At 40.9% G+C, this 127500-nt stretch overlaps 1 protein-coding gene across 1 annotated transcript; it reads right to left on the reverse strand.

Moving 5' to 3' along the window:
• Positions 1 to 13155: 13155 nt before the first annotated feature.
• Positions 13156 to 77081, reverse strand: LOC136850102 (uncharacterized). Its single transcript, XM_067123651.1, is given in 5 exon segments — positions 13156 to 14156; positions 14158 to 15333; positions 20159 to 20269; positions 26756 to 26972; positions 76370 to 77081. Coding segments are annotated over 4 exon segments (1554 nt in total). The 5' UTR covers positions 26794 to 26972; positions 76370 to 77081; the 3' UTR covers positions 13156 to 13927.
• Positions 77082 to 127500: the final 50419 nt, after the last annotated feature.

Genomic DNA, 127500 nt, shown 5'->3' on the forward strand with positions numbered 1-127500 from the left:
TTCGCTGGAGTATATCTCCCTCTCTCGCTCATCATAGCAAAAGTGCTAAGTTTTCTTAAAAAGTCCTGTTTGCAAATTTTTAAAAATTACTTTGTTGCGTCCATGAAAAATAATTTCATTTGAGACCATGTGAGCCATTGTCTACCTCGAACCTCATTGCCTTTTTTTTTTACTACAAGTAACTGAGTGAGTTCTCCCCATTGGTAAATCTCACATCTCCAAGCCAGGAAACCTGTTCCAATAGCGTTCATCTTTTTTCAGAACACTTCGCGCGAGATTTCTCTCACAAAAAACATCATGTGCTCACCCAGCTGTCCGCTTTCCCAGTCAAAACAAATGGTTATGAGACTCGAGTAGTGGCATCAATGCATGCAGTAGATAGTCACGTGCCTTTCAGCAAAATCCATAAGTAGAGTAAAATTCATCGCGCACGTGACCATAGGAAAAAATTTGACCCGTGCATGACAGTTGTAAGCATTTGTACTCATCGTGTTAGGGAGAATCTAATAATTTCACCTCAGAGTTGAAATTCATAGCAACTTTGTTTTATAGAATTTGGTTACCTCGTACTGTGGGAAGTTCAGTTATTTATGTCTAGTTGAGGATGTGTGTTCCCTGAAACTCTTGTTTTGAAGCTTACACTCATCTGCACCAACCTTGGGTGCTTCCCAGCATAATAAATTTGTTCACTTACGAATGTTTCATTTTAAGAACAACATAAAATCGTCCACTTATGAACCTCCACGTTCTATAAACACTATAATCATTCCTTTGAGAGTGTTACGTCCAAGAACCCCCTAGAATCGTTCACTCATGAACCTCTATGTTCTAAGAACCTCTTAAATTGACTCACTCAAGAACCATATGTTCACGAACACCCCAGAATCGTTCATTTTAAGAACCTTTACGTTCTAAGAACCCTCTAATTTAACTCACTTAAGAACCATACGTTCAAGAACACCTCAGAGTCAGTCACTTAGGAACCTTAAGCTCTAAGAACCCCTTAAATACGTTCACTTAAGAACTTTATGTTCAGGAACAACCCAGTCATTCACTTACGAACTTACATTCTAAGAACCCCTTAAATTTGTTCACTTAAGGACCTTACATCCAAGAACACCCTAAAATCATTCACTCATGAACCTTACATTCTATGCACAAGAGAGATTCATCCACCTAAGAACCTTACATTCTATGCACAATCGAGATTCATCCACCTAAGAACCCATGACGCTCTTCAAGCTGACTAGCTACGTTCATTTAAGAGCCTGTTCTTTGAACAATCTATTAATTACATTCACCTAAGAACCCTCACACTCTTTGAGCTACTAGTTATGTCCATTTAAGAGCCCATTCTTTGAACAATCTATTAATTACGTTCACCTAAGAACCCCTCAAGCTCTGCGAGCTACTAGTTATGTTCATTTAAGAGCCCATTCTTCGAACAACCTACAAAGTACGTTTGCCTTAGAACCCATAACGTTCTTTGAGCTACTAGATTACTTTCATTACAGAGCCCATTCTTCAAACAACCCATAAATTACATTCACCTAAGAATCCATCACTCTCTTCAAGCTACGTTCTTTGAACAATCTATTAATTATGTTCACCTAAGAACCAATCATGCTCTTTGAACTGCTAGATACGTTTAACTAAGAGTATGTTCTTCGAACACCCTATTAATTACGTTCACCTAAGAACCACTCATACTCTTTGAGCTACTAGATACATTCATCTAAGAGCCCGTTCTCTGAACACTCTATTAACTATGTTCACCTAGGAATCCCTCATACTCTTTGAACTACTAGATACGTTCAATTAAGAGCACATTCTCCAATCAACTTAAATAAAGACCGTCCTTGGAACCTGTGAATTACACTCAGTCAGGAAAATATAGCCTGCTCCTTGTAATAAAAACTACCCTTGACACCTCGGAAATATGGCTTCTTGCACTGACGAAATTCAAAACCCTTGTTGCTGCTGGGAAAAACATGGGACTCAAGGACCAAGATCTGAAAGATTGGGTCAAGGCTGAGAAGGAAAAAGAAAGACAAAAGGAGAAGGAGAGAAAAGCCAAGGAACTAGCTAGGGAGGAGCGAGACAGGCAAGAAATACTAGCTAGGGAGGAGAAAGATCGTCCCCATGAACTTGCCATGGCCGCCCAATGGGTCTGAAGCCCTGCAACCACGTCTCCCCTGTCCTCTATCACTGCTGCTAGCTCCATGATGCTAAAATGGAATAAACTGGAGCCCAAGGCATGGCTCGACCAAGTGGAAGAGGTCCTCAGGAATTTCAAGCCTCAGCCAGCAGAAATCTCTATGCTCCTGTCAAAACACCTGGAGGGAAAGGGCCAAGACGTGTTTCACTCCATCCTGTCAACAGACCGTAGAAACCTTGGGGAGGTCCTGAAGGCCATAATTAAGACCTACGAGCTTACCCCCAAAAGATGGAGACAACACTGGAGAGGACAACCAAAGGAGGTGGGTCAAACATGGGCCGACTGGGCATGCCATAAGTCCTGAACTCTCATGCGGTGGCTAGAATCCCGCAACGCTACCTCTGCAGAGGAAATAATAGAAGCTTTCCAGCTTGAGGACTTCCTAAACTATGCCCTCCCCAGCCCATGCTACCTACCTCTGCGATAAGAACCCTCTGACGCCAGATGAGCGCTGCATTTTGGCATACCACTGGGACACTCACCATCCTGCAGCAAAGTTCTTGGAGCCGTAAAGTTTGGCCCTCTTCTCCTACCTCCGGTTAGCCTCCGCCCAAGAATGGGCACCCTCACAAGAAGCTCGAGTGCGGCTATTGTAAAAGGTCAAGGCACTCCACGAAAAAGTGCTGCTCGAAGGCTGGGAATCAGCCAGACAACCCTGCTAAGTCCCACAATGGGATCACACCAAACTGACCCATGTCTGGCTCTGGGATGAACAACAAGGGGCCTGCTCCTTTCACTGGAACAGTGCCAAGCAAAGATTACAGCAAGAATTATTGCACAGCCTGCAAAGTTCAGGGCACTCCACCCTGTGGGCAAAATGCCCTAGTAAAACAAAATCACCCTCCATTGCTTTGGCAGTTACAAATCCTAAAACCTTAGGAACTCCAGCCGAAGGTCCTATATTTGTGGCACCACCTTGAGGTAGCTTCCTCGCCTGGAAGGTCACAGCATTTAATGACACTGGCAAGCAAATCTCCATTATAAGGGAAGATAAGGTCCCCTGTGGGGCCACCATTGACAGACATAGACTTGTCACAAATTGAGGGTCACAAGACCTCAAAGATCTAAAATCTGCACTCTCACAGTAGCTACTTATCTTTCTGGAGGTTATGACCTCCTGGGACAGGACTTCAGGTCCCCTCTTGATGTACAAAATCCAGGGGCCTAACCCCTCCAAAACTAAATAAAAAAACAAGAGTCCTCAAGGACCTGACTTAAACCCGCTGCCAGTGTCACTTGTGTGCCCTGATCAATGCCAGGCTCTGACCGCCTCAACCGTTGAGCCCCTGACAAATAAAATTCCTGTGCCAGGCCCTGCCCCAATGCCCGTGCCCTAGCATGCCACAGATCTCCTTTCCGAGATCCCGACATTACCCTTAACCTGCTGCCAGTGCCACTTGCATGCCCTGAGCAGTGCCACGCTCTGTCCGTCTTGAGTGATGAGCTTTTAACAGATCTCATATCAGTACGAGGCCCTGCCCACATGCCAGTGCCAAGGTGCACCCTGCATCTCCCTTCTGGAAATCCCAAATTGACCCAAAATCTCTGCCAGTGCCACCTGAGTGCCCTGGACAGTGCCACATTCCACCCATTGCGAACGTCAAAGAAATTCACAATTTAATTCCTGTGTCTAGCCCTGCCTTACTGCCAATGCCAGAGCATACCATAGATCTTCCTCTGAAGGATCCTAGTCCAGGTTGCCTTCGCCCTCGAGCTTGGCACTGCTACCAGTGCTGGTGTGAGAGCCCAACCACAGTCTGCTTGGGTCCCCTCCAGATTCCTCTGACCACAGTGGAAGCTCACACAAAGGTGTGGCCTCGCAACCTGTGCCTGAGCTGGTCATGGTGACCCGTGAGCCTCTCACACCCAGTCCCCTGAAGACACGTCCATGAGTAAGGATTCTGCCATGTCTCAAATGGCCGATGAACCCAAAGAAACCTGCGACGACTAGTAGTTGAGCTTGTAGTGAATGCCCCTACGTCAGCTGTCAAAGAAGCTGGAACAGGTGGCACTCTGATGTCGTCCTCAGACATCGACCTAAGTGAGGTCCACAGTGGAAGGGTCAGGGGCACCGAAGACTCCAGACATTGAGCTTTCCTGCACTAGTGCCCTCTGGTACAGTGCCTCACCTTTATCCTACGAAGAACTTTGGCACCTCTATCTAGAGGAGGATGCCAGGTTCCTTCCCATGTTTATTCATTGTTGTTCCTTAATTCTGATGTTAGTGTGTCTATAATGACGAGGAACAAGTATGGACTCAGAGCTGATCCCTGATGGAGGCCCATCTCTGCAGGGAATGTCTCAGTCTCCCCATATTTTGTTTGTACAGTAGTTCTTGCACCCTCATACATCATCTTCACTAACCTTACCAACTTCTCTGCTACTCCTTTCTTTCTCAAACACCAATAGACTACTCTTTATGGTACCCTGTCATAAGCCTTTTAAGATCTACAAAACACAAATAAACTTTCCTGTGTCCTTCTAGATACTTCTCCTGGACTTGTCTTACCTATAAAAATGGCATCCACTGTTCTCTTTCCTTTCATAAACCCAAACTGCTGCTCATGTATATCTATCAGCTCTCTCAACCTTCCTTCTACTATTCTTTCTAGTATCTTGAATACATGTTCCAAAAGCTTTATTCCTTTTAGTTCCCACAGTTTAATGCGTCTCCTTTTTGTTCATACATTTTAATCATCCAACTATTGCTCCAGTCCCTCGGCATTTCCTCTACATACCAGATCTTTTCCAATAGTGTGTGCACCCATTCTTTGCCTAGATTTCCCAATGCTTTAATCATTTCTATCGTTACTTCTGACTTTCCTGCAGCCTTATTTACTTTTCCTTTCTTTATAGCATTCTCGACTTCACTCACTCTGATGTTTGCTATTGGTCCTTCTACTGGAGGAACATTTTCCAGTTCTTCACACTCATTCTCATTGTTTAATAGTTGAGAAAAATAGCCTTTCCATCTTCCCCTGACTTCCTCCTCCTCAGTCAAGATATTTCCATTTTCATCTTTAATAATTCCTACCTCTCCTATATCCTGCCTGTCTTTTCTTCTTGCTTCTGCAATTCTGTAGATTATCTTTTCTCCCTCCGGTGGTCCCATCTTCTCATATTCTCTCCTGGCTTCTCCCTTTGCAATTGTTGCCACTCTCTTTGTTTCCCTCTTTGTCCATCTATACTCCTCTCTTGTTTGGTAGTTGTTATCTTCTTCCCACCCTCTTCTGGCTATAGTCTTTTCCTTCACAGCTATTTGAACCTCTTGATTCCACCACCATGTTTCTTTTTCCTGTTGCTGCTTACCACTTGTCCTCCCATACACCTCTGCTGCTGCTGGCACACAGTCTCTTTCATATCATCCCATATCTCCTCAGGCGATTCTGACATTCCACTCACATATCTCTCTTCTCTGGCTCTTTCCACTTTACTTCTAAACACTCTTGCCTTCTCCCCCTTCAGCTTCCAAGTTTTAATCCTCCTATTCTTGACTGGGGCTTTTCTTTTCCATATTGCTTTCAGCCTAAAATCCACCACTACTAATTTATGCTGAGCTACAACAGATTCGTTTGGAATAACCTTGCATCCATAATGATTTTCTTGTTTTCCTACCTAACCAAAACATAATCAATTTGTGTCTCATTTTGTCCACTTTTGTATGTTACCAGGTGACTTCTTTTCTCAAACTGAGTGTTCCAGACTACCAGAATGATATGCCATACTCTCTTATCTTTCAAATCTGGATGGGAAACATTTTAAGCCCATTTGAGCCTGTCACTGATACGCTGGACCTCTATGACATTCTCCTGCAAATCTGGATGGAGAATCATTCCTAGGCTACCCATTTCTCCTTGTATATTCCCCTTCGTAGTAAACTTTATATCCTTCTCCAAGCTTTCTTGCACTTTTCCCTTTCCATTTAGTCTCATGTATACACAGAATCATAATCTTTTTTCTTCTCTGCATTTAACATCTACCAACTCTCTTCCCTTTCCTGCTACTTGCATTGCCATGCAAGAGGCTACCAACATTCCAATTTCCAATTCTCAGCATTTTCCTTTCTTTTTCCAATCTGTCTTTCTTCTCACTATTTCCTGGCCTTTCCACTAATGTCTCTTGATATTGCCATCTGTTTGTTTAGCTCTGCAGTCGTACCTTACAGCTCAGCACGCGTCAATAACATCTTCTTCTGCAAGATGACGACCCACGTGCAGTATCCTTTGCAGTAGAAGATTTCTCACTGCTATTGTAAGACGTCATCCTTCAGCCTGCCCCTGATGCTGTCTCTTCCAAACACGTGTGTGTTCGTGTGTTCGTCAATCGTCGTCCATCGGAGTGGCCAGACAAAACAACAGCATCTTGTTTTTTCTCTTTCTAATGGAACGCGATTTCAACCATACAATATTTCCGTCTGTTTCTCCTTAACCATTGTTGTCTTGTTTTATGTACAATCACCACTACTTGCATTGCCATGCAAGCATTCTAATCATGTACTCATAATGTTCCAACGAATCTTCTGTATCAAACTGTATGTGTGTTTCTGTTTGTGGAGACGCCAAACATCTCTCCATTTTACATATATTATGCTACTGCATTATGTCCATTAATCTGTCTTGAATCTCATGCAATTGGCCACATGTAGAATTTCCTGGCCTTTCCATTGATATATGTTTCGTCACTGTATGTTAATCATGTCTCTTGATATCGCCATCTGTTTGTCTGCTGACAAACACAGATGTCCGAGCCTGTACCTCTGTTTTTACCTGTCTGTGTGTAGACGCTACCTTACCGGTCGCACGCGTCAATAACATCTTCGAAGATTCTGTACATTTATCTCAGTAAGGAACTACCAATAAACCAGTTAACACCCAGCCAGTATGTCACTCAGTCCCCAGTCCCGGTACACCCTAGTCCTATTGCATTCCATCATCGACTCGAGATTCATTATTTAGTTTTTACCACTGTTTTCATACTCGGTTGGCTAAACCAGGCAGCAACTCTCCCCATTTATCCGGGCTTGAGACCGGCAGCAAGTTGGACTGGCTTGTCCTCCCACTGGCTGGGTTGCAAAACATGATTTCTTCGATCCTGTCCAATTAATACTGTATTTACAGTTATCTAAATGTAATAATAATACACTTGACATATTACCTGTTCTTACACTAAATTTATGTTGCATTACATTGCTTACGTGTAATCTTATAAATACATCCTGCTTTATTTCTCATTAAATTTCTAATTATTAAGTTTCTAATAGTCCCTAATGTTTTAAACACAACATTAATACCCAGTGGCTTGACCTGCCTCGGGATATTATTGAAACAAGTGTAAAAAGGAACTACTGGAAGATTTTTGTTTTCGAACTTGAGTTTTCTTCAGTCCGTAAAACGTTTTTCGGGCTTTATCAAAGGTGTTTTCAACAACACTGTTTCGATACCTCAAATTGCCTGCAATTTCACGCATCTTGTCAAGTTGCTCTAAAAATTCCGGACTAGTGACCCGCAGTACCCTTAAGAACATAGCAGGAAAAACAGCAATCGTAGTTTTAAATGAATGGTTAAAATATAAGTGAACATATAACAGATATTTTGACCCTTCTAGAAATGGCAATTTTCCGTCTTCTTCCCTCTCAAGGTTGATTTTTATGGAGGGTGCTAGTGCATTTAATATACTGAGAAAGTTTTTTACGATCTTTTTTACTGGCCATGAACAAAAAATGTCATCCACATATTGTGCCCATAACACACCTCTTGGCATTAAGATCTGCAAATGTTTCCTCTCGAAACACCCCCTCCCCACACCCCAAAACACACACACACACACACACACACATATATATATATATATATATATATATATATATATTTATATATATATATATATATATATATATATATATATATATATATATATATATATATATATATATATATATATATATATATATATATATATATAAGATTGCTAAGTACTGCAGAATGAGGATTTCCCATGGCCATACCGAATTTCTGCTCAAAATAATCACCATTAAAAGTAAACTTGCAGCCTTTGATACACAATTTTATAAGTTCAATTAAAGCATTGTTTGGCAGTGTGAACACATGTTTTTCATCTCATCCTCTAAAAACTCTAACAGGTCGTCTACAGCATATATAAATGCTTAGTATATTGAGTGATCATACCAAATTCCAGTATATACTGTATATAGAGGTCGATGTAGCAAACTTTTCTGCTCACATTGATGAGTGTTACCTACCACTGGCCTATCCATAGTCCCTTTCAGTTGTAAATTAGTACAGAAATTTGCTATGTTCAAAAAAGGGGCTTGGGACCAGCAACCTCATACCTAAAGACAAGCTGAGAAAGAATAAGGTTGTACCCTTCTGGTAAGACCATTTGCAAAAGAAAAATGTGTATTGGTAATATACAGTATAATATATATATATATATATATATATATATATATATATATATATATATATATATATATATATATATATATATATGTATGTATACTTTATAGCATAGTTTATCTTATACATATTTGTGCATATACATACATACATATATATATATATATATATATATTTATATATATATATATTTATATATATATATTATATGCATATATATATATATATATATATATATATATTTATTTATTTATATATATTTATTTATATATGCAATGTTGCAGAAGACTCAGCCAAGTCGATAACGTGAACCTTCCCAGATGCGCCAGCCCCTGCATATGGAAATCCTAAATACCAGTCCATGATCTGTTAACAGGGTTTTGAGAAAATGCGCCTTTTTAAACTAGTAACCGTAATCATGGTAGAACCGTAATTTTTAATGGAAAGAGTTGCAGGACTGGAAGCCAATGAATGTTGCTAAAATGATGAAATTCCAAGCCATCCAAGGGAAATGAGTGGGTCATCGCAACCGATGCATGTAACAACAGGAAAGTCTACACTAGGAATTATCCTCACAGCAAGAAATTTCAAAGAAACTTATTTAAAATCAGGAGGCGTCCAGATCCACATGGGAGTCAATAAACCACACAATTAAAACAATCACTCGGAGCTGCCACATTATTTGGGAAGACTTTGATATTTGATGCGGAATAGGGAATTTTGGGATCAAGAAAGCAGAAACGAAAGATGAAATTCAAAGCAGAGTAACATATCACACTGATTATCATAAACCAAAACCATTCATTCTCCATGGGGCGTACTAGACACCTCTTTGGAAAAACAAAATATTGTTTTAAGAAGTGAGACTATGCCTAAGTACATCTTAAAATAAATGACTGTGGAAATCCGTGGTACAGAAGCTTTGGCACAGCTAAAGACATAAGAACAGGGTTATATGGTCACCACCTGTTATAAAGTGACAAACAGCAGCTAAACCGAAGTGCCGTTCATATTTTAGCCATCAGAAATGCTTTATGAATCGCCATCCTTTAGCGCTCTATTTATGTTGAACCTACCTGAATGTTAACACTCATCTGTCACCTTTTCCTTTCAAACGATGAACATTAAATTTTCTCATCCACTCTTTATGGACCCTTTCACGACAAACCATAAGTGGCTATTTGTTTGAGCTGATATTGCCTCTGTGCATGAAGCACCTAAAACTTTAGCGACACTATGCGACTTTTCCTCTCTTAAATAGGTTCCAGCATTTCACTCATCTTCAGTCTCTACTAAATTTACCATTATTAGAACATTTTCTCCTCGATCAAGAGTATTCAAAAACTTCGTCCAAATTCTTAGCAGCCATCACTAGAAATTCTGAGAACATTTCTGTATTTTTCTTCAAAAATTCTTTGTACTTGCACTTTTACCTCTTCCACCGCTTCTCTATGGAATAGCCTACACTTCTCTTATTGAACTATTCAAACATACACTCTGGGAATTTTATTCTGTATATATCTTTTTTTTTCTTTCTTCGGCCTCATCAATCTTTTCTTTTCAACCAAACGTACTATTTCATTGTCAAATGTTCTAATACCTTCCAGAGGTGAATGAGAAGGACCTGTTCCCTGATTACAGGAATGAAACTGCAGTTGCAAACTTTTGTTGAAAGCAGTTAAAGGTTTCACAAGAACAGAAGCTTCACAAGAAGTGACGGTCCAGCGATTTTGCTGTAATCAAACATTTACGTATTGTACGTATTTAAAATGAAATCATCCAAGGTAAAATCCCAGAAATATGACATTCCTCTGCGCAGAGGATTGAAAATAATAACTATAAAGGACTGAGGATCTTCATCTTTGTGGTTGTGCAAATTGTAAGGAGGCAATATGGATGCAGTAGGCTACCATCCTGACAAACGTGTTATATTTTTCCCCACTCTGTAGATAATTTAATGTCATTCTCGCCATTTTGAAGTAATGTCTTCACTTGGGTCATATATAAAGAACATTTTCTGTTAACAACAGTTAGTTCATCCTGCAAAAAATAAAAAGTGACTATTTTAAAGAGAGACTGGGAGCAATTTCTCTTCTTTGTTCACCAGTCAGTATTGAATATTGTAATATTTTCTTAGGAACCAGTTCTCCTTTGGAACTGACCACTGGTTTGAATCGATTTGGTTGCTGTTTTAACAGTCTGGTCAGCAATATAGTCAAGGTCGTAATTTTTCCTGAACTAAATATGATATAAAATGTGTTATGGTGCATCGTTCATTATTGGTATAAAGTTCGCGTAAAAGATGGCGCAGTGTCCATAGTCATTTAAGGAAGGGATCGGTTGCCTCTTTGCTGGAGTCTGTGAGAGAATTCTTTCGAGACTACGCTCAGTCATTTGGTTGAAATTGTAGCTGGCCTGAAATCAGGTTCGTATCCCGAGCCAATTTTGGATACAGGTTCTGACGCCGTTGTTCAGGAAAATAACGCCGAATTTGAGTCGGATTCCAAGTGCCAATAAACCGTGGTTTGTTTCACATTGACTTCTTATTCTGAAGAAAGTTATGCTAGACCTCGTTAACAGTTCAGAAGCAAACTGCGATAATGGTCCTCTTCAGCCTCGAACCTTCACCATTTATTTCCGATGGTCAAAACCGGCGTGCGAGATCTTCTTGTGCTTTTTGTGCGCGCACAGAATGATTAATGCATCACAGTGAGCCAGGATGAGAGCGTTTCCATTAAAAAACATTCGTCGCACCTCTAGATTCTTTTTACAAAGGAATTTTGTGATTTCGACGATCATTGTTTTAACACTTCTTGATGATTCAATACCAAGTCGTAGCGATTCCTTCAGTTTATCATCTGTGCAATGTCAAAGTAATGGAGACGGGTTTGGCAGCAAAACAGGCACGCTCAGTTGTGCTGAGGGCAGGTGCTGGCTAACAAAACAACACCAAGCATAATGATCCAGGATGGATAGTTATCAGCTCCATAATATAAAGCGTCCAAGTATTCTAATCGACGAGTGATTTTCCAGGAAGCATTCGCCGCAAATGACCCTAAATCCAGAAATTGCTTAGACCAAAGCGTTCTTTCAAAGATTGTTCAGTGATGTCATGGTGGTGAAGATGATGATTTCAATTCAGTTTTGAAACAGGACCCATAACTTTTGGAAGACTTACAAATTTCATTGCGCATGTTGCTTCATCAATATGCGATCAGCAAATGCCGAAACATACCCATATTGCATCAGTCATTATAAAACATCCTTAACCCTTGATTTGAGTATACGTTTTGAACCTATCATTGTCTCTGAACTTTTACACCATTTGATAAAATGTGAGAAGTTTATCGATACTTGTTAAAAATCGATTACATTTTAATTCTGCGAACAAATATAATATTAACAGAAGACTTCGTCAAATGCTTGATGAGGATGAGTGCCACAGGAGAGATCAGACAAGAGGAGCTTCTGTGCAAGGGGCGCAAGCAAGCTCCTACAGAATGACAGCACTCCTAACTCCAGCAGGTCACATCGATTTTGATATAGCCTACTATGGGACAATGGAATCATGATTCCAGGCTGCTCTAGGGCAAGAGCCCCTGCCAGCGCAAGGATGGCTGAATCTAAATTAAGTATATTGATCCAGTCTAGGGATATAGTTTGCTGGCCTCTAACATTAGAATAGATTATATACCGACAAAACTAGGAAGGCAAAGAGACTCAGGGTTATCCAGTGTCTCAAAGCTCAATAAACTGATCTTTTATTTGAACTTTAAGTTACATCATACGTTGACATTCTTGGACATAGATTCCGATTTGTTAGTGAAAAGTTTAAATAGCTGCTACTCTATTTCCTTTGAAGGAGAAATGAACTTTTCTGCTTATAAAATTACGTTAAAAGAAAAGTAAAGCTATAATTTATCTACCATGTTTTCAGTTACTTTCTTCTTTTAATGTGCTAATTAGGACCATTCATCGGCAAATGACATAATACTTAGCCACTGTTAAAATCAAGTCACCAGAGTTTTGTACAACGTCTGAGCTGTCTCATCATTCATTTTGCAGAACTACTATTATAGTTGGTAACGCTGTAAACAAAGAAAGTTAATTTTTTTTCTGGACAGACTGGATATGTCACCTAAGATACAATAGTCTCAACTGGACTAAAAATGAATGAAGTAGTTTATGATAAGAAAACATATCAGCTATTCAAAGCACGTATATGAAAATTCGCAAACTACTGAGTTCATTTGTTCTGACCTCCTGGTTTCCAGTGCTTGCTGTGCGCGGAATAGCAGCTGGCAAACATTACCTACCGGAACTAATGCGCCAGCGAAGCCCTGGAGCCAGTGCCGTAGTCTTCTTCAGCCAATGCCGTTAGTTCTTCTTGCTCAGAGGCTCAGAGGCGCAAAAGGTGCATTTGCCTTCATGCTGCATTTCCTGTTACTTGTTAACGACTAATAGCAGTGAGAAGAAATTTGGAGCATGTTGAATAAAAGCCAAAATTTAAAGTGGCTAAGTTTATTTTAGCAAGCTAAAATCCATTACGCTCTGTCAGCAAAATGCCTGTTGTGACATTCTATCTTCCAGAGGTTTATTTTTCAAAACCTGGGAAGCAATATTACGTCAAAGTGGTTTGAATAAAAGAAAGTATTCTGTGTCATGCATATTCAAGCATTAAATGTAGTTTAGCCTTAGATAACAAATACTGTTCATTGACCTAAATTTACTTCAATTCTGTGGTGCTCGACAATAAGAGTATTCTGTTCCTCCAAGGATCATAACTAAATTAGTTCGAATAAAAACGTAATATTGAAATGAACCATTATTTGTATTCCAATTTCAAGTTAATATTGCAGCCACAAACTTCTTGCAAAATATCTCGATGTATCTGAACAGCTGAAACTGGAAATCATCTCGAATGGATTGGACTACATCATAACAAGAGGCTATAGAAAAAATGCATATGTGAGCGTGTCTGCAAAAAAAAAAAAAAAAAAATCATGCAAAATTCTGACCACCCTAGTTATAGCTACAAGGGCTTTTCTTCTGTTTGTATTATATTTGAACATTTAAGAATTCGTAAGGATTCACAGCAGTAGTCCCAACAGCAAAAGGAAAGCGTTGCATTGGAATATTTGTGGCCGATTGTTTTTATTCTTGTTCACGTATAATGTGATAAAGTTAGTGGAATCTTAGTGTTTCTGTACACTACGGTTATTTTAATCTATTATTGAGCAATTAAAAAGACCAATATTTTTGTACTGAACAGTGACAGCGAACATCCCGTTATTCAAAATGATTTCTTGGTTTTCTTCTCTTTTGCATCATCTTGACTCTCCTCATCTTCTTCTGTCAGTTGAGTGTCTGGCATCCAGTTAACAGGGACACCATTGCTCAGCTTAAAGGCAGTTATGACGTCATCATAATCAGAGGCCCCAGCTGGTCTTGCACTACTGGATTCATCATCCTGCTGTGGAAATGTTTCTGTCGCGGTTGCCGCTGGTGCTGTTGCTGTTTGTTGTTTTTGTTGTTGTTTTTATTGTTGTTGTTGGAGATGTCACCGTCACTGACAGGGTAGATATTTTTTGAGAAGTGTTTTTAGGCAACATCACAGAAGGGAAAAATTTGCTAGATGACTCATTTAATTCAGATTTCTTACCTGTCTCCCTTTCGGGATATTTTGGGTCCTTTGTGGAACTACGCTGATAGCCTTCGCTTACCCTTCTCCAGTTCCAAGTATAAGGGGGGATATCCGAGAGATAGGACTTTGTACTGCTCCTCCATTTATTTGGTTTTGGATTTAGTAAGCCACTTGGAGGGTAGCTATAAGTATCCTTTGTGTCTTCAGAGCCATATCGCTGTCGGTTAGCTAGTCGTAGATTCGGAGGTGTGATCAGGTGCCGCAAGTCACTCTCACCTTTGGTAGAGTGAGCAATGGGCCTTCTTGCTTCGGTGTTATGGAGTCCTTGATTTCTTTCGAAGGAATTCATCAGGTTATCTTTAGAAGGTGTTACAGGGTTTGCATTCAAAATTGGAATAGTTTCGTAATAGTAGGTTATGTCTTTTTCTTGACCCACGATGGGTTTAGGTCTGTTAGAAAGACGAGGAGTCAGACTGGGAACTTCGAAATAATAAGTGACATCATCATTTTGGTATCCTTTCCTATCTGGGTTAACAAAGCTGCCCGGCAGGGAAAAAGGTCTGGTTTGGTAAGAGTTATAGTCAATTTCAGGAGGCGCTGACAAATGAAGTGCATTATAATTGCTGGAATGTTGTGTCCAAGAGTTTGTTGCAGGAACGCTGACTGAAGTTTTAAGGACATTTTCATCCTTAAAATGAATATGTTTACTTGAATGAGATTTTTCTCTTGTTTGACCGAAAGCAGTAGCACCCTCATGAGGAAGGTGCAGCTGATGAGGGGGGTCTTCTGGCAAAAGCAAGGATGCAATTCCTTTCATAGTTTTAGTGGGATCTTTCAGATGACTTTTCTTCGAAGGAGACAGACTTAACTTGTTCTGCTGGCCTTGCGGCTGACTGTGGAATGCCTGGGTCACTTCCTGTTGGAAATCTGGCTGATTTCTTATGTGGACGTAACTCCCTTGTTGTTTAACAGCTTCGAGTTCTTGAGTTTGGTGTCTCACGCCTCTTTCAACAGAGTTGGCCAAAGCACCGACCATGCTGTTCCGCCTGTTGGGGCTGCAAAGGAGAAAAATGTGGATAGTTATAGCGGTGGCGCTCAACCGAAAAAGTGAAATGATTTTCTATTCGTGGTGTGGTTGCCCTGAAGTGACCGGTATTTCTTTCATTGATGGCTTTATAACCGAGACACATATCCCCGTAGATATTAAAACAGTAATACTGTATATCATTAGAGTTACAGAACAATTCCTTTATTGCAAATGGAACCTGGAGAAATACCCAGCAACAAACCCTATAATGAAAAATGAATGGGAGTTGATACAGTTGACTGTCAATATTTCTTCAACTTGTAGAGGTTCTTGCACTAAGTCATACTGGCTGTGTAAATACAACGTGAGAAAAAAACTTAAAATAAACTTTTATTAAAATGCATTAAGAAGTAAAAAAATTGAGACACACGAGGATTTTCTTACAATTAATCATGTCTGCAAAAATAAAAGCGTGAGCCCCAAACATGGAAGGAAATGCTACAAGAAATTAATAAATATATTTCTTTTCTTGTAGCATTTCCTTCCATGTTTGGGGCTCACGCTTTTATTTTTGTAGACATGATTAATTGTAAGAAAATCCTGACGTGTCTCAAAAAAAAATATTTTTTACTTTTTAGTGCATTTTAATAAACGCATAATTAAAAACTTATTTGTATTTTTTTTTTTATCTTATACGTTATAGTTTTGAAAGAAATTGTAACTGATTTATGCTTGTAGTTAACGAAACTGATATCCGTTTAGGGGAGGAGAGGGAAGGGGGAAGAGGAAGGGGAAGGGAATGGGGAGGGGAAGGGGAGGGGAAAGGGGATGGGAAAGGAAAGGGAGATGGGGAAGGGGAAGGATAGGGGAAGGGGAGAGGGAGAGGGAATGGGAGGGGAAGGGAGGGTTAACACTTGTGTGCTCCAGAAGGGGGGGGGAGGGAATGGAAGAGGAAGGGGAGGAGGAGGACACAGCTAAATTAATAATTGATTGTGTGCTCCAGAAGGGGGAAGGGAAGGGAATGGAAGGGGGGGGATGGAAGAGGGAAGGGAGGAGGAAGACACAGCTAAATTAATATTTGATGTATGCTCTGGAAGGGGAGGAAGAGGGGAGGGGAAGGGAAGGGGTAGGGGAGGGGAAGGGGAGGAGAAGGGTGGTGGAAGAGGGAAGGGGAGGGTGAAGGAAGAGGGAAGTTGAAGGGAGGACACAGCTTCAACACTGATTGTGTGCTCTGGAAGGGGAGGGGAAGTGGGAGGGGAGCGGAGGGGAGGACACAGCTAAATTAACACCTGATCCTGTGCTCCAGAAGGGGGAAGGCAGGGGATAAAGAGGGGAGGAGAGGAGGAGGACAGGGTAAATTAACATTTCATTGCATGCTCGGGGAGGGGTGGGATGGAAGAGGGAAGGGGAAAGGAAGGGACGACGAAAGGGGAGGAGGACACACCTAAATTAACACTTAATTGTATGCTCCAGAAGGGGAGGGGAGGGAGTGGGGGGAGGGGGATGGAAGAGGGAAGGGGAGCAGGGGACAGCTAAATTAACACTTGATGTGTGCTTTGGAAGGGGAAGGGAGGGGAGGGGAGGGAGGAGTTTGGGTGGGGGAAGGGGATGGAAGAGGGAAGGGAGGGGAGGGAAGAGGGAAAGGGTTGGGGAGAAAAAGTTAAGTATACCTTAGTTTAACCAGACCACTGAGCTGATTAACAGCTCTCCTAGAGAGGGCTGGCCCGAAGGATTAGATTTATTTTACGTGGCTAAGAACCAATTGGTTACCTAGCAACGGGATCTACAGCTTATTGTGGAATCCGAACCACATTATAGTGAGATATGAATTTCTATCACCAGAAATAAATTTCTCTAATTCTTCATTGGCCAGTGGAGAATCGAACGCGGGCCAGCAGAATGCTAGCTGAGAACGGTACCCACCTGTGGGGGAAGACACAGCTAAATTAACACTTGACTGTGTGCTCTGGAAGGGGGAGGGGGAAGGTAGGGGAAGGGGGAGGGGGAATGAAGAGGGAAGGGGAGGAGTTATATAGAAGATAGACTCTACTGAGTCAAAGAAGTTGTGAAAAATCCGAAGAGTTTCATTCAAATCCTGAGATACTGGGAGAGGTCACTGTAGGGTCAATGGAGGTCATTGCTGACCTACTGATCATGTAAGGTTGTATTGTCACCGGGATTGAGTAACCATGCAAAATTTGAAGTCCATCGGACGAAGGGAACAGGTTGAAAATTGAGTTACAAATTTGACCCAAACAGGCAGACAGACAGAATTCAAGCTAATTAAAAGCATATAAAAATATGTGGCTTTCATTTTAATATGGTATGAATTAGAACTAAGAATTTTGCTTACTGAATACCCAGGACTTCATTTGAGAAGTTAGTTACTTAGAACAGCAGTTTCCAGTGAGTGATTACCTTCCGTAAAAAATAAAGGCTCCTCTGGTGGCAAAAACACAACATTAGTGTCATTAAGGAAAGTCTACGATAACTTTAAGCGTTTGGGAAGAAGTTAATACCCAAAGTGTACACTTTCCCAGTCGTCTTCACAGGAACCTTTAGACTTACTTCGTTAGCCCCCTAAAATAGTTCGATTGAGAATGGATCTTCATACTCACAAGGCAGTCTTATCATTTCACCCTATTCATAAATTTAGTATAAAAAAGATTAAAGGAGAAAAGTTACTGAAGTGTTTGGAAAATAAAAATGGAAAATACATATGATGAATTCCCAGTGCATTTTCCCTTATTATGATTATCCATTTTTCTAGAAGAACTCTTTTCTTTGTAAAAGTTAGTGTCCTTTGCATGTAATAACATACAAAGTTAAAAAATCATGAAAAGTTATAGGAATATTTAGAAGGGCTCACATACTGGACGGCTCTATTTCGTGGGGCCAAAAATGCAGCATAAGTAATCATAATCATACTGTTTTATTTTTCACTCTGTAGCTCAGTCTCCAGTTTGACCTGATAAGATCCAGTTTGTGGTTTGCCTTCTTGTATAATGGCATGTACTGATAGTTAAGGCGACAGGAATGACGAACAGTATAGTAAAGTATTCCAGATGAATAGCTAACATGTATCTGGGAATTTTACCTCACTATGTTCCAAGAGGTCAAATGTCTTGCTTTTGAAAGGATTAGCTTTATCATTACCTCAGCATATGAAGGTAGAGGTGGCAGTAGTATTAAGTCTTGAATCTACCTTTTCTGTATTTAACAAGCGCTTAGAGAAGGGATGACCGGATGTGAGTTGACCTGGGCAAACACAGCAGTTTCATTGGAGATAATAAGACCTGAGTCAATCCTCCAAGTGAACTCCATTCCTCACCTGCACATAGCCCACGACCAGTTCGGTTTCAGAGTCAACGACTCAGCTAATACTTGCAGCTATATCCTAAAATAACGACTGAACTAATATTACATTATATCATCTGACATACACACATGCCTCTGCCTTATCAGTGGAAGGAAAGGATTTGATACAGCAAACAGTCAACTGAAATTTACTGGTAGCTCACTTCTCGAGATTATCATCCATACTGATATTTGCAGCCTAAACATGTGTGCTCTTAATACTGCTGAGGCTTAGTTCTGCGTTATTATAGTCAGCTAAAAATATATTATACCTCTTGGATGCCTCACGTCCTATCTGCATCTCAAAACCTGATGTTGCTTCCATGGACTTTTCTTCCCTTCTCTCCCCTTGCCACATCCGTCAATTTGTGAGTGAGGTGATAAAAACGGCTGTCATTAAGCCCCTTCTGTTGTAAAACGTTTTTATCCAAATTAGCATTCCAAAGAAAACATCATTATAGATGAGGGCGGCTCCTTCCATGTAAACCTCGCAACACTCACAAAACCACTGTCTTCTCTTGATGTAGATTAAGCTATTGCATACGACGAACAATCATCTGCCCCGCCCAACTAAAGACCCGACCAGCCAACATGTAACTATGCATGGTCCAGTGGTGCTGTCACTTCTACAGTTCCATTAACAGTGTAACTCCATTAACAATGTAATGATCTAGAGCAGTAATGGAGACCTCACTGTAGCATCACTAATGAATGACTTTAAGGCAATGTATTCTTCATCCATTCATTCTCTATTATTCTAAAGACAATGCAAGTATGCCAGAATGAAATAATTCTCAAATCTGGTCTGGGTTGAGGTGAATATATTGCGTCTTGTTTCTTTAAAGATAAATACACTTCTGTGATTATATAAATCTGAATCAGTCGTTAATGATGGAGATTTGCCATGATGAAATTTGAAGGGCTCCATAGAATGGAAAGAAGTGCATTTAAACCGAGCTAGGGCTTGATGGATTTCAAGCGTCGTAAAAAATGAAGTAACATAGATGACATATCAGAGTACTGTATGTTATAATTATTTTCAGGACAGTCCTTCATGAATAGCACAATTCTTCCATTTTAATACGGAAGAAAAGCAAAATGTGTCATTTCAGTAAAACCTGCAGACTCAAGAAATGATGCTGCCGTACCGTGAGAGCTCCTTTACTAGGCCTGAATTTAAAAATTAAAATCTTATTCACAGATAATAAAATAAAAACAACAGAGTTGTAGCAATTTTAAAATGATGCCTGAATTCTAAAAACGAAGCATTATATAAATAAATACTTAGAAGACATTATAAGTCACACTGCCACCATCAGCAATTATACAGTACATCTATCTTATCCGCAGCTTCATCTGCAATGAAATTTATCCAAACCATCCGGCAAAAAGGACAATGTCATTTCCCAATATGGGATTTGTTATTTCCAAATCCCCTGCTTATAGAAACCAGTTTTTGAGATTGATAACATACTCATAATACAGTTTCAAATTACCTTCTCTTTCTGAATGCCTTCTGTGTTCCCAAGTGCGAAATGAGACCGAGCCACAGCGCAAGACCGAAGAATGCCGAGACCAGAACTGTCCCCGTCATTCCTACCACCGACCTGGAATCAAATAAAAAAAAATAATTGGTAGCACAGACACAGAAGTATTACACTTTGGGTATTTGTGTATCCTAATGTAAATTTTATGCCGCTGTGTGATGCTATTATTTATGAATATGGATACGTAACATCTTCAATATTCCACAAAAATAACATCTAAGGACCATCAACCGTACAGGGTTGTGTCAAAAAGAAATGCGGTAGTAAAAGCATCATCGCTTATCGCACTGTAAAAAAAATGTCTGGTTGTTGTGAATGCATTCGCATTCCCTAGTTAGGAACAAATAGAATAGATTACAACAGTGCACACAGTGAGCAGGAGCACTGATTTTCTGAGATCATCAGCTTCAAGTTAATGTCCACTGATTTGGCAAGAGTTTACAAGTGAGACCTGAATAAATGACGCCTTGATAGACATCAACTGGTGCTAGAAAGTGGCGTTGTCTTTGGAAGCAGAAGCCAGTGAGAGTGTAATGATGGAAATCTTTCATTCAATTTAATGAAAATACCCTTCATAATTGGTGGACTGGAAGAACAGATTGGTTTTCATCGTATCAAGACATTAATTTAACCACTCGAAGCTAGGTTTTCTATGATCGCGTGTGCGTAAGTGAGTGCGTAAATGTAACTAAGTGCATAGTTGTGTAGCATAAGCTCAAATCGTACCGTTCGAGATGTGTATGACGACTTGAGAGGTGAAAGGAATGTAGCTCCTCTTATTCCCATTTGAAATGCCATATTTCTCCCTTGTAAAAGGTATGCACTTATCTTAGTTTATATTGTACATGTTGCCATAACACTTAATAGAGTTCTTTTGTATTTTTACCTTGATGTAATAGCAAATTACGAAGAGTTGTTATGGTAATGTTATGTAAGTTGCACCATGTTGAGCTTGCATGTGGTTGCAGTGCCACCAACCGTAGGCTAGGATGTACAATATTCTTCCATAACTTTATATTATGAATATGTCAATTCTTGACAAACCTTCGCAGAAAAAAACGTATTGTTAATTCTAAATTACGCTGCTAAGTTATCTAAACCATTAACTCTTTTGAGATCTGACATTACACTACATATGATATTTCAACAATTATTACTGATATACATAACATGATAAATAAAAGAGTAAATATATCAGAAATATAGGATGATATACATATTACAAGGCAACACCGTGAAACAGCAAATTACCAAGAGTTGTTCTGGTAATGTTACGTAAGTTGCACCATGATGAGCTTGCATGTGGTTGCAGTGCCACCAACTGTAGGCTAAGATGCGCAATATTCTTCCAAAACTTTATGAATATGTCAGTTCTTGAGTTAAATTCAACCTGTTATGCATGTAGAGCCAGACTAATTGTGTAATGTAACAGTTAAGTTAGGCATGAGTACATTATAGCCTAAGCTAAGGACTACATGCTGTCTGGCACAAGATTGCTGTCCTAAATGAACTTTTTGTATTACAGGGAACCAGTATAAGAACCAGTATAGGGTACCAGTATAAGTACCAGTTTAGGAACCAGTTCTAACAATTATGGAAGGAATCTACCAAGAAACATTAAACAAACTGCAGGAGTCAGCCTTTCCCTCAATCCTAACCAGAAATGAAGACTCGTCTGTCTACAACGTCAAGTACCAGTTCGGTGTGTCACACTTGTATTATCTTTGCCCAGGTTTGAATTGTCATGTATAGGCTAGTCTTGAGTTAATTGTCCTAAAATGAATGGTAGCCTCTGAATGTAAGTCAAGGGCAATTGACTTATCAAGCCACAAGTAGTAGTAATAAGAACATTATTATTAAACAATTATTACAAGAGGATTAACGCAACCTCTTTAGAATAACCTGAACAAGGACCATTATGAGTCTTGGACACAGAAATCATGATTTTAAAGCTTGACACATAATCTGGTGATTATTGATTTCCAAAGAATAGACAGCTCGACAGGTGTAACAAGAAAATTGGGAGAATGATGAGGTTTCTCCTTGACGTCATGACCAAACTGGGTCTTACATAAAAGACAGAAGAGACGCCTGAAGGTGGAGATGAAGGATTATTGAGCAGGGGAGACGTGGATGCTGGTCAGGCCATCTGCTGCACTTCATTCAGTCATCTCAAAGAAGCAGAACAAGGTAATGTTCCCTAATAGAAGAGAAGAAAACCAAACACAAACGGATAATGGTGCCGACATAAATTTTGCATAATATCCTCAAAACATGCAAACTGGTATAGAGGCATGTACAAAATGCTTACTTTCTAAAATGGTAACATCACAAAAGAGACCACTGGTGAGCATCAGAGCCATGTTTGTGTACCATCACCTAGATACATAATATCATATCATTCCTAATTTTACAACAAATTATGAAATTAACTCAGTGAAGTTGTCTCTCTCGAGGCTTTAATTCAAGAAAATGCTCTGGGTCACTCAGATGCATTGCAGTACTGGCCATTGTTACGATATGCGTCTCCACTTTTCAAAAAAACCGAGTTTGAAATTGCACAGTCACTGTTATTAACTTAGCGAACATATCTGTTTCTTGTTTGTAATGGCTTAGAATGCATATAACAATCAGCACTGATCTGGTATTGGTCGGGAGCACTGCAATTTGTACCGTTTTACTTCTTGTTTAGATAAGGGAGTTTCGATGCCATTTCCTTTATCAAGTCATCGAATGCTAGGGAACAGATAGTTTACGCAGCAGTAAACTTACGAATGTTTCTGCAAGTATGGTGTGACTGATAGTCGTGACATACTGAACCGTTAGCTGCCTCATCCTAACACAATGTGCACATGGTTCAGTCCGTTCCAAATAATGACATGGTGTCATGGATTTACAAAATGCCACCGCCATAACATATAAACACTTCTAATCTACAGTCAGACCATTTATTCATGGGAGGAATATGCAAATGAAAATCTTCAGTGTCATAATCCTGTAGTCTAAAAATAAAAAAGCCCTGAGTTAAAAATATAGTCTAAACACGAGTCATTACGTCAGTGGGTCAACTCAAATGTCGTAAGATAATGACGATATTCAAAACTTCTTATCTGAAGTTTATTTAAATGTGTTAATTCTCACACACAGAAATTCAACTGAAGTTCAAAGAAGAACTAAACACAGTACAGCATCATTGATGTGTAGTCGATTAGTTGATTTTTGTCCTCTTCCTGTGTGTGCAGCAAGCAGGTGAAACATACGAGAAATGATCCTTACCATCACATCCATTTGTGAAGCCTTTCTTTTGACATTCGCAACCATCTGGGCGACTGTCTTTTTAAACTGTAAGACAGATAACGATAGTCAGTCTTCTATACAATTCATGGTCTTCAAAACTCAGGAATGGACATCTTCATTGCGATGATGTTAATCTTGCAATCAAAGCTTAATATGAGCTTTCAGCTAATAGAAAGATCTTACACGGGTCAAGTTTCAAGCTTTTCGAAACTATACACTGTTCTTTGACACATCTCGTATACCGAAATATCAGTAATTGGGCTGAAGAAACGAACTCGCATCATCTAAACATGAGATCTACCTAGAAGGGATTTAGCAGCTGGAACGCTGCCTGATTAGTCTGATGTAGCCTGAACATTCAAAATACTCACGGAGGTGAGAAGTTCAGTGAAATTCTTTCATCAGAGCGGAAACACCAGATGGAGAGAAATTAGAGAAACAGGTGATAACAGCATTTTGAAGATATCAACAAACGAAGAAAGGGCAGAGTGAGACTGAGAGTGGACCAACAGGAGACAGCAAGGGGAACTGAAAGGCTATGGATGGATGAATTATTTGTAGAACAGACATCAGAAAAGAATTAGGCCTGAGATGATCGTTAGTTACGAGAAACAAAAGGACTTGAGAATACCTCTAGCAATTAGTAAGGTAAGAGATGCTGTGACATCAGCAGCAAATATAAAACAGCTGAATAATAAAAAGCTAGAAATGGCCTCCTAGAGAGGTGTGCAGTAAACTCAGAAACAAGAGCCATAGCTTACAGACTCTTACGCCTAACGCTACCAAAAGCCTTAGTGATCTTAAAATCAGCGACAAAAGAATTTCCTAAGTCCAGCAGAGAAAAAGATTAAATCTAAGTAAACGAGGGAAGAAAGTCTTCAGAGACTTTCTTGGAAGCAGCCCTACTGGCGGTCTGAGAGAAAAATGCTGGATTCTTTACTTTTCAGAAAATGAAAGTGCAGTACAGTTTTGAATTAATTTACAATAGTATAAGTAAAGAGGAAAAGAATAGCAACTGCAATAATGTGAGCAGTCACCTTTCTTTGGGATGGATTCAACTAGTGTGTACCCAAGAAGAAAAATTCGTGCAGGATTTAAGGTTTAAGATTAAAAAAGAATACGCCAACGCACAGGAGTCAGTTCATCTGTAGACTTGTTAAGGAATCATGAAGGAAAACAATCCAGTGCTGATGCTGTGCCCATCATTAAGGATGCAGTAACTCGAGGGACTTGTGAGGGAAGAATCACTCTATGAAGAATTACCTGAAAAGTGACTTACTGTATAGATTGAGGCGTGAAAGAGGAGGAGACTTAAACGTGCATAAATTTGAGCAAAATCTATTTTGGCAAAAGACAACGAATGTTCTTCAGAAGGAGACAAGATCAGACTTACTGCTTTCTTCTTTGCACCAGAAAAATTATTCCTTATATATAGAGATCTATGCTGATTTCTACTAGACCTAAAGAAATATGAGTCAAGTAAGGAGAAAATACGAAAGAGTAATTCATTCACATCTGACCAGGAGGACAGGGAGCTTTAACAAAGGACGACGAGGTGTGCTTCAGGAGCTGAAATTAAAACTTGACCAGCGTATGATCCACTAGGTCAGGGCTTTGGCTTCTAAGGGACAGCCCTGCCATGACAGATCAAGGAGAAAATAACTCTCATGCAGTATAGCCAATACTGGCATTGTGTGGATAAAAGTGATGGAGAGAGGAAAGATGTGTGTGAATAATAAAGATGAAAAAGTAATCTGACCAATGTTGAAGCGAAATTCGCTGGAATAATTGAAAGGATCTGAAACAAGGAACAGATTAAGATTATTGGAGGCACGGTCATGATGGCCAGGAACAGAATATATAATTATATACTAAATATAATCTGACTGCTGCTTTGTAACATGTGGTGACAGCATAACCATATTCTCAAATCTTGGATTGGTTAATATATTAACCTTTTGTTTTCTGTACCATTTTGCTTTGGCCTTTATGGTTTTTATGAAGAATTTGTAATATTTGTCCCAGAATTACGAGTACAAAAAAAAAAAAAATTAGTTGATATTCTGTCATTACCTGACACATGGATTTGTATACAAAAGAACAACCATTTTTTTTCGCTTATATTGATCTTAGTTCCAGTTCGACGAAGAAACGAGTAATACAATAACCACCGGAGTTCTTTCGTGTCCGCTTGACCATTAGCAAGTGAGAATACATACGTAAAATCGAGGCTCTGTGAAAAATAAATCCTTCCTTTCAACCATCATTTTTAGTTTTCTGTAAAAGAAAACTATTGCGACGGCTTTGTCTGTCCGGCCGCACTTTTTCTGTCTGCCCACAGATCTTAAAAATCACTGAGGCTAGAGGGCTGCAAATTGATATATTGATCATCCACCCTCCAATCATCAAACATACCAAATTGCAGCCCTCTAGCCTCAGTAGTTTTTATTTTATTTAAGGTTAAAGTTAGCCATAATGGTACGTCTGGGAACGATATAGGAAAGGCCACCCCCGGGCGGTGATAAAAGTTGCGTGGACCACGGCTCATACAGCATTATATCGAGACCACCGAAAGATAGTTCTATTTTCGGTGGCCTTGATTATACGCTGTAGCGGCTGTACAGAAAACTCGATTGCGCCGAAGAAACTTCGGCGCATTTTTTACTTGTTTTTATTCAAAAGAAGGCATCGTGCTTAGCCCATATGAAAAATGGGAAAAAGCACGTTAAACGAGGAAGAAGAAGAATTACTGCCACAAGGATGCGTTGATAGTCTTGGAGATCAGCATCTTTGGTACTGAGATATAAACGTTCCTTCGCTAATGTCTCTTGTCTCATATATTTGTGAAGGGATTTCATCAGGCGATGAAATACAATACAACATTGTGCCAGAAGATTCGTGTTGAGGAGTCTGAATGAATTCTTGCATTTACCCGTGTCCGTCACTTTCTCTAATTATCATGATGTCATTTGATGTACGAGATAGAATTTTTATTGCAAATCCGACGGTTGATGAAAACAATAGAGGCTCCAAGTCAAACAATTCTTTATCAACAAAATGAGAAGAACTTTCAAGAGTAATTCAGTGGCGTCTTTCCTGCTTTTATTATTGCTGTCAGGTAACTTTCCAGTTAAACACCGAGAATGCTGCACGAAGGAATGTCAAAACTGCATACAGTAGATCAAATGACAGACAAATAACATTCAGTAATTGAATTAAGCTTAGCTTGAACATATCTTTTCCACCTACCCATTTCCAACAGGAATTGAAATCTGATTCTTGGTCATCGGTTCGTGCCGCTGAAGACGCTGAGAACTTTCTGCCAGGCTTTTGAAGAAGCTCTCCCTGCTCACGCCAGCGGTAGGCCTATCCTTCGCGTTGTCCGTTCTGTTCGCGGCGATTCCGTCCGTTCCTTCCCAAGGCAGATTCTCCCGTCCGTTCGCCATGATGGTCACTGTCACCACAACTGCAAATATTGCCACATGAAATTCCTAACCAGTGGAAACACATCGCAAGCACCATCACGAAAATAATTCTGCTAGTGCTCCTCTCCAGAAGCTTTTCTTCACCCTTAATTAACCTCTTCGCTGCGCTGCGAGCGAAAATCTCTGTCATCGACGCTAGTGACGAGAATCTGATCAGTGTCCTGCTAATTGTGTAACTAACTAACTCGATTCTTTGCATTTGCATTACTCTTATAATATTACACCGTACTTTTGTGTTATTGTAATGTTTTATTGTTGTAGGGTGATACAATATGCAAATGGTGCGTAGGTACTTATTCAAATACTGAATTATGTAGGTTTTATTAGCGATTCATTTCAGTGTGATAACTCTCAAAGCATAGAGTACAATAAAGCTATTTTTGTTATTCAGGTTGAAGATCTTTATCACAAACCTTGAATACTTGCTCTTGGCCAAAAATTTCATCTGGAAAACCTCACAAAACTAAAAGTAAAAAATATACTTTCGCATTCTGTAGAAAATGTAAATTTATTAACTCGAATGAAAGTTTCAGAGCGCCGATTTTTTACGACCTGAATCTTCAATGGTCTTCCATTCGAAAATTGTATCACGTTTTCTTCGTTGAATCACACCACATCGGGTCGGGTTCTCCGGAGACCTTCTCTTTCATTTCCTCTGATCCATGATCACCTCTGATAAAACCTGAAGTAAAAAAATGATCTAAGGTAATTTAGGTTTGTCTGTAACTGCGATGTAATAAACACCACCACATCTACACCTGTCACTATTAGAACTATCGGGCAGCTCAGGTCTATTGTACTACTGTCATTGTCATTTCCAAATCAAAACTTCTGTGCTACATCATGATCGAGAGAAACCTTAAATTCTATGGCATTTCGATGTTTACTGAAGGCAGTGTTACCAGTGGGAAAAATAAAAAAAAGTATCCCAGGTGATACCAAAAATTACAAGAAATGTCCATTCCCTTTAAAAAAGTATCCAAAATGTATCCAATATTTTAATTCATGAAAATTACGACATTTCTGTTAATTTTAGTATATTTGTACACTTAATATATCTTGAAGCTTCTTCATCATTCGTCTGGTAAAGGTAGTGATAGAGTGGTCTTAATAAATCTTACCGATTACGATCATCAAACAACAACCTGCTAGTTCAAATGAAAGTATTTAAACATTTCTAATGCATAATCATAACTGGAACTGACTTAATAAAAAATATAACTTAAATATAGAAAACGCAAGAAATAGAAAAGGTATCCATTTTCAGAAAAAATCGCAGCAATAGTATCCAATTTTTGCAAATTTCTAGCATTTCGTATCATTCTGGTCAACGTCGTAAAAACTGTTTGCCTCAGTTCTAAAAGTAACCAAGTGATACTTTCGTATCCATTTTGGGAACGCTGCCTGAAGGTCTAGCCCTTGTCCTGTAAGTTGGAAGTCAAATGTTACCATTTGTCACTAGAATATAGACAACAGCTCCCTAAAATGGCGAGGGAAACGCGTTATCTAATACGAGCTGCCTAACTAGAGCCAAAAGAGTGATGACTGGGATCTGAGCCACTTCACGGATGAGACCTTTTGATTACTGAGATGATCAGTCCCGCACAGCGAAAAGGTTAGATAAATTATTCCTCAGAAATACACCAAAAAGATAAAATTTTTTCTTATAAAAAGATTATTAATCATCCAAGGAATGCTATTCTTAAAAAAAAGAAAACAATAAGAAGAGTGAAAATTCGGTATAGACGTTTGTTGAATGAAATTGTATGAACCATTTCAAAATGAATTCTACATCAAACTAATGTAAAGAATCAAATGAGGATTCGAACAATTTTGTTTTTGTACAATTGTAGTATGTTTATTTATTTTTTGTACATACAAAATAAAGGTAACTATCAAAACATGTACTAACTATTTATCACAGCCAAGGTAAGAAGAAAAGCAAATAACATTTCGTTTGAAATATATTGCCCTGATTATGACGTTACCATGGGAGAGAAAATCCAATTCTAGTGAGTCATTGATAGCATGGATAATTAGTAGTCGGTTGCATTTATGAATTAAAAGCACATTATCACCCCAAAATTGCTACAAAAGGTTCCTAAGCTGTTTATTGTAGTATCAGGTGTGCTTAATAACATATCAAAAGTCTACCACAATCCGACCAGGCAAAAGGTTTGATTTCCAAGATGGCGTCTGTAATAGCCCCTAAATCCTTAAAATGCCCGTCACTCTTCATTATTCAAACTAGATCAGTAATGCTGGTGCCTAACACCTTATTTCGGGGGTCTAGAAGCCCAGTTAGGATATCTGCATTATATTGAACTGATTATATAAACACAAAATCTAAGATGGCAGACCAATATGGCTGCCATACTATGAAAATCTCCATTTTTCTTTCTAATTTATTTTATAGAAGTAAACTTAGTGTCTAAACACCTGTTTTGGTGATTTGGGAATCCAAAGAGCATATCTGAATCACAGTATATTGAAGTAGGTCTATTTACATATATACAAAATTTAATATGGAGGACCAATATGGCTAACAGACAAAAAAAAAATAATAATTTCTAATTTTAACTCATTTTACACAGGTAAATTTACTGTCTAAACCCCTGATTTAGGAATCTAGGAATCCAGTAAATATATTTAAATCACAGTATATTACAGTGATTACATTTTTTTAAAATCTAAGATGGAGGACCAATATAGCTGCCAAACTACAAAAAATCATCACTATTCATTTCAACTCACATTACAGAAGTAAACTTGCTGTCTAAACCCTTGTTTTGGGGATATGGCAATCCAATTAGCCTATCTGACTTACAGTAAACTAAAGTGATTATATTATATAAATACAAAATCAATGATGGAGGAGAAAAATAGCTGCCAAATTATGAAAATCCCCATTGCTCATTTCAATTTACTTTACTCACGTAAATTTGGTGTCTAAATCCCTTTTCGAGAATCAGGAAATCTAACCAACTTATCTGAATAACAGTACATTGAAGTGATTGTATTTTTCAACGTCTAAGGTGGGGGACCAATAAGGCCACCAAACCTAGTGTAGTGATTACCGGTAAAATGTTGTTATAAATCCTACATTATAAATTTCTGAAAAACCAGGTTTACAGATATTCATTGTCGTTTTCTTCTTCCTGTAAAGCTTGATTGTGTGGAGTCTCACAGTTCTCAACTTGACATGGTCCACAAGCAGGTGTGCATGGTAGTTCATAGCCTTTGCAACTGCAGTGCGTTTAACAGGCTGTTTTGCAATTACAGTGGACCATCTGAAGGAGGCTTTCTGGTGCAGCAGTTTTCTTGCTCGTAACTGGCAAGAGTACTGATTCACTCTCATCTTTGCGTTACAATGTTTTGATAAAATAATTGTCTCTGCCAAGTCATTTATTACCCCAGAACGCCTCCCACCCACCAAGTCCTCGACATAATATCATAGCTTTAGAGTGAATTACTAGATCATTGTGTGGACTGGAAACGAAAGTGACAGGAATGTAGTGGATTGGGGATGGAAACTGGAGGACAATCAGTTTGTGCCAGTTATGAGCAAGAAAACTGCCATCTTGGATTTTGTGAATATGTAATCACTTCAATATAATGCAGATATGCTAATTGGCCTTCCAGATCCCAAAAATAAGGTGTTAGGCACCAGCATTACTTATCTAGTTTGAATAAGGAAGAGTGACGAGCATTTTAAGGATTTAGGAGCTATTATAGACGCCATCTTGGAAATCAGACCTTTTGTATGATGAGATTGTGGTAGACTTTTGATATGATATTAAGCACACCTGACATTACATTAAACAGTTGAGAAACCTTTTGTAACAATTTTTGAGGGTCAAACCTTATTTTCAGCCGACTATAGTCCCTTATCTCTTGGTTCATCGATCGTTAATGTGCTTAAGGTCAATATTCAGTGTTGCCACGCGAATGGGAATTCCCCTACAGTATGGGAAATCTGGTGCCGTATGGGGTAGGGAAAACCTTCTGGGGAGAATGACCTTTGTGTAGGGGATGTAGGGAATTTTACTTATCTCCCTTATATATATATATATATATATATATATATATATATATATATATATATATATATATATATATATATATATATATATTATATATATATATATATATATATATATATATATATATATATATATATATATATATATATATATATATATATATATATATATAAATATATATGTACGTTTTTTCTTCAATATCTCAGATAAAAACAAATAGAAGTGACATTATTAATATAAATAGTATCCGTGGAAAATATTAAACATCCCAACAAAACACTGATAGTATTAAATTTAAACTTAGTATTTGCTAATTCTAAGGAACATCGTGTTTCATGTTCAGATTTGTGATTTGGAATCTCAGTTTAGCTTCAGGCTAGCCAGTTCCTGATAAGGATTGTGAGAGGAGCTTTATTAATTGTCACATAGACGTTGTTTTGGGATTTCTGTAATTATGCCTAGAGTAACTGAAAAAGATATAGGAAGGGATGGAAAAGGAGAGCTGGACTTTAGGATTGTTATCCTGTGGAAAGCACACGGTGGAAAGGCTCCTCATTGCAAAATATGTGAAAGGGATTGGTGACGAGACTCAGAACTCATCGGTTACATGAAATCGGATTCTCACATGCGTTTTGCTAAAGGAGTGACCACAAATCAGCTAATAATTATGTTTATTGAACTAAAGGATGACTGTGAGATTAAAGCAGATTGAATGCTGCTGCAATGGGAGAAAAAATCTTTCTTTTAATCGCCAAGCAAAGTCAAGGTACTTTGAAAAACATGCAGACAGCGAAATTAATTAAATTCTCAGTGATCGAAGGAAATTTTAAATGTTACATCATTGCTTTTTTGTTATAGAATAATCTGGCATTTATTTGAATTTACTGACTTTTGTCTTAGAAATGTATTTTCATAGCTCACTTGAGAGAGTCTCTTTTTCCTTGCTCATTGATAAAAGGCAATAGGCCTACTGTTGTTACATCCATGAGTTTTGCAATTAAACAATCTGAAATTTATTTACATTTATTGTAAATTCAATGTATGTTTATAATCTTTCTTGTAAAATCCAATTTTTCCTTTTCACATTAAACAAAGTTCTGTGACTAATTCTTAGTGTTGAATCTATCTTTTTGTAATAAGATAATTTACCATTCATGTACATTGCTATAAATGCTTAAATTTTCATACATATTTTCTTTAACAGAGTTCATTTTTCCGTACCTAAAATTTGGAATATTTATTTTCACTACGAACTGAAACTAAAATGTAATACTTCATTTTCATTTATCCTATTGTTATATTAGGTGCGTAGGGGAAAGTAGGGGAAAATTACCTCTGGTGTAGGGGAAACGGCTCAGTGGCGTGACAACACTTCCATTATTTCTGGAAGTAAGATTGCACAGCAGCTCGGAGACAGCAACATAACTGTTAACTGTCAATCGGCGGATAACAAGGAGGGAGGGAAAAGGCAAACATGAATAATTAACATAGAAGTGGACGGCCCGGATACATTAATGTTCAACAAGATCAACCTATCATTGAGGCATCTCGAAGAAATTCCTTGACAAATACCTCTGCAATCAGGAGTAACAGATTTACACAAGACATTAGACCTCATCATATACTGTAATACTATCCAGTGGAAGAGGCATTGTGAAAGAAAGTCTTCCGAGGGGCGCGGTGTGGTAGCCTACTCTTCATTGCTGTCATCCTACAAATACAAGGGAAATGAAATTGCATTATAAATGAAGGAATACTTAGTCTCATAATACTAAAAAATGTAAAGTTTAATAAAAACAGAAATTGAAAATGAAAGTATTTCTAAAAAGTTGAATAAGTACGGCTTTTGTGAAAATTAACTTCTGAGAACCAGTTGCTTTGACACTTTAAAATCACTTGCATTATTGCTGAGGTAATTGGAGAAACTTAATAAAGTAAACTTAATTCATCCAGATAATTCATCAGATAACCTATCTGTGTCATACTTTGCATTCAGTTTTATCAATGCATATAGGCTATACTAGACCCAACATTCAACTATGAAACTGTTAAGTGTTGAAAAGGGTAGTGCAAAGGAGGCTTGAAAATTTTTTAAACAGTTGATGGTGTTCATCTAAAAGAAAAAACTACAGCCGTTTGGGGATGGATGGCTGATGGCGGACCAGGGGAGCTAATTGAAATAAATGAACCGTTAAACACCTGTAAAGTCTCTGCTGAGCGAGTTTTCTATGGTGACGTCCCATTTTCTTTGCCTCTACAATTCGTCACACCTGGCGTGACGGGTCATGCAGATCCAATCATTTAAACTACGTATATAATTATTTACCTGTTTCCAATTTGTATATCATGTATTCTTCTTTCGCAGGCATCAGATTGTATTCAATTCCGTTTCTGTCCATTTGTATGATTCAAAGTGTAGCTATTCGTTCAATGTATTTATTGTTAATTATTATCGACCTCAGGTCATCCTTGTTCTCATCGTGTTCCGCGGCGTGACGTCAGTCTGCCGCTAAATAAACCGCCTGGGTCACCAATAAAGCAGCAGTAAATTTTTCCTGCTCGTTTCTTTTGCACCTCTTAAACACCTCCCATTACGCTACTTGAACAACAGGATGAAGTTCCGTTTTCCATCAGTGAGGGCGGTGCGGCTCAATCCATAAGCCAAACTAGTGTTGAGATGGTCTAAAGAACATTCAGATTTTATCAGGACCGAATAATGGCCAGCAAAACCTTCTGACCCGAATCCAGTTGACAACCTCTGGGGCTGTTCGATTCAGAAATGGAATGGTAATCATATCAAAACTTGATTTGACTTGACTGGGCATGCAAATTCTGTATAGGGATCTCTTAGGCCTAACCCAATGGACTTGATATATGCGAAAAACTTGTAGGTTCTACAAGAAGGTTGGGTACAGTAATTGCCTTGCGGGGTTTATATACGAAATGCTGAGAGTGAGAGAGTGCAATGGAGACACGGACATGTAAACATTACTTATTTTCCTTTACTCACAAAAATATGTTTATTTTTAAACCTAAAGTTTGATTTTATCAAAACATTGAGATGGATGTAGTCCAACTGACTTACAAAAAAAAAAAAAAAGAGAAAAAAAAAAAATAACCTTCACAAGTAGGTAACTTTTAATAATCAAGTGTATCGAAACTTAGCTCTTGTTCGATGAATAGCCTACCGTTGACGTTGAATAGATGGAATATATATGCGCCCAAAGTATTGTATATGCGATTTTCTATTCTAAAGGAATAGAAAATCGCATATACAATAACAAATATGTTATCAAATTAAAGATTTGATAACATATTTGTTATTGAAATCTTGAAACACGTCATGTAGTCTTTCAGGCTAGAAATACATAGAAACATGGAAAAAGAATCTAGAGCCTGATCGCCCTGATGTTATCCTGAGCTCCTCCTTTACATTGATCAACGCCAGAGACTTGCTAAGTACAGCACGAAGGTCAGCAACATGATAGTTACCAATAATTGATATATTTACCGTATACAAAAATCTTGCTCGAAAGATTCTGAGAGGTTATCAATTGTTTTTTCGTGGCTGTACAAACTTGCATGTACTATGGTACACAATGATACTTTTTGCGCTCTTCTGAAAACTTGAAAAATAAATTGGGAATTCTGTGATGAGACTTTTCATCCTAACTTCACACTCATAGGCCAGTATTCAGACTGATAAAGTTCAGCATTTCAACCCTTGTGCAGCAAAAAAGGCTACAACATTTATTTCAGCTCATATAGTTATAGACCTACCAAAGTCAAATATTGTTTTACAGCCAACACTCACCTACCTTTCCTATTGGTGATATAGTTTTATATAATGCAGCTTAAGGCAAACACGCCTGCCCATGAGAGGGGGACTTATTCTACCTCTCGAGAAGCCTTAACTTTCACTAAGCGTATTTCATATGACTCGTTGTACCGAAAGGAGTTAGGTAATAACAGCTCTGAGTAGTTCCATCTTTCATTCCCCCCACCCCCTTTTTTTATATTTTTTTTATTTAACATTTTAAGCAGGTGAAAGATAACTACAAAGAAATAAAACACAGGAGCTGAGATTCAGAGATGGTATGGGCAACAAGCAACAAGTCCAGCCAAAGAATAGAATAGCTGTTGACGTTACTCTGTGGAGGGGTCCAACCCCAAGCCAACATCTGAGCGAAGCAAATCAGATTTGTTCCCCTTTACCCGCAGTTCACTACGCAATGAAAGACTAAAACGTCACGATTTATTAGTTGCAGTTAGTTTTATTTGCTTTTATTTAAAAAAAATGAGCTTAAAGCTCACATGAAATCATTTTATAATTTTCGCCATTTTGCTCTTTCTTCTCTCTGGCATTAAATTCGAATTCGAAATACTTATCGTAAATACATCCTACTCGTAACAAAAGAGTTGCAGCATTGCTTCTGTAGGTTACACCGCTATGTTAGCGATATAATCTGCCAAATTTAGACCGAGTCCTTTCGTTCCATTTCCTACTTTAAAGATTTGTCCTGTTGAACAGTTTTGAATCATTTGTATTTAACTTAATCTTTTTCCATAAATTGACTTTTGGTTTTATTAACTTTCCATCCTCGCTTCCGATCCGTATGGTCTTCAATTTCTACATTTGTTTTGATAAATGGATAATAAAGAAAAATAGTTTCGCGAAGTATCCGCTGAAACGCACTAGCGCTTCTCCAGTGACCTCTGACTGCAGCTGCAGCAGAGACAACCACTCCATTCATCATTTGACTGAATGTCATCCGCTTCTTCCTCCAGCATTCACAGTTGGTCCCTCCCGTTCTGCTGTTTCCTGTGTTTCATTGATACCAAGAAGAAACAATCTCCCGGACAAATCTCTTCCTCTATCTTCTCTCTGCACGAACTTCCGGGAATCAGATATAGAATTGCCTGCAATTTCAGTATTTTACATAGCATGTACACTTACCAGATGGTAGTAATGACTATAGAACCAAACTTTAATATTTCAGTATCATCTCATTCAAACATACGACCAGAAAGTAATGCTGAAATACTAAAATAAAATTTATATAAGATTAATTGATTTCTGCAGCTCAAGAGAGAGAGAGAGAGAGAGAGAGAGAGAGAGAGAAGAGAGAGAGAGAGAGAGAGAGAGAGAGAGAGAGAGAGAGAGAGAATGGAAATTGTAGAAAGAGGCTAGAAGAACTAACAGGTAGTTTATATTCTATTTTTATTACTCTGATAATCTTCAGCAGTAGAGGAGAGGGTACAACGTCCTATGTTTTGTACGCAACTTTGCCAAAAGTAAACTGCAATGAAGGGTTCCTTCTCTTTCACATATTTATCGGATAGTTTGAGTTTTCTTTAAAAGGAAACTATTGTGCCGGCTTTGTCTATCCGTTTGCGTTTTTTTTGTCTGCACTTTTTCTGTCCGCCCTCAGATCTTGAAAACTGCTGAGGCTAGAGGGCTGCAAATTGGTATGTTGATCATCCACCCTCCAATCATCGAACATACCAAATTGCAGCCCTCTAGCTTCAGTCGTTTTGATTTTATTTAAGGTTAACGTTAGCCATAATCAACCATGGGCCGCGGCCCATACAGCATTATACCGAGATCACCGAAAGATAGATCTATTTTCGGTGGCCTTGATTATACGCTGTAGCGGCTGTACAGAAAACTCGATTGCCCTGAAGAAACTTCGGCGCATTTTTTACTTGTTTAATCTAAGTGATGAAATGAAAATTCAGTGTTTAGTGAAGAGTTCACAAAGCGCCCAAAAGTTGGGCCAGTGCTTAGCATTGCAATTTATTTTATGTGAAAAACCTACCTTCAAAGAAGTGTCAAAGCAGCTCTGAAAGAATGTAAAAAATCAATTTCCACCCACGATGTCAATGACCACTGTTTACTCTCATAGTTGCTTATATTGCCCGAAGGAGACCAGAGTGGCACCACATGCAGACCAGGTCAGTTTTGAGTCTAAAGTGGAGAGACCTTCTCTCTTCTTTAGGTCTTGGGCTGTTATTAAACTACTTTTCTCAGAGCATAAACTCTCTTAACCTTCATTTGTATCACTTATTCAGCCAAATTTAACTGGGACTAAAAATTCTCCACCCCTAAATAACTCATAGCATAGCTCCTTCTTCCTTGGCCCATATTATTTTCTCTCTGGGTACACTTCGCCCTTGAAACCACAGATGAACAAGCAAATGAGGAAGACCTTGTCCGATTACCAGAAAAAGCAGTGGAATACAAAAGTGATGATACTCATAGCTTAGCAGTTTCGTGCCCTGTGGCTCGAGTGGGCTATCATCTTGTCTGCATGCCCACATTCAGGGGTCGGAGCCAATGATCCTACATAGAACCTGCATCTCTTCCTTTGTTTCAGTTGCATAAAAGACATTGATGAATTCGGTCAATATGCAAGTGAAAACTTTCTGTGCTTAGCTGAAAGAACTATGCCACTTAGCACCGTGTACATATCCTAGTGCTAGTTTTGATGAAGTACAGTATGCCTATTTCTCTGTCAATATGTTGTGTTCAAGAATGTATTCTTGCTTTGGTGGGGGATAGATTCTTGGTTCAGTCAATGTCTTGCTCCAAAGACTAAGGTACACTGAAGCTCGCCATTGCCAAATCTATCTCTATTTATGATCCAGCTCACTATATTGGCAATAGTGCAACAGCTGAAAGAACCCTCTGAGACCTTAAGTTGTGCGCATGAAAAATGCACTAGTAATCATAACACGGAAGAAAACCCTCTGACATTATTTTATGGTGTATATTCTCAGTTCAGAAAAATTATGCTTGCTCTTGGTGAGAGAGATTAAACCAGGAATTCTTATAAAGAGAACAGGGTCTGTGAGTTTCCAGCAAACTGCCTCGGTGATTTACGGTTTGTGTACAAAGTGTGATAGTTTTGAATTCTCATATTAATTACATATAGTAATTCTGAAGAGGTAGTTTGTGGCTTGTCGTCTTGTTAGGATTAAATTTCTTTTGCTCATTTGTACCCGGAGTTAGTGATTTTGCATCATTTTTGAAAATATTTACTAGTAGCAAGAGATTCCTAAATACTGAATTGTAATCTGTTTTTCCCAGTCAAAATTATTCTGCTTTATGAGCATGAAATTATTTATCATTGATAAATATTTTCATGGTTATGCATGTGTTCAAGATGACATTTTCTTAACCAGATAAATAATTTTTGAGTGTAAACGCTTTATAATCAATTGAATTAACATTTACTCTAGACCGCTCCTTCTCGTGGATTTCATTGGTGACTGCAATTCTTAACAAAATATGCTTTTAAAATGGCTGGATGTAATGAATTCATTATGAATGCATATTATTGATAGTACAGAATTTGTAAGAAATGAGGGAGTTGAGTGAAGATAAGGGTCACTACTTGTTTGTGGTTGTTTGATGAAGACTTATTCATGATTTCGCGCGATGTCTATTGCTTTCTTTTTATGTCAACATTTCATTCATTCATTTTAAGCCATTCTTGCAGATCATTTCCTTCAACAGTCAGCTTTTGGAATAAAGTACTACAGTATTTGATAATGTGGCACTCCCTCTCTGTTGTTTTCTTTTCCGACGTTCATTGTTGTTTATGCTGGAAGCCGGATGTATCTGTTTCGTGAAGCGGCAAGTGTGAGATTTCTAGAAAGTTACTGGTGATTGACAGTCATGCAGCTACTTCTCCCACATTTAGATAATAGAGTAACATTCCCAATTCTCCCGTTTATGTAAAAAGAACACCTTTTAGCAAACTTACAAAAAATAACGGATAACATGGGAGGTAGGTAATCAACAGGCTGTAAAAAAGAAATTTACAATATGGGTCTACACCTCCATAAGTATCATAGTTAAATAAAAGATTCTCAATGTCAATAGACCAAAAGCTAAACCAATCAGTTTAACATCGGAAAAACCAAGAAAAATTACACAGTGAATTTCTCTTTACCCTGCTTACTCACAAACGCAAGGGTTGCCTTTTCCTTAAGCAATGGAGGTGTAGTTGAGTCTACACAAAAGCAGTGTTCGTTAGAGAGCAGCTCACCATTCATGTTCTTTAGTTTTCAGCCAAAGCATAACTCTCTGAACATCAGGAACAGGCTGCTCAGTTTCAAATACTGACCATGATCAGAAGTTCCACTTGGGAGCCAAACATACATGGGGATCAGTGAATAGTGACTCCTGTCAATTACGAGACTTGTGTGGATTTATTTGTGATCTATTCACAAGCATATTCAGAAGCAAAGTCTAAAGTTCTTAGGCCATGGTAACTGGTAGAAGAAGCAAAATTCAAACATTCCCTACAATGAGCACTGAAATTACCAATGACACAATACAGGCCTTTCTATCACCTTCCTATACCCTTGACATGCTGATGACAGGGCAGTCAAAACTGATAACATTTAGTATCACCTTAGTCTGCACTAAGTCAGTCGGGGCCCAAATAAAAATCCTTATGACTGCCACAAACCTTGATGATCTGAATGCCAAGCACCTACATTTGTAACGGGCTAGGAAAAGCACTACACCAGTTCCTAAATTGCCATCCCCTTTGTCCTAGGAATGGCATCATGTTCATGAAGAATTAGACTTTTGATGTCTGCAGTAAGGGAGCAGAAGAGTGCATCTGAGAAACTAAAGTATCTATACATAATATGATATCATATTGCTTACAGGCAACTGCAAGGTCAGTGATATTACCATGCCATTCGTAAATACATCCATCACTACTGGTAGCCTACTACTCGGTGGGGAGCTCATTTGAGTTCTCCATTTGATAAACATCATTATTATTACAATGTAGTCCATAAATATTGTTGTGCATCTATGATTACAGGCACTGTCCAGTGAGGATCTGAAATGAGCATCTCATTTGAGAAGATCAATGTTTCTGAACAACAAAATTTAATATTGCATAGTGACAAATACAAGGTCACTAAATCTTACCTTGTGGTCCATGAATATTAATACACATTTATTAACACTAGTGCTGCTCAGGAAATACTGGTCTGGGATTTTGCACAATGTTTCCAGCCAGTATAACTATAAACAACAGTAACTAGTTACATCATACTTTACAACAAACTTACCAATAATTATGATGAGAATACCAAATTAACATTAAGGTAAACATTAATATGAAATGCTGAAGGACATTGATATATTATATTGTTGGTTTTTTTGGATTAAGCAGTTTGCTTGGAGACATTCTGGGCAAAGGTAAATGGAAACAGCGCCTAGGTATTCAGCGAGTCAGTGCTGATGAAGGCCTAGTATCAGTATAGCTTCCCACGGATTTTGCTCTTAGGAACATCGACTTGTTAGGATGTGAACTGTCACTTGTTCATAATCAGACACCTTCAGACTGTGACTTTACAACATTCCCAGCTGAATATCGAGTGGCCACTATGAAGACTCTCATGGCAACTTTTTTCTGCAAGCTGCTAAATATCCATCCAATGTCATAATACATTGGATGCCTTCTGGCTAAATAGATCTCGCCTCTTTGATGCTTCCTGTCGGATCGTCGCGATGAAATTCCAAGTGCTCAGCAGGATGGTGTACAGCTCGAGTACTCGTATCTTCATGCGTCGCCTTCATGGGGAACACAGTGTTATCCCTGTGCCTTCTCCTGGGGGCGGGGAGACATAACTACAACTACAATTCCTCCACTTCCCCCACAGCACTACTTTCTCATTGATTTTTGTATTGGTGGCGGTCTTAGTCGTCATGCTGTGTGTAGTGTTGGGGTCAAAAATGAGAAACTATGTGCAAAGAAACTATTGCAAAGAACCATTTCAGGACAACTACCCCCTAGAGACAACTAGCCCTAGGTGTTGACACTAAGTCAGCTTGAAACCATTTAGGAAAAAAATTTATAAAAAAATTTTCAAAATTATTTAATTGCACAGAGTAAGTAATGAATGAATTGTATTATGGTTTATATTCAGGTTGAAAAATGAAGAACTACTATTGTATGAATATTTATTAAAAAATTTTTTAAAAGTTGAAAAATTCTTAAAAGAAAATAAAATGAAAAGCAGAAAAAAAAACAAAAAATAGTTAAAATCATACAAAAAGCTAAACTGGAAAGTAAAAGAAAAATTTTTTTTAAAAATGCAAATTATACGCAATAGATCGTAAATATTCAACCAGATCTCTGTTTCCATAATTTTCAGTAACTGAAATTGCTGAAACATCTAAATATTTCTTTCGAGATGACTGTCTAGCAAAACCTGCAAAAGACTGAACCATATGCATTTGTTGTAACCCTTGCTCTCTTTTAATGTATGTTATAAACTTCCAGGTGCAGGAGTCAGGGGAATAGAACTCATTGCTTATCTCGTGCTGTGGGCGGCACAACTGGTGGCCGAACAGTGAAATGCTGAAGGATATTGATATATATTGTTGGTTTTTTGGGGTTAAGCAATTTGCTTGGAGACATTCTGGGCAAAGGTAAATGGAAACAGTACCTAGGTGTTCAACGAGTCAGCGCTGACGAAGGCCTAGCATCAGTATGGCTTCCTACGGAGACAAGGGGGCATCGTACCATGGGCGATGAGCTGGTTATGCTGCCGGAAGTCGGCAAGATCCAGCAAGTGTGTTTGTTCGTGCACTCTGATGTGTGTGCCATGTGAAGTGTGAATATTCCATTTTGAAAACAGGTTAAACACTGAGGACCTAGATGGCTTTGTGTCAGGATCCGCCTGGTTGGAGGACTTTTGAGTACTGCCTGTGAGGTGAGCTGGAACTTTATTTCCAAGAAAACCTGATTTATTTTATTGATTTATTTTTATCTACTACGTCTCTTTGATTTTTATTGGTGATTTTACTATTTTTAATTATGTGCATTTCCTTTGAGGTAGGTAACGTGGGAAAAAATCCCACACTTATTTTTCTCTGTGCCTATTTTTAAAAGTTGTGTTTCCCCTTTGTTCTTCAGATGTATCGTGAATAGAGGCCAATATAAATGGAGGGGAATGTGACTTATCATGACTTCGGTCATACTGACTTAGTTTAGCTTATATGTTGAGACCTACTTAGTGGAAGTTAATAGTACCATGATATCTTACTTGGTTATTTTGAGGGTACCAATTCTGGGACGTTGATATTCCCATATCATTTTTATTTCATTTCAAACCATTTGCCATGTTAGATTACTGAATAAATTATATTTTTTGGTAGTCATGTGTTCATTGCTCTTCCTTAGTTCAGATAGTGACTTGGATGACGAGAGAGAGAGAGAGAGAGAGAGAGAGAGAGAGAGAGAGAGAATGTGCTGACCCTGTACTGGCCGTTGCTACCGGAGAATCTTAAGAGATATAAAATGATATGACATTGTTCTTAAAACAGATGTAGAGGGAGGTTATGACTGTATCTGACCTTGTTAATAGGTCATAATAAATATATAATGACAGAATATTAGGAGAATACATAGACGGACAAAGTTGATGCTATAAACGAAATAAGCATGGCAGGGCTGACACACCATGAAAGACAAAGTATCCTGGATATCACATCAACTGAAGGAGAGATAATATTAATGGTTCTGAAAACAAAACATCAAAGGTGAAGATAAAAAAAAAGATGAGGATGGGGGAATTTTCTTATGACCCACCAGTCATCCTTAGCTTGGTACATATACCATTAAAAAGAAAACAAGAGGAGAAATTGACAGTAAGATATTTTACGAGGTGCTAAATAATGAGCAGGAAGACAGGTACTGCTACTTTATTCAGAACGCAGGCTGCTTATAACGCGCACTGCGGACGTCACACAGAGGAATACAATAGAATTTAGGTGATCTGAGGTCAATTACTCTCGGCAATAATTACAATGGATAAATACAAGTAATGTAAAAAGTGAGTTCACAAGAATTGACATAACAACATTCTAACACATGTGCAAAAGAAGCAGATACAAATGAATTAGTAATAGATACATATTTATACAGGAAAAATATGGCTAATTTTGCTTGACCCGATCCTATAGGAGAGGTCTTGAAGAAAACAGGTGGTTCATCATAGAAAACTCGCTCAGCGGGGACTTTACAATATGCTCGAATATACCCCAAAGCGTGAGAACTCTTACCATAGGCTGTGGAAGGCTATGGTACAGATGCTATGACACTGTTTAAGAGCTACTTTCAGTAGCTAAAGTCTTTTGTCAGACCTTTAAAATATACAGTGAACAGTTACAGAAAATACCAAACAAAATGGGAAAAAGGTATAGTATACCTAATTTTGTCAGATGTGTGAAGAAAGAAGAGAATGTGTAAAAAATATGTCAGATTATTCAGTATATGTGTAGGATAATGAAAATGACCTGTACCCAGAGAGTGACCCAACATCAGACTGTTGACCAATTCTTTAAAGGTGCTGTATCTCCACAGTGGTGGTATCTCAGTAGGTGGTTAGTGCCTTGGCAACCTAATAATATTCCTTGTTTAAGACACTGATCTATTTGTATAAAAAGAGAAAAAATTTTCTTTCATTTTTCCTTTCAATCTTCAGCTAAAAACCCGTATGGACAGTCTACAGACCATAAACCCTAAAGGGCTCCAAATATGCAAAATATATCATTTAGCACCTTTACATGGCGGCAAGAAAGACTGGTATATAATAACAATTAGGTGATTATCCACCCTATCCTTGGTATTATCAACCGTCTTTCCTCCGTCCAAAATACTGTAATGGCCTTGTGCGCAAATACAAATTAGATTTGAAAGAGAGGCTTAGCATTAAATATAGAATTGCATAAACTAAACTAATAAGGAAATCATTTCTAAAAGACTTGGATGGGATAACACGGTTTTCAGTTTGGGAAACTCACTAGGCCTAAGATACCATACTCTTGCCATATCTACAGAAAACGCACACACACACACTCACATATAATTAATGTTATGCTTAGTAGTCTATTATATGGCACAATGTATATCAAAGCTGCAATTGACAAAAGCATGATCCCGTCTGTGACAAAAATGATTAAACCAATGTGATAGCTCAAAGAGGGATATCTTATAGGCATCTCTAAGGAAATGCAAACTGAGGATAACGGGAATACAAATCAACATTAGGACAAGGAAAGGAAATCATAGATAAACAAAAAGCAAAATGTCACTCTCAGTGGCTTGAGAAAATAGTACAACATTAACGGTTTCATGTGTCAGTTCCACGTTTTGAGTAGGATCTAATCTTTGAAATATGTTAATAATAACATTAGTAGTATAAAAACCGTCAAATTCGCTCATTTTTACATCCGGCTAACCCGAACCCCGCAATGAAATGATAAAACGAAATCTAGGTATCAGAAAATCTTTTAATAAAAATTGTTTCGAGGGTTAGGGTCAGAGAGGGAGGAGGGGGGAGGAGGAAGGAGATGGAAAGGAGAGGGAAGGTTAAAGGAGGGGAGGGGGAAGGGGAGAGAGAGAGAGAGAGAGAGAGGTCAGAGGGAAGATGGTAGATCTCTTAACTGCTTCATCAGATGTTTTCAAAAGGTGAGCGGGTGATCATATCTCGCTACCTGTGTGTGTGTGTGTTGGAGGAGAAAGGGTCTGGTCACACACACACAAAGGTAGCGAGATATGATCACCCGCTCACCTTCTGAAAACATCTGATGAAGCAGTTAAGAGATCTACCATCTTCCCTCTGACCTCTCGCTCTCTTCTCTCTCCCCTTCCCCCTCCCCCCCCTCCTTTAACCTTCTCTCTCCTTTCCATCCCCTTCCTCCTTCCCCCTCCCCCCTCTCTGACCCTAACCCTCGAAACAACTTTTATTAAAAGATTTTCTGATACGTACACTTCGTTTTATCAGTTCATTTTGTTTCTTTTTTATCTGTTTCGCTCCGTCGTCGTCGAATGTGAAATATCTAATTAGAGATTTACATACTGTACAGTAGGCTATCCATTGACCCTACAAAAGGGGTAGGCACTAGGCCTACTCATCTTTCGCAGGATCTGTTTCTGTGTTGATTAGTTACTCTTCTACGAGCGTCGAACCGGTGATACAGATTAATAAACAAACAAAAATACGATTTTAGGCGCATTCTGCGTTGACTAAGTTCTTTTTCTCCGAATCTCAGGGATGACCAATTACGAACGCAAATGGAATGTGGCGCGAGCGTTTCCCCAGTTTTAACTTGTACAGTACAGGTGAATACGAGAAGAGGCTCGGCACCCGTCTCAACAAGTAGGCTACTGTCTGGCGCCTGTTTCGACGTGACGAGGCGTGGACTGGAAGGTATAGCCAGGATTAATAGAGTCTATTAATCCTGGGTATAGCTATCCGAGAAACAGACTCAAACAGGACCGTGATGCATGTCTTTTTTTATTTCATTTTATTCTTGTGCGATATCGTTTTTAATTTTCGCCTTTTTTTTTAACTTATGTTCTTTACACCCATTCGCTTTTTTTATTTTTTTTTTTTACTTTCTTTCACTTCGCTGATATTGTATTTTTTCACTGTTTTTCACTCCATCTTTTTTACTTCGTCCCTCATATTTTAACTTTTCCCACCAAACTTTTTAACCATCAGTTCGACGGAAAATGCGTCCCGCATCGATGAAATCGCTGCTGACATGAAGAAGTCACACCTTTAAAACCTCTTTCGCAAGTGTTATATGAAGACGACCATGTAGGCTACCCGATACTTTTTTTCAACACCAACGGGAAATTCAGAATGATACCTTGAAGAAAGAAAGAAAGAAAGAAAGAAAAAAAGGAAAGAGGAAACGAAGGAAAGATTAAAGAAAGAATTAAAGGAAGAAGAAGAAGAAGAAAGAAGAAGAAGAAAATGCAATTGTATTAACACAACCTCCTCAACCTTCCAGACATTTTTGAGAAAATACTATGCAACTTCATCAAAGATCGAACAGCAACAATCAAGTCACAAAGTTACATAGGGAATCCATTCCCGTTACTAAGTGGAGTCCCACAAGGATCTGTACTCAGTCCAACACTATTCATATTATATACATCAGATATGACTTCACCACCAGAGTACTGTACTGATGTCTGCTTTGCAGATGATATAACTCAAATAATTGTACACCCAGAAAAACGTACTCGAAGAAGGGATCCAACTTTGAAAAGACAAGTAGCACAAAAAACAATGAACCAAATTGAAAGAATAAATCAATTTGAAAAGAAGTGGAAGATAAAGACAAATAAATCTAAATTCCAACTAGTATCAGTGTCTGCTTACAAACCTGCACAAATAATGTTGGACCAACAACCGATGAATTTTACTAAAAGCACAAGAATACTAGGAATGCAATTCGGACAAAGAGGAATATCAAGACACGTGAGAGAAAGGCTAAGAATAGCAAGAACACAAAATACAAAGCTAAAACGATTTAGGAATATGAACACAAATATCAAAATCCATTTCTACAAAAGCCTAATCAGACCAGTAATGGAATATCCACCAATACCCACGTGTTTAGCATCGACTTCCAATATAAGTGCATTATAAAAATTCCAAAATAAGATACTAAGGTCCGCAGTGAGAAACAATCAAGATGACGATCTGAATATAGAACAAATACACAAAAAATGCAAAGTAGAACCAATTAATCAAAGATTATACAGACTGGCAACCAACATATGGAGCAAACTAGATCAGTACAACAGTGAATTAACAGAAGAATCCGTAGCAGAAGAGAGAAGCCACTCAAACAACACAGACCACAGATGATGGTGAAGAGTATCTTCATATATTCATCGTGATGAACCTCAACCATTATATTATTAAGAAATGCCTTGTGAAAAAGTAATATTTAGAATTTACTATGTAGGTATCATGCAAAATCATTATCATAATTAACATCAAGGTTAAAATGAGGAAATTGGAACTAATTTTTTTTATTTTATTTTGTTTTAAATATGATTATACTAATAAGAAATAAAATTCAAAATATGCAATATGTACAATTTACCATGTTGCTATAATGTAAAATTATTATTGTGTTATGTTAATATTAGAAAAATTGTACCCTTACCTAAATAAAATTGTGGATAAACCACACTTGACATTACTCTTACTAATATTTCACTTTCTAAACTATTCCCTACCATGGTTAGCTAGCTAACAGCCCTCACTCTTCTTTCACCCATCTTACCTATCAGCTAAAAAAAAAAAAAAAAACCCTCCTCAACATCGAACGCGCCAGAGCTAAAATTCCCAGGCGCATCTTTGATTTCAATATGCCGTTGCAGATTTCACGCGTTGCCATCGGAGAAGTTATTGAAGTTAGTAAGATATAGATAACATTTTAAGAAAAACTGCTAGAGGAAAACTCGGTGAAAATGTCATTTCGTCATATTTCCCCAACCAGAAACTAAGCGAGATTTAGAGAAAATAGATAATGAGTCATTAATAAAGGTGACACGTTTCAGTATTTTTCCATTATCTCACGGTGTGGAGAATCGCGTTATGCTCATTTCCCCCCTTAAACTAGAAGTTTCTTCTGCGAATGCCCCGTTCATCAATTAAGCAGGGGGAGGGGAGGGGAGGGGGAGGGGGAAGGGGTATAATCGCAGGAAAGATGCTTCCGAAGAATATCTTTTATATGGAACTCGATTAACGCACTGAAACTCGGCTCTTGTAAATTTAAGGCGCGCTTTGTACGGAGATAAATGAAAGGATTTTTTGTTTTTAACAGGGCCCCGTAAATGTACCCACATATAAAACTTTATTTTTAATTTAATCACATATACAACAGGTTTATTCAAATGAATAATACTCAGTTCTGTTTTTGGGGTATATGAAAGCGTATCAGACATACAACATATGGGCGCAGATTTGATTTTCGTCACTCTCATAATTGTTGATATCTCCTTTTGTTTCCAAATGTATATAATTTATCGATTTGCCACGCACCTTTGATTTTAATATGGAAACTGAAATTCGAGTCAATTTATTCCTAGAATGATGCCTTGTATTTAAACGACATTACAAAGTTATTGAAAAACACGCCAAATAGGTTCATGATGACGTAGAACAGCAGTATCCGATAGAGCCGCCAGAATTCCTGCGAACTGTTTCTAGTGCAAGCGACCTTGTGTGTACCTACCATTTAGAGTCTAACAAAGTACGTTTTGTCGTAGTAGAAGAAATAAATAAATAAATGACACTAATTTTGGCGGATGCTGCACCTCACGCTCAAACTCGGGGCATTTTGGAGAAAGATATATCTCGGTTTACCCATTTTAGACTGAATTAAACACTCCTGTATTCTAAAACTTGTTTTGATCCAATCATTAAGAGGTTTAATTGTTTTTATTCTTTTCCTTCCAAACCATGCATCCATCCATAGCATCCTTCACATTACACCTCTGTTGAATTTTTTTACATCCTCGTATGCCTCATAAAAGTTTTTTTCATATACTTTGAAAATTTTTATTTTGTTGTTTCACAACAAGAACTTAACCATACACCCACCACCTTTTCTGGAACTTTGTATACCCTAGTATACATCCTTGTATGCCTCATAGAAGTTTTTATATACTTTGAAACTTTTTATTTTATTGTTTCATAACAAAAACTTAACCACACACCTACCACCTTTTCTGGAATTTTGTATGTTTTTGGACGCCGGGAGTCAATGTAGCTTTGTTTCAAGTCAGCCCAGAAATTAAAGTTGCAGTAGTAAAGAGAGTCTCTCTTAATATTGCACCATTTGGGTCTAATGTCATTAGTGGGTAATATGATTTGGTTTCAAGTAAAATTAAGATGGGAAACAGAGTAATAAGGGCAAAATTGATAGTGCATGAGGATGTGAACATGCCCATCTACAACATCGGTTTAGTTAACATAAAACACCATTTGCAGAACCAGGGGTACAAGATGGCGGACAAGGAAGTTCGTGATGACATATTGAAAGCTGCAAATGTGCTAATTGGCACCGACTATTTTAATCACGTTCATTAGTATGGACAAGTATGATGGGGTCAGCCTTTTTGTAATTCATCAAAGGGTATCCCCGTATGGGAAGGTCCCTCAGTGGGCACTTCAGGGAGTTGAGACGACTGTTGTAAAAGCCTTGCATGTCTGTCGAATGGTAGAAATGACCCATGATGTTGATGAATGATGGTGACTTGGTACGATTGGTATTAGTCCCAAGAGCAGTTTTCCATGTCAGAGAATGAACAACATCCAAGTGTTAATTACTGTAATGCCAGTGCACAATTAAATGTCTTAGAATTGAAGTTTGAGAGAGATACTAGTTATCGAACTGGTTACGAGCAGGTCCTTCAGACTTATCTCAAGACTGGGTTGATAGAAGAAGTCCCCAACTTGAGAATAGAAGGCTACTATATGCCTCATTTTGGCGTTAGGAAAGAGCGCTCTACCACTCCCCTTAGGATTGTGTTTAATGCCTCCTCCAAGTAGAAGGGAGGAATCTCCTTAAATGATTGCTTATATCCAGGTCCCAGTTTAGGCGAATTATTATACAGTGTGTTGTCAAAGTTTAGAGTAAATCTGTATGCACTGATTGCTGACATACTAAAGCCTTCCATCGAGTCCTCCTTGATCCACAGGATACCAAGTATGCTCGATTCCTGTGGTACAAGGTGCTGACACACGCGGCTACATTTGCTTTCAGGGTCGGGATATTTGGAATCACAAGTCCTTATCACCTTCAATAAGTCCTTCAGACTCACTTTCGGGGAGCCGGGAGGGAAGAATTAGTTAATTCGTTCTATCTCGAAAACTACATTGCCACTATTGCTAGTGAGGAAGAAATGTGGGATAATTATATGACAACCTGTTAAGTGTCCCCCCTCGGACGACCTCACTGCTAACGTACCATCAAGCTTTTTTTGTAGTTAGCGGTCATTTCACTGATGATAGTTTTTTAAAGTTAACATTCATTTTCATGCTTATAATTCATACTTGTAGTTAAGTACAGGAATATTTATTAAATGATGGGATTAAAAGCAATTAATACTACTAATATTTTATTTCAAAAGACTACATAATACTGAATGAAAAATGCTATACACATGTACTATTATTCTTTCATATGCCAATCTCTAAAGCAAGAGGCTACACACAATTCTACTTCACACTCCTTACACCAATATGAGCTATCCCTTCTTATGTTGTTCTTATGGCACTGAGCATTTAAGAGGTGCAAAAAAACGAGCAGGTAAAAGAGTACTGCTGCTTTATTCATGATCCAGGCGGTTTATATAGCGGCAGACTGACGTCGTGTCGCGGAATACAATGGGAGCATAAGTGACCTGAGGTCGATAATAATTAACAATAAATACAGCGAACGAGTACACTTTACAATGTGAAAATAGTCAGAACTGAAATTGAATACAATCTTGATGCCTGTGAAAGAAGAAATACACGATACACAATTGACAACAGGTAAACAATTATATACATAATTTTAAATGATTGAATTTGCGTGACCTGGCACGTTAGGCATGACTAATTGTAGAGGCAAAGAAAATGGGATGTCTCCACAGAAAACTTGTTCAGCAAAGACTTTGCAAACAACACGTCCAGCAGAGACTTCACAAATGACTTTACAGATGACTTTACAAATACTCCCCTGCCAAGACGTGGGTAATGTCTGATTAGTCGGCGTATCTGCTGGGGCGCTGAAGGGTGCCATGGCTGCATGAGGACATCGGGGGAACGCCCTATGTGTGGGAGTGCCTGACTGTGGGTGTGGGCGGGCTTTTTCGGGGGCGGCTGTGTGCCTGCTTCTTACGAGGGCCCAGCTGCGGCGAAGGCTGACCAGGTGGAGGGTGCGATGCGGTGATGTCTGTGTCCTCCAGGAGGGTGGGCTTAACCCTGTCTATTGACACCCAGTTGTTCCTCCCGTGAAGTGCGAGCAGGAACACCTTGTTGTTCCGCTCCAGCATGCGGGAGGGTCCGCTGTACGGCCTGGTCAGTGGCAGGCAGATGGCGTCATCCCTGACGAAGACGTGGGTGGTGGAGGCCAGACCTGGCGGCGTGAAGGTGGCCCACCTGTCGGTGTATATCTGCTTGCAGGGGGCGAACTTGCCGACTATGTCACAAAGCCTCTGGACCGGTGGGTTGTGGCAATCCTCTGTCACAAGCTCGCCTGGGACCACAAGGGACTCACCGTAGGTTTTCTCAGCTGTGGACGGGGCGCTGTCGGCTCTGGGGGCGGTTCTCAACCTGAGGAGGACCCTCGGCAGTTGGTACTTCCAGTCATCGGCGTTGCAGTGGGCCATAAGGGACGCCTTCAGGGACGCCTTCAGGGACCTGTGAAACCGCTCGACCAAGCCATTGGCCGCTGGGTTGTAGGCCATGGTGGTGTGATGTGCCGTCCCCAGTAGCTGAGCCAGGGCGGACCACAATTCGGATAGGAAGGTGGGACCCCTGTCGGTTGTGATGTGGTCTGGGACGCTGAAGCGGCTGATCCAACTGGAGAGCAGGGCCTCGGCAGAAGTGCTGGCAGTGGCTTCTTGCATTGGCGTGGATTCAGGCCATCTCGTTGAGCGGTCTACCACCGTCAGGAGATATCTGGACCCGCCTGATGGGAGAAGGGGCCCAACGAAATCGATGTGAATGTGGCTAAAGCACTGCTCTGGTTGCGGGAACTCGCCTACCCCGGACTCGGTGTGACATCCCAACCTTGCTGGTTTGGCACTGCAGGCACTGCCTCACCCAGGTCCTCATGTCTTTCTGCACTCTGTGCCAGACGAATTTCTCTGACAGCAGCTTGGCTGTCGTCCTGCCGGAGGGGTGTGAGAGGCTGTGGATGATGTCGAATACCTGGCAGCGGTGGGAGGCTGGCACCAGGGGGCGGGGCTGGCCCGTACTGACGTTGCAGAGGAGACTTGGGCCTCCAGGGGCGAGGGGCATGTTCCTCCATTTCAGGGACGTGATGGTGGTGCGGTAGGCTGGGGCCTCTGGGTCGGCAGTCTGCTCCCTGGCAAGGTCTTTGTAGTTGATCCTGAGCTGCACTGCGTTTAGCTTGACTCGGAGAGGGCGTCTGCCACAGGGTTCTTCCTGCCAGGGAGGTACTTGATGGAGCAGGTGAACTCGACAATGGCCGAGAGATGCCTCTGCTGCCTGGAAGACCATGTGTCCCCCTGCTTGGTGAAGGCATGTACCAGCGGCTGGTGGTCCGTGTAGATTGTGAAGGGCGTGCCCTCCAGGAGGAACTTGAAGTGCCGGACTGCATGGTACACTGCACACAGTTCCCTGTAGAAGGTGCTGTGGCGGGCCTCTGCGGGGTTGAACTTCTTGCTGAAGAAGGTGATGGGCTGGGGCGCCATTGATGACCTGCTCCAGGACAGCACCACAGGCGACGTTGCTGGTGTCCGTCGTCAGCTCGAGGGGGGGCGCTGGGATCCTGGTGGGCCAAGGTGGTTGCCTCGGTGAGGGCGGCCTTCGTCAGGGAGAAGGCCTGCTGCTGGCTGGGTCCCCACAACAAGGACTTTGGTTGGCCTTTCAGAGTTTCTGTCAGGGGGCCATGGTGTGCGCGATCCCGGGGATGAACCACCTGTAGTAGTTCACCATCCTGAGGAACTCCTGGACGGCCTTGACGGAGGTGGGGATGGGGAACCTGGTGATGGCTGCAACCTTTGGATGTGAGCGGGCGGACACCATCCGCGGATACCTCGTGGCCCCGGAAGTTGGCTTTTTGGACACCGAAGGTGCATTTGTCGAAGCGTACGACGAGACCATTCTCCTGCAGGTGCTGCAGGACTGCCTGGATGTGTTTCTGGTGCTCCTTGTGGGACCTGGAAAATATAAGGATATCATCTGCGTAGCAGACGCAGAACTTCAGGTCCCCAGGATGCTGTCCATGAGCCGCTGGAAAGTCGCCCCGGCGTTCCTCAGGCCGAAGGTGGAGAAAGCGAACACGTAGGACCCAAAAGGCGTGATGATGGCGGTCTTTGGTAGGCTATGTCCTCTGGCGCGACTGGTACCTGAAAATAATTTAGGATTTCAAGAGATCCAACTTAGTGAATATTTTGGCCCCGTGAAAGGAAGCCGTGAGGTCTTGCATGTTCGGCAGGGGGTAATGGCCAGGTTCCATTGTGAGGTTAAGCTGCCTGTAGTCGCCGCAGGGGCTCCAAGAGCCATCTGGTTTCTGCACCATGTGGAGGGGGGAGGCCCATGGGCTGGAGGCCTTCTTGCAGATTCCCATCTGCTTCATTTCGGCGAATGCGTTCTTGGCCTCCTGAAGGTGCCACGGGGGAAGCCTCCAGAACCTCGCGTGTGCAGGGGGGTCCTTTGTTTTTATGTGATGGTAGATGCCATGTTTGGCTGGGGCCCCCGGGACTTGGCGGAGCTCGGGCCTGAACACGTCCAGGAACTCCGTTAACAGCTGTGAGTACTGGTGGGGGGCGGTGGAGCAGATGGTGAGCACCTTGGGTCCCGTTGCCAACGGGAGGGACTGGCAGGAGTCAGTGTCGAGGAGGCGCTTCCGACCGACGTCAACTGCCAGCTCGAAGTGGGCAAGAAAATCCGCACCCAGGAGTGGGGTCCTTACGTCCGCAGCGACGAAGTCCCAGGAATACTTCCGGCCAAGGATGGAGATTGACAGGAGCCTGGTGCCGTAGGTGAGGATGGGGGACCAGTTGGTGGCCGTCAGGGAGGCAGCCGGGTTTGGTTCTAGCTTGAGGTCCTCTCTGGATGCCGGGAAGATTGATCTAACGGCCCCCTTGTCGACCAGCATCATCCTGCCGGAGACAGTGTTGCGGACATAGAAGCCTACTGGTTCTGGGCCACTGGGTTCTTCTGCTGCCATGGCGGCCTGTCCTGCTGGCCGCTGCCTCCCCCATTTTTTGAACAGGCGAATGAACAAGGTGGCAGGCAGTTCCGGGCATCCTTGCCAAACCGCCTGTGGTAGTGGCAAAGACCTGGGGAATTCCACCTGTTGTGGGGCGCTGGGCACCTCCTGGTGATGACGTTGACCTCCTGCTCTGTGCCTTCCTCCTGCTGGATGGTGCTGACTGGTAGTGTGGGCGCTGGTACCCGCCGTTGCCTTCATGGAGTCCATCAGGTGCTGCGCTGTGCGGATCAGGACCTCGAGGGGCATGGCATAGGGCTCAGGGATTTGCGTGTGACCTCTGGGAGGAGCTGACAAAAGTGTTGAGGAGCTCGGTGTCTGGGAGGGTGAGGTCCTGAAAACTTATTTCTGTTTTCTGCTGCTGTTGGTGTCTGGGACCGGCAGGGAGGTGAGGAGGACTTCTTCAGGAATCAGGGGGCGCGGACACCCACGGGAATAAGCTTCCTGTAGATCTCCTCCGGCAGGGCGTTGAGTACTGTGTCTGCCTGCAGCACTGACGCCAGCCTGAGGCTCTCGACCCTGTACAGCCATGCTGATGGGCGTGAACGGCGGCAGTTTTATGGACAGGGCAGACTTGGGCCCTGCCAGGCAGGGCATGTCTTGAGGAGGACGTTCCTCCAGGGTGCGGTGATATGGGAGGGAGGTGAGTCCGCGGTTAACTGCAAAGGGGAGGGGATGGTGATTTTGCCAACGAGAGTCAGCAAAAGCCCAAACGCTGGTTGAGTCCGCCATAATTTTCCGTCAAGGGCCCAAGTAAGTTCCGTAAGAGCCAAGACTTAAGTTCCTCGCCAAGACTTGGGTCCGCCAATGGCTCCGGGAACCACTCTGGGGCCACCACTTTAAGAGGTGCAAAAAAAAACGAGCAGGTAAAAGAGTACTGCTGCTTTATTCATGATCCAGGCGGTTTATATAGCGGCAGACTGACGTCGTGTCGCGGAATACAATGGGAGCATAAGTGACCTGAGGTCGATAATAATTAACAATAAATACAGCGAACGATTATACTTTACAATGTGAAAATAGACAGAACTGAAATTGAATACAATCTTGATGCCTGTGAATGAAGAAATACACGATACACAATTGACAACAGGTAAACAATTATATACATAGTTTAAATGATTGAATTTGCGTGACCTGGCACGTTAGGCGTGAATAATTTTAGAGGCGAAGAAAACTTGCTCAGCAGAGACTTTACAAACAACACATTCAGCAGAGACTTCACAAATGACTTCACAGATGACTTTACAAGCACAGGTCCTTTGTGGCCTCTTCTTTTTTATCTGTAGGTGGACAATAATCAGGAAGGTGCCTGCCAATTAGCCACAAATTTTTCGCTGCAAGTCGTCGGGGCCTGCGCAAGGAAACAGGTCTTTCTTTTTTCACACTGGGATCAGCAACAAAACCAGAGGAATCTCTCTCTCTCTTGTCATCCAGTCACTTGGCAATGAAAAGTCATCCTCACCTCGCTATCAGAAGAAAAGTTTGTTCCTTCAATATCCTCATCACTGGAGGATTTAGAACTAGAGCTCTCATCATCAAATTGGTTATCAATATCAGACTCCTCGTCTAGTATTTGACTGATCTCACCTGAAAAAAATATGCCTCCTCTTTAGGACACTCACTGTGAAAGAAGAGAAAAATCGCCTTCTCTTCATACACGCCCGAAGCGCACTGAAAGAAAACTAGTTACCAGCTTTCTAGCATCAAGCGACCCCCAGGAAAACATTGCTAGGGAGCAAAAGTTTCCATTTACAGCTTACATGTGCTGAGAGTGTTGCCAAATGATGTTCCTAAACTTTCTATACAAGCAAACATATTATTACTGGACTGACGGCTTGACGTGCATTTTAAGTCTTGAACGTAATATCCCGTTGAAGGTTGTGCCGAGTAGATCGTGGTAAACGTATTATTACGTGGGTGACGCTTAACAGGTCAAACAACTTTTGGACGAAATTAAAATGCCATTAAGAGGTTGGGCAAGTAACAGCCTCAGGTTTTGATCAGAGAGTGGGAGTTGAAGATCTTACTCAGCTTTCTGTATTAGGACTGTTATGGGATAGGAGTAGTGATCAGATGAGCATGAAATTTAAGGGGACAGAAGAATTACCTAGTGACTGGGTTCCCACAAAACGTAGGATCCTTTCTTTGATGGTCTCTAATTTTGATCCATTAGGGTTGATAAGTCCAATGTGTGTTTGAGGAAAGTTGTTTTTACAGAAACTATGGGAAGAAGGTATAGGATGGGATGATGTTCTGGACACAGAAAATCAGAAAGAGGCTATGAAAATCTTAGAAGAATTTGTCAATGTGCATAAGTTAAAATTTAAGAGAGGAATTTTGTTAGGCAAGTCAGAAATTCATGTCCTTACTGATGCCTCTGTAAGGGCGACAAATCGTGCCTCTCTCTTTCCTTGTGTTTCTCTTTTCAGATGTACATTAATCGCGTCATGTATTTTACCTGTCTTTATTTCAGATTCTTTGTGTACCTCATCTTATGCATCATTGTATGGCCTTTCTGCCGATATGTATATCTACCTTTTATATGCCATGTAACAAATGTTGTACATATTTTTATGCTTATCAGAAAACACAGGGGGCCTTGAGTTGCCTGCTACCTTTCTGTCTGCTTTTTGTCTTATAAACACCTGTCAAGAATAATAAAGAATCAGTCTTTCACACCTGACTTTTCTTGAGGCCTCACACTGGTGACCCCGGGTCAGAGACAGGTAGCGCAGTTTTGGCCCTGCCACTAACGGATTAACTATGGCTGCACCCTACCATCAGAAAGCCTGTAGCAGACTAATTACGGCGTAAAGTTTAGGTCTCTGATAGCACCCTACCTGGCAGAAACCGTGCCATTAATGGACTAAAAACGGCATACCCAAAAGGGCATGTTTTGGCACTTCATTCGACCTCTCAAACAAATCAGCACCATTAACAGACTCAATACGGTGCATTTTCTGCATTTTGGTGCGTGAGAAGTCAAGATGTCAGAAGTAGAACCTCAATGCGAACCTGTGTGCATTGTCTGCACGATGCTATCACCAACAAAGCCATACACGGTCAAACTTCCCCTGTTCTCTCACCAAAACACGGCATCATGGTTCCGTGCGCAGACATGCATTTTGCATGATGCGCATCTCAGACGATGCTAAAAAATCAGGCATAGTCATGACAGTGCTCCCAGAAGAAGTATTCAATAGAATCTCCCCCTGGCTGGCCGTGCAACCAGACAAAGTCACATACACAGACTTAAAAAACAAACTGCTGAATTCACACTCCATGCCCGTGTCCGAGAGAGCGAAGAGCGCATTCGACCTGTTATCCCAGCACCTCGGAGATGCATCACCCAGGGAAGCCTGGGACCAACTGCAAGGGTTACTAACACTCCCAGGTCGCGAAGAGAACAGGAGGAAAAGAACAATTGAGCTGACAAAAGCAATCTGCGCCTCCCGTAGGAAGTTTGTTGCCAGATAAGGGATGCAGAGAACCTGGACATGGATGCCTTAGTCAACGATGCCCAGAAACTATAAGAGGCCACCAAGGCCTCGACACACACCTGCAACCTGTCGGAGGAAGACGGCGATGATGATGAAGACATCAATGCTGTTTATAAGAAGAGACCGCCATTCAGAGAGCACATGACATGGCCAAACCCAGTGTGGTGTTTCTACCATAAAAAGTTCCGGACCAATGCCAGAACCTGCAGGCCTCCTTGTCCTTTCACAAAAAACGACAAAGGCGGCCACAAATAATGGCTGTGGCCGCGAAACCCAACTCCCACCACCCAGCAGGGTTTTTCATCAAAGACAAGATCTCCAAACACCGCCTGTTGGTTGATGCGGGGGCAATGCAGTTGGTTTTCCCGCCTTCCAGGGAAGGTTTAGAAAAAATACCTGACTCACTACCCTCCCCCATAGCAGCAAACGGAACTACCATCTGCACTTATGACACAATAACCCGGGATATCTCAATCCTGGGTTGCAGATACCACTGGCCTTTCGTCATAGCGGATGTTAAGTTCCCTCTGCTTGGCACGGATTTCCTAGGGCACCACGGACTTCTAGTCGACATCGCCAGACAACGCCTCCTCGACATAGGGACATGCCATTCTCGTCAGCTCTCCACCGGACCTGGGATGCCCTCCATCTGCTCCACAGCCCCTAACAGCTACTAGTCCCTCCTACAGGAGTTCCCAGATGTGTTCAAACCAGAACTACGCCAGTCACCTGGGGCTTCGGCAAAGCGCGGCATCTTCCACCACATTACCATGACGGGCCCACCAACACATGCCAAGTTCCAACGTTTGTCCCCCCAGAAGTTACAAGACATCAAATGGGCCTTCACAGAAATGGAATGCATGGGCGTCTGTAAAAACGCATGAGGTCCGTGGGTGTCCTCTCTCCACATGGTAAAGAAATCTGATGGTTCATGGAGGCCCTGCAGGGACTATTGGCACCTGAATTTGGTAACAACACCAGACCACTACCCCCAAAAATCCCTAACATTCAAGACCTGACAGTTGCCTTCCATGTAGCCCAAATTTTCTCCAAGATGGATCTACTGAAGTCGTACTTCCAAGTCCTGGTACATCCCGATGATGTCCCAAAGACTGCCATCATCAATCCTTCGGAAGATACACATTTTCCTATTCCATCTTCGGTCTCAGGAACGCAGGCGCCACTTTCCAGTGCCTGATGGATACTATCTTGGGAGATTTGCCCTTCTGCATCTGCTACGTCAAAGACATCCTCATTTTTTCCAGGTCCCCAGAGGAACATCTTCGCCACATCCACGCTGATGTGAAACGCCTGCAGGACAGTGGATTAGTTGTCAGGTTTGACAAGTGCATCTTAGGGAAAGAAAAAGTAGACTTCAGGGGCCACGAGATTTCCCCAACAGGAGTGCGCCCCACCGCCTCTAAAGTAAAAGCTATATAAAATTTCCCAGAACCCCAAACCATCAAGGCCCTTCAGGAGTTTCTTGGGATGATAAACTACTACCAGCACTTCATCCCAGATGTTTCCCACATCATGTACCCCCTGACGTCAATCCTGAAGGGGAAAGCGAAAACACTAACATGGGAAGCTCTGCAGCAGTAGGCATTTATCCAGACGAAAAGGGCCCTCTCCAGTGCCACCACCTTAACTCACCACAACTCCGCCACTGCCCTCAGATTGACAACGGACGCCAGCAACATCACCTGCGGTGCAGTACTCGAGCAACTGGTGAACGGCACGCCCCAGCCCTTGGCCTTCTTCAGCCGCAAGTTTTCGCCAGCGGAGACCCGCTACAACGCCTTCGACAGAGAGCTGCTGGCTATCTACCAGGCTGTGAGGCACTTCAAGTACCTGCTGGAGGGAACCCAATTCACAATCCCAACAGACCACAAACCCTTGGTGCATGCATTTGCAAAACAAGGGGATGCCTGGTCTGCAAGGCAACAGTGGCACCTGACCGCTATCTCCGAGTTCGGTTGCACCATCAACTACGTCCCTAGTAAGAAAAACCCAGTGGCCAACGCTCTGTCAAGAATAGAGATCAATTCCCTTCACCTCGGCATTGACTACGAAGACCTCGCGAGGGAACAAGCAGCGGATCCAGAGACGGCGGACTACAGGACAGCAGTGATGGCTCTCAAATGGGAAGACGTGCCCTTAGCAAACTCGGACACAACTCTCCTCTTTGACACCAGCACAGGCCGCCCACGCCCCTGGTGCCTGCATTGAGGAAAAAACAAGTGTTCAACATCGTCCACGGTCTCTCCCATCCATCGGGGCGCACAACGGCACATCTCATGACTAACAAGTTTGTCTGGCACGGCATCATCATGGACGTCCGCCAGTGGGCAAGGGGCTGCATCCTGTGCCAGACGAGCAAAACATCCCGGCACACTGAATCCGGGATTATGCGATTTTCCCCAGCCTCGTCGGCAGTTTGACCACATCCACATCAATGTCGTCGGGCCCTTTCCACAGTCAGTGGGGAGCCAGATACCTCCTGACGATCATAGACAGCTCCACCTGCTGGCCCGAAGCAACCCCCATGGATGAAGCATCAACATCATCATGCACAGAGGACCTCCTCTCCAGTTGGATAAGCTGCTTCGGAGTGCCAGACAGCATCACTACAGACAGGGGACCTGCCTTCCTGTCAGAGCTCTGGGTCTCCTTGGCATGCCTGATTGGTACAACTCTACACAACACAACGACATACAACCCTGCAGCAAATGGCATGGTTGAGAGGGCGCACCGCTCTCTTAAAGCAGCTCTCATGGCATGCTGCACCGATGAGAGGTGGAAGGAACAGCTGCCCTGGGTCCTGCTGGGCTCCGCACTGCACCAAAAGCAAATGGTGATGCTTCCCCTGCTGAGAAAGTCTACGGAGAAACACTGGCCGTACCTGCAGAATTCTTCCCGCCGTCGGCCGACGGTGCCAACACCCCCTTCCCAGAAGTTGAGGGATTTTGCACAGAGGTTCATGCCCTGCCACAAGACCCACCGACAGACCCATCACCTGCAGCCCACCCACTTTACACTCCTGCGCCTACGTCTTCATCAGGGTGAATGCTTGCTGCCCACCCTTAAACAGGCCCTACAGGGGGCCCCACCGAGTCATCAGGCGGGCCAGCAAAGCTTTCCTCCTCGACATCCAAGGGCAGGATGACTGGATCACCATTGACAGGCTGAAACCCGCATTCCTGTTAGACAGCAAAGTTTGCGAAGAAGTAGACAGGCAACCCAGAGTCCCCTCAGCCGTCCCCAGGTGTCAGCTCCACCCCACGCCCACAGTTCTCCAGAAGCAGGGACCCACTCTGACTGCCTCAGTGCCTCTATGACTAATATTGATTCATCCAATAATTGCTCCTCTAATTATTGTCTTGGGGGGAGTATTTGTAAGGGTGACAAATCGTGCCTCTCTTTCCTTGTGTTTCTCCCTTTCAGATGTACATTAATCACATCATGCATTTTACCTGTCTTTATTTCAGATTCTTTGTTTACCTTCATCTTATGCATCATTGTATGGCCTTTCTGCTGATATGTATATCTACCTTTTATATATATGCCATGTGACAAATGTTGTACATATTTTTATGCCTGTCAGAAAACACAAATCGCGTATGGACGCAGTGGGGCCTTGGGTTGCCCACTACCTTTCTGTCCGCCTTTTGTCTTATAAACACCTGTCGAGAATAATAAAGAATCAGTCTTTCACTCCTGACTTTTCTTGAAGCCCCACACCTCAAGTAAGGCATATGGGGCAGTAGCCTATGTCAGGAGAAGTAATGGAGAAACTAACCTGATGACTAGTAAAATGAGAGTAACCCCTGGGAAACAACTACGACTGACCATACTTGAATTATAGTTATTAGCCCTGTTATTAGGAATTAGGTTAGCTAGAAATTTGAAGAATTTATTAAAACTCAGTACAGTTGTAATTTGGACCAACAGTAAGGTCACCTTGCCTGGGTAAATAGCAAAGAAGAGAATAGGAATGTGTTTATTGCTAATAGGGTAGGAGAAGCTAACTCTATTTTACAGGAGCATGGGATGATTCTGAAGCATGTGCTAACCAAGAGTAATCCAGCCAATCTTCTGTCCCGAGGGACTAGTTTGAGAGAGCTGACAGTCTGCCAGTTGTGGCACAAAGGACCCCAGTTTCTTCATGGTGAAGGTCCTGTTGATCCCCGACAGATACTAGATGAAGCCTCACAAAGCCAGGCTAGTAAGCAAGTTGCAGGCATGATACAAACAGCAGACACCTGGCCTATAATGGAGTGTTGCTGAATTTAACTTTTTGCTGGGTACAATGAAAAATGTATTGAAGTTCTTAAAAAGTAATGCTAAACCATTTTTGAAACTTGTTCATTTGGAACAAAGGTATTATTTGCCTCCAGTTTATAGTTATTTGGAAAAGGGATCCAAAGTGTCCAGTAATATCAGTAATTTTGTTAACCAGTTAGGGTTAATTTTGATTGATGGAATTATTTATTCAAGAAATAGAATAAAGAATGCTGTAGGAAATAGACATCATTTAATCTTGTTACCTGCAAAAGAGAAATTAGTACAGTCATACCTGAGACACTTGCATGTTAAACATGCATTGAGGTGTGAATTCACTAATAGCTATTTTTCTCCAGGAATGTTGGTGTCCAGGACTGAGATGTTTGGTGGAAAAGGTGGTAGGCAGTTGTGTAGCTTGTATTAAAGCCTCAAGTCCCCTCTGCACCATCCACCTCCCCCGCCGCTCCCCATTGGGTGAATACAGATATCGTGTCCATTTGCCTGCTTTGGCCTCAACCACACCCATCCTATCCGGTAGAAGGAGGGATAGGCTATGTCTTGTTAGCAACTTGCATGAGCAGCTGAGCCGTGTACTTAGATTACTATTTGACCCTCGATGCTGCCACCTCTGTCTTGATGTTCTGGAGACTCGCTGTGACGCATGGGATGCCCTGTGGTGTCTACAGCGACAATCACCAGACATTCTGCGTTGCCAGTACATTCCTACAGTTCATCTACGATGAAGACGAAACTCAACTGTTCCTGCGTGAGCATAGGATGCAGTGGAAGTTCCAGACTCCACGATCATCATGAAGGGAGGATTCTTTGAGTGTCTAATCAGGGTTGTGAAACGCACTCTCGAAGCATCATTTAGGCGCAAAATCCTCAACGAGCAGCAGATCAGTATGTTAGTCAAAGAGACAGAAGCATTAATAAATGATAGGCCTCTATGTATATGGGTGATGGCCGCCAGAACGAAATTCTTACTCCCTCTCATCTAATCTGAGGATCCATGATCCATTTAATGCCTCCTGTTGTCCTGCATGAGGATATGTATCACATTTGACGACGAAGCAGATGCGGTATCAGTACTTCCGCCTCACTGACACCCTGCAAATGTATCGACATCGGTGGCAGATGGAGTATACTTGAGTTCACCGCATGAGAGAAATGACTTCCAAGTGGGAGCTAAGATGTCACTGAGTGCTGGAGACATTGTGTTGGTGGAACTTGACCAAAGAAAACAGTTTCTGGCCACTGGGTAGAATTGTTGCAGTCTATCCAGATGATGATGTTGTCATATGTTCAGTTAGTGTACTCTATGAAGGGGAAGAAACTATGGGTGTGTACAAACATAGTGAAGATGAAGAAAATGAAGAAAAAGCTGAGGAGCACATCGACAAAGTGAATGGGAAAGAGGACACCACATAGAGTGTAGGAGCTGAGCAAGGAGAAAGTGTAGATTCTCACGAGAATAATGAACTTGCACAGAGAGAAATGGATCAGTTTAGTGAATATGCTGAACAATTAAACACTGATAGAAGTGAGTGGGCGAGACCAAAGAGGAGGTTGCAATATCCTAAAGACTGAAAATGCAGGAATGGGTTAAGGATGATGATATATAGTGTAAAACCCAAAGATAAGACTTTCTGGAGGGTGCAGCGATGTTAGAGAGGACTTGAAGAGACAGGAAATGAGTGTTATCGGTGTTGTTGATTTGTGCTGCCAAGACGCAGTGACAAGTGTATTTGTGTTATGTGATGTCATGTAAACCCCTTTGTATGACATGAATTAGGTGTAAGTAACTTTTCTGAGAGTGATTACGCCTGCGTTTGAATTTGAGTGCAGGCCACAACGAGCCTCAGATCTTGAGCTTCATCTGTCTAACCTTCATATTACTGTCCTATTCGGCCAGAATTTATGGTTTGGAGAATGTCGTGAAAAAATTGCATCCGTTTTTTCCCGACAATCCTTCACAATGTTCAAGATATGGGAACAGAAGGGAGAAGCTGGTGGCAGAGTTTGTAGTTCTCATCTGTCTGTAAATGTGCTCAAGAAGTATTCATGCCAGGCAGATTGCCTATATAAGCAGTGTGTTGAGTGTTAGAAGGACTCTCTTTTCAATGATTCAAATGCAATTCTTCATAAATTAACCAATGTAGAGGTTTTGAATGGGGTACAAAGTGATGATGAGGCATGCTGAGAGGCGATGTATGTCTTTCTTGGGGGGGACTACAGAAGTAAGGTGCATTTATTCTGTGTCGTCACTTCCCCAGCCAAGTAATATCATTGCATTAAAGCGTGTATGAAGTGCTCATTTGTAATCTTGTTATATTTCAGCCATCCGTGGGCTGGCGTTGCTTAATTTTAGGCAGATGTCATGGATTTACCACAAAATTAGTCAACATCTTCATGTGGGAATTTGTGTACCTTGTTGCTGACCGTGTGGTCAATTAAGTTAGTAATTGTATCCCCATCTTTTGTTCGGAGATATTACCTTTTGTTGTTCAATGTGAACATGGGCGAACACCCCTTTCAATTCGTGTATCTGTTAACTTTGTATAGTTTAATTTTGTAATAAAAATAAAAAATCCATCAGGACCTTACTGGACCTTTGCTTAGATGTTTGTTGATATCGCCCTTCAGGCCCAGACCATCTAGTCCTATTCCATCCGGGGACTTAGAACCTATCCAGTTGGGGAGGAAGATTCACCAAATATATATACATTATATATATATATATATATATATATATATATTCTGGTAAAATAACTGCAAAAAACTACTCTTAACCTCTTAAGAAGTTGGAAGGTCAATGTGGTTGTAAAAATATGTTGCTGGTGAAGAATTTTCCCAGTAGACTGTTGCCATTTCGAAGCAAGAGCTATAAATGCTTTAACACTAAGGTGAGCAGATACAAAAGTATGAATAAACGTGAGGATTAAAAAGTCACCTGATTTGTTACAAATATATATATATATATATATATATATATATATATATATATATATATATATATTATTATGATTAGCAAAAAATTAGCTAGCAAATTACCTCCCCCTCCTTTGTTGGTTGTTCATTTACTGCCAATATGAGTGGAAATGAACCATCTGTATCTGACTTAAAAAACAAGGTTTAAGATTAAGGCACTCCATTTTGATAAAGAATCTTTCCTTGGGAGCTTAAAAGTAATCTGGCTGGGCGTTTCTCCTACAGGCCAAGAACCTCCCCTGCGGACAGGTGCAATGAGTCAAGCATCTGTGTTGGTGCTTACCTGCCCATAGGAGGGATAAGGCAAAAAGCCCACGAGGATCTGTTGCTGGGCCTGGAAGATAGGTGAACTGTGGCTTTGATCACAACACCTGGCCCCCATCGATGCCCTTGCATCCCTAACCACGTGGCCCCCTTTCAAAAGTATACTTCTCCTCGTGCCTTCGACCGTGTTCCTCGAGCCCACACGCCCTTGCTTGGGTTCGAGGAGTTCCCATCGCCTTGCCCGCTACGGAGGCCCTTGCATCTCACCGCGTGGAAGAACTGCGTCTGAAATCGCAAGTCATCCACGGACCGCCTTCTCGCGCCCTCTCGGAAAATCTGCAGGTAAAGTGCCCTGGAAGAGCCCCATTTCAGTCAACTTTTCTGTCTCGTAATATTTTCGCAAAGAAAGCCGAAATCTCCCTTGTCTAATGTCAAATTGCCCTCTTGCATCAGCAGTATTAATTCTTTATTACTCCTTTGGCACCCTCCCAGTGCAGCTTCGAATTCATTATTCTTTGTCTATTTTCATTACTGAAACAATGTTATATCTCTCATTTCAGAGGATCCTATCGTGGAAGCTTCTCGACTGTGGCTGGGATTTACAGTTTCATTCAATCTACTTGAGTTCCTCTTTCGATACTAATGTCCATTTATGTAAATACACTACTTTAAATGTGCCCACGTGTTTTCTGTAATATTTCCCTCCAGTAACAGAGCCCTAAGCTCTTATGAAATTCTCCTTTGTTTCCTCTTTTTACGTTTTCCCGTACCACAGGAGTGGGAATCCACAAGGCTAAATTAGCAAATTGTTTATACCTGTCTCTGAGTATATTTCAATAACCAGGAAAAACGTAAAATGGCGACCCTGGCCATAGATCTCGTTTTTGCAGTTGCGGTTCCTAGTGTTGCTTTGTTGCATTTTTAACTGCCAGATCGGCTATTAGCAAAACTAAGCTGGGTAGAGACAATTACGAACCTTTTGTGTAAAACCCCTTTACAGATCCAGAAAATTCCACGTAAGTAATGTGTTAATCTTAGTAAAACCTTTTTGTCGTGACTGTTCCTAGGAATTAGACATAGGGACGCATGTAATCACTTTGAGAGAAAAGAACTAACCCGTGATTCGTTAATGCATGCCTTTCAGGATAGGTAGTTAGGAAATAACCAGTGCTAACCATCCTTTGCTTGAGGAATAGTCTGCGAAATTCCTCTGTGTTAAAATCCTTACACCATTCTTGCTTGAAGATAGTCTGAAAATTCCTCTGTGATAAATTTTACTTGGCATTTCGAATTAGCGGGCTGTTATTTAGGCGCGAATAAATTCCCGTGGGACAGCGAAGTCAGCTTGCATTGCTGAAATTCTCTCAGTGTAGTTAGAATTCGAGTTAGGTGTTAGGAAAGCGAAATTTAAGCTCCGCTTATAGGGAAAATTACTAGGCCGTTGTACTGTTATCCTCTCAGACGACTGGGAAATTCTCCGGAATCCCAGACGGTATATAAACATCTACGGGTTCATTCACCCAGAATCTAAAAATACCTCGGTGTTGACCAAACGGCCTGCACCCCACCCCGCCCATGCCCGCGTGTGTAGCATTTTTTTTCCCATTCATTTCCCAGCATACATTTTTCTTTGGGTTTCCGTTAGTAATTTCTAAGTCCTAAAAGGACGGAGAATGTAATTCCAAGTCCTAAGTGACTCCTAAATTCTCACGTCATGCGTGGCGAATTTCTCCAAATTCCAGTCCTCAGAGACTCCTAAAATTCTACGTCGCACGTGGCGAGAATTTCTCCAAATTCCAGTCCTCAGAGACTCCTAAAAATTCTACGTCGCGCGTGGCGAGAATTTCTCAAATTCAGTCATGGGGCTCCCTAAAATTCTCGTCGCGCATTAGCGGGAATTTCCAAATTCAGTCTCAGAGACTCCTGGAAATTCTACGTCGCGCGTGGCGAAATTTCTCCAAATTCCAGTCCTCAAACTCTAAAATTCTCGCGCGCGTGGCGAGAATTTCTCCAAATTCCAGTCCTCAGAGACTCCCTAAAATTCTAAATCGCACGTGGCAGGAATTCCCTCCAAACTCCAGTCCTCAGAGACTCCTAAAGTTTCACGTCGCCGTGGCAGAATTTCTCCAAATTCCAGTCTCAGAGACTCCTAAAATTCTGCGTCGCACGTGGCAAAATTTTCTACTCAAATTCAGTCCTCAGAGACTCCTAAAATTCTCGTGCATGCGTGCATTCTCAAATTCAGTCCTCGAGACTCCTAATTCTAAATCATGCGTGGCGAAATTTCTCAAATTCAGTCCTCAGAGACTCCTAAAATTCTACGTCGCCATTAATTTCTCCAAATTCCAGTCCTCAGGGCTCTAAAATTCTAAAATGTACGTGAATTCCTCAAACTCCAGTCCTCAAGAGACTCATACAAAAAAATTCTACGTCGCACGTGGCGAATTTCTCATTCCTGCAGGAACTTAAAGTCAGTACTTTTGAGACATTATATAGTGTAGTTCACACATCTAGCCCTTACGGACCCAGTCATTTCTAGTTCGTTAGAACAACTCCTTAACTTCACGCTACAGCCGGCCAAGTCGGCGTGACAAAATCAACTCGTCTTCGAGGCATATTAGAATGGATTCGCCAAGAGAACAACCCGTCTTTCAAGACACATCCAATTTAACAAAAAGTCTTCCAGACATATCATATACCCATTATTTCAAGATGGCTATGCAGAGCCCAACAAAGCGAGATTTCAATTCTACATGTCCGCTGGGAAGGACAGTGGGACTATCAGGGGGCCAGATCTGAGAGCATGGGTTCAAGAAGCGGTGGACGATGCCAAGGCGGAGAAAACAGAGAACGTGAAGAGAGAGAGAGAACAGGTTGCCCAGAGCAACGAGGCCAAGAACGTGAGAGAAACGAACGCTCCAGGGCGGGAGAAGGATAAGAAGCGTGCAGAGGGAGAGAGGACGTGCAGAGAGAGGGAGAGAAGGCATTGAGGAGAGAGAGAGAAGCAGCCCATGAGCTCAGGTGCTAGAACGACCGCCACCCCCGCCCCTGCGGCGGGAATGAGTGCCCTCAGCCAAGCTCACTTTCGTTCGGCACCGGAAATGGACGAGAATCCGGGCAGTATGGCAGAAAGGGCGAGAGGCGAGTCCTGGAGTGCGATCTCTCCCCGCGGAACTCTCCTTGTTCTCACACTAAATTCACGCAAATGGAAAGGCCTCGTTGCCTACCACGCCCTTCCGCGAAAACGATCGAAACTGAGGAAGCCATCGCCAAGCAGTTTACGAAAGGCGTGCGAGATTACCAGCGGTGGAGAGACGTTGGAAAACAGCCCAGAGGAAGCGAGCCAGACTTGGTCGATTGGGCGTACCATTGGAGGCGGGCGTTGACAAAATGGCTCGATTCGAGAGCCACTAACACCGCCAGTACTCGGCGGTTTAAATTCGAGGAAACATTTCCTGCGCTACGCCCTCCTGCCTCGCCACTCATATAGTGGAAAAAGCCCCAGCAACACTCACGGAGTGTGCCGAATAGATAATAATGAAACCCACCACCCTCAAGAAGGATCCATGGGGCGGAAGATAAATCCCCGTCCCTCATTGGAAGCTCAAATTCCCACAAAAATGGGAACTGGGCAAACCCCTAACACGTGTGCAAAACAGGGCATTCCTCTGAACAGTGCGGGAACAAGAAGCACGGCTCCTCTCTCCCGGAAAACCGACAAATAACTCGCCTGCGCCTCCACAGGGAGCAGCGCGAGCTTGTGAACCTTTTGCGTGCAAGGTCTATGGCCATTCTCCGCATGGGCAAAATGCCACACCAATAATAAAGTAAATACTCCACACGTGCCTTCAGCGTCACAGATCCCCAGTCATTAGGCCCTCCGCCGAGAGGGCAGCCTGCGTGGCCCCTCCCACGGTGTGAGCCCACGCGGCAGTCACTGCTTTCGAGGACTTCGGGCGCACAAATCTCCCTCATCGAGAAGGACAGAGTTCCCTACGGGCTATAGATCAATGAGCGAAAGGCTCTCGTCACGATCGAGGAGATAAATCAATTTAAAATGATACTCCCTACGGTCAATTGAGAGTGCAAGACCTCACCAATCAAAATCTGCAATCTTGCAGTAACAAGCCATCTCCCGGAGGCTATGACGTCATCCTGGGACAGTTTCAGTCCACAAATCCCACGACAATCTAGGGTCCACATTCCCCGAATCATTCCGCAGGAGCGAGTAATCCTCCGCTGCTCCCTCAGTCAAGACTGGCGCCCCTGGGTACCAGGACGTACAGTCCCCACCAGTGCCACCTGAGTACGATGTACAGTGGCCTCGATCGGTTCCCGATCAATTTCAGTGCCAGCCTGCCTCGGTGCAGTGCCAGGGCCAATCAAATCTCCCTTCAGGAGATGCCAAATTCCTGCCCGGGAGCCTTGCATGCGAGCAGGGTGTGTTAAGCTTCGTCCGTCCTGATAGACAGGCCCAGAAACCTCTGATAGCGCCTGACTCTGCCCCTGGTGCCTTGCCCAGCGCCGAAGCGCTCACATGATCTCCATTCACGGGATCCAACTCCAGGACCCCCTCTCTTCCCGGCCTGGCACGCTACCAGCGTCAGTCAGAGACAGTTTCTCCCGACCACAGCGGGCTCACCTGCAGGTGCGGCCTCGCAACCGTGCCTGAGCTGGTCGCCGTTACCTGCAGGCCACTCACGCCACCCCCGACCGCCTCCTCTCAGCCTCAGCCCGTCGCCGACCTCGGTACGAAGTCGATTCTGCCATATCTCCGCCAGCCGATGAACTACAGAGCCGCGACGGATCATGGTAATTTCCCATACGGAACACTCCTGCGTCAGCTGTCGCATCCAGCAGGCCCAGGTGGTACTCGTGCCGCCCTCCAGTCGCAGGCCCTCCTTTGACCGAGGACAGCTGCCCCATTAAGAAGACTCGGGCCAAGTACCACGGGCGTGGGACATTTCAGGTAGTTACAAAGAAACACTAGAGCTCCCATGGCACCTGTGCCGCCATTTCATTTTCGAAGGTCTTGGCACCTAATCCAGAAGGGGACGTCAGACCCTCCTCTATCTTCCTCCGTTCCTCAGAGACTTCTATATCTTCTATTAATCTCCTTAAATTATCACCACAGAGGAAATTATTACGGGATACCATTCCCACACAATGTATAAATCATTAAGAATAACAGAGTGAGAAGTGGCACACCTTGCGCCCATACCCTGGCACGGGCGTGCGTGTCAGCTTCCCCTCCTGAAGGGTGCACCCGGCCAGTTGCACTTTCCTCGCCTGGGACTGAAGTGATAGTCCGGGCCGTAATTTATAGGCGTAGGACGATAAATTCCCGCCTAACACAATAAAACCCTCACTCTTTTTACCTTAGCTCTTCTGCCAATATCATTTACTTTCTTTTAGTCATTTAGTTATCTTTATTTTAATGAATCGCGAGTCATAAACTCTTGCCCTTGTGATTTAAATGCCCCTTTCGTAAGCTCTGAGGGACGTGTCCCGCCTTTCATATGCGGTCAAGTTTCATTCGTAACGTCTTGGTAATTTTCCTTTTGTTATTATTATCCCTTTTCCCCCTTCCATTCCTTCCAAGATCGCTGTTTGTCCCTGCCCCACATCTTGTCTGCTCGCCCGTCGCAACATTAGAGTAGGCGGTGGACGCATAAAATTAGCGCTGGATTAAGGTTAGCGAATTAAAACCTCGCGAATACTCTCGCCCCGCACGACTGTCAAATTCCCGGTGTGTGGTCATCCCTCCAACTCGCGTTGAACGATAGCTGAGCAAGTACGATAAAACGAAGATAAATTGTCAATGCAGATATGTATAGTCATTGCAGTATCGCGTAAAAGGGGATGTATCATTTACAAAAGTAACGCTGTTTTTCGTTACACAGCCTCTTCAAGGCAGGTGTACTAACCGCATGCACTTTTATCTAAAATTAAGTAACCGTGTATTTTAATTCTTGAACAATAACCATTTCTTTTCATTTGTTGGCCATAGCCTCATATACGTGGTCCTATAATCTTAATTAATTCACAATTGTTCGAGTCACTTTATAAAGTTACAGTGGGTAACCAAATCTAAAGTAATTATTCTTTTGCAAGTGTTTAAATCACTTTGCGTTCTGTTAACGAAAATTGTCCCAATGTGTTATTAAAGTAACCAAGCTTCATAAAAGCCCGCCAGGAAGTAAAAGTTCATTTGCAAAGGCAGAATGTAGAGAGTAACATAAAGCATTTGCTCATTCTTGAATATCGATGTACACCCGAAGGAAGTATGTACACATCATCTTGTATGGGAAGTATTATGATTAGCAGAATTCGCTAGCAAATCTATCCCCCCCTCCTTTGTTGTTGTTGGTTGTTCATTTACTGCCAGCCGGCTGATCGATAGACCATCTGTCTATCGACTTAAAAACAAGGTTTAAAAGATTAAGGCGCTCCCATTTTTGATAAAGATCTTTCCTTCGAGCCAAAGTAATCTGGCTTGGCGTTTCTCCACAGGCCAAACCTCCTGCGGGCAGCAGAGGTGCAATGAGTCAAAGCATCTGTGTTGGGCGCACCCCTGCCCCATAGGAGGATAAAGGCAAGCCCACGAGGTCTCGGCACACGCGGGCTGGAAGATGGGTAGACTTGTGAAGACGTCCCCAACACCTGGCCCCATCGATGCCCTTGCATCCTAACCACGTGGCCCTTTCAAAAGTATACTTCTCCTCGTGCCCTTCGACCGTATTCCTCGAGCCCACACGCCCTTGCTTGGAGTTTCGAGGAGTTCCATGCCTGCCCCTTTTACGAAGCCCTTGCATCTCACGTGGAAGAACTCGTCCTCGGAAATCTTAAAGTCATCCACGGACCGCCTTCTGCAACGCCCTCGGAAAAATCTGCTGAGTAAAATTGCCTCAGGCCCCATTTCAGTCACCTTTTTGTCTCCATGTAATATTTTCTTAAGAGAAAACCAGAAATCTCCCTTGTCTAATGTCCGTGCACCTCTTGCATCTCAGCAGTATTAATTCTTTATTACTCCTTTGGCACCTCAGTGCAGCTTCAGATTCATTATTCTTTTGTCTATTTCATTACTGGCGTATAATGTGCATATCTCTCATTTCAAGGATCCTATCGTGGAAGCTTCTCGACTGTGGCTAGGATTCCCCAGTTTCATTCAATCTGCGCCGAGTTCCTCTTTCCATTACTAATGTCATTTATGTAAATACACTACTTTAAATGTGCCCACGTGTTTCATTAATATTTCCCTCAGTAACAGAGCCCTAAGCTCATATGGGAATTCTCCTTTGTTTTCCTCTTTTTACGTTTCCCGTACCCACAAAAGTCAGAATCACAAACTAAACCAACCAAATTGTTGCTACCTGTCTCACAAGTGTATATTTCAAACTAAAACCACGGAAAAACATTAAAAATATATATATGTATATATATATAAATATATATATATATATATATATATATATATATATATATGTATATATATGTATATATATATATATATATATATATATATATATATGAAATTTTTATCTTACCATGATTTATATACAATCATGAAGCTACGAATGTTGCTTAATATCAAATTCACGCTACCTCAGGAATATCCCCAATGGGGAATTATCACTGAAGGGGAATTTATAAGTGATAAATGGATTGGTACTGCGGGTCACGATCCTCGACATAGATACTTATCCAGCAACTCCAGGTGACGTTCTACCACTGAGAAATCAAGAGAGGTATAAGTCAATACCGAGTCTGTTGTACTTCTTTACCCGTTGTACTTTGCCTCGGCATTAACCCGCCTACGCCATGATAGTTCATTGGTATGTTTGGAACACGCAGCTCTCATTATGAAATTTTTTATCATACCGTGATTTATATAAAATCATGAAGTTACAAATGTCGCTCAATATCAAATTCACGCTACCTCGGGAATATCCCCGATGGGGAATAATCACAGAAGGGGAATTTATAAGTGATAAATGGATTGGTACGGCTGGGTCGCAATCCCTCGACACATATACTTGTCCAGCAACTCCAGTCGACGTTCTACCACTAAGCTAACGAGAAAGGTATAAGTCATTGCCGAGTCTGTTGTACTTGTTTACCAGTCGTGAACAGGGAAATTGTACTTTGCCTCGGCATTAAACCACCTCCGCCATGATAGTTCATTGGTACTTTTGGAATACGCAGCTCTTATTATGAAATTTTTTATTACCCGTGATTTATATACAATCATGAGGCTACAAATGTCGCTTAATATTAAATTCATGCTACCTCTGGAATATCCCCGATAGGGAATTATCACCGAAGGGGAATTTATGAGTGATAAATGGATTGGTACTGCTGGGTCACGATCCCTTGACACAGGTACTTATCCAGCAACTCCAGTCGACGTTCTACCACTGAGCTATCAAGAGAGGTATAAGTCAATGCCGAGTCTGTTTTACTTGTTTACCCATTGTGAGCGGGGAAATTGTACTTTTGCTCGGCATTAACCCACCTCTGTCATGATAGTTCATTGGTATGTTTGGAACACGCAGCTCTTATTATGAAATTTTTTATCATACTGTGATTTATATACAATCATGAAGCTACAAATGTTGCTTAATATCAAATTCATGCTACCTCGGGAATATCCCTGATCCCTGATGGGGAATTATCATCGAAGGGGAATTTATAAATGATAAATGGATTGGTACTGCCGGGTCGCGTATTTACAATCTGTATACACAGTCGTGAGCATACCAGCCAGTAGCCAATCACCAACCAGATCACGTAGCCAATCAGATTCGAGCAATGACGCGTCATCGACCGCATATCTTCATTAGCTATATTTTGCCGTATATTAGACAACTGTGTGAGCAGCAATAATCCATATGAGAAATATTGTTCAAAATTAACTCACTGGTGTATTTTTATGCATTAAAAGCCCAATAATAAATAAAAAAATATGCACGCCAGAGTGATGTCATTGTCTTCTTAAAACTAAATAGAACAGTCCTCATTCCTCCTTTGTGAAAGCAATATTGACATTTTTTCCCCTCGTTGTTTCAAGATGGCGTTTTATGTCGTCATTATAATAAAATCTTCTGTTCATGTAACTATATTAGTTAAAAGCTTCATTCTGAATAACAATAATAACAGCATTCTTAACCAAACACGTTTTCCTTAAAGGCTAGCTTTAAGAAAACGGACATATTTAGCAGTAACTGAGCTAAAAATATACACAGTTAATAGGGCCCTTTTTTTAGAATCCATAATGTTAATTAAGTCAGTTGCTGTAGATAAGCTTATTATAATGATGTAACTTGGAATAAATGTGCAATATAAAAACTTGGGTGATGTTGTTTCGTGTAAGCTTTGTGAACAGAATAATGGGCTACTTTCCACCTGTATACAATATTCTATGAAATGTGGAATTTTCTAGCAGTTTAGACATTTTTATGTTAAAAAATTAGTAAAGTCGATATAAGTTATTAATATTTTAAGGCTTTGTTAAATTTTCCTTCTTTGCTGTTAATTCGAGGTTTTCTCAATTGCGTCTCATCTGTTTACATTTTTGATCGACGATGACGTCACTGTTCGCTCCATATCTTAATTTAATTTAACACAATTTTAGTCTCTTTTATGGACACAAATACACAAGAGGGTTAATATTTGATATGGGTTATTGCTGCTCACAATTTGTCTAATATACGATAAAATATAGCTAAAGTGATATGCTATTCGCATATAGGCTGGATGACGTCATTGCTCGAATCTGATTGGCTACGTGATCTGGTTGGTGATTGGCTACTGGCTGGTATGCTCACGACTGTGTATACAGATTGTAAATACGCTGCCGGGTCGCGATCCCGCGACACAGATACTTATCCAGCAACTTCAGTTCTGTCCATTTGTATAATTCAAAGTGTATTCATTCATTGTATCTATTGTTAATTATTATCGACCTCAGGTCACCCTTGTTCTCATTGTATTCCGCGGCGCGACGTCAGTCTGCCGCTATATAAACCGCCTGGGTCACCAATAAAGAAGCAGTACCTTTTTCCTGCTCGTCTTATTTTGCACCTCTTAAACACTATTAGCAACCTATCATCCTTCATTCTTTATATATGACCAAATCATCTCTAAACAATATTATCTATCCTACAACTATTAGTTTTTTCTTTCATTTGCAACAACATTCACCCTTCACTTCTATAACAGAGAATTAATTCCAACTTTGGCTTCAATGGCATTCCTGCTCCCCTTCTTTTGCGCATATCCTACTATATGTCTTGCTTCATTTACTTGACTGACATCTTCCCTTATCCTGACATCATTCGAAACCTTAACTCCCAAATACTGATAAGCATCTACTGCTTCAGTTCTCTCTCTCTGTCCATCCTGACATTAACTGTTCTATCTGCTTGGTCCCCATTTAGCAGTCAATCATAATCTCACTTTTACTTTTAGTTCTTTTCCTCTTGCATAAACCACATGAATTGTTCTTCCTCTGACCTTTCACATCACTCCAACCTCAAAGGTATTGCAACAGCCATGTCAACAAACCACACCCTTGTTTTAGCCCCAATTGTACTCAAAGCCAGTTCATCAAACAACTACAGACGTTGACATGCACTTCCATCATCAGAAATGTCAACACTCTACAGTTTGCCCTCTAAACAATAACTTTCCACATCCTCCACACACACACACACACACACACACACACACACACACACACACACACACATATATATATATATATATATATATACATACATATACACACATATACGTGTGTGTATGTATGATTACACCTTTGGAAAGTGAAGTGATATATACACAAAGATAATCCACGCAAGGCAACATCCCGCGTTCGATCTGAGCATCTCTGATTATCAAAAAATGCAAAATTTTCTCGTATACGACCAATAAAATCAAACGTCCGAAACCAGTTGACGCACACTTCTTTGTACAGCATTCTTTTTTTTTTCTTTTGTACCGTTCATTAGTGTTCGTACTCCAGTCATTGACCATAAGCATCGTATTTTTAGTTTATTTGGTTGTATTATCATTCATATATCTTGATCAACGCAAATTTCGAGAAACTTAACAGTTAGAGAAAGAGAAATGCACGATAAGGCGGGACAACACGGAGCCAAAGACTTTGTAGGGAAGTTTTAGGAAGTTTTATCGATGTAAATAACACGGATTATTTACAGTATATCTGATTTGGTACCTGTAGCGCAAATTTTGCTTCGTTATTATATACAGTAGCTTCTGCGGGTCTCGGCAGATTTCTGAATGCTTATGTATACTTTAGTCGAGAGGCTTTTGAGCAGCGGTTGATCAGTGAAGGAGAATCTGTTATAATTTTCACAAACACACACACACACACACACACACACACACACACACACGGGCGACATGCATGTGAAATTGACATCATTTACTAATAATACATAGCAACGTTAACAGTCCAAAGTACTTACGATATATAGTTTTCACCGAGTGCTTCATTGGTCTCTGGCGTTTCTCAGCAGTTTATGAAGTTCTAATTGCGTTTATTTTCTTTATGAACCAATTTTCCTTCAGTGTCTCCTGTCACAAGTAAGTAAGCTAAGGTCTCGTTGTTCAGTAAAGGATCTAATTTCCAAATCGTCCGTATTTCAAAATAAGAAAGTCTGCAAAAAAGTCTCATGTTACAGTCCTTTATGACCTTCTATTCCAGTTTTGATAATTCAAGAACATGATCATGCTAATGATCCAGTTATCTGAGTGATAGCAGCCTATCGTGAGCGAGGAAGTCAGCGAACACATTCAGTCACATTTATATCGTTCCACAGCAGCGTAATGAGTTAAAATACGCGTAGTAATAATAGCCTTGACAATTTTCATGAATGTAAGTTTATCCGCCTATTCAATTTTGAGCTAGTTAATTTGTGAAATTTAATATCATTCCACAGTGATGCTAATGACATCAGTAAATTATTCTTCAGTTGCTTTCCTCTTCTCCGAAAACTAAAGTTTGGTTGCTCGTTCACTCTTCCAACTACAGACGGAGAATGGTTCCCAGGAAAACCGCCCACCACGAAACTGGATGAGCTAACTAACTGTCCGAGAAGACACCAGAAGCACATTTTGCCTGGATAGCAAAGCTAAACATAACGATGGCATGCCATCACTACTTCGAGTGTCTTTTAGTCTTTTGTTCGTTTGCATCAAAAACAATTGTCAGTTGGAAGAAATAAAGCTGGAGAGGATTACATTATAAATGAGTCGGCTATAAAGACTCCACTGACCCGTCAACTGGCAACTCTGCATCACACAGCCCGGCAACCATAGCCCCGCTCGCATGTCTTTATTGGCATGTGAGCGGCGCGCCGGCACTGTGGCTTAGCAGTGTTTACAGGGACGCCTTTTCTCCTGCTTTCCATATGTCCCCCGAAGTCTTAATTATTGTAATTCTGTTATGACATCTGGCTCTAACTATATCTGACGACCATTAAAATCCAGAAATAGAGACTTTAACAAAGGAACTGTAACCAGCACAGTTCAAGTAGATGCACGAGCCTCAGTAACGAAATAAATATAATTGATGCTCGACTGCAAAAAGACTAACGGAATGTGCAGAGGACAATACAATAGTTCAGATAATTAACAAGCTTGAATGGACAGGGAATTCCTAGACCAGAATCCAGTTTAGAAATTCGTAACTGTATCGTTCTCGCGTTATATCTAACTAGGCCTATACTTTAGAAAAGAGTACACTTACAGACGCTCACGTAAGACATACACACACGTGTGTGTGTGTATATATATATATATATATATATATATGTGTGTGTGTGTGTGTGTGTGTGTGTGTGTGTGTGTGTGTGTGTATGAATGAATGAATTTTATCACATCACCGTGATTCATATACAAGCATTAAGCGACAAACGTCCTTCAATATCCAATTCGCTCTACCTCGGAAATAATATATTTTCATAAATGTTATCCGAAGGGGAATTATTTTAGTTGATAATAAGTTCGTCGTCTCGTGAGCTCGAGCCACGGAAGGCAAGAACTCAGGAGTCAGGACTATACACAGTGACACGCATTAAACTATACGGCCATGTGGTTTAATGGCCGTTACTGTAGTCCTGAGTCCTTGTCTTCTGTGGTTCGAGCCCACGAGACGACGAACTTATTATAATATTAACTTTCGGATAAATAATATATTATTTCGGAGGTAGAGCCGGATAATCAAAGGACCTTGGTAGTTTAATGTATATATATATATATATATATATATATATATATATATATATTATATATATATATATAGATATATATATATATATATATATATATATATATATATATATATATATATATATATAATATATATATACATATATATATATATATATATAATATATATATATATATATATATATATATATATATATATATATATATATATATATATATATATATATATATATATATATATATATATATATATATATATATATATATATATATATATGTATAACTGAATCACGAAAATATGGAACGTGATGAATATATAAATAAAGATAAAATTCAAGGAAATGGAAACACTGGAGTGCTGCGAGGCCTTTCGACTCTAGTCCTTTAAGCAGCTGCTAAGTAAAGGACTAGTGTCAAAAGGGATGACAGTAAAGGAAGTGTCGAAAGGCCTCACAGCACTCCAGTGTTTCCGTTTCCTTCGTGGATTTTATCTTTATATATATATATATATATATATATATATATATATATATATATATATATATATATATATATATATATAAAATTCCTGCTCAGCTGGAAGTAATGCGAGCAGGGGATGACAGTAATTAGGCAGTGGGAAAAAATGCAGTATTAAAAGCAGGCAATGTCACTTGGAAATAGATGGTAAAGTCAAACTTTATGATTGCAAGGTATACATCTGATTACACCCTTTTATTAGCTCTAGCTTTCCTTCATGGCTGAGAGGACATAGTGTTAGACCAGGGGCGTCATTTCAGATTTTTGTTGGGGGTGGGGGGTGTGGGGAGGGTGGCAAAGACGGTTTGGCCAGCAAAGCGAGCCTAATCAGCTGAGTTTTTTTTTTTTTTTTTTGAGCTATTTTATGTGTTTTTGAAGCCACATGAGCAAGGTATTTCAGCAAAAATTATATACTCCCCACTATAATTATTATGTTTTATCTCATCTTCACTGGTAGCTAGTAGACAGACAAAGATCAAGAAACATAATATTTCTGAGAAATTTTATATATTTATGATTGCACATTTAAAAGAAAACATGCTGTTACTTCTTGGGGCTTGGGGTGAGGGGGGGCCAAGTTGAGGCTTTTGTGGGAGCAACTTGGGTCTTGGGGGGCAAGTTGAGTCTTGAGGGCAGTTGACCCCCCAGCCCCCCCAAATGACGCCCCTGTGTTAGACCTGTAGATCACTGGTCAGTGGTATAGGGTTAGTAAGTGAAAATGGATTTTTTAGTGCACTCATAAAAAAATGATAACTTCCTATCTATCAGAACTGTTATTTTAATCAAATAAAGAATGTCCTCTTTTGGAAACCTTGAATTCCCTACAACAAAACCCCTTTTCTAACACATATCCTCATGACCCTCCAATCTTACTTACTCCAAATACTTTGTACCAGTTTACAACACTATCTTGTTCTCTGGTACCTACCTTTTGCAGGCAAACCACTTAGCACAACCTCACTTTCTTACATGCCAACCTCTGCCAGGTACAGGTTTAGACTTTCTTAAAATCATTCCTTTTTCACACTTTTTCTTTTCCATTCCTGGACCAACTACCTTATTGCAAAATAGTCTCCTGGCATGCTCAGTATTACCCATTTAATCCTTGAATTTGTGCATTTGTACTTTTTTCACCTGTCCCAACTCCCCCTGACACTAACAGTGTTACACCATTTTCCTAATTGTACACCTTTCATTTGCTCTACACACAATCACATTTTATCTTTTATTTCTGCATCCACTACCCTTTTGTCTTTTCTCTTATGGAGTGCCCAAACATATTCCTGGTATTTCACAGTAGTGTAAATGTGGTTACCAATGGTCGCCGGAGCAGAAACTCCTCTATAACTTATGGGCATTTCACACTGCTTCCATAAGTGCTTATCTTCCCTGGGGAATATTATTTCTATATAAAAACCTTTGGCCCACCTATATGGTAGCAGTGTTCATCATTGCAGCTGCAGTCCATATGGATCCACAAGCATCCACTAATCACACTCTTATACCTTGGCATGCAATGCATTAAAATTCCAAGCAAATGGCATATTTAGGGCATCAGCGTTTAGGTAGCACTTACTATAACTTCCATATCAGTGAACTTGATGGGTTCTTCCTAATCTGAAATGGAACCACACACCCAATGTAGCTCTCATTTATTTCGCTAGACCTGAGAGGTCCCAAGTAGCCAAATACTGACCTTAAACATTTTATCCATGCACTTTACTGCTGTGGGCCAGATCGTTTCAGGTAAACTCTACTTCGCAACTGAGACTGGAGACCATGACCCTATGCTGCCAACAACCTGTGTTGGGCTTCTCGCTTCACCTGGTAACCTTTGACACAAACAAAAGAATCCACTCATCTACCTTGTCCTCACTTGGACAACAAGCAACATGTATTGAGGCTTGATTTTTATCTCCACCAGGGCAAGAGCAGCATGGGGATGTTTATCTTGTCTGGTCTATATAACTTGAAGTCTGCAGCATCCATTCTGGTTAATTCTGGAATTATAATACATCAGGTAAGAGTTTATTCTTACAACTGTTCTTGTGTCTCAATGTCCTCGCTTTTGAATAAATAATCTTTTCCATCACCCCTTCGCCATATTGGCTACTGCCCACTTAACGTAAATTTCCTAATTAGCCAAATTTTGGGAATTGCTTTCACCTACGCCCAGCTGCCATATGGCCTGCACTAGAGCTACATTAATTTTATCTCAACTTATCCAAATCATCCCTCAGCCTTCACCTGAACCAGGCTGCTTAAAGCATTTTTCATCTTGTGCATGTCAGCATTAGAATTAATCATGGTCCTTCTTTCTTTTTGCAGAGAGGTTGTGTGACACTGTACCGAACCACTGTTCCTTGCACACTGCCTGTATCTCAGCTCTTCCAGAAGAGCCTTGCTTCATGTAATTTCATGCCCATGCTTTTATCACAGCAATTAATTTAAATGTAGTGTAAATATGTATATTAAATTGTACCTGAGTCTAATTCCTGCTCCCCAGTGATCCATTTTCCCATTTGTTTTGTTAATGTATAAGGATCTAATTGCTGCAACAAGGTAAGGAATGAATGGATAAGCTAACACATATCCATTAACGTAGCAATATATATATATATATATATATATATATATATATATATATATATATATATTATAGTTTACCTGAATTTGCTTTATAGTGTGAGGCCTCAATAGGTGTTAACCTCCTGGTATCCTGCTAATTTTAGGGAAAGGAAATTGCTAGCCACATGCCCTTTATTAACACTGATTGTGACATACCACAGTCAACTAACTGCAATATACATAATTCCTTGCTTAGGTAACCAAAAACATAGCCTATAACTTTTTTTAGGGAATGGGCTTAGGTTGTAAACATTAAACTCCAGAGAAACCATGGATTTTTAGCCCATCCATGTTTGAATAACATTTTGGTGACTTACATTGTTAAGAATCTGATCAGGCTTAGAGTCTTATGGAGACTCAAACTGTAAGTAGGCCAAATATTATTGCCAGAAGTAAAGGTCAGACCTCTTGTTAAAGTGTCAGTTACAACACTAACTGTGGTGAATTATTCTTCTTCCCTCAAAGACCATTGGGATATTAAACTTGCAGCAACGTTTATGAAGCAGTGGCGTAGCTAAGGGTGGGCATGGACGGGCACGTGACCAGCCATGAGAATTCTGTGCCCAGCCAGGTGCCCACCCACTGGCCACGGGCCCACTAAGGCTAGCAAACGCTACACTAATGCAGATGGGAGATGCGGAAAATGAAGTTGTGGAAAGAGCTTTACTCAGAGAGGGTTTCTGCATGACACCAACATTTATATGCTGGTGCAATTCTTGTCATTCTTTATAGATGGCTATTTGTACTGTACCAGCAGTATGTGACAGGTATGACACCCTATTCAACATCAAAAGCAAAAATCAAACTCATATAATCAACAGATTTGAGGGAAGAAGCACTGAAAATAGCAATGTCTTAATATACCGTCAGCTTTTCCTGAGGAAAGGTAGACTGAAAGAGCAACACTATCTTAATTTGAATGTGGCCATGAAAACGTCATATCTTCTTCTTCTTCTTCTTGCGGAATAAGTTATAATACCTGTACATCAATTCACGAGTTAACAACTCTTTGAATGACCTAGTTTGTAAGGGTTTCTCAGCATTAGACTCAGTTCTCACAGCAGAATCAATGAAGACGTGGAAATGGAGCTCAAATACCTTAACTGATCATAGCAACATGGCCCTCCTTGCAAGAGGTTTTATAAAATTGTCCGTTGGAGCTTTCTGGAGGAGATGCAGACCAACCCGTTAAACTGACTTTTCCTGAGGCAGATGAAAGCGCTGAAGAAGTTCCAACAGAATGGAAATCGTAAAAAAATCCTTCTACCTAATATACTTCTAAATATTGTCATGAAGCGTTCCAAGCACCTGAGCTCTCATAACAATAAAAAATTATGTCTGAATACTCTAAAAGCAACAGTGATTCCTTAAAAAAGCTCATTAACCACATGAAAAATCAAACTAAGTTTATCAAGACTAGTGTGTGGTATCAACAATTAAACAAGAAAAATACTAGAGTAAAAGGGCATCACTCCATCAAACAACTTTAATTGTTTCCCTGGTCTTAATTCACTTCAGCAAAACTAAAGGAACAAAGCATGTTTATCACTTTGCCTTATGCACACAATTAATTCTGTTCACTGGTGGTCAATAAATGAAACAGTTTTTAAAAACACTAAATATAAAAATTTATTTTTAAATTCAAAATTTATAATTAAAATTCACAATCTGAAAAATTTACTATTACTTGAAACAACAAAAAATTTAATTAATTCTTGAGTTAAATTATTGACCAAAACTAAATCACAGAACTTTAATTTATCAAGAAATTAAATTAATCAAGCAAAATTTAAACCATCAAGAATTACTCAAGATTTGAAAAAATCTTAATAAGTGAAAATTAAATCAAGTATGCAATGTTAAATTATCAAGAAATATTTTAAATGCTATGTAAATAAATGTTAAATCACCAATATATAAAATGTGAAATATCAAGAGATTGAAAACACAAGAACACACAAAAATACACAAAAGATTTATCAATTGCAATTTCACCAAGGCAAAATTCTCTCAATATACCTTATTTTATCATGGTAATAATAAGAAAAATTCACCTTACCTTACACAAGCTTGTGAAAACCTTTGTAAAATTACAGCTGTTTTAAATTCACAAAACACACTTTTTCTAAAATTCAGATCTCAAAAGTTAAGATTAACACCAGTGACCACAAATATTCTACGTTAATAGCTTCTCTCTTTTGAAGAAAGAGAGAGAGAGAGAGAGAGAGGGAACCAATATGAACAGTCTATGAAATCAGAATGAATAAATCTGAGGATTCCAGTAGGAAATGAAACAATCATATGACATCATTAAGGAATTTTGGCAATGAGATACAAGAGAAAGTTCTAGAAGAAGGATGCAAAACTTTTTAACTGCAATCTTACAAAACATGACGTAATCGATCGAGACATGTACTCTAAAAAAGGGCATACGTGATTCAAACAAAAATAAGATCATATGGGAGGCGATCAGACTAATACGTGATCAGAACAAAGTATGTAACACTGAAATCTTTCGTCTTCTTCTCGTACGGGACAAAGCTTTTACAGAAATCTTAACATGATCACACAGACTGCAACTGGCTAATTATGACCAGCATGTTTAAAAAAAAATGAAAACCCGAGTTGGTTTCCAGAACAGAGCAGCGATTGTTATCTCGACTTGTCAGCGCTTTATCTTTTGCGATGACAGGTGAAGTGAAACAATCCCTTCGATACAACACCCTTATGTCGCTCATATACTACACTACTATCAAAAATGTATTATCAATTCTAAATTACACTGTTAACCCTTAAACGCCAGAGCCTCTATTTACAAAAGTGTCTGCTGTATGCCGGCGGCGTTCAGGAGTTAGCGCTGAAGCTGAAAAAATTTTTTTTTAAAAAATCACAGCACGCTTAGTTTTTAAGATTAAGAGTTCATTTTTGGCTCCCTTTTTTGTCATTGCCTGAAGTTTAGTATGCAACAATCAGAAATGAAAAAAAAATTTATCATATATAAATATTGAAAAATATGACGGCTCAAAAAAAAAATTTCTTATATAATTGTATACAAATCGCGCTATGAGCAAAACAGTTAAAGCTAATGAGTTATTTTTTTCTTTGTATTGTACACTAAATTGCGATGATTTTGGTATATAACAAATTGTAAAACGATCAAAGCAACACAGAGAAAATATTATCACAAAATGATGCATGAATTCGTAACACGTGGACGTAAAAACAAGTTTTTCAAAATTCACCATAAATCGAAATATTGTGTTAAAGACTTCCCGTTTGTTGCAAAATGAAGATAATTGATTGAATATTACTAGACTGTAAGTGTTTTGGCTTACAATTGCAGTTTTCGACCATTTCGGTCGAGTTAAAGTTGACCAAAGGTCGAATTTTTTCTATTTATCGTGATTTATATGAAAATATTCCAAATTCATAAAAGCTACAACCATGAGTTATTTTTTGTTGTATTCTAAATGAAATTGCGCACATTTTCATATATAAAAATTTATGTAACGACTAATATAAAACGGTGCAAACATTACGACAAAGTGACGAAAAAATTTCTGAGATGTTTGGCCGAGTTACCGTGTGTGGAGGTAAGGAAAAATTTTTTTTTTAAAATTCACCATAAATCGAAATATTGTGCTAGAGACTTAAAATTTGTTGAAAAATGAAGGTAAATGATTGAATATTACTAGAATGTAAGAGTTTTAGCTTACAATTGCGTTTTTGATCATTTCGGTCGAGTCAAAGTTGACCGAAGGTTAAAATTTTGGCACTTATCGTGATTTATATGAAAATATTTCAAAACTGATAAAAGCAAACCATGAGTTATTTTTTGTTGTATTCTAAATGAAATTACGCACATTTTCATATATAAAACTTTCTGTAACGACTAATATAAAACGGTGCAAAAATTACGACAAAGTGACGAAAGAATTTCTGAGATGATCGGCCGAGTTACCGCGCGCGGACATAAGGAAAAAGTTTTTTTTTTTTAAATTCACCATAAATCGAAATATTGTGATAGAGACTTCCAATTTGTTGCAAAATGAATTTAAATGATTGAATATTACTAGATTGTAAGAGTTTTACCTTAAAATTGCGTTTTTCGACCATTTCGGTCGAGTCAAAGTTGACCAAAGGTTGAAATTTTGGCACTTATCGTGATTTATATGAAAATATTTCCAAATTGATAAAGCTACAACCATGGGTTGTTTTTGTTGTATTTTACAACATTTTCATATATTAAACTTTATGTAACGGCTAATATAAAATGGTGCAAAAATTACGACAAAATTACGAAAGAATTTCTGAAATTTTCGGCTGAGTTACCACGCGGACATAAGGAAAAGTTTTTTTTTTAAATTCACTATAAATCGAAATATTGTGCTAGAGACTTCCAATTTGTTGAAAAATGAAGGTAAATGATTGAATATTTCTAGAATGTAAGAGTTTTAGCTTACAATTGCGTTTTTTGACCATTTCGGTCGAGTCAAAGATGACCAAAGGTTAAAATTTTTTGTAGTCAACGTACAGTACATCCACTCGTCACCCGACAGACAATTTTAGTCAACTTATGATACGTCCAGTCAGCATTTAAGGGTTAAGTTACCTAAATCTCTAACTCTTTTGAGATCTGACACTACACTACATACAATATTTCAACAATTATTACTATTACACTTAACACATGATAAATAGAAGAGTAAATATATAAAAACTATAGGATGATATACACATTACATGGCAATATCATGAAATTCCTCCCCCAGAAGATTAGTTATCCAGGGTTTGAATCCAGTGATTCAGAATGGGATAAATAATTGGCAATTACATTGTTCTTTCCAAAAAAGTTCTCATCTCTACACAGTATTGTTATAAAATCAGTCAGGGGAGCTTCGATGGCTGAGAAATTTGGACAGAATCGACGATAAAGTTCAGCCATGTCCAAAAATCTTTGTAGCTGTTTCCTTGTAGTAGGGGGGTTAGCCTTGCAGATACTTTCTGCATTAACAAGAAGGCCTTTTCCAACTTCAAATCCTAGATACTGAACAGTTGCCTTTCCAAACTCACTTTTTCGTAAGTTGATTGTTAGTCCTGCTTCCTGTAATTTCTTGAACACTTTTCTTAAAATCTTCAGATGTTCTTCCCATGTATTAGAATAAATCACACTGCCATCAAGGTATACAACCACTCCTTCTATGGATCCTAGCAGTTGATCCATCACTCGTTGGAATGTTGTAGGTACATTCATCAGACCAAACGGCAAAACAGTGAATTGATACAGTCCAAAAGAGTAATGAATGCTGACAGCAATTTAGCATTCTCATCTAAAGGAATCTGATAATATCCTTTCAACAAATCTATCTTGGAAACAAATTTGGCTTGCCCAATATTATCAAGTAATTGATCAATAAGAGGCAAGGGATAATTGTCAGCCACACTGATGGAATTCAGTTTCCTATAATCAGTACACATCCTAAATGAGCCTATCTGGTTTCTTCACTACTATAATGACTTGATCTGGGTTCTGCTAATCCATGCTGCAACAAATATTCAACTTCTTTCTTCAAAACATCTCAATGAAAAGGTGATAAACGATAAGCTCTCTGTTTAAAAGGTTTTCCATTTCTCTGATCTTTATCCCATGCTTTGTCAGATTGGTACACCTAGGTACATCTGCAAAAATTTCAGGAAACTTCAAATCACCTCACTTAATTCACCACTTTGGTCAACACTCAGATGTTTTAGTTTATCCTCCAAATTTTCCAATATTGAAGAATTGTTCATCTTGCTTTCAGCTCCCAATTTGTAGCCATCATCGTCCTCTGTAGATGAAGTTGTCTGTGTTATTGACACTGTTTCAGTTTTAGTCTCTGAGAAGTAAAGTTTCAAAAGATTCACATGTATCTTCCTCTGTCATTTCCTTCTTCCTAGCGTTTCAGTCACATATGTCCAATCACTTAACTTCTCTATTATCCTATAAGGACCTTGAAATTTATTGGTAAGGGGAAATCTTTTCACAGGTAAGAACACTAGAACTTGCTGTTCTACACTAAAACTTCTTAGCTTAGTCTTAGCATCATATTTCCTTTTCATTTTCTCTTGACTTATTTTCAGATTTTCTAAAGAGAATTTTCTAATTTCTCTTAACCTTTTCCTCAAATTCTTCACATAATCTCCTTGGATTTCCTCTTGATTTTCTTCCCAATTTTCAGCAAGAATCTTCAGTGGACCTCTCACGTGTCGACCAACAATGATTTAATTTGGTGAACATCCCATACTTTCTTGATAAGCATTCCTAACTTTAAACAACATCAAGGTCAAACCAGCATCCCATTCTCTTCCTGATTCATAACAATCCTTAGTTAACATACTTTTCAATGTCTGGTGGAACCTTTCCAAGGAGTTGAGTCTCTGGATGACAAGCAGTTGATAACTGTTGTTTCCCCCCTTACAAGTTCATCACATTCTGGAACAATTTTGAAGTACAGTTAGTTCCTCTATCACTTTGCACAATTTTTGGAATTCAAAACTTGGAGAAAAACTCCACCAACTTCTCAGGAATTACCTTTGCACTTATACTTCTTACAGGAATTGCCTCAGGATACCTTGTTACTGGACACATTAATGTAAACAGATATTCATTTCCTTTCTTTGTTTTTGGAAGCAGCCCAACGACATCAATAATCACCTTGCTAAAGGGGTTCTTCTCTAACTTCTAGGGGTTGTAGGTGGGCTTTCTGAATGGTTTCATTTAGTTTTCCAGCTATCTGGCATGTGTGACACTCTGCAAAACCTGCTAACATCCTTGTGAAGTCCGGACCAGGAAAAATACTTCACAATCTTCTCAACAGTCTTCCTGATTCCCATATGTCCAGACTCGTGTGCTACTGCTACTACTTGCTTCCTTCAATGGATATGGAATAAAAATTTGATAATATTCCCCCATTCAGCATTTCCTGGTATATCTGCAGGTCGATGCTTCCTCATTAGCAATCCTTCCTTTAGATAATAACAGGTAGGAGTTTGCTGCATCTCTTCTCGATCAACAACTCTGAAGAACAAATCAGCCAACGTTGTATCCTGCTTCTGAAGTTCTATTAGTTTCTCTCTAGCCACTTGACCAACTTCAAGGGCTGAACTCTCAATATCTGCTAACTCTGCTACTGTAGTTTCACTACTATCTACAGGAACACTTTGACTACTCTGAGTCTCTTCAGTAACAACAGAATTTTCATCTTCTTAGGAAATCTCTTCATTACTAACACTAGGGAAAATTTCACTTTCCTGGAAGAGCTCTTCTAAGCTCTAAAGATCCTTCACTTGATCCTTCTGGTACAGGTAAATCCTCAGTTTCTTCACTTGCAGATGTAGTTCTCTTCATGTTTTGGTAATTACACAACTTGGAAACAGGTGGGGGTTTTTCTTCTCTAAATCTACCGTAGGACTAATCCTCAATGGTTTGTCTGTCACTATAGGAGAAGGAACAAATGGTACACCACCAACTTCATTACTCAGTAAAACATGCACACCTTCAACAGCTAGTGAGTCCTTTACAGCAAAATCAGCATTCCCTATCAACAATTCACAGGACAGGTGCAAGTGGCATATAGGAGTCACCTCTTCTCCTATACCCTTCAAAATAACTGAATCTCAGGTAAGATTCTTCTCCAACTGTGGGTGAGCACCACGAACTACCACACTATGGTTACTCCCAGTGTCACATAATACCCTGACTGGTACCTGCACACTCCCTCCTTGAGTTGTCAGCATACCTTCATAGATATATGGCTTAAAAACCTCCAAGCTGCTCAGCCACTCACTGCTTGACGTTACATTTCCACTGGTTGCTAAACACTCAGCTTGTTTAGTCTCAGTCTTCCCCACACTGCTCTTCATAGTTTGTTTCACCTAGTTACCTTTAACCACTTGACCAACTGGCTTTGTCTGCTGTTGTGTCTGATAACAATCTCGACTATAGTGTCCTACTCTTCCACACTTGAAGCAGAAAACATTAGTCTTCTGTATCTGTCTTGAGCAACTGGATGATGAGGATTACCATTTGATTGTTGAGGGGTATTACATGGCTTTGTGCTGGCATTGCCACTAGAAGAATTCCCAGTTATAATGTTCCTGAAATTTGGATGAGGCCTGAAACCGTGCAGTGTTGGTTCTGGTACTTGACATTATAATTCCTTTTGCTACTTATAACATTATAGTCTTCATTCAATGTAGCAGCTTTGTCAAGTTTCTTAACCTTTCTCTCTTAAATAGGCTCTTATGTGTTCAGGAATTCCTCTAAGATATTGCTCTAGGAGTACTAACTACTCAAGTTTGTCCATAGATTTAACTTCAGCAGCCTCCAACCATCTTTGAAACATTGTCTTACTTTGCAGGCATAATCCAAGAAAGTCATCTTGTCATCCTTTCTCAAAGATCTGAATCTTTCATTGTAATACTCAGGGGTCATCTGATAAACTTGTAGCACATTGTGTTTGAGTACCTTGTACTCTTTACACTGATCAGCTGATAGGGCTAAATAGGCACTTCGTCCTTTACCAATGAGAACAGTCTGTAACAAGACTGACCATTTATCTTCTGGCCATCCCATACCTGAAGCCACCTTTTCAAATTGATCAAAAACCTTAGCTGGAGTTTCTTCTGTAAAATTTGGAACTGACTTCTGCACTCTTGCTACATCAAATACAGGGTTTAAATTACCTTGGGTAGGGTTAGACGGTGTTACCGGTAATGTGGATCAAGCCTTTAGTAACTCCATCACCCTTTCATGTCTTGCTTTTTCTCTTTCTTCTTCTGCTGCTTTTTCTTCTTCTCTTTCTTTTTTTTCTCATTTCTCTGTCTTCTCTTTCTTTATCTGCCTGTCTTCTCTCTCTTTCTGCCAGCATTCTCAGCTTAGTCAAACTTTCTTCTCTTTCCTCTCTTTTTCTTCTTGCATTTTCAGCTTAATCAAGCTTTCTTCTGCAGCTATGCATTTAAGCTCTACCTCTGCATCACTTTTCTCTTTCTTTTGCTCTTGCTTATTTACAAATTCTTCCTCAGCTGCATTCAACAATTCTTGTGCCTCTCCTAACTCTTCATCTATTTTACCAGAGTCCATCTGATTTGTGCCTTAATCATACCACTAGACACATTACCCCCACATACCACGTCTAAAGCAGTCCACGGTGCCTTAGTCAGGTTGGATTCAGATAACTCTTGGATGGAAGGAGCTGCTAAAAATTTCTGAACATTGTACAGAGCCATTTTCTCTAAGTTACTCAACTAAATAATTCACAATACAATGTTAAAATAATTATGTGGTCACTCTCCTATCAAAATATATCCCTAACACCACCAGTATAAATCATAAACCAGAGTGATATTTTGTTTTGTTCCTGGGTCTGGGCACCAAATTCTATTGTCATGAAGTGTTCCAAGTACCTGGTTATTACACAACTAATCACAGAATTCAAAAATTTACCTTACTTCAGCCAGATACCTGAACTCTCATAACAAAAAAAATTATGACTGAGTACTCTAAAGGTAACAGTGATCCCTTAAAAAAACTCATTAATCACATGAAAAATCAAACTAAGTTTATCAAGACTAGTGTGAGGTATCAACAATTAAACAAGAAAAATACTAGAGTAAAAGGGCATCACTCCATCAAACAACTTTAACTGTTTCCCTGGTCTTAACCCTTTGATTTCGGTTGCAAAACTAAATACGAACATTTAATAAACTGGTTTAACACTGTTGTGTCGTATTCACTGGTAATTTAAATTTATGTTTTTTAAAAACAGGACTGATGATTGAAATACTGGCCTCAAAATTTTTTCTTGATATGGTAACAGTCTGTCAGTTGCCATAAATTTAGTGAATTCATATAAATTCACGTGTAAATCCCTAAAATTCATTAGTCTTCATCAAGATGTCACAGGAGGAGGGGTCAAGGGTCAACGACATCCTCGAGTTGACCGCCGGCAGATCGAGAGAAGAGCTCTTGACGAGGATAACTATTTTATAGACCTTCTCGACTCATTTTCTGGATATGAAAATGAATCAGTTAGAAAGGAAATGAAATGGATAATTATGGTCCTGGTACCAGAGACAGTGATGAAATATCAACCGACAGTGAAAATGATGAAAATCTGCCACCTATACAAATGAAAGCCAAGGTGTCAAAAGAAGGCGGAGACAGCGAAGTGACCCAGGTGATGAGTGGTAGTGGGCTGCCAGCAATTTCCAGCCCAGAGATTTCATATTTGACAGCAGTGGCAGTGGCATTACGTCGAAATGTAATGTGAATGAAAATTCAAAGGAAGTAGACTATTTTTTTGAATTTTTCGACAACGAATTTATGGGGCTGATTGCTGAAGAGACAAACCGTTATCAGAGATTCCTTGTTGATACGCTAGGAGATGCAGTGCCAAAGTATTTGAGAAAATTTGCTCAGGTTACTGTGGAGGAAATGATACGGTTCCTTTGTGTGATTATGATCATGTCGCATATAAGTAAACATCGCATCGTAGATTACTGGACTACGCTTGAGACATTCGAGACAAAAGGAGTGAGAAGGCTGATGGCAAGGGACAGATTTCTTCCAATTCTACGGGTTCTACATTTCGTTGATAATTCACCAGAGACAAGCCCAGTTAACAAACTAAAAAAATTAAACCCGTGCTCGACAGTGTGCGTAGAAAATTCGGGAAAAATTTCAACCTTTCCAGGATTTATGCATAGATGAAAGTTTAATGTTATGGAAGGGAAGGCTAAGTTTCAAACATACATTCCAGATAAAATAAGTCGATTTGGAGTGAAAATATTTGAACTTTGTGATGCCAAAACGGATTATATTGTCGATTTTATAATCTATACTGGAAAAGATACAGAGATATTGATAGATGAGGATCTAGGGGTATCTGGTTCTGTGGTAAAAGCATTTATGGCCTCGTATCTCGGAAAACATCACATCCTGTATTTCGATAATTGGTATTGCAGCCCAAAACTGCTCAAGTATTTGGGCGACCACGAAACAGGAGCATGGAATAGTCCGGAAAAATAGGAAATTTATGCCTAAATTTCCTGATGTTTTTCTAAATCTGAGACTTCGTCTCAAAACTGCAATGGAATATTAGGTTTAAAATGGCAGAATAACAGGACAGTTTATATGTTATCTTCAGTACATGAAAATATAGTGGTAGACTGTGAAAAGGTGTCGACCAGGGAATTTGTGCAAAAAAACCTGCATGCGTTGTTGACTATAATAAGAAAATGCGGATTGTGGACAAGAACGACATGCTTATTAGTTCTGTGAAGTGTATCCGTTTAAAACCACGAGATGGTACATATGTTATGCAGTGAATAAGTATTTTTGAGATTTTTCACTGATATGGGACTGATTATGAGAGAGAGAGAGCAAAGAGACGATGTTGATAGTTTAAAATGATGAGCCATGAGACCAAAGTAAATTGAAGACTAATTCATCATAACAAACAAATTCAAGATTGGGAATTGTTTAAGGAGGCGCTATAGGAATCAAAAGGTCAGCAAAATTGACCTGATTTGTGTTTTTATATTTTCTGAGTTTTTGAACCATTCAAGAGTAAAGTAGACAAATCCCTGGTTGAAATTCATCTATTTTATCATTTTGTTTACATGTCACATGCAAGTGTGAGAGAGAGAAAGAGAGGTGGCATTTCAGATGCACGTGTCCTGTTGACAGAAATGAACTAAAAATTTTTGTTTTCAGTTCCTTTACCTTCCATTTGTCAGGAATTTGGTAACATTGACCGTTTGGAATATTAAATCTAAAATGGGGTATGGATTATCCTAAGCCCTGGCAGTCTCCAATTCCTTGTTTCATTGACAAATGCGCATTCTGAACCTCCTTTTTACTGGGAAAGAAAAATTAATACGATTTCCATTCAAGGAGGTTGTTTCAAAAACAACTTTCCCCTGACTTTTGACCGCCATCGTCAATCAAACATTGAATTGGAATCTGTCCGAAGGACAGGGATAATACCCAGGCCCTATTATATATAGGTAGTATTCCAGCGTTCAGGCCACCAAACTCAACACAGGTGGAAGGTAAGCAAGAGCAGAAAACAACGACCGCTCATTTCCATCAAAAGGATTCTGGCATCTCACGTACCAACGTATATATATACACCTGCATCTATATAAATACGATTGTCACCTACCAAATGTCAATATTCGCTAGTGATATAAATATATAGTTGTGTATATATAATCATTGTTGTCGTTGTCATGGATTCATATATATATATATATATATATATATATATATATATATATATATATATATATATATATATATTTATATGTTTCCTGGTGCAGGTGGATCTTATGACTCACAATTATTACTTTACTCGAAAATGGCCTTGTAAGATACCCAGGACATATAAAACACAAACAAAAAAAAAGAAGTACACGGAGGCGGAGGGCTCTTCACTAGGGAAGTGCGTGAAACACGTGGATATAAAAATAGTTATATTTGATAGCACACAAGGTCAAAGGGAAAATTAACTGAAAACACGGTAAATTACTGCCGTAGAAGTCCTCCCGAAGGGGGGGAGCTTGGGAATGCCAGGAACACGGACCAAGGATAATTCTGCTACAGGCGTCTTTCTGAAACGATATTTGGACCCCTGTTACACATCTAATGCTGGAATTTGGGGATTGAATTACTCGGGGGTGCACTGAAGGCGCCAAAGGACTCCCGAGGCGTTACTTGTGACTCAGAGGAAAGAAGCTGTGAACACGTGGGCCTGGCTTGAACCAAGAAATATCAGGGAACACAAAGTTATAGGCCCAGAAATTAATAAATGCAAAGGGCTAAGTAATCGTGACTAGCAACTCGTTTTGGGTACATTACCACATTTGTAGGGGCGTAGGGATGACGACGTCTTCTGCCGAGAACCACATGTGGGAGCGTGGACAAATGGTAGCCTCCCTCTCCAAGGTATTTCTTCAAGTCGTAGATTGGGGCGGAAAAGGGCGCCCTTGGGATGATGAAAAGGCCGCCGTTTAATGTCAGCTCGCGTTTGGAGACTTGCAATCCCCCTTGCAGTCTTCTAAGGCCACGTGGAATGGGCACAAAACACGTGGGGCACACAGGCAAGGCGATGGGATCCACGTGGCGGCCCTGAGCGGAAGAGGAGGGGGGGCAAAGGCCTGTACCAAAGAAAACGGTGCAAAGCCTGACTTGTTCTCGGCTATACCCGGAAACTCAAAGCAACCAAAGCAGGTGTGAGAGAGAGCTGTCCTGGCCCTGACCTTTTATTGCTTCTGGACAAGGGGGTATCTTCTGGGGGCGATGTCCTGACCCAGGTCGACGAATATACAATTATTATATCATAGAAAACGATTTTCTTTCCTGTACCCAAGAAAACAGTGCAAAGCCAGCAAAATTACTGTCCCCAAACTATTATATTTTCTCTGAGCCCCTATAGGAGGATAAAAAGCAAAAGCCCCGACCTTCAAAGGTTCAAACCAACCCAAAGCAGTGGAAGGAGAACAGTTTCTAGCTGGTCGAGCCCACACGCCATTTTTGGCGCCTTCTTTACAGCTCCTGGCAAGATAATATTCACACCTATAAACGGGTGCGAATATTGACAACAAGCAAAAATGAGCAAGAAAACGCCTCGAATTCATTATTCCTTTGTCTATTTCATTTCGACTTTATTTTATTCTTCTTTTGCTTTGCTACAACCTTTACTTTACTTCCCCAGTTTTGTCAAAACTCTGATGCCACACTAATCAATAACAAACTGAAGGTTTACTTTAGGAGCAGAGTGCAATTTAGAATATACAATAAAAAGGGTAAAACTTGTTTGCAAATTAATTATTGCTCAAATACTTCCTAAGTACTGTTTCTACCCATTCTTTATTCGATTTACTTTACTGGGGTAATAAGGCGCTCAAAGAAAATAAACAAAGAACACTTCAAAATTTCAAAATAACAACAACAAAATAAAACATACAAGGCAGAATTTAAAAGGAAACAAATGTAAACCCACTGATTTCTTAATGCTATCCTGGAATTACAGGCATTTATTAGTTGTGCCTTGAAGAGGCGGCATTCGTGACAATACATTGTAGGTTTTAAATAATATCCCCTTTACCAAAATTGTAATAATAGAATTCAATTCTTCTTTTCAATCGACCTCCCACGGTTCATAAGCTCGACGAGCCTAACTAATATTTCCCACGAACGCTAATCTGAAGGGACAAGAACTTGACAGCTGTGAGGCAAAGAGATTATTCGCGGGTTTTAATTCGCCAACTTAAACGACGCTAAATTTTTACGTCTGCAGCTTACAACTCGGGTGTAAGCTATAAATAGACTACTCGACTTATGAATGGGAGGATAAACAAATGAAGGGGAAAATGGACAAGGCTAACATTCTCCACAGGAATAACTCAACAAAAAAAAAAATGTAAATAAAAAAAAAGGAAACTACACAGAACAACAAACGAAGGATATTACTTCATACTAAAGGGCGGGCCGCACCGCGGTGATTAAAAAGGCAACGTTAAAATTCGTAAGGGCAGGAGTCTTGTGACTCGAGATTCGTTAAAAAAATGAGAAAAGATTAAATGCAAAAGTAAATAATATACGTAGAAAATAAAGGATAACAGATTTACTTCTTTGGATAACAGAGGTATTTATGATTTACTTCTTTATCTAACTTCCGTCGCCAACAGACGACGGTCAGAGCTAACTCTCAGCCCAAGGGCGGGGAAAAGAAACCCAAAGGGCGCGACCCCTTCAGGAAGAGCTGACACACCTGCCTTGTGCCAAAGGACGGGCGTAAGGGCGTGCCACTTCCCACTCTGTCTCTCTTACTGCTTCAAAATAAAATGATTTGTGCATTTTAAAAGGGGATGATATCCCATATGTTAACTGCCGCTTGCGGTGGTAAGTAAGGGAAAGTGTGAAGGAAAGATCGATAGAGAAGGATGAGGGATAGAAATTCCAAAGGAAAGGAAGAGGATAGCGGAAGGCCTTGGCATCCTCTCCTGGATGAAAGGTGCCAAGACGTTCAAGAGATGAAGATGGGGGCCCTATGCCAAGTTTGCACAGGGGCCAGAAGAGCTCGGGGCTCCTTGTGGACTACCTGCGATCGCCCACACCCGTGGTAACTCCGCCCATGAACCTCTCCTCCTTGGACCGTTGTCCTTGGCCGGGGAATCGGAGGGCCCGAGGCCAAAGGGCGGCAAGGGGTGCCATCTGGGGCAGCTGCTGCGACAACTGACCCAGGAATTTTGTTCGCCATCTCGGACATTAACCGGCGCAGTTCGCAGAGTTCATCGGCCCAGGAAGGCGGGGCAGAATCATGACTCGCGGAGGAATCTGCGGCGGGCGGCGAGAGAGAGGGGACGGCCGGAGGGGGCGGGGTCGACTTGCATGCAGGGGTGACCAGCTCAGGCACTGACATTGGCACTGGCGCTGGTGGCGATGTGGTGGTGGTCTCGTCTGTCTGGACGGACGGAGACTGGCACTGCTCAGTGCGCCTAAGGGGCACTGGCAGAGGAGTTGAAGGCCGAGATTCTCCTGAAGGGAGATCTGGCTGAGGCCTCGGCACTGGCACTGATGCCGTGCCGGGCACCGGGCACTGGACTCGGATTTGGATGATTTATTGGGGAATGGGGACCCCGGAATGGTGTTGGCTTGAAATGGGACGTAAAGTCTTGGCCCAGGAGGACGTCATAGCCTCCTGGAATGTGTTTCGCTACGGCGAGACGAAGGGTCCTGGCTCTGTGGGGTCGGGTGACCCTCAGTTGGACCGTAGGGAGGATCATTTTAAAATCGTTTATGCCCTCAATGGTGACGAGCTTGCGTCGGTCTATTATAGCTCCAGAGGGAACTTTGTCCCTCCTTATGAGGAAATTTGCGCGCCAGAGTCGTCAAATGCCTTGACCTGGCGTGCTGAGTATTTACCTCGGAGGTGCCACATAGATGGGACCCTCGGCAGGAGGGCCTAGGGACTCGGGATTCGTTACTGCCAGGGCGACGACGGGAGTATTTGTTTTATTATTTCTAGGGCATTTTGCCCATGAGGAAGAGTGGCCATAAACCTTGCACGCCGTGCAAAAGGTTTGGCTGAAATCTTTCCACACTGCCCGGTGGAGGGCGCAGGCGACTTATTGGGGGGTTTTCTGGAGAGAGAGGAACCGGTGGTCTTGCTCGGCATTGCTGTTCGGAGGCAGGCCCGTTTCTTTTGCAAATCCGCACACAACGGGTTTCTGTGATTGCCCATTCTTCGGCGGAGGGGCACCCGAAAGGAAGGCAGGTGGAGTAATTTTGCGCTGGAGGAGCTCTCCTGGGGGTGATGGGTATCCCAGGAGTCCGCGATTCGACAGCATTCAGCCAAAGGTGGGGCTCCTTCTCGGCGACGTGCGTGGCGAGGGCCGGAGGGGTGTAGAGTAGAAAGTTCTCTATTTTTATCTGTTCGATTGCCTCGTTGAGGGTCGTAACCCCACGGACTCGAACCATTTGGCACGGCACGCGCTCGGACTGGTAGGCCCAGTCTGCCCAGGTCTGATTGGCCTCCTTCACTTAGCCTCGCCAGCGCCTCCTCCAGCGTTCAGGGGTTATCTCGTACACCTTGGCAATAGTCTGGCGTACGACCTCCCAATTTTCCTGCTCCTCCGGCGGGGAGGGCTTTGTAGGCAATCAGGGCCTTCCTCAGGAACTTGCCCAACACCAGGGAGAGTTCGGCTGCACTCAGGGGCAGGCCTTTAAAACTGTCTCCGCGCTGTCGAGCCACACCTCGGGCTCGGCCTCCGTCCACTTTGGCATGCAGGCGAGAGCCTGGCTGAAGGCACTCATTCCCTGGGGGCAGGTGGAGGCGAGGGGCCACTCTGTTGCAGCATTGCGAGTTCATGGGCACGCTGCTTGTCCCTTTTCTGTCCTCTCGGCTTCTTCTCGTTTCTCCTGAGCCTGTCTTTCTGCTCTCGTTTCTCCTTGCGGCTTCTTCTCGCTCTCCTGAGTTCTGTCGTTCTGCCTGCGTCTTCCATCTCTCTCCTGTACCCAGTCTCTTAGTTCTCTCTCCTGCGAGTTCCTTCCAGAGGACATGAAGAACCTGTCGCTCTCTGAGACCGTGTCGACATTTTGCAGGCGGGAGAGGACGCTAGTAACACACAGAATTAATTTCCCAGAGCCTGGGAATCTTGGACCCTTTTTCAAAGGACGTATGATTGGTCTCCCGATTTACCTCGGAGCGGGCTGATTGGGGACGATGGGTTAGCAATGATTGGTCTCTGATTTACCGACGGAGCGGGCTGATTGGGGACGATGGGTTAGCAATGATTGGTCTCCTTTACCCGGTCGGGCTGATTCGATGGGTTCCCGCAATGATTGGCCGAGTTTTACCCTGAGGCTGATTGACGATGGGTTAGCAATGATTGGTCTCTGATTTACCGACGGAGCGGGCTGATTGGGGACGATGGGTTGCAATGACTGATTTGCAGACAGAAGCGGGCTGATTGGGGACGATGAATTAGCAATGATTGGTCTCCCCGTTTTACCGACGAAGCTGGCTGATTGGGGACGATGGATTAGCAATGATTGGTCTCCCGATTTACCGACGAAGCTGGCTGATTGGGGACGATGAATTAGCAATGATTGGTCTCTGATTTACCGACGAAGCTGGCTGATTGGGGACGATGGATTAGCAATGATTGGTCTCCCGATTTACCGACGAAGCTGGCTGATTGGGGACGATGGATTAGCAATGATTGGTCTCCTGATTTACCGACGAAGCTGGCTGATTGGGGACGATGAATTAGCAATGATTGGTCTCCCGTTTTACCGACGAAGCGGGCTGATTGGGGACGATGAATTAGCAATGATTGGTCTCCCGATTTACCGACGAAGCGGGCTGATTGGGGACGATGGATTAGCAATGATTGGTCTCCCGATTTACCGACGGAGCGGGCTGATTGGGGACGATGGATTAGCAATGATTGGTCTCCCGATTTACCGACGAAGCGGGCTGATTGGGGACGATGGATTAGCAATGATTGGTCTCCCGATTTACCGACAAAACGGGCTGATTGGGGACGATGGATTAGCAATGATTGGTCTCCCGATTTACCGACGGAGCGGGCTGATTGGGGACGATGGATTAGCAATGATTGGTCTCCCCGATTTACCGACGAAGCGGGCTGATTGGGGACGATGAGTAGCGATGATTGGTCTCCCGATTTACCGACAAAAGCGGGCTGATTGGGGACGATAAATTAGCAATGATTGGTCTCCCGATTTACCGACGGAGCGGGCTGATTGGGGACGATGAATTAGCAATGATTGGTCTCCCGATTTACCGACAAGCGGGCTGATTGGGGACGATGGTAGCAATGATTGGTCTCCCGTTTTACCGACGTAGCGGGCTGATTGGGGACGATGAATTAGCAAGATTGGTCTCCCGATTTACCGACGAAGCGGGCTGATTGGGGACGATGAATTAGCAATGATTGGTCTCCCGATTTACCGACGAAGCGGGCTGATTGGGAACGATGAATTAGCAAGATTGGTCTCCCGATTTACCGACAAAACGGGCTGATTGGGGACGATGGATTAGCAAAGGATTGGTCTCCCAAGGTAACGACAAACGGGCTGACTTGGGGACAAGATTGGGATATATATTTAGGTCTCCCGAATTACCGACGAAACGGGCTCATTTGGGGACTGAATGGAAAATGAATTGGTCTCACCAACGGACCGACGACACGGGTTTATTGGGGACAAGAATAGAATATATAGGCGCCGGGAATTTCCGCACAGACGACGTCTGATCAGCGAGGGCGCTAGTTTTACTGACTTATGGGAGAAGTGTTATTCTCAAGGGCAATTAGGTGGGTGGCCATCCCACAATCACAACAGATAGGCAACACACGCAGCCGTAGTAACAGCACAAAACAAACACACAAAAAACAGAACAATACAGAACATATAATGTCAGACCCCAATAATGCAAAACAATTTGGTAGAGCGAAGCAAATCAAACAAACAAATGTTTTCCTAACTGGGCCATGGAATGGCCGGTCAACGGAATGCCGGTCGAACTGAGTATACGGTTGTTGACCCTTTTCGTCCTTCGCTTTCGCTCTATTTCTAAAACGAGAGAGAGGAGTAAAAATGAGTCAGCGATGCTAATCTGACTTTCGAACACGTGGTTTCCGTCGATGTCTCGCGCCTATTTAATGATTCGGTTTCGAAATCACTCGTTTCTACAGGAGGAATATGCGCACTATTCCTTTAATGATTTATCACCTATATAACCTAATTGAATGGCATGCAAGCCGCGTGCAAAGGCTTCAAAGCTAAGTTTTCGGCGATTCTCTCTCTCGTTTTCCTCGGACATGCGCCCTACTATAAAAAAAATTCCTAGGACTAGTCACGTTTTCTAAAGCGTCCTATGCTAAATAAACACAGTTTACTTACGCAGAATTTCCTTGGCCTGTTGCGCTGGCTTTTCAAAGGTTCGTAATCTGTCTCGTATCCAGCTTAGCTGAGCTAATTGCTGATTTCACAAATTGCAACACAAACAACAAAGGGAAGAGGGGATGCAATCATTACGAGAATCACTGGTCAGGTCGCCATTTTTATGTTTCCTGGTGCAGGTGGATCTTATGACTCCACAATTATTACTTTACTCGAAAATGGCCTTGTAAGATACCCAGGACATATAAAACACAAAAAAAAAAGATGTACACGGAGCGGAGGGCTCTTCACTAGGGAAGTGCGTGAAACACGTGGATATAAAAATAGTTATATTTGATAGCACACAAGGTCAAAAGGAAAATTAACTGAAAACACGGTAAATTACTGCCGCAGAAGTCCTCCCCGAAGGGGGAGCTTAGGAATGCCAGGAACACGGACCAAGGATAATTCTGCTACAGGCGTCTTTCTGAAACGATATTTGGACCCCCGTTACACATCTAATGCTGGAATTTGGGGATTGAATTACTCGGGGGTGCACTGAAGGCGCCAAAGGACTCCCCGAGGCGTTACTTGTGACTCAGAGGAAAGGAAGCTGTGAACACGTGGGCCTGGCTTGAACCAAGGAAATATCAGGAACACAAAGTTATAGGCCCAGAAGATTAATAAATGCAAAGGGCTAAGTAATCGTGACTAGCAACTCGTTTTGGGTACATTACCACATTTGTAGGGGCGTAGGGATGACGACGTCTTCTGCCGAGAACCACGTGTGGGAGCGTGGACAAATGGGCCTCCTTCTCAAGGTATTTCTTCTAATCGTAGATTGGGGCGGAAAAGGGCGCCCGTGGGATGATGGAAAGGCCGCCGTTTAATGTATCAGCTCGCGTTTGGAGACTTGCAATCCCCCTTGCAGTCTTCTAAGGCCACGTGGAATGGAACTTTACGGGAGGGCACAAAGGGCGATGATGGGCTCCACGTGGCGGCGAGCGGAAAAGGAGGGCGAGGCAAGGCCTGCAGAGGCGTGACTGCTCGGCTTAATCTGGCTTCGGCTCAGGGACATGGCTGTGTGATAAGAAAAAATACTGCTTATAACAATATCTTATTCGTTATAGATATTAGTAACATTGTTAGTTGCTGATATTATCTTTCGGTTTATTAGCCAGTTACTTTTCTTTAGACTTTCAGAAATTCTTGGGTAAAATATGATGCAATCGCCAGCTGCAAGAATTGTTAATTGTAATGAACTAGAATATATTTTGCACTTTTGGGTTTAAACTACTTTTCTCATTTTTATTTGTGCGGTATTTCCGTATATATATATATATATATATATATATATATATATATATATATATATATATATATATATATATATATATATATATAATATATGATTTTTGTCATATAACTGATATTTTCATCAAAACCTTACACTACTGATGTCGTTTAATATCAAATTCACTCAACCTAGGAATAACACACTAATACTAAATCGGAATATATAAGTGACAAGCGATTCGTCACAAGGGCGACTCGAGCTCCCGAATGGTTTGGGAAGTGTTGAATTTTCAGTGACGGTAGCCTTAGCTTGCCAGCCCAATGTTTACCGTCACCGAAAAGCCGTCACTTCCCAACCATTCGGGAGTTCGAGTTTCCTTGATGACGAATGACTTGTCAGTTACGAAATCCCCCTCAATATGTTATTCCGATATATTTAGCTATCACACGTATTTTATCGTAGCATAATGTTTTGAGTTTCTATTGTCGTCTTTGCATTTTTTTTTTTTTTAGAATCTAATTAGCGCTCCTTCAAACGTGGGCATTAAGGCCCCTGTACAAATCGTTCCTGACTGTCTGCCCCACCCACCTCCACGAAGAAAATTCCCAGCTACGCCCTTCTCCATCGGTTCACGTTTCCCTTATCATAAAAAATCTCACCCGTCCAATTTTTAAGCCATGCAGTTTTTTATGGGTCGCGTTTATCATATTTTTTTTTTTCAACGTTCTTGACAAAACTCAAAAATAATAAGTGCTTCATCTGTGCAATTGCGTGAATGAAATGGTTTCAACACTGAAGCAGAGAGAGAAAGAGAGAGAGAGAGAGAGAAACGGAAATGGGGGTGATTTGGATGGATGAGTTTTGTGTGGCGGCGGCATCAGCAGCAGCAGCGACAGACAACTAACGAGCCTCATGCCTGACTGGCCGGTTTTGAGGGTTTGGCTGGATCTTTGTTCTCGAGACTTCCAGCACCAACTTTCTAATCGCTGTGATGCCACGTATTAGACATGAATGGGGAAGACTGCATCATTTATTTGTACTGACGCTACTTGGGGTTACATTTCTGCATTTGATCCGAAAACTTGAGTCACATTGCTTGATAGGCTGAATCAGTATCCAGAATAAAAAAAATTAAAGATGAACAGGGAGAATTGTCGTCACCATTAACGCACAAAAGAAGCGAATGGTATGGTGTATCTAGAGTTCATATGTGACGAAAACCACTTACGAGAACCATCTGAGATGAATCGATTTTACGTTCCTAGTGCTGTTTGGCAGTGAGTGCCGATATGCATGCGCAGCTGCTTCATTGATGGTCTTGCGCGTTTCTGCAAAAGTGGCCTACCAGCAAGGTATATTGCTCATTCTTTACCCAGCATTTTTGTACACCAAAAAGGATCTGACGCAAATTCTTTCCCCTGAAACAGCCTATCATTGACTAGGACGCTAGCATGCAAATTGTGAAATGTGTTGACAGCTTCCTCTTGCTCCTGGGTGGATTTCGTTTCATAATTGAAGTCTGGGTTATCTGATGGGTTCTTGAACCTCATCAAACGATCTGGTCTCACGACGCCGATATGGAACGCCCTCTCTCCTTTCAATAGATTTGGCAGCGATTTCAGTTATGGTATGACGAAAACAATATGCTTCAAGAAATGCGATTAACCATACATCTAGGACATTTTAATATATAATACAACTGCACATGATTGCTGGAACTCAGGGTCTTAATGACAAAGAGATTTGAAGATGATACACCCAAACATTTTCAATGGATAATGTTTAACCATCGTTCTTCATAGGTTTTTCAATTTGAATTTGGCGTGAAAGTTGTGCCGCATAGTCGAAGCTCATGGAGCAACGACTTTTCCCGGCATTTTTTGCAACTCCAGCTAGCAGAGTCCACCGCTCTTTGCAGCTAAGGCCCGCCCACTGCGCGCCAGTGATTGGTTAGCTCTCGAGGGGTAAATGACGCCACACTAGTTAGCAGTCTAAATGATTACCAGAACGGATTTGACTCCGTTCGGTCATGTTGAGCGTTGTGCATGAATGATGACACCACAGATTTGAGTTCCCGGAGTTGTGAAGTATGCAACTGATATCTACGATAAAAGATATATTAAACTATATATCATTAGGAAGATCTTGGATCATTTAGTCCGTGCATCTTTTTTAATTTATCATGCGGATCCTAAATACACAAGCATCTTACTTTTTTCTTATTTTTAATTGGTTTTGGCCTACATAAGCGATCCCACATGGGCCACATTAATTGAAATGAAGCATAGACTTATGCAGCCATGACAAATGTTATTATCAGTGAGAGATTAGGCCTACACGTCAATTTCTTATATTTTGAGGCAATGACAGGTCATAGGACTACACATCAAATTCTTATATTTTGATGCAATGACAGGTCGTAGACCTACACGTCAATTTCTTATATATTGAGGCAATGACAGGTCATAGGACCACACATTACATTCTTATGTTTTGAGAACATGACAGGGCATGGGCCTACACGTCAATTTCTTATGGCAAATAGTTTTCTTCCCGTATCTGTAGGAAATAGAGTAACTTTTAATTATTATAGTAGTTTCAACTCCACGATACATAATGCATAATATAAAGTGGAATGCACACGTATAAGCAAGTGCACATGCACAGACATGCGTGGATAGCCATAGTAATTGTAACGCCACTTATACCACAGAGAATAAAAGTAAAACTTATGGGCACGTAGCCAATGACACACAGCTCAATCATAGGATTGTCTCAGCCTTACACACAGCTATCAAACTGCTCTCAATGAAATATATTGAAAATATATTTACAAAAGGGACTACAAATCATATTACTGTGATGAGTAAATATAAGGCTGCTGTAGCATTTCCCTGAAAATGAAGGCTATGGTAGGAAGGCATCATGAGATGCTTAACGAAGTAAGAAAAAATAAATGAGAGCTGAAAAAGTTATGTATGAGAGGATCCAAACCAGTCTGCGAGTAGCCCATGATATTCATTTGCTTTTGGGCGCATTCTTATAGGTTACCCTGTTGGGCAAAAGAAGACATGAGCCAGTAAATATTTCTCTCTCTCTCTCTGTTGTTATGAAACTATTCTAGCGAAGACTATATTCATAAAGATCTCGATTACTTTTAATTAAAACAAATGACTAAATTTCAATTGACAAGAGTAAGCAGATAATTCTTTACACCAGTATTTTATGAATAGGTCTATGTTTATTCTGCAGTTGTAGGTCACCATATGAAAAGTTTTCGAAGACAGAAAACTACAAGCACAAAAGAAAAAAAAATAGATTAACCACAATAAAACGACTCGGTACAAGATAGGCCTATAATCCAAACACCATAAGCTGCGTAAACCGACAAAAAGACATAGGACATTATAGGTCTACGTCCATTTTTATGATCCTGTCATTTCGAAAGAAGATAATGTCCTTAAGAAAATTCTCAGCAAATTATATTCAATATTACTCGTACAGCCTATTATACTGTAAAACTTTAAGTTAAACATAGTCATATACAGGTTTTTAGAGTGCAGTCACTGCTTGTCATCCCTCCGAATGTGTAAACGAGTACAATGAAATCGATTTTATGACTGTTAAAATGTAGTAAAATTTCCTGAAGTCAATATGAAATATCAGTCTGCATAGGTCTGAGAAAGTCTTTGTGCTTAAGTTTAGAATGGTGAACACGCTTGACAATAGCAGACGGTAATTATCATTGTCCAGTGATTCAAGTTAACCGATTCGAACGCAGACATTCCCTGTGTCACCTCCGTGTTCAGGTGAACCTCCTTTACGAAACACAATATTGTAGCATTGCGGAACACTCCTGACTTCGTTCATATTTTCCTTTTTTTTAACCACCTTTATTGAGATGCGTATTATGATTTTATTTCAGGGGATAATATACAGTTTCCTTTGGATAATCTGCAGAACGTAATTTAGTTCGGTACAACAACCATTGCAATATTAATGAGCATGAAAAGAACCACAGATTAACCAGCTTTTCGAAACTATTGCCAGCCAATTAGCTCTAAGGGATGGTCATGACGTAAGCCGAGGGCGGGGCTTAACTGCAAAGAACTCTGGACTCTGCTAAGCACCCGTTTCCAGGGTTGCCAGGTCTGTCCTTTTATGGACAGTCTGTCCTCTTTGAAACCTGCCTGTCCTTTATTATTGAAGAAAAAAAGGACAGTCAAAAGCTGTCCTTTTCTGTCACTTTTTCACTTCCTCTTATATCTCTATTTCCAGGTCTTGTCAGTTTCATGTTATCACAAATATTAATTACAATGATTATAAAATTAATAAAAAATATAAATACATCATCCCATTCAACTAATGCTACTATGAATTAACAGTTCAATACGTCAGTCACCATATTTGCTAAACACGTACCACTTTGAACGTTAACAACTTGCAGTCATTGCAATGGTTGTCAGACTTGGCGTCGCCTCGGAGAGGCGCCTCCAGTCCGCTTTTTTACAGATGTTCCTAATGATGAGACAAAGGGTCACGAAATATTGGATTAAATCTACTGAATTGGAATCTGCTTGTTTTCCTGCACCTGCTCCTCTTAGCACAATACATACATACACACACACACACACACACACACACATATATATATATATATATATATATATATATATATATATATATATATATATATATATATATATATGTCCTTTTTTATCTCAAATGTCCTATTTTCAAATGACTACTGTCCATTTTGTGAAATAACTGTATATACAATATTGTAAATATCAGGTTATACATATATACCGTAAGAGAGAGAGAGAGAGAGAGAGAGAGAGAGAGAGAGAGAGAGAGAGAGATTTCATAGCCCCTTATAATAAGAAAAAAATTATGATCGAACATATTTTCAAAGTAAATAAAACTGAAATGAGAGAGAGAGAGAGAGAGAGTAAAAAAGAATTCGTTTTATTACTTGGCATAACTAATATTATTTCTTCTTTATATTAGGTACTGATGAAACTAAACAGATTTAAACAATCTATTTAGAGAGAAAATCTAGAGCAGTCTAGTTGAAGAATCATTTGAAGAAAATAGATCAGTATGGTAGAAATTCATGTTGAAAATGGAATGTTTCATTCGTGCAGAATTTAGATGACGTAGATCAGCAAGATGAAACAAAGACACTGGAGGATGCCAAGCGCCAACTAGAAGAGGTTATGCAGGAAAGAAATAATCTCATCTCAGAGAAAAACAACAGTGGGAAAAGAAAAGAAGTGTTAGTGGATAATAACAAAGTAAATAATAACATTTTGAAGTTGCAAGACATTCCTTGGCAAACTTTTTCTCCATCTCATGTGGAAAGCATCATAAATGGTAAATACATGAAACGTTGGTCAGTGTCGATATAAATGAGCAATAACTAGGAATATAGGTCCTAAAGCATATAAATATTTGCGTAAACAATGTGGAATTCCTCTTCAGCCTTCAGAGAGTGCTTTAAAACATTCGTCATATCAAAAATAGACGCGGAACCGGGCATTTTGCAAGCAGTACTTCAAATGTTGTTAGAAAGAAAAGGGTCATTCAATGAATAAGATATAAACGATTATGTGTTATGTCTTTTGATGAATGTACAATTTCTCAAATCTGGTCCTACGATAGGGAATAGACAGATTATTTGATCCACAATCTAGAGTGCAGTGTAATGATTCGAGGACTTACACAAGCATGGAAACAGCTTGTTTTACAATTTCAACACCAATATGACCAAAGACTTGTATTACACAAGTTAATTGTAAATGTAAGTATTAGTTTTCCAAGTGGTAGCTATAGTAAGTGATATGGGCCCTACAAATGATGTCAGCCTTTGGAATAGTATTGGTATAAGTACAGGAAACCATTTCATTCATTTTCAAATCCCATATGATTCGGAGAGAGAGGTGTATGTATTTGCCATTTATCATCTCATTAAACTAATAAGGGAATATTTTCTTGATTATAGCTTCCAGTTAAGTGATGGAGCTTTGTTCAGAAATGAATGTGTGCAGAGTGTCAAGAAGGTGTAAGTGATTTGACCCACCTATCCTTGACTGAAATGAATTTCATAATGTTAAAGAGACAGCACGCATGAAATGTAGAAAGCGTTCAAACTATATCAGAAACTACTTCAAAAGCAATAGACTTTTATGGAAAACAAGGACTTTTAGAAGAGCAAACATTGGAAAATTACTCGAGATTTTATCAAACTTATGATGCATGGATTTGATTTATTCAATTCAAGAGTTCCTTATGACAAAAGGCACAAAAGAAATGCACATGGGTTGCAACTGACACAACAAAATAAAATTCTGGAGAATGAAAAGCGTTGCTAAAACAATGAGACTGTGGGCGTAAGCAGTAGCGAGCCTGTATCAGTTTCAGAAGGGAATTATCATTTCGTGCAAATCTTTTGCCCTGTTATAGCCAAGTAGGTGAAAGCTAAATATGATATATCATACATGTATTAACACAGACTCAATCACTGGGATGGATTAGAGCATATGTTTGGATGCATCCGACAGATGGGCATTTGCTACGATCATCCTTGTCCGGTTACATGTAGAAGGAATTAAGTCATATCTTCTCGGTAAAGACATTCTCTATAATGGGAAGGAGTGCAATAACCCCTAGCTTAATGTAAGTGATGCCACGATGTGTAAAGAATCATACATTTCTCATGATAAAGTGAAGATGTGGCAGAAAAGGATTTGGAAAAAGGACTCTCTATCTCAGCCATAGTGTTTGCTTCCATGGAGGAAAAGATTTTATCACAGAAGACGACAAATACATACGATTTGGAATTTGAAAGAACAGACAAGTACTTTGTCACATGTTGCAGACAGAGAGGAATCTTCGGTATGTTGGCGGATACATGGCCTCAAAATTTCCTGGTATCAATTTCTAGGCTGCAGGTTGGGAGAATAAAAGTGGCGCTTAGGTTAGCGTTATTGAGAGACAGCCAAAATAAGTTAACATTGCCAAGTAGAATTTTATGAAGAAGCTAAAATAATGGAAAAACTGTTCAATATTCATCATGGATGTAAAATACTCTTAGGCCAGGAAAGGGTAATGTGCAAGCATTATCATGTTATTGAAAAACATATAATGCTCCATGGATGCAATAACATTTCGTAAGATGTCATGTTTTAGAATGAGTGTTGAATAATAAGAATTGTATCTAATAGATCAAATGCAACAAAATGCAAGCTTTCAAAATAATGGATTTGTACTTTTGTAAATAAATATCTCCATATCATGGATTAGTATTGATTTTCTTACCTTATATAGATTACTGAATAATATGTCAAAATACTCTCCATACCCATATGCTTAAACAATTAGGCACATATATGAGTGTCTGTGCATATGTATTCATTCCTTGCATTACATAAAAAAAGAAAAAGACGGGTACAAAGAAAGCATCAACAAAAAACAAGTTCATTTCCGGGTCGCCCATATTTCCGATCGTCTGACTGACCCACTCGACTTGGTTGACCGTTGGACACACCAGCAGAGGATTAGCTACACAAACTTACCCCACCATAAGTGAACTCTCATTTACCTTGGCTTAAGCTACACAGCGAGGCAGCCGAAGAAATGACAAACCGGAAGAAATCACAGCTCTTCTTTGGTGGAAAATTAGGTTAAGGGAGAAAGGGCTCATTCCGAGAGTTAACAGTAAGAGTCATGAGTAGTGCAGTCATAGACAGCGGTAACCAATAATCATTTCGCATATCAAACATGTTAATTGACAAAAACAAAGTAAGGTCATGTGAGGGGAACATAATTGAACAGTAATACATATTTCAGGTTTAAGGCTTGTAATATATTTAAAATTATTCGAGCATGCTCTGAATGTATAACTTATATAACGAGAATAACGTTGTGTTATGAAACATAAACAGTGTAGCCTCTGTATGGTTCTGCGACAGCTTGTGCACAGATTGCGTGAGGACGCCGTAGAAACTTGTATTCAGTTTTCTCTAGAAGCAATTCGACCCATGAACGTTTTCTATAGCTCCTGTTTGATGTGGAACGAGAGGATGAAACACTTTTAAAGAAGGCGACGAACCCCAACATACTGTAGCTTCAGGTCTTCCCCAGAGTATGTGGTATTAACTGCTTGATAATTATATTCCTTACGCAATGGTTATCCTCTTGAACTCACCCTTGAAGAATAAAAGATTAATTAAGTTTTCTTCTAATAACGACAATTACAGCAATGTTATCATTTCAGGTGAGCAAAATACCATCTTTGATCGTGTTACCACCAACTTTGCGGTGGTTCTTCTGGAGTTGTGGCAGAGGCCATGGGTGAAATTAAATGCTGTTTTCGGAGGGCTGTCGGCACCAGAGGGTACAGACACCAGTGTCACAGAAGACTGTTCACCCTGTTTTGCTGAATGAGACGTCTTTCTAACGCAGATTTGTTTCACCATCTTGGAGTTGCGCAGTCGATCTGCCAATGGACAGTTCTGGCACAATTTTCAGTGAATTTCGTTCACAATAGGTTTTTTCATCTTCAAGTCACGTAGAAACCAAACTTTACAATCAGAATAAGATTAAAATGTGTACAAACAATATAATATATAAAACTGGCGGAAAAACATGATGATTGAACAAAATTCGGTGGAATTGGAGAACTGATGTACGGAGCACGTTGATCCTCAAAATCTCAATAATTGTGAGTATTTACTATTACCATTGCATTCAGTTATTTGTGTTAAAGACTCAAATAATTACATTAATGTCAGAAATATTTGTCCTGGTCTAAAAAAAAAAGGAATATTTCTTCCGTATTTGAGAGACATTTTGTCATGACGTCATCATCATGTGGGCGGGAAAACAAACCATTTAACATAGATCTGTGTTAACGAAATGGGTCCTAAATGTTGGTGTCCCAGGAAGACACTGTAAGCTTTAATTAAACTGCGTGACAAAAGGGTTATGTGGGAAAAAGCAAAGTCTAATAAAAGTTAAGTCTGTTCGCTCGCAGGTGGTGACGTCACGGAGCCCCGAGTATCCTAAATTATAGAAAACGGAGTGATTAATGGGGGACTTATGTTTATCTGTTATTTTGTCCACTTCTCAGTCACACTATTTAACTTTATTAATTTCAAGTATATCATTCGTATTTAAAGAAAAATAATATAAATAGTATGATTAAAATATATACATAATGTTTCTGTCTATTCTTGTTATAGCTTACTTAAAATTAATAATATTGGTGAGGAGTGGCCAGTTTACATTGTACTCTATCAGTAAATTACTGTGTAACCTTATAAATGACTGTGTATTATTATAATTATATTATGTTTAGACTGAAGTAATTACTTAGTAATTCATAAGAAGTTACTGCAGTTAATGAGTAGAAATAAGAGAGAGAAATGAACAAAGCATCTTACACATTATAATGTAGGCCTAATTTGGCATTTAATTAGATAATTAACCTTTGGACAGTGAGCTTCTATCCTCATGTCTTTTTTTTGTAGATTTTCCAGCTTACCTACTGTAGTGGAATAATTATTACTGATATGGCTACATAACAACTTGTGAAGTTGATGCAGAGAGAGATGAAATGACACCGTGTATAATGTGTAAGTGGGCATTATGTTAAATAAGAGTAACTGAGACTTTGACATCTTTCATCATAAAATTAGCAGCAAACTATTATAATGTTCATAGTGAAGAATTCAGTCAGGTTTAAAGTTGTTGAAGACACAGAATGAAACCAGTCGAGTGGGACAGGGGTTGAAGGCAGGTAGATTGTTTTCGAAATTGGATGTGCAGCCACTAACAGCACAATTGCTAAACATGCTTCATTGCCGCTGCCAGAGTTCTGCACACAACACCGGCTGGTTGGTGACTGACTCGGTTTCATGTAACGGACCCAGCATTTTGCGGACTACATGACATCATTGCGCGGCTCGTGCTACTTTTTCGCAGCAAGTGAACAGACTTACCTTTATTAGACTTTAGGTAAAGCTGAAAAAAAAAACCGTAGAATTTAAAAAAGGGAATGACTAACAATCCAAGTAAAAAGGTGTCACTCAAGATGAATTTTAGCTTTCTTTATTGGGAGTCTGTTATAACAATCATATTGCTTCATTTCATTATGTTCCGTTCATAAGAATGAAGGCTGTATTGTCATAATGTATATCATAAACATTGGGCATTTATATTATTATAGGTCTATTATAAAGATTAGACTTTTATACTTGTCTTTATAGGCCCATTCTGAAAATAACACTATCATTATAGGTCTATAATATGGATTTGTTCTTTAAATCACTGTAGACCTATCATATAAATTAGATATTTGTATTGGTATAGGTCTATTACATGAATCAAGGCTTTATTTCATTACAGAGCTATTACGTGCATATTTAAGAGATACTTTGTTCCATTCTAGTGTGTCTTTCCTTTGATAATGATCCATCTATACTTTGCAGAGATGTTAACTGTATATCATTATATGAATACTTTTTCTTCTTCATCACCTTAATTATAATTTTCACCATCTTTTACAAACGTTTTATTGCTTTCAGCTATTACCCTGCAAACATCCAACCATCACGGAAGAGCAGAAAAATTACTGCAGCAGCCCCGTAGGGATGGATGGCTGTCAGTGGTCAAGGGGAACCTGGACGCACAAGTGAACAGTTCCAAATATATTAGCATTCCAAAGGAAGTTTTGGTGCCATCGGTGAGAGCCTTGCTAATCCCCAAACTAGCACCAGTATATGTAGTCGCTGACAACTCTTCTGGCCATAATGTCCAGATTGTAAAAGAATGGTTCAGAGAACGTCCACATATAGTCAGAATCGAATGGCCAGCACAGTCACGCGACTTAAATGCCACTGAAAGTCTTTGGGGTTATGTAACTCTGCAACTATGTAACCAAGACTAGGGAGCACTCAGTAAGATATGCCAAGTCAGTCTAGGAGTCACTTAGACATAAACGGGACGAAATAAACATTACTGTAAAGATAGTGGGTTCAATGCCTAAGAGATTAGGTACGTTAAATGACAATAAGGGTTCATACTTGAGTAACTGAAAGAGAGAGAGAGAGAGAGAGAAGAGAGAGAGAGAGAGAGAGAGAGAGAGAGAGACAGAGAGAGATAAAATTCTTCTATATTAATGGTTTTATGTTGTAATGTTTTGACTATGCCCTGTATTCATTCGTTTATTTATCTACTTATTCATTTACATTTATTTCTTTTAAGAAATATATAGATCTATGTGAAAAGTGTTTATAGATTGTAAATTTACAGTTGAGTAGGGATAAATATATTTATTCATATTATATTCAATCTTTAATTTACCTAATTGTCTTAAAGAGAAATGTTGTAGCTAGTCGCAGTAATGCTGAGCATACAAATACATAAGGTTATGGCAAAAGAATGAGAATTAATTTAAAAAGAAGCATCACAGCTTACACCCCACCAAGCTTTCTCTCTCTCTCTCTCTCTCTCTCTTTCTCTCTCTCTCTCTCTCTCTCTCGCTGTTATAATATGTGAAAAGCCTATAGGTCACAAGTATGTTATAAATTGCAGTACACAGTGAATGTTGATTAACAAGTGGGGAGGAAAACTCTCCCAAAATCTTGGAGAGAACGTTTAGCTATCATCTGACGCATTTCCGACCTAGGTAAAACTGTGGCGTCAGGTTTCTCGAGACGTGGGAACAGGTCACATGACTTTGTTGGCGCGTTCGCCGGAAATTTCAAGGTTCCGGTGGGGAACGTGTGTTTGTGCGTTTCTTTTGGCCGGGGTCCCAAGGTGTGCAGGGATTAGATATGGGAAATGAATCATTTGGAGACCAACATTGAACATTATTAGAAGCCTTCAAGTGAAGACTTCGTGGTTCATGATTTATCGTTCAAGTATGTGAATATTGCTGTTTGGAGGTAGGAACCACATTCAGTTTCCCAAACTGTAGATTTTTTTCCTCCATTTTTATAATGTCTTTTTTTTAAGCATTCATTGTATGATATATACATATTTTATAAGTAACATGGGAGGAATTCCCATATCTTTATTTTTATGCTTTTGGGTATTAATGAGGAATTCATTTGACTTCTTCAGATGTTTCGCTGAGAAAGAGGTTGAAGATGTACTCACTGGAGACGTACTGGACTTTGACTTATCTTGACCTATTGCAAGTTAAAGTGTAAGACTATAATGTGAATGATCTTTTGGGAACTTTAATATTACATTTTAATCCATCTCTTATTTCTTGCAATCTAGTTATGTTAGATTTTGTCAAATAAATTATTTTGGGTAAAGCTTGTTTTGCTGTAGACCTGAGAGAGAGAGCGAGAGAGAACGAGAGAATGTAGAATGAGTGGGTACTGAGATGTGCTACCAGCAGCCTTTGTGCGGCCACTACCAAGGCTACCAATAGATGGGATGTCTCAACTTCGTAGTAACAGGTAAGCAATGAAAATTACCTCTCAACTGGGTTTACAAATGTCAAAACTAATCAAAGCAAAAGGGAAAACTTTAGAAAGAAAATTGATGATGAAAAAACAGTGCCCTCATTATGTCCTACATGAGTCTACTTTTCCCCGTAGCAGGCTACATATGACCTGGTGAGGGATGGCCTCGTGAAAGTTGCCAGTTACTGTTTTGTAAACTCTTGTCCGTAATACACTGAAAAGTGTGCCAGAACTTTCCAGAGCCACTGTACATTAGAAAGTTCGTCATAACACGTTGATTTCTGTTTTTGGTATGTAATGCCTGGTACACACGAATTCAGCCACTGCTAAGAGTTGACGCTGCTCACGGGTGGAGTATGAACCATGGTTTTTGGTGAAGGCTTGATTGAATGATGAAAGGAGGACCTTTAAGGGCATATCTTAAGTGATGAGCATTGAGGAGTTCTCTGTCACAGATGCCGAATTTTTTCTCTGCCAGAGCTAGTCTTTTGCTGAAAAAAATCAAAGGTTGTGTTGTCCTGTTGATTGATTGTTCGATTACAGAGCCTGTTGCGATGCTACTTGAACCCACTTAGAGAGTAAGTTTGGTCTGAGGGTTGGAGAATCACAAAATCGTGAAAACTTTCTTACATGAATTCTAACATTAATAGTAAAGTAAGGACAGCCAATCACCAAAACTTGAGTAAAAGAAATTGACCAAGTTGTTAACATTGGTAAACTAATGTTCTGTACTTAAGTGAACTGAACTGGGCAAGTTTGAATCAGTTGTAATAATTATCTTGAGAATCAACTTCACCAAAGAGGATTTTTGCCGTGCCTTCATCAACTGAGCCCGCCATCTCCCCTTCTTTTGTTTTTTCCTCTGCCAAACCTGTTGATACAGAGCAGAGGACAGATAAGATGCACAACAAGCAAACGGTGCATTTACAACATTAGATTTTTAATACTGGTAGAGGCAAAGCTGCTGTATTTGCATGATTCTTTACAGAACTTAAGTAAAGATGCAACCGTAGGCAATTTATTGACTAAACATAATCAATAACTAAATCTGACTGTATGATCAAGCATGAAAGTACAGCAATAGATAATAAAATGTAAACAAAAATACTGAATTTTAAAATTGGTGAAATGATTGATGAGCATACCTCTCAAAAACAGAAAATAGCATACAAATAAAATCAACACTTGCATATAACTTGTAGCCTATTAACTTAAATTTTCCCAAGGAAAAACTGAGAATATTCATGATACTCTCTACAACGGTTGCATTTTCCAGGGTGTCATTGGTGGCTATGAAGACATAGCATAGGGCGATGCCCCAGGTTGAGAATCTTCTTTGTTTCCTCTGAGGGGGTTGCAGAGGAGGGCATTGTCTGTGCAATTCCTGGGAGGAATCAGTTATAGTAGTTCACCATTCCCATCAATCCTGCGGTTTTTTGATGCTGGTTGGGAATTGGTAGTTCCTGACAGCTGACACTTTGGAGTGTATGGGGTGACTGACACTTGCTCATATTTTATGACCCAGGAATTCAATGGAGGATGACCCAATGATGCCTTTGTCAGAGCATACAACCGGGACATTACCTAGGGGAAGGGACAGCATGGCTCTGTTGTGGTTTTGGTGTTTTTCTCGATTTTTGGGCAATATAAGGATGCTGTCAGTGTAGCAAATGCATAAAGGGAGGTCACCAAGGATGTTGTCCACTAGCCTTTATAATGAGGTACCATGGTTCAGGAGGTCAAATGTGTAATAGATTTGTATGTAATGAAAGGTGTGATGATCAATTGAACTGTGCAAGATGGAAGTGGTGTCCGACATGTTTTGGAGTGGGTATTGGTCAGGCACCATCTGTAGAGCGAGGCAAATGTAGTCTCTGCAAGGGGGGCCAAGAGTTGTCAGGTTTTTAACCATGTGGAGTGGGGCAGGCCATGCCGTAGAGGCTTTTTGGCAACACTACATCCATTCCATTTCTTTGAAAGCCAGCAGAACTTGGAGTGGCCCAAATATACATTAACAAAATCCCTAAGGCAGAGTTTAAGGTAGATCACTTAAAAAGTAAAATACATCAAATGAAAGAGTAGATATGTACACGCACATGGTATAAAAAAAATCCATACTTGCCACAGAATGATGAAAGTGAATATTTCTATTACTAGCGAAAAGGTGACTGAGCTGCCTGATGAGTTTTGGCCCGGTACGTACGTGGTCTCTTCGCCAAAATGCTTGCAAAAATACCGGCTAATTCATCGAGTCCTAATTGAAAAACTTCCAGACCCTTACCTGTTAATAATGAACTTAGATAAATAACCCACTCATTCCTAGGCCAACCTTGGCTCTCTGCAATACTTCTCAGATATTTTAACAGAAGTGTCAATGTCATCGTGTTTCTCATTGAATCTGGGTAACTTTGCAGTAACTCTAAGTTGCTAGTACTACTTATGTAACTCTGAAGTTCCATTACCATTCTTGTCTTGAGCTTTTTATCTCTGTCCTTGCCAGCTGAAATACATTTAAACAATAATTTTTTAGGCTAAAGCGGCAAAGTCACAATAACGCACTGCCGCAAAATTATCTTTCAAGGTCATCAATTTGTCACACAGCGTGTGGAGGAAGGGCTCTTTAGTGGCGGTGAGGTCAAAACATGCAGTACATGTAAAAATAAGTATATTTACAAACTTTTGTAACAGCATTTTGCAGACGGTAACAATAATGTTTGGCAATCATACTTGTGATAGTGGTAGTCAGGGATTGTCCTTTGAATCGTTCCGTTTGCTGTGTGAGATGAATGGAAGCTTGGGATTTGCCTTGCCTTGTCTTCTTTAGCTTCACCAACCGCCGACTCCTTTTTACAAGACTGACGTCAGCCATCGAAAATTCTGGCATAGGCCTACACATATTTCCACAGAGAATAGACCTTACATAATCTCAATTAATTCGACCTAGAAATGTCTTGAACAAGCAGACACGTAAAACTTTTAAGGAAATTAAATTAAAATTCCTTTAAACATAACAGCATATGCCAAAATTTCACGAACATCTTACTAAATTATAAAATTTTAAAAAGTGGGCGTTTATTTGAAATTAACAGCCGAAGTTCAAATACCCTCCAATACATGACAGATTTCAATATTCTCATAACTGCAGCAAAGGGAACTTCACAGAGGAAAATAAATATTCCATCTCATAATTCATATTTTTTTCAGTTATTTTGTCCCTTTCTTCACATCCCCTCCTCATTAATTCAGTTTTCCTTATATCTATTTTCAGTATTATCTCTCTAGATATATTATGATTCTTTCTATTAGGCAAGTTGTGTAAAACTTGTTACGCTTTTTCTGATTAATTCAGCATCATCGGCCTATTCTAAATCTGTCAAGTGTCTATCATTACTCCAACCTAAAGCTTTTCTTCCATCCCCCGACCACTTTTTCACTATAAAATCCATGAGAGGTCAAACAGCAGGAAGGTGAAATTACATTCCTTCGCAGCACATCGCTGAATACTGCAAATTCACTCGACGTGGCCTCATGAACGTTAACTTTGCATAAATGATCTTAGTTAGCTGTACATAGTTCACGCGAATACCACAGTAAAAGCATTATCGCAAGTAGTTCCTGTTTTTTGCAATAGGGTCATGCTACTAGTTTGCCTAAACAAGCAAGTTAATTTTCTAGCAGATCATTTTGTGTGGCTTCATAACAGTGACGTAAATAGAAGTCTGTCTGTGGGTGGGCACTTAGGGGGCACAGCTGAATATGGGGGGGCATTAGGCCTTGGAGGAATAATAAGATTATTCCTCCAAGCACTAGGCGAGCGGAGCGAGCTTATACAGCGGGAGGGGGTTCAGGGGGACCGCTGTAAGGGCCCCAAAAAAAATTTTGAAATGTGACCAATTTCAGAGGCATTCTGAAGCCATATGAAAAGGATATTAGGGCATATTCTGAGACCAGCGGTGGGTATTCAAGTATTATACAGGTATCTGGGATTCTGTTATATTGTATCAAGTAAAACAGAGATGTACAGAAATCAGGTACATTATAATTATACGTAATTATAGAACAGGAATTACAGATATGAAACTGAAAAACATAATGTGAGCTATGCAAAACACATTAATTCCTGAGCGTATAGAAATTGTAAAACATAACCATGGAAATACAAGAACAAAAAAAATAGACTTTTTTTATGTCTATTATGTAATAGGAACTCTTGATCAAAAATTAAATGGATGAACGAAATAATATATATATATATATATATATATAATATATATATATATATATATATATATATATATATATATATATATATATATATATATATATATATATATATATAGTGAAAATAACAAAATTTGAATAAAGTTGCTTGCTATGCATTATATGTGATGAAGCAGCAGACTGCTGTGACATGACTCATTTTAACAATATTCTCCTGTTCCTGTTATTTTCTGCAAACCTATCTACAAATTCCTCTAAATCTAGTCTTTTAACTCGCATACTTTCAATTGATAACACAGCAAGATTACTTAATCTGTCATTGCCCATTGCATTTCTGAGAGTAGTCTTGATTAATTTCAGAGCAGTGAAGCTTCTCTCTGCTGAAGCTGACGACACAGGTAACACTACAGAAATTTTGGCTAGTCTGCAGAGTTCAGGAAATGTTTCCTCATAAATCTAACAATGATATAGGCCTTTCAGTGTCACTTACGTCCTTGTAGAGTCTTTCTAACATGCGTTTTGCAGAGTACAGCTCATGTTTGAGATCTTCAGTGTTAGCATTATAGGCATGAATAAGGCCACACATTTTCTCGAAAGATAAGAATTCCGTACTTTGTGGGTTAAGTTAAAAGTTAAGTATACCTTAGTTTTACCAGACCACTGAGCTGATTAACAGCTCTCCTAGGGCTGGCCCGAAGGATTAGACTTATTATTTTACGTGGCTAAGAACCAACTGGTTACTTAGCAACGGAACCTACAGCTTATTGTGGAATCCGAACCACATTATAGCGAGAAATGAATTTATTTCTGGTGACTGTAATACTTTCATAAGTGTGCAGGTTTCATTACTGAACCGTCTTTTCATTTCTGACAACATATGGTCTACAATAGGGTAAAAAAAAGTGAATTCGTGCTGAATCTTTAACACTGAGGTCAAAGTGTTTGCTTCCTGACTGTTTTCCAATAGAATGAACAACAACAAACTCCTACAATTTTGTAGAAATTCTACGTTTCCTTGATGGTCTACACTCTGAAGTAACAAAACCAAGAGCTGCTGAACTCTTCTCCGCCTCATACCACAAAGGATCAAAAGAAGATGGATCTGAACGCATCTCTTCAAGCTGAACTGTTACAGTTTCAATTAATTCTACAGCTTTTATCAAGTCAAGGTTAGCTGACTGTAGCAAATTTGGTAATTGATTTATCTTACCAAGAACATATATCACGATAACTAACCTCTTACAAAATGAGTATTTATTTGGCATATCAGTCCTCTTGCATCAATAGCCCTATCTGTATTAAAGTCATCTGCTAAATCTTCTAGAACACGTACCACAGCAGACAACCTATCTCTGATTACTTTGCAGGCATCATACCTGTAAGCCCATCGGGTATCTGAAACTTGCTTTAGCTCTCTGTTTGCTCATTGGGATACAGTTCCTTTTGTACATCTATCCACTTTGCATGGTCATGAGAACCACCAATGAACACACAGTTTTTCCAACAATGAAAAAAATTGTGAAGCGTCAGATAAAGATTTGATGACATCGACAAGAACTAGATTTAGACGATGGGCATGACAGTGTATATAGAAAGCAAATAGTGCCTCTTGTTTTATGTATGCTGCAATTCCTTTGTCTGCCACTCATAACTGAGGCACCATCATCACCTTGACCAACTAAATTGGCCTTGAAATCAATTTCATGTCTCTTTAGAACATTAAGTATTTCGTGAGTTAGTGCATTTGCATCAAGTTGAAAAGCAGCTTTAAAATCTAAGAAACTCTCATAGAGGTTTTCTTTGTAATGGTACCTGATAATGAGGGATAATTATTCTGTTTTAGATACATCCTTAGTTTCATCAGCTACTATGGAGAAAAATTTGGCTTCCTTCACTTAATTTACAATTTCTGTCCTAATCATCTCAGTTAAAATACAAATTATTTAATTTTTGTACTAAATTAAATGAGCATGCATTTCAGAGACATATGATGTTGATTTCAAGCTGAGGGAAAATATTTGTTATATTTGAAAGTATATATATATATATATATATATATATATATATATATATATATATATATATATATATATATATATATATATGTATACATACATATTGTCAGTATGTGTTTAATTTTACGTAAATTGATTTGTTTTGAATAAGCCACTTTGGCAGTAATTATTCTTTTGGAACGTAATGACCCTGTTTCCTCCTCCCCGACATTTCTGACTTGTTGTTTAGTTTTAATTACAATGAGCTTGTTTTATTTTCACGTGTGGTTTTGGCTTCTCGTCCGGAGCTGTATTCGGCGCTGTTTCTCGAGGACGGAGAGAGTTGTTTTCTGGACCTTTAGCATTGTGTGGGCCTGCCTTATTCTTGATTGATTTTGAATTATCTCTGGATTACGATACCTGCCTTTCATCAGTTGCTGCTGCTTTGGGAGATTGATTTATTCTTCAGTCTACGCCCTTGGTCCAGTAACACTGCCAAGGGGACCTCTCTGCCAACTGGTAAGGTGTGATTGCCTGTCGGACGGCCGTGTCCGTTGATCGTCTTGCGACGTTAAAGTGATTCTATCTTCTGTCTACGCCCTTGGTTCTTGGTTCAGTAATACTGCCTAGGGGACCTCTCTTACGTTTGGTAAGGTCTCGAGAATATATATTATGCCCCTCGACCCGTGATTTGAAGGTTGCGTTTGCCTCTTCTACTGTTTACAGCTCACTTAAGGGAAGCAGTTTTTTTTTTTTTTTTTTTTTTTTTTTTTTATAAACATTTAGTCTGTAATAAGTTAGGATATTCTGACTTTTCGACATTCTATTACTTTCAGGGCCCTCTCTTTAAAGCGCAAAATTACTCCACCTGCCTTCCTTTCGGGTGCCCCTCCGCCGAAGAATGGGCAATCACAGAAACCCGTTGTGTGCGGATATTGCAAGAAAACGGGGCCTTCTCCGAACAGTGCCGGAGCAAGAAACCGGTTCTCTCTCCCAGAAAACCGCCCAATAACTCGCCTGCGCCCTCCACCAGGGCAGTGGAAAGATCAGCCAGACCTTTTGCACGGGCGTGCAAGGTTTGTGGCCATTCTCCCGCATGGCGCAGGTGCCCTGAGCAACAATAAAACAAATACTCCCACCATCGCCCTGGCAGTAACGAATCCCAAGTCCTTAGGCCTCCTGCCGAGGGTCCCATCTATGTGGCACCTCCTCGAGGTAAATACTCGGCACGCCAGGTCAAGGCATTTGACGACTCTGGCGCAAATTTCCCCTCATAAGGAGGGACAAAGTTCCCTCTGAGCTATAATAGACCGACGCAAGCTCGTCACCATTGAGGGCATAAACGATTTTTAAAATGATCCTCCCCTACGGTCCAACTGAGGGTCACCCGACCCCACAGAGCCGGGACCCTTCGTCTCGCCAGAGCGAAACACATTCCAGGAGGCTATGACGTCCTCCTGGGTCAAGACTTTACGTCCCATTTCAAGCCAACACCATTCGGGGTCCCCATTCCCCAATAAATCATCCAAATCCTGAGTCCAGTGCCCGGCACGGCATCAGTGCCAATGCCGAGGCCTCAGCCAGATCTCCCTCAGGAGAATCTCGGCCTTCAACTCCTCTGCCAGTGCCCCTTAGGAACACTGAGCAGTGCCAGTCTCCGTCCGTCCAGACAGACGACCACCACCACATCGCCACCAGCGCCAGTGCCAGTGCCAATGTCAGTGCCTGAGCTGGTCACCTTGCCATGCAAGTCGACCCCGCCCCTCCGCCGTCCCCTCTCTCGCCGCCACGCAGATTCCTCCGCGAGTCATGATTCTGCCCCCGCCTTCCTGGGCGATGAACTCTGCGAACTGCGCGGTTAATGTCCGAGATGGCGAACAAAATTCCTGGGTCAGTTGTCGCGAGCTGCTGCCCCAGATGGCACCCTTGCCGCCTTTTGGCCTCGGGCCCCCGATTCTCGCCAAGGGCAACGGTCCAAGGAGGAGAGGTTGCGCGGAGTTACCACGGGTGTGGGCGATCGAGTATCCCAGGAGTCGGCGATGCGACGGCATTCCACCAACGTCGTAGGCTCCCTCTCGGCGACGACGCGTGGCGAGGGCCGGAGGGTGTAGAGTAGAAAGTGCTCTATTTTTATCTGTTCGATTGCCTCGTTGAGGTCGAACCCCACGGACTCGAACCATTTGGCACAGGCACGCTCGGACTGGTAGGCCCAGTCTGCCCAGGTCTGATTGGCTTCTTTCACTTTTTCGCCAGCGCCTCCTCCAGCGTTCAGGGGTTATCTCGCACGCCTTTGCGATAGTCTGGCGTCGACCTCCCAGTTTCCTGCTCCTCCGGCGGGAGGGCTTTGTAGGCAATCAGGGCCTTCCTCCAAGGAACTTGCCCAACACCAGGAGAGTTCGGCTGCACTCAGGGGCAGGCCTTTAAAACTGTCTCGGCGCTGTCGAGCCACACTCGGCTCGGCCTCCGTCCACTTCGGCATGCAGGCGAGAGCCTGGCTGAAGGCACTCATCCTAGGGGGCCAGGGGAGGCGAAGGGCCACTCTGTTGCAGCATTGCGAGTTCATGGGCACCCTGCTTGTCCCTTTCCTGTCTCTCCGCTGCTTCTCGTCTCTCCTGAGCCTGTCTTTCTGCGTTTCCTCCTGCCTTTTCCTATGCTTCTTCTCGTCTCTCCTGAGCCTGTCGTTCTGCCTGTATGGCGTCCATCCTCTCCTGTACCCAGTCTCTTAGTTCTCTCCCGGAAAGGTCGAGTTCCTTCCCAGAGGACATGAAGAACTTGAAATCCTCGCTCTGCTGAGACCGTGTCGACATTTTGCAGGCGGGAGAGGACGCTAGTAACACAGAATTAATTTCCCAGAGCTGTGGGAATCTTGGACCCTTTTTCAAAGGGCGTATGATTGGTCTCCGATTTACCGACGGAGCGGGCTGATTGGGGACGATGGGTTAGCAATGATTGGTCTCCTGATTTACCGACGAAGCGGGCTGATTGGGGACGATGAATTAGCAATGATTGGTCTCCGTTTACCGACGAAGCTGGCTGATTGGGGACGATGGATTAGCAATGATTGGTCTCGATTTACCGACGGCGGGCTGATTGGGGATGATGGATTAGCAATGATTGGTCTCCCGATTTACCGACGGAGCGGGCTGATTGGGGACGATGAGTAGCAATGATTGGTCTCCTGTTTTACCGACGGAGCGGGCTGATTGGGGTTCATTCAACCAGTGCCTAAAAATAACCTGCATCAACCTAGAGTCAGACGACCTTCACCCCACCTCTCCGCACGAGCCTACCCAAATCTTCATTCATTGCCCAAGTAGTTGTCCCTTTAACATACTTGGGCCACTCTCAGCAAAAAAATTTTTTTTCCAAGTCTTACAGGACAAATCCAAATCCATGTCCTATGAGACAGATAAGTCCTACGGGACGAATCCAATTTCCAAGTCCTACGGGACAAATCCACGTCCTACGAGACAAATAAGTCCTATGGGACGGATCCAATTTCCAAGTCCTACGGGACAAATCCACGGCCTACGAGACGAATAAGTCTTATGGGACGATTCCAATTCCCAAGTCCCACGGGACAAATTCCATGTCCTCCATGACGTCCTTCAATTCCACTTCCTTTGTGATGTCCATCCATGTCTTCCATGACGTCCTCTAATTCCACGTCCTCGTGACGTCCATCCACGTTCTCCTTGACGTCCTCCAATTCGACATCCTCATGACATCTATCCACGTCCCTCATGACGTCCATCCACGTCCTCCATGACATCTTCAATTCCACATCCTTTGAGATGTCCATCCACGTCCTCCGTGACGTCCTCAAATTCCATGTCCTTTGTGTCGTCCATCCATGTCCTCCATGACGTCCTCAAATTCCACGTCCTTTGTGACGTGCATCCACATCCTCTGTGACGTCCTCAAATTCCACGTCCTTTGTGGCATCCATCCATGTCCTCCGTGACGCCCACCAATTCCACGTCCCGCGTGATGAAACAAATTCCACGTCCGTGTGATGAAATTAATTCTAAGTCTTACGAGATGACAAATCTACTATCCCCGCAATAACCGGCTGAGGCCATGCGAGAGATAAAGTATATTTCTTCAATTTAGCAATTCAGGCCACCCCCCATGTCCTATTAAAATAAAATAATTCCAATCGCCTGGTTGCCCCCACCAAAGTCGGTTCCCGATCCCATTTATTTCTCAATCCAAGTTCATTTAACTTTAGAGGGCCCTACTAAATAAATTTGTCAAAATGTTGACTGCAAGACCCCAACACAATGAGGACTTTAAGTTCTACATGCAGGCAGGAAAAGACCTGGGAATGTCGGGCCAAGAATTATGGGTCCAGAGGAACCTAGATGCTGCAAAGGTGGAGAGGGAGATCGAAAGAAAAGAGAGGGAGAAAGAAAGAATTGCCCAGGAGAAAAGAGAGGAGATAGAAAGGCAAGAACAGGAGAAAGAGAGAACTGCCCAGGAGAAGAGAGAGGAGGCAGAAATAATTGCCCAGGAGAAGAGAGAGGAGATTGAAAGGCAAAAATGGGAGAAAGAGAGAATTGCCCAGGAGAAGAGAGAGGAGGCAGAGAGAATTGCCCAGGAGAAGAGAGAGGAGATAGAGAGGCAAGAGAGAGAAATAGAAAGGCAAGAGAGAGAAATAGAGAGGCAAGACCGGGAGAAAGAGAGAATTGCCCAGGAGAAAAGTGAAGAAATAGAGAGGCAAGAGAGGGAGAAAGAGAGAATCGCCCAGGGGAAAAGAGAGGAGAAAGAGAGAGAGGAACGAGAATGACAACGTGCCCATGAACTCCAAGTGCTTGCCCAAAGGAGTGCCTCTGCCCCTGCTCCCGCTGTGGGGATGAGCGCCCTCGGCCAGACCCATTTGTTTATGCTGAAGTGGACTGAGGCGGAGCCCGAAGTATGGCTTGAATGGGCCGAAAAGGTCCTAGACTGCTGCACCCACTCCTCCGCTGAACTTTCCCTTGTTCTTACCAAATTCCTCAGAGGGAAGGCACTGATTGCCTATCATGCCCTCCCGGTGGAGGACCAAGGAGACTGGGAGGCTGTACGCCAAGTTGTCACCAAGGCGTACGAGATCACCCCCGAGCGCTGGAGGAGACGATGGAGAGGGCAGAGAAGAGATGTAGGCCAGACGTGGTCAGATTGGGCATACCACTCGGAGTGGGTGCTAGCGAAATGGCTCGAGTCCGAAGGGGCCACCAGCACAGCTGAGGTACTCGAGTTAAGTTAGAACACTTCCTACGCTACGCCCCGCCTGCTCTGGCCACGCACGTATTAGAAAAAGCCCCTACGACACTGACAGAGTGTTGCCGCATAGCTGATATGTGGAAGACTCACCACCCTCAGGAGGGATCAGTGTGGCAGAAGATCTATCCCCCCTCCCTTCCTCGGGGGATCTGCTCCCCCCAAAGAATGGGCACTCACAGAAACCTGTTGTGCGCGGGTTCTGTAGGAAAGTCGGGCATTCCACCGAGCAATGCCGAAAAAAGCAAACAGCGCCTCTTAAATCCTCTCCTGGAAACCCACCAAATAACTCGCCTGCACCCTCCACAGGGACAGTGCAAAAAGATTTTAACCAAAGCTATTGCATGGCATGCAAGGTTTATGGCCACTCTCCCTCATGGGTGAAATGCCCTAAAAATAATAAATCAAATACTCCCGCCATCGCCTAGGCCGTCACGAATTCCGAGTCCTTGAACCCTCCCACTGGAGGTCCCATATATGTGGCCCCTCCCCGGGGCAGCTACTCCGCACACCGAGTCAAGGCATTCGACAATTCTGGCGTGCAAATCTCCCTCATACGAAGGACTGAATTCCCTATGGAGCTATCATCAACAGACAAACACTCGTCACAATCGAGGGAATAAATCAATTTAAAATGATACTCCCTACAGTTCAATTGAGAGTCATAAGACCTCACCAATCTAAAATCTGCAATCTTACAGTAGCAAGCTATATTCCCGGAGGCTATGATGTCCTCCTGGGACAGGACTTTCAGTCCCCACCTAAGTCACAACAATCCAGGGTCTAGATCCCCCAATTCATTCTACAGGCATGAGTAATCCTCCACTGCCTTTCCCCCAGTCAGTCCCAGCACCACCTGGGTACCATAAGGACATGAAGTTCCTACCAGTGCCACCTGAGTATGCTATACAGTGGTCTCCTCGATTGATTCCCGATTCCATTCCAGTGCCCGGCCCTGCCTCAGTGCCAGGGCCCCAATCAGATCTTCCTCCAGGAGATGCTAAATCCCATTCCAAATCCCTTCCAGTGCCCCTTGCATGCACTGAGCAGTGCCAAGCTCTGTCCGTCCTGGCCGACAAGCACATGAACCCACTAACAGTGCCTGACTCTGCCTTAGTGCCAGTGCCAGAGCCCGCCCCCGATCTCCATTCAAGGGATCCAAATCAGGATCCCCTCTCTTCTCCCGGCCTGGCCCTGCTACCAGCGTTGATAAGAGAGACGATTCCTCTTGACCACAGTGGAAGCTCACCCAAAGGTGAGGCCTCGCAACCCGTGCCTGAGCTGGTCATTGCTACCTGTGAGCCATTCACGCCTCCCCACCACCACCCCGACTGCCTCCTCTCTGCCTCAGTCCGTCACAGACACAATTGCGAGTCAGGATTCCACCATCTCACTTGGTCGATGAACTCCAAGAGCTGCAACGGATCATGGCAGAACTAGTGAAGAAGATCCCTGTGTCAGCTGTTGCAGCAGCCGACACAGGTGGCACTTCATACCGCCCTCTGGC

This window comes from Macrobrachium rosenbergii, chromosome 2 (genome assembly GCF_040412425.1).
Source record: "Macrobrachium rosenbergii isolate ZJJX-2024 chromosome 2, ASM4041242v1, whole genome shotgun sequence".
In the NCBI taxonomy this organism is placed as follows: Eukaryota; Metazoa; Arthropoda; class Malacostraca; order Decapoda; family Palaemonidae; genus Macrobrachium; species Macrobrachium rosenbergii.